Below are 121,896 nucleotides of genomic sequence, written 5' to 3' on the forward strand. Positions count from 1 at the left end.
AGGGCCTGAGATTTCCCCAGCCTTAGACCACCTGGGAAAAAAAGCTATTTTAGAGCAGGCCTGGTTCCTGCTGAACTGATAAAGGGAAAATGTAAACTGAGGTCAGAAAGTTTAACTCGCATTTAAAAAGAGGCTCTGAAAGACAGAAACCTCTGAAAGACAAAGCATTCAGTAGCTCCGGGTCATGATTCCAGCATGTGTAGGCTGCGTTTGAGTGGTATAATGTTTCCAGCCGAAAGATTATTCATTGAGATAGACTTATTCATTGTGAAAATTAATGCGAAAGGAAGGAACAATGGATTTAAGTTCGTTGAAATATTCAAAGTCCACAGAGCTTTACTCTATAGACAAAAATGAAATACTGTAAGAGCGTCTATTTGGTTATTAATGATAGCCACTCCCATAGCAGACTGTACAGGCTCCCTGATACCCTGGAAGTGAATGCACATCAGGAAGCCAAATCCACAGGACACAGGGACACAGGGACCCAGTACAGACCAGTGCCAGGAACTGTGTTAATGGTTAAAGGGGAAGCCTCCTAGAACCAACTTATCTGGTTATAAACAGCCTATGTGGCATTGATATGAGTCAGAAACATTCATTATCGTGTCAATATTTTCTACAAAATGCACATAGGATCATTTTGGTCATAAAGTCAGTCTCGTCCAAAACGAGATTTGGAAGTGAGCTCGTCACGACGGGTAGGGATGGGCTGGGTATGGATTCCTTACATGCTCACTTATGATGTCCAGTTGCCCAGAGACACAATGTGTGGTCTACCGCCAGTTGCCATGTCTTGTGGACATATTGTCAAGTCTACGATGCATGCACACTTGCTTGGCATAGGATGGAAAATAGGCTTCCATTTTCTGTCTTCCCGTAAACACGCGCTGTAACATAGAGATGTGGCCGTGTGGGAACACTAACCCTAACCCTATAATGCTTCCAAAACCATACCGCAAGCCATGTGTGTTAATGTTCAGACAAAACTTCACAAAACTCCCCCGTACAGAAGACGCCTTCGTTCAATGACTCTCATGTGTGACGGAATGAACTGAGAGTCGTGATCAAGTGCTAGTGTGTGGTGAGTTGTGATACTGTGATGTAACTAGCTAAATACATAGCCTGTCCTTAATGTGTAATGTGATGTAATGTTATAGAGAGGGATATTTGCACAGCTAACATTGCACCTGACAATAAAGTTTGATTGGGTGTAACTGTAGCTTGCTATCGATAATTCAACTCAAACTGGCTAGCCAAGAAGATCCCTGTGCTAGATGACGTTAGAAAGCTAGCCAATTCATTTAAAATCCAACAAATATTTTGATAACTAACCCGGATTTGCAAGATAGTTAGCTAAGTTACTTTTTTGAGAACGATTCTGTTGCTTGGGTAAGCACTTGCTCTCAATAACTGGCGGCCTTATGCTTTTGCAGTAATGGAATTGGGAGTCATGCTCAAGGGCTAGGTTAGTTAGCGCTAGCTAGCTAGCATTCGGGGGCTTTGTCTGCTACTAGTGCTAAAACAACATGCCTGTTCTCATAAAGTCTATTGTGTATGTTCTAGTGCAAAAATAAATGAAGGATGGTACTTGTCTAGCCTGAGTACATTTAATAAGGGGTCCTTATTACAGTGTAATGACATGTATAATGACATTGTAACAAGTATTGTAGTTAACTGTAAGAACTCATAGTTACAGTGTAATGACAACATGTACAGTGTATTCAGAAGGTATTCTTCCACAAGCTTCCCACAATACGTTAGGTGAATTTTGGCCCATTCCTCCTGACAGAGCTGGTGTAACTGAGTCAGGTTTGTAAGCCTCCTTGCTCACACACGCTTTTTCAGTTCTGCCCACACATTTTCTATAGGATTGAGGTCAGGGCTTTGTGATGGCCACTCTAATACCTTGACTTTGTTGTCTTTAAGCCATTTTGCCACAACTTTGGCAGTTTGCTTGGGGTCATTGTCCATTTGGAAGACCCATTTGCGACCAAGCTTTAACATGTCTTGAGATGTTGCTTCAATATATCCACAGAATTTTCCATCCTCATGATTTAATCTATTTTGTGAAGTGCATCAGCCAGTCCTGCTGCAAAGCACCCCCACAACATGATGCTGCCATCCCTGTGCTTCACGGTTGGGATGGTGTTCTTCGGCTTGCAAGCCTCCCTCTTTTTCCTCCAAACATAACAATGGTCATTATGGCCAAACAGTTATATATGTATGATCTTTGTCCCCATATGCAGTTGCAAATCGTAGTCAGACTTTTTTATGGCGGTTTTGGAGCAGTGGCATCTTCCTTGCTGAGCGGCCTTTCAGGTTATGTCGATATAAGACTCGTTTTAATGTCGATATAGATACTTTTGTCCTGTTTCCTCCAGCATCTTCACAAGGTCCTTTGCTGTTGTTCTGGGATTGATTCGCACTTTTCGCACCAAAGTACGTTCATCTCTAGGAGACAGAACGCATCTCCTTCCTGAGCGGTATGGTCCCATGGAGTTATACTTGCGTACTATTGTTTAATAGACGAACGTGGTAGTTTCAGGTGTTTGGAAATGGCTCCCAAGGATGAACCAGATTTTTCTGAGATCTTGGCTGATTTCTTTTGATTTCCTCATGATGTCAAGCAAAGAGGCACTGAGTTTGAAGGTAGGCCTTGAAATACATCCACAGGTACACCTCCAATTGACTCAAATGATGTCAATTAGCCTATCAGAAGCTTCTAAAGCAATGACATCATTTTCTGCCAACCTATAACCAAAAAAATGGTGGAGTGGTTGAAAAACGAGATTTAATGACTCCAACCTAAGTGTATGTAAACTTCCGACTTGATCACGCTCTCCGTAGCCGACGTGAGAAAGACCTTTAAACAGGTCAACATTCACAAGGCTGCGGGGCCAGACAGATTACCAGGACGTGTGCTCCGGGCATGTGCTGACCAACTGGCAGTTGTCTTCACTGACATTTTCAATATGTCCCTGATTGAGTCTGTAATACCAACATTTTTCAAGCAGACCACCATAGTCCCTGTGCCCAAGAACACGAAGGCAAACTGCCTAAATGACTACAGACCCGTTGCACTCACGTCCGTAGCCATAAAGTGCTTTGAAAGGTTGGTAATGGCTCACATCAACACCATTTTCCCAGAAACCCTAGAACCACTCCATTTTGCATAATGCCAAAACAGATCCAAAAATGATGCAATCGCCATTGCACTCCACACTGCCCTTTCCCACCTGTACTAAAGGAACCCCTATGTGAGAATGCTATTCATTGACTACAGCTCAGCGTTCAACACCATAGTACTCTCAAAGCTCATCACTAAGCTAAAGATCCTGTGACTAAACACCTCCCTCTGCAACTGGATCCTGGACTTCCTGACAGGCCTCCCCCAGGTGGTGAGGGTAGATAGCAACACATCTGCCATGCTGATCCTCAACAATGGAACCCCCCCAGGGGTGTGTGCTCAGTCCCCTCCTGTACTCCCTGTTCACACACGACTGCATGGCCAGCCACGACTCCAACACCATCATTAAGTTTGCAGACGACACAACAGTGGTAGGTCTGATCACAGACAACAACAAGACAGCCTATAGGGAGTAGGTCAGAGACCTGGCCGTGTGGTGCCAGAATAACAACCTATCCCTCAACGTAACCAAGAAAAGGAGATGATTGTGGACTACAGAAAAAGAAGGACTGAGCACTCCCCCATTCTCATCGATGGGGCTGTAGTGAAGCAGATTGAGAGCTTCAAGTTCCTTGGTGTCCACATCAACAACAAACTAGAATGGTCAAAACACAGTCGTGAAGAGGGCACGACAAAGCCTATTCCCCCTCAGGAAACTAAAAAGATATGGCATGGGTCCTGAGATCCACTAAAGGTTTTACAGCTGCAACATCGAGAGCTTCCTGACTGGTTGCATCACTGCCTGGTACGGCAATTACTCGGCCGTACCAGGCACTACAGAGGGTAGTGCGTACGGCCCAGTACATCACTGGGGCTAAGCTGCCTGCCATCCAGGACCTCTACACCAGGCAGTATCAGAGGAATGTCCTAAAAATTGTCAAAGACCACAGCCACCCCCAGTCGTAGACTGTTCTCTCTACTACCACATGTCAAGTGGTACCGGAGTGCCAAGTCTAGGACAAAAAGGCCTCTCAACATTTTTACCCCCAAGCCATAAGACTCCTGAACAGGTAATCAAATGGCTACCCGGACTATTTGCACTGTGTGCCCCCCCAACCCCTCTTTTATGCTGCTGCTGCTACTCTCTGTTTATCACATATGCATAGTCATGTACATAGTACCTCAATTGGGCCGACCAACCAGTGCTCCCCGCACATTGGCTAACCGGGCTATCTGAATTGTGTCCCGCCACCCGCCACCCACCACCCGCCAACCCCTCTTTTATGCTATTGCTACTCTCTGTTCATCATATATGCATAGTCACTTTAACCATATCTACATGTACATACTACCTCAATCAGCCCGACTAACCGTTGTCTGTATGTAGCCTCGCTACTTTTATAGCCTCGCTATTGTATATAGCCTCGCTACTGTTACTTTTCACTGTCTTTTTACTGTTGTTTTTATTTCTTTACTTACCTATTGTTCACCTAATACCTTTTTTGCACTATTGGTTAGAGCCTGTAAGTAAGCATTTCACTGTAAGGTCAACACATGTTGTATTCGGCGCACGTAACAAATAAACTTTGATTTGATTTGACTTCAACTGTATCTACACTAAGCTGACCAAGTTTGGGCAATGTCCACATGTAGCCTACACCTGTAGGGATATTAGTTATGGGATTTGTCCCCCTGGAAAGAGCTAACAGCGAACATATGGAGAGACGAGGCAAAACTGCTGGCTGTGAAGCACCAATAGGCCGCCACCTGTGCTAATTGGCTATCTAGGTTTTAGGGTTAGAGCGCTCAAACTCAACTCTGGACCTCAAAGCCAGTTCCACTGCATTTGTTCATTGTTCTCATCTAATCAGGGAATGATTTAGACCTGGGACACCAGGTGTGTGCAATGAATTACCAGATAGAACATGGACGGGATGAGTCATGTGTGAGTTGGTGTCAGGTCAGTCGGTGTTGAGCGACGAGGAAAAGGCTACAGAGGCAAGCAAGACCACAGGAACTTCTGTTATGGGTGTGAGGAAGCACTGCCTCTACCTAAGCTGGAGGACACATCTTTATGTTTCGACTGTGTGGAATGAACGAGGAAAAATAACGTTTTGACGACAGTGAGGAAAGAAGAGGTGGAGTTTGACGAAGATGGCGATAAATAGGGAAATGGGGTGTCAAACAAGACAAGTACAAACAAACTAAGAAGTACGCCAGATCAACTGGTGTGGTGGAAGGTGTGGTGAAGAGCTCGGGAGCCCAAGCCTTGCATCGATGGACTTGATAAAGAAGAATCTGGTCCAATTGGAGAAAATTGATCCTTGCCTTTTGGCGGATCCATTCATGGTTTTAGCGTGGGTGGGTAAGGAGTAGAACTAGTGAAGGTTACTTGTAGTGCACTTGTGATATTTGTTTGTGTTTCTGTGTCACGCAACTTGGGTTAATATCTGTTTCTTGCTTTGCTCTTCGGAACAGGGCACCAGTAAAAGGAGGGATTTCTGGGGTAGCGTTAAGTGTGGAAGTAGAGCAATTGAAGTTGAAGATTCCCGATGTGTGTGACGCCCGCCGTTTGGTGTGACGCAGACCTGGTGGTGAGCATGGTGAAACAGAAGAGTCGCTGTCAGTCCTTTTGAATTTTGAGTCTTTACCCGACAAAGTCATTAAATAAATCAAATGTATGTATAAAGCCCTTTTTACATCAGCAGATGTCCCCATGTGCTTATACAGAAACCCAGCCTACAGCCCCAACCATCAAGCAATGCAGATGTAGAAGCATGGTGGCTAGGAAAACCTCCCTAAAAAGGCAGGAACCTAGGCAGAAACCTAGAGAGGAACCAGGCTCTGAGGGGTGGCCAGTCCTCTTCTGGCTGTGCTGAGTAGAGAGGAACCAAGCTCTGAGGGGTGGCCAGTTCTCTTCTGCATGTGCTGGGTGGAGATTAAAAGAGTGCATGGCCATTAAAACCAAATCGTTCTTCAAGATGTTCAAATGTTCATAGATGACCAGCAGGGTGAAATAATAATCACAGTGGTTGTAAAGGGTGCAACACGCCTGCACCTCAGCATTCAGAGGTCGAGACAGCAGGTGTGGGAGAGAGAGAGGGATGTGTCACGTTCTGACCTTTATTTCCTTTGTTTTGTATTTATTTAGTATGGTCAGGGCGTGAGCTGGGTGGGCAGTCTATGTTTGTTTTTCTAGGTTTTGGGTATTTCTGTTTCGGCCTAGTATGGTTCTCAATCAGAGGCAGGTGTCAGTAGTTGTCTCTGATTGAGAATCATACTTAGGTAGCCTGGGTTTCACTGTGTGTTTGTGGGTGATTATTCCTGTCTCTGTGTTTGCACCAGATAGGACTGTTTAGGTTTTCACTTTTCTTGTTTTGTTTAGGCTGTTCATGTATAGTTGTCTTTATTAAAAACATGAATAACCACCACGCTGCATTTTGGTCCGCCTCTACTTCACCACAGGAAAACCATTACAGAATCACCCACCACAACAGGACCAAGTGGCGTGGTAACGGGCAACGGCAAAAGCAGCAGCAAGAGAAGGAACAGAGGCAGCAACAGCAGGAACAGCAACAGCGAGGTCAGGATTTCGGGACATGGGAGCAGAATCTGGACTACACAACTTGGGAGGAGATAGACAGGTGGGCGGTCGACCCAGGGAGAGTGCCAGAGCCCGCCTGGGATTCGATGGAGCAGTGTGCGGAAGGTTACAGGAGAATGAGGTTGGCGAAGCAAGCACGGCGGCGCGGATGGAAGCCCGAGAGTCAGCCCCAAAAATGTCTTGGGGGGGGGCACAGGGGGAGTGTGGCAGAGTCAGGAGTCAGACCTGAGCCAACTCCCCCCGTTTATCGTGAGGAGCCAAGGAGGAGCTCAGAACCAGAGCTGGTGTTGGAGGTGAGCGAAGCAGAGACTGTGAAGGAGTTAATGGGGAAATTGGAGGAGAGTGATATGAGGGAGTTGCTGGTTTGGTGCATGAGGCACGACATTCGCCCGACGGAGCGTGTCAGGGATTTAATGGCACCGGGGTCAGCTCTCCGAACTCATCCTGAGGTGCGTGCTAGGGGTCTGGTGAAGACTGTGCCAGCCTCATGCACCAGGCCTCCTGTGCATCTCCCTAGCCTTGCATGTCCTGTGCCATCTCAGCAATACAGTGCTCCTAGCAGTGCTAACCGTGGCGGGCGTGCTGCTGGTCAGGCACCGCGTTATGCGGTGGTTCGCACGGTGTCCCCAGTACGCATACTTAGCCCGGTGCGCTACATCCCAGCTCCCCACATCTGCCGGGCTAGGGTGGAGATCCAGCCAGGGCGTGTCCTCGGCCCAGTACCACCAGTGCCAGCACCACGCATCAGGCCTACAGTGCGTCCCGCCTGTCCGGCGCTGCAAGAGCCCCTCATTCCAGAGGCGCCAGAGCTCCTTAGTCCAGCGCTGCCAGAGCCTTCCTCTCCAGCATTGCCAGAGCCTCCCGTCTGCCCAGCGCCATCTGAGCTACCCGTCTCTCCAGCGTTGCCGGAGCCTCCCGTCTGCCCAGCGCCGCCTGAGCCACCCGTCTGCCCAGCGCCGCCTGAGCCACCCGTCTGCCCAGCGCCGCCTGAGCCACCCGTCTGCCCAGCGCCGCCTGAGCCACCCGTCTGCCCAGCGCCGCCTGAGCCACTCGTCTGCCCAGCGCCGCCTGAGCCACCCGTCTGCCCAGCGCCGCCTGAGCCACCCGTCTGCCCAGCGCCGCCAGTGCCGCCAGTCTGCCAGGAGCCGCCAGTGCCGCCAGTCTGCCAGGAGCCGCCAGTCTGCCAGGAGCCGCCAGTGCCGCCAGTCTGCCAGGGGACGCCAGTGCCGCCAGTCTGCCCGGAGGCGCCAGAGCCCCTCAGCCCGGAGGCTCAAGAGCCCCTCAGCTCGGAGGCGCCAGAGCCCCTCAGCCCGGAGGCGCCAGAGCCCCTCAGCCCAGAGGCGCCAGAGCCCCTCAGCCTAGAGGCGCCAGAGCCCCTCAGCCCAGAGGCGCCAGAGCCCCTCAGCCCAGAGGCGCCAGAGCCCCTCTGTCCCGAGCAGCTGTCCCTCTGTCTGCATTTTGGTCCGCCTCTACTTCACCACAGGAAAACCCTTACAGGATGGTCGAAAACAGCATCTCCGGGACAAGGTAGCACGTCCGGTGGACAGGTCAGGGTTCTAGAGTCGCAGACAGAACAGTTGAAACTGGAGCAGCAGCATGACCAGGTGGACTGGGGACGGGGACAGCAAGGAGTCATCAGGCCAGGTAGTTCTGAGACATGGTCCAAGGGATCAGATCCTCTGGGAGGGGGGAGAGAGAGAAAGAGAGATATGTGAGAATTTGAGGGAGCATACTTAAGTTCACACAGGACACCAGATAAGACCAGATAAGACCAATTCACCAGATAGGGCAGACTGCCCCTAGCCCCCAGGCACATAGACTATTGCAGCATAGATCATGGAGGAGGAGACAGGATGTTAGGATATCTCAGCTATTCTGTTAGAGCTTTTGTGTCTAACCCGCTGCAGTGTTTCAGATGTCATGTTTATGGTCATGTTGCAGAAGTGTGTAGGAGGGAGATTCCAAGATGTAGGAAATGTGCAGGAGGGCATGGGACAGAGGAGTGTCTAGTGCCGGTGAGTACAGAAGGTGTCGTATGCTGAGGCAGTGAAGAAAGTAGAGAAGGATGGGTCTACGGTGAAGGATCCTGAGGATCCTTGTGAGTAGTAGATCTGTGCCAGAACAGAGGGAGAGGCCAACAATGCTTCAGTAAGGTTGGATTCTTAGCGTTCATAGCTATGGTTATCAATTGTACAGCAGGGATGGAACCTAAGTCCCAGAAAATAGATGTGGTGGTAGTGACAGAGAAGTACTTGGGGCTTGAAATGAGATTTAACTTCAGAAGAGTTACAGGGTGTGTTGAGTGGTGGTGTCCTGTCCCGTTGGCCTGGGATAGTATCAGGTAGGGTTAAATAGTGGAATAGGTGGTGGGTTTTTAATGAATGTAGGGTTAGTTGGCATGGTAGGTTTTCCTTTTCAGTATCAAAGTATAAAGGATATATACCCCAGTTGTTGGCGGTAATGAAACATATATTGGATGCCAACCGTCGTTAAACCTCACCAAAGAAGAAGATCTGCAAGTTATAGAATATTGTGTTGACAGCGGAGCTGACTGAAGATCGGGGATTCAACTTGCAGTTGTTGATATTGTTTCCATGATCACGTCTTTACGTGATGTGATAAAACTTCAAGTTGCACGCTACTTTCATATCAAGGTGTTGTAGTACGAGTGTCTCATGAAACATATTCCAGACACTGTACTTTTTGCTATCTTGCCATAACTGTGATTTGATCGAGAAATATCAGCTAGCTAAATAGGCTAGCCAGCTGTAGCTATCCCCAAGCTATGCTAGCTAGCTACTGTCAGGTTGGCTAAGCACAAGGTCAGCACAGGCTTTAGCCTACACATAGTCTGAATAGATCATCTTGAGATGGTGAGTCAGTCAGGTGGGGAGAAGTCCTCAACTTCAAAACTGCTCTCCATGGCAAAGCTAGCTTAGCTTACCTCTTACCTCTGTCAAACAAAACATGCAAGAATTAACTATCGCCATTGAATTCTACCATGCATTCTACCATGTATCTATACTGTGCATTATAGGGAAAAAGTGCATGCTCTAGAATGTCCTTCAAGCCAATCAGAATGGAGTATTCTGCAATGCCATGGTATAATTAAGCAATAAGGCCTGAGGGGTGTGGTATATGTCCAATATACCACGGCTAAGGGCTGTTCTTATGCACGACGCAACGCAGTATACCAATCAGAATTTGTTTTTCCCCAAAAAAGGGCTTTATTACAGACAGAAAAAGAGAGAAATTAACATTCAATTCTTTGGCAACAGCTCTGATGGACATTCCTCCAGTCAGGCTGCCAATTGCACTCTCCTTCATCTGTGACATTCAGTTAGAGTAGCCTTTTATTGTCCCCAGCACAAGGTGCACCTGTGTTATGATCATGCTGTTTAATCAGCTTCTTGATATGCCACACCTGTCAGGTGGATGTATTATCTTGGCAAATGAGAAAATTCTCACTTTCAGGGATGTCAACAAACTTGGGAACAACATTTGAGAGAACATTTCTGGGATCTTTGGCTTGGAAAGGTTCTATCGCCTAGTCACAGAAATCTGTTGTATTGTGCATTAAAGTCCAAAAGCAAAGGGAAAAGGTGAGAGGAGGAGACCCGCTGTCACGACTTCCGCCGAAGTCGGTCCCTCTCCTTGTTCAGGTGGCGTTCGGCAGTCGACGTCACCGGCCTTCTAGCCATCGCCGATCCACTTTTCATTTTCCATTTGTTTTGTCTTACACACCTGGTTTCAATTCCCCAATTACTTGTTCATTATTTAACCCTCTGTTCCCCCATGTCTGTTTGTGAGTAATTGTTTGTATGTAGTACGGCCCGTTAATGTTAAGAGCTGTTTCCTGCACTTGGCCCTCCTATGTTGAACATAATAAACGGCTCTCTATCCACCGGATGTGTATCAAACTCACTAAAAGTGGCAGTAATAAAGCCTCTCTTGAAAAAGCCAAACCTTGATCCAGAAAATATAAAAAAGTATTGGCCTACATCGAATCTTCCATTCCTCTCAACATTTTTAGAAAAGGCTGTTGCGCAGCAACTCACTGCCTTCCTGAAGACAAACAATGTATACGAAATGCTTCAGTCTGGTTTTAGACCCCATCATAGCACTGAGACTGCACTTGTGAAGGTGGTAAATGACCTTTTAATGGCTTCAGACTGAGGCTCTGCATCTGTCCTCGTGCTCCTAGACCTTAGTGCTGCTTTTGATACCATCGATCACCACATTCTTTTGGAGAGATTGGAAACCCAAATTGGTCTACACGGACAAGTTCTGGCCTGGTTTAGATCTTATCTGTCAGAAAGATATCAGTTTGTCTCTGTGAATGGTTTGTCCTCTGACAAATCAACTGTAAATTTCGGTGTTCCTCAAGGTTCCGTTTTAGGACCACTATTGTTTTCACTATATATTTTACCTCTTGGGGATGTCATTCGAAAACATAATGTTAACTTTCACTGCTATGCAGATGACACACAGCTGTACATTTCAATGAAACATGGTGAAGCCCCAAAATTGCCCTCGCTAGGAGCATGTGTTTCAGACATAAGGAAGTGGATGGCTGCAAACTTTCTACTTTTAAACTCGGACAAAACAGAGATGCTTGTTCTAGGTCCCAAGAAACAAAGAGATCTTCTGTTGAATCTGACAATTAATCTTAATGGTTGTACAGTCGTCTCAAATAAAACTGTGAAGGACCTCAGCGTTACTCTGGACCCTGATCTCTCTTTTGAAGAACATATCAAGACCCTTTCAAGGACAGCTTTTTTTCCATCTACGTAACATTGCAAAAATCAGAAACTTTCTGTCCAAAAAGGATGCAGAAAAATTAATCCATGCTTTTGTCACTTCTAGGTTAGACTACAGCAATGCTCTACTTTCCGGCTACCCTGATAAAGCACTAAATAAACTTCAGTTAGTGCTAAATACGGCTGCTAGAATCCTGACTAGAACCAAAAAATGTGGTCATATTACTCCAGTGCTAGCCTCCCTACACTGGCTTCCTGTCAAGGCAAGGGCTGATGTCAAGGTTTTACTGCTAACCTACAAAGCATTACATGGGCTTGCTCCTACCTATCTCTCTAATTTGGTCCTGCCGTACATACCTACACGTACGCTACGGTCACAAGACGCAGGCCTCCTAATTGTCCCTAGAATTTCTAAGCAAACAGCTGGAGGCAGGGCTTTCTCTTATAGAGCTCAATTTTTATGGAACGGTCTGCCTACCCATGTAAGAGACGCAAACTCGGTCTCAACCTTTAAGTCTTTACTGAAGACTCATCTCTTCAGTGGGTCATATGATTGAGTGTAGTCTGGCCCAGGAGTGGGAAGGTGAATGGAAAGGCTCTGGAGCAACGAACCGCCCTTGCTGTCTCTGCCTGGCCGGTTCCCCTCTTTCCACTGGGATTCTCTGCCTCTAACCCTATTACAGGGGCTGAGTCACTGGCTTACTGGGGCTCTTTCATACGATCCCTGGGAGGGGTGCGTCACCTGAGTGGGTTGAGTCACTGATGTGATCTTCCTGTCTGGGTTGGGCCGTGGTGGAGATCTTTGTGGGCTATACTTGGCCTTGTCTCAGGATGGTAAGTTGGTGGTTGAAGATATCCCTCTAGTGGTGTGGGGGCTGTGCTTTGGCAAAGTGGGTGGGGTTATATCTTTCCTGCTTGGCCCGGGGGTGTCCTCGGATCGGGCCACAGTGTCTCCTGACCCCTCCTGTCTCAGCCTCCAGTATTTATGCTGCAGTAGTTTATGTGTTGGGGGGCTAGGGTCAGTTTGTTATATCTGGAGTACTTCTCCTGTCCTATTCGGTGTCCTGTGTGAATTTAAGTATGCTCTCTCTAATTCTCTCTTTCTTTCTCTCTCTCGGAGGACCTGAGCCCTAGGACCATGCCTCAGGACTACCTGACATGATGACTCCTTGCTGTCCCCAGTCCACCTGGCCGTGCTGCTGCTCCAGTTTCAACTGTTCTGCCTTATTATTATTGGACCATGCTGGTCATTTATGAACATTTGAACATCTTGGCCATGTTCTGTTATAATCTCCACCCGGCACAGCCAGAAGAGGACTGGCCACCCCACATAGCCTGGTTCCCCTCTAGGTTTATTCCTAGGTTTTGGCCTTTCTAGGGAGTTTTTCCTAGCCACCGTGCTTCTACACCTGCATTGCTTATTGTTTGGGGTTTTAGGCTGGGTTTCTGTACAGCACTTAGAGATATCAGCTGATGTACGAAGGGCTATATAAATACATTTGATTTGATCTGAATGTGGGTTCTCCTTTTGTATCGCATTTGTATATTTTGAGTAAGGTACGTTTATTTACTCATATCTGCTGTCCTGCGCCTGACTCCTCTACACTAGCTTCACACAGACCTCATTACACCCGCGTAGATGTGAAACAGAATTATACAACAAGCAAATGATCATGTTGTTTGTATGTGGCTGCTATCAAAGTGAACTGTCTTTGTAATGATAAGGGATGTATTCAATTCCGCCGATTCTGTTGAAAACGTTTCTTAAATATAAGCAAACGGAACAAAACAGGGATAAATATACCTGAATTTGTCCAATGGAAACTCTCGTTTGCAACTGTTGGACTAATGACTACTTGAACTCTGTGAAGCATTTATTTGGGCTGCAATCTGATGTGCAGTTAATTGCTGATTTCTGAGGCTGGTAACTCTAATGAACTTATCCTCTGCAGCAGAGGTAACTCTGGGCCTTCCTTTCCAGTGGCGGTCCTCATGAGAGCCAGTTTCATCATAGCGCTTGATGGTTTTTGCAACTGCACTTGAAGAAAATGTCAACGTTTTTAAAATGTTCCGTATTGACTGACCTTCATGTCTTAAAGTAATGATGGACTGTCGTTTCCCTTTGCTTATTTGAGCTGTTTTTGTCAAAATATGGACTTGGTCTTTCACCAAAAGAGCTATCTTCTGTACACTAACCCTATCTTGTCACAACACAACCGATTGGCTAAAACGGATTAAGGAAATCAATTCCAAAAATGAACTTTTAACGAGGCACACCTTGGGGCGGCAGGGTAGCCTAGTGGTTAGAGCGTTGGACTAGTAACTGGAAGCTTGCAAGTTCAAATCCCCGAGCTGACAAGGTACAAATCTGTCGTTCTGCCCCTGAACAGGCAGTTAACCCACTGTTCCTATGCTGTCATTAAAAATAATAATTTGTTCTTAACTGACTTGCCTAGTTAAATAAAGGTAAAATCAAACCTGTTAATTGAAAGGCATTCCAGGTGACTACCTCATGAAGCTGGTTGAGAGAATGCCAAGAGTGTGTAAATCTGTCATCAAGGCAATGGGTGGCTATATTGAAGAATCTCAAATCTAAAATATATTTTGATTTGTTTAACACTTTTTTGGTTACTACATGATTCCATGTGTTATTTCATAGTTTTGATGCCTTCGCTATTATTCTACAATGTAGAAAATAGTTTAAAAAAAATTAAGAACAACCCTGGAATGAGTAAGTGTGTCCAAACTTTTGACTGGTACTGTATATTTTTCAATATTAAAAAGTAAAAAAACATGTTTAAGAAAGTGTTTTGCTTTGGTTGTACCTGGAACAGTTCTCTGCTCTGTTGCTACTCTTGCATGACATTACTGAATCAGTGAAAGGACAACATTTCTGTCCTACACACACTTCTTTAATATTAGTTACTACATTCCATTTCCTAACAGATGATCATTTCTATAATGGCTACATTACAAAAAATATAATACATTTGTTACAGCTGAAACATGGTGTTACAGGATTTACAGCCTCTCTGTTTTCTCAGAAGTCTGTCTATTCAATCTCTCTCTGCATCAAAAGCACTTGAGTTTGGTTTACTGCCCAGCCAAAGGTTGCACTTACACAGCTTTATATAATTATTAAGTAAGCAATTATGTTAACCCACTGTTTTAAAGATAATACAATGATAAGGTTCTGCCAGTCACACTGTGGTGTAGTTTGTCCTATAACGCTGTTCTCCCTCCCTGTAAGAAAATAAATCGCTTCTCCACAGAGGCCATAATGTCCTCCCCTCTTTCAGGTTGAGTGTTTGTTTAAATTTCTGAAATTTACCTGAGAGAGGCACTGTAAGAAACCTTAGTCAGCGACACTTTGTCATGACCCCGCTTAGCTAGTGGCATTTTATCAAAGCTCATAAACGTTGAATGACTATATATTGATAAAGACTGTTTAAAGTGTCATCTGAACGATAACATTTGTACTGTAAATGTGGCCCTACAGGCTCTAACCCTTGGCTTGCAGAACTCCAATCGGGTTGTGGTGGTGATAAGCATGGTGCCTATTGGGCCACAGCCCTACACACATTAATATGGTCAAAAGTGACACAACCTTTGTGGGGACATCAAGTCAAATCAAATTTGATTTGTCACATGCACCGAATACAACAGGTGTTACCGTGAAATGCTTACTTACAAGCCCTTAACCAACAATGCAGCTCAAGAAATAGAGTTAAGAAAATATTAAATAAAGAGGTAAAAAAGAAAGAAAAGAAAGTAACACAAAATAACAATAATGAGGCTATATACAGGGTGTACAGGTTAGTTGAGGTAATATTTACATGTAGGTAGGGTTAAAGTGACTATGCATAGATAATAAACAGCAAATAGACGAGCGGTAGCAGAGACATGGGTGACTGGAGTCTTTGACATTTTTTTGGGCCTTCCTCTGACACTGCCTAGTATATACAGTGCCTTGCGAAAGTATTCGGCCCCCTTGAACTTTGCGACCTTTTGCCACATTTCAGGCTTCAAACATAAAGATATAAAACTGTATTTTTTTGTGAAGAATCAACAACAAGTGGGACACAGTCATGAAGTGGAACGACATTTATTGGATATTTCAAACTTTTTTAACAAATCAAAAACTGAAAAATTGGGCGTGCAAAATTATTCAGCCCCTTTACTTTCAGTGCAGCAAACTCTCTCCAGAAGTTCAGTGAGGATCTCTGAATGATCCAATGTTGACTTAAATGACTAATGATGATAAATACAATCCACCTGTGTGTAATCAAGTCTCCGTATAAATGCACCTGCACTGTGATAGTCTCAGAGGTCCGTTAAAAGCGCAGAGAGCATCATGAAGAACAAGGAACACACCAGGCAGGTCCGAGATACTGTTGTGAAGAAGTTTAAAGCCGGATTTGGATACAAAAAGATTTCCCAAGCTTTAAACATCCCAAGGAGCACTGTGCAAGCGATAATATTGAAATGGAAGGAGTATCAGCCCACTGCAAATCTACCAAGACCTGGCCGTCCCTCTAAACTTTCAGCTCATACAAGGAGAAGACTGATCAGAGATGCAGCCAAGAGGCCCATGATCACTCTGGATGAACTGCAGAGATCTACAGCTGAGGTGGGAGACTCTGTCCATAGGACAACAATCAGTTGTATATTGCACAAATCTGGCCTTTATGGAAGAGTGGCAAGAAGAAAGCCATTTCTTAAAGATATCCATAAAAAGTGTCATTTAAAGTTTGCCACAAGCCACCTGGGAGACACACCAAACATGTGGAAGAAGGTGCTCTGGTCAGATGAAACCAAAATTGAACTCTTTGGCAACAATGCAAAACGTTATGTTTGGCGTAAAAGCAACACAGCTGAACACACCATCCCCACTGTCAAACATGGTGGTGGCAGCATCATGGTTTGGGCCTGCTTTTCTTCAGCAGGGACAGGGAAGATGGTTAAAATTGATGGGAAGATGGATGGAGCCAAATACAGGACCATTCTGGAAGAAAACCTGATGGAGTCTGCAAAAGACCTGAGACTGGGACGGAGATTTGTCTTCCAACAAGACAATGATCCAAAACATAAAGCAAAATCTACAATGGAATGGTTCAAAAATAAACATATCCAGGTGTTAGAATGGCCAAGTCAAAGTCCAGACCTGAATTCAATCGAGAATCTGTGGAAAGAACTGAAAACTGCTGTTCACAAATGCTCTCCATCCAACCTCACTGAGCTCGAGCTGTTTTGCAAGGAGGAATGGGAAAAAATGTCAGTCTCTCGATGTGCAAAACTGATAGAGACATACCCCAAGCGACTTACAGCTGTAATCGCAGCAAAAGGTGGCGCTACAAAGTATTAACTTAAGGGGGCTGAATAATTTTGCACGCCCAATTGCTCCGTTTTTGATTTGTTAAAAAAGTTTGAAATATCCAATAAATGTCGTTCCATTTCATGATTGTGTTCCACTTGTTGTTGATTCTTCACAAAAAAATACAGTTTTATATCTTTATGTTTGAAGCCTGAAATGTGGCAAAAGGTCGCAAAGTTCAAGGGGGCCGAATACTTTCGCAAGGCACTGTAGGTCCTGGATGGCAGGAATCTTGGCCCCAGTGATGTACTGGGCCGTAAGCACTACCCTTTGTTGCGCCTTACAGTGGGATGCGGAGCAGTTGCCATCTGAGGGTGGCCCGTCAGAACGTCCAGGATCCAGTTGCAGAGGGAGGTGTTTAGTCCCAGGGTCCATAGTTTAGTAATGAGCTTTGTTGGCACTATGGTGTTAAAAACTTTCTTTGCACGCTTTGAGGATAACACAGTGCCACCGACATTGCCCGCTACCAAGTACTGTGGGCTCTCCTTCTTGGCCGACGTGAGTAAAACATTTAAACGTGTTAACCCTCGCAAGGCTGCCGGCCCAGACGGCATCCTTAGCCGCATCGTCAGAGCATGCGCAGACCAGCTGGCTGGTGTGTTTACGGAGATATTCAATCCATCCCTATCCCAGTCTGCTGTCCCCACATGCTTCAAGATGGCCACCATTGTTCCTGTACCCAAGAAGGCAAAAGTAACTGACCTTAAAGACTATTGCCCCATAGCACTCACCTCTGTCTTCATTAAGTACTTTGAGGGGACTAGTCAATGATCGTATCACCTCTACCTTACCAGACCCACTTCAATTTGCTTACCGCCCCAATAGATCCACAGATGACGCAATCGCGTCACTCTGCACACTGCTTTATCCCCTTTGGACAAGAGCAATACCTATGTAAGAATGCTGTTAATGACTATAGCTCAGCATTCAACACCACAGTACCCTCCAAGCTCATCATTACGCTCAAGGCCATGAGTCAGAACCTTGCCCTGTGCAACTGGGTCCTGGACTTCCTGACAGGCCGCCCACAGGTGGTGAAGGTAGGAAACATCACCTCCACTCCACTGATCCTCATCACGGGGGCCCCACAAGGGTGCGTGCTCAGCCCTCTCCTGTACTCCCTGTTCACCCATGAATGCGTGGCCAAGCACACCTCCAACTCAATCATCAAGTTTGCAGACAGCACAACAGTAGTGGGATTGATTACCAACGATGACGGGCTCTGGGCGTGTGGGCCTGGAAAAACAACCTCTCACTCATTGTCAACAAAACAAAGGAGATGATCGTTGACTTCAGGAAACAGAGGGTGCACCCCTCTATCCACATCAACGGAACCCCAGTGGAGAAGGTGGAAAGCTTCAAGTTCCTTGGCGTACACATCACAGACAAACTGAAATGGTCCATCCACACAGACAGTGTGGTGAAGAAGGCGCAACAGAGCCCTTCAACCTCAGGAGGCTAAAGATTTTTGGCTTGTCACCTAAAACCCTCACAAACTTTTACAGATGCACAATTGAAAGCATCCTGTTGTGCTGTATCACAGCCTGGTACGGCAACTGCACCGCCCGCAACTGCAAGGCTCTCCAGAGGGTGGTGCGGTCTGCCCAACGCATTACCGGGGGCAAACTACTAGACCTCCAGGACACCTACAGTACCCGATGTCACAGGAAGGCCAAAAAGATCATCAAGGACATCAACCACCAGAGCCACTGCCTGTTCACACCGCTTTTATCCAGAAGGCGAGGTCAGTACAGGTGCATCAAAGCTGGGACCGAGAGACTGAAAAACAGCTTCCATCTCAAGGCCATCAGACTGTTAAACAGCCATCACTCGCACATTAGAGGCTGCTGCCTATAGGCATAGACTAGAAATCACTGACCACTTCTTCAGGCTAGTGTCCTTTTTTCTGAGTTTTCTGCCGGACTTACGTGCCCAAAGTAAACTGCCTGTACTCAGGCCCAGAAGCCAGGATATGCATAGAATTGGTACCATTGGAAGGAAAACACTTTGAAGTTTGTAGAAATGTTAAAATAATGTATGAGACTATAACACAATAGGTATGGTATGAGAAAATCCAAAGAAAAACCCACCGGAATCTTTTTTTTTGAGAGCCCATGCTCTTCCAATGGAACGCACCTGCTAATTTTGCTTTCCTATTGAACAAACTTCTTTCCGTATGAAATATTTTTGTTTAATTACATTGTAGGGTATCTGAGGATTGATTTGAAACGTATTTTGACTTGTTTTAACAAAGTTTAGCGGTAGCTTTTTGGATTCCTTTCTCTGCATATTGAACGAGTGGATTACTCAAATCGATGGCGCCAACTAAACAGACTTTTTGGGAAATAAAGAAGGATTTTATCTAACAAAACGACCAGGCATGTTGTAGCTGGGACCCTTTGGATTGCAAATCAGAGGAAGATTTTCAAAACATAAGTGAATATTTAATCGCTATTTGTGATTTGATGAAGCCTGTACTAATTGAAAAATATTTTGATGCCGGGTGCCATTCTCAAACAATCTCATAGCATGCTTTCGCTGTAAAGCCTATTGTAAATCAGACAATGCAGTTAGATGAATAAGACTTTAGGTACATACAAGTGTCTTATATTGGTTAAAAGCTTAAATGTTTAATATCCATAATTTTAATGATTATTTATTTGAATTGCGCACCCTTCAATTTCACCGGAAGTTGTCGACAGGTGTCTCGTTGGCGGGACGCCTAGCCCTAAGAATGGAACACTAGTCACTTTAATAATGTTTACGTATCTGGCATTACTCATCTCATATGTATATACTGTTTTCTATACTATTCTATGGTATCGCATTCACTCAATAATGTTTACATACCTTGCATTACTCATCTCATATGTATATACTGTATTCTATGCTATTCTACTGTATCTTAGTCCGTTCCGCTCTGACATCGCTCGTCCATATGTATATAGTCTTAATTCATTCCTACTTAGATTTGTGTGTATTGGGTATTGGGTATGTTGTGTAATTTGTTAGATATTACTTGTTAGATATTACTGCATTGTCAGAGCTAGAAGCACAATAATTTCGCTACACCCACAATAACATCTGCTAGTCACGTGTATGTGATTTGATTTGACTGAACAGCATTCTCACATAGGTGTTTTTATCCAGGTAGGAAAGGGCAGTGTGGAGTGCAATTGAGACTGCGTCACCTGTGGATCTGTGGAGTGCAATTGAGACTGCGTCATCTGTGGATCTGACGGGGCGGTATGCGAATTAGGGTCTCAGGTTTCCGGGATGATGGTGTTGATGTGAGCCATGACCAACCTTTCAAAGCACTTCATGGCTACCGACGTGAGTGCTACAGGGTGGTAGTAATTTAGGCAGATTACCTTCGCTTATTTTGGTCTGCTTGAAACATGTAGTTATAACAGACTCGGTCAGGGAGAGGTTGAAAATGTCAGTGAAGACACTTACCAGTTGGTCTGCGCATGCTCTGAGTACATGTCCTGGTAATCCATCTGGCCTCGCGGCCTTGTAAATGTTAACCTGTTTAAAGGTCTTGCTCACAACGGCTACGGAGAACGTGATCACACAGTCGTCCGGTCATCGGCATTTAGCTCGTCTGGTAGGCTCGCGTCACTGGGCAGCTCGTGGCTGGGTTTTCCTTTGTAGTCCGTAATAGTTTGCCAGCCCTGCCACATCCGACGAGCGTCAGAGCTGGTGTAGTAGGATTCAATCTTAGTTCTGTATTGACGCTTTGCCTGTTTGATTGTTCGTCTGAGGGCATAGCGAGATTTCTCATAAGTGTCCGGATTAGTGTCCTGCTCCTTGAAAGCGGCAGCACATGGCTTCTGGTTGGGATATGCACGTACGGCCACTGTGGAGACAACATTGTCGATGCACTTATTGATGAAGCCAGTGACTGTGGTGGTATACTCCTCAATGCCATTGGATGAATCCCAGAACATACTCCAGTCTGTGCTAGCAAAACTGTCCTGTAGCTTAGCATCCGATTCATCTAAACGCTTCACAGTATTTATTGAGTGAGTCACTGGTACTTCCTGCTTTAGTTTGTGCTTGTAAGCATGAATCAGGAGGATAGAATTATGGTCAGATTTACCAAATGGAGGGCGAGGGTACGCTTTGTATGCGTCTCTGTGTGTGGAGTAAATGTGGTCTAGAGTTTTTTCCCCCTCTGGTTGCACATGTGACATGCTGGTAGAAATAAGGTAAAACAGATTTTAGTTTGCCTGCATTAAAGTCCCCGGCCACTAGGAGCGCTGCTTCTGGATGAGCATTTTCTTATTTGCTTATGGCATTATACAGCTCGTTGAGTGCGGCCTTAGTGCCAGCATCGGTTTGTGGCGGTAAATAGACAGCTACAAAAATATATAGATAAACTCTCTCGGTAAATAGTGTGGTCTACAGCTTATTATGAGGTACTCTACCTCAGGCGAGCAATACCTCGAGACTTACTTAATATTAGACATTGCGCACCAGCTGTTATTGACAAATAGACACACACCACCACCCTTCATTTTACCAGATGTAGCTGTTCTGTCCTGCCGATGCACGGAAAATCCAGCAAACTGTATATTATCTGTGTCGTCGTTCAGCCACGATTCTGTGAATTATAAGATATTACAGTTTTTAATGTCCCATTGGTTGGATAGTCTCGAACGGAGATCATCCAGTTTATTCTCCAGTGATTGCACATTGGCCAATAGAACGTATAAGAGGCGGGTTACCCACTCTGCTGACGACTTCTCACAAGGCACCCCGATCTCCGCCCCCAGTATTTCCGTCTTTTCTTCACGCGAATTACGTGGACCTCGGCCTGGTCTTGGAGAAAATAGTATATCCTTTGCATCGGACTCATTAATGAAAAATCTTTGTCCAGTTCGAGGTGAGTAATTGCTGTTCTGATGTCCATAAGCTCTTTTTGGTCATAAGAGACAGTAACAGCAACATTATTAACAATATAAGTTACAAAAAATGCGAAAAACAACACACAAAATAGCACAGTTGGTAAGGAGCCGTTCATAAAGCTACACCAAATTGAAGAGAAAAGTGAGAAAGATAACGATTTATTTTAAAGCCTGATATTTCCCAGGTAGTTACTTATAAATTGCTTGTTAAAATGGTAACTATCTAATAAGTGCATAGTAATTACACTTTGGTTTCTTTGAGATTCATTGACACAAACATCACTACGGTATGTACCATTTGGTACCAATTATATTGACACCTTCTCTGAAACATAATAACGATCGTCCCATGTCCTCCGTCAATGGTGAACTTACCATTAGGCAGAAGAGACAATTGCCTCAGGCCTCACATCATAAAGGGACCTCGTGAGCTGGGCATAAGAAAATTAAAGCCCCCCCCATGCTCCGCTGGAGGCATAATAAATAAATAATAAAAAATCACCATCAAAATATGACTATTTAAGCTAGAGATATCAGTTTCTTTGCATGGGCTGCATCTCAATCCACTACATCCTACAATGTCGTCTTTCCGCATCTGCAGTGGAATGGGTCGTGACTAGTTACCACAGCCACAAAGTTATAATTATGGCTAAACCCGGCCTATTTCTAAAATGTATCTTCTTAAAATCAGATTTTAAACCTAACCTTAACCACACTGCTAACCCTACCCTTAAATTAAGACCAAAAAAGCTCATTTTTGTTTTCATGAATTTTTACAACAAACAACAAATTTGCACTTTGTGGCTGTGGTAACTAGATACAACCGGTGGAAGGTGGCAAAGCTACAATGGTGTTTGTCAGTCCAGGAGACATCCCGAAAATCGGTCTTCTCATGAAAACATCTATAGCGCCCGAACAGTCTGTGCTACACACTGATCTGACCCATCTAAAGAAAGATGAGACTCGCTCTACAACCCACACAAGTACTTCTCTGAAGATAACCCGGTACCGGGCCCAAAAATGTATGGAAGTGAAATGGGCATTTCCATGTAAAGGTATACGGGTAACTCCATGTTAAATGTTTTATTTTAATTTTCCTGATTTGACTTATCTCTCTCAGATATAGGACAAACATACTGAGGCCTCCAAATCACTAAATCGCCTTTTATAAATGACTAGACATGATTTCCAGTTGATGAGAAGCACATTGTAATTGATAATAATGTGGGTTAGAGATGTCTTCTTGATTGTTGCTAGTCACCTGAAAAAGATGAGAAACATGTGATAAGAGTTTGAGTTAGGAGCACGGCAATTGGTTTGGCGCCGAAACATTTTGCTGAGAGTCTCCCCATAACATACAGTAGTAGCTCTTTCTGGTCATACATGTAGTAATCAAAAGTTACAAGTACAGTATGATGTTGCTTGCTATTTGAAATGTCAAGGTGAATCTTCAGAAATGTAAATGAATACATTGTTTTCCGTTGTGATTGAAGAGGTTTTGTTCATTTCCAGAGCATTGAAGGGCAAATGGGGCACGTCCAAGTGCATAGATAATTAATGATACGGGTGAAGGGTCTATCAGAGTCAGCTACGAAACGTGTACACATAACCACAGCAGTGTTCTAGAACAGTGGTTCCCAACATTTGTATAGTCCTGTACCCCTTCAAACATTCAACCTCTAGCTGCGTACCCCCTCTAGCACCAGGGTCAGCTGTACCCCCTCTAGCAGCAGGGTCAGCTGTACCCCCTCTAGCACCAGGGTCAGCGCACTCTCAAATGTTGTTTTTTTGCCATCATTGTAAGAAAATGATGGCATCCCAGAGTTGCCTCTTCACTGTTGACGTTGAGACTGGTGTTCTGCGGGTACTATTTAATGAAGATGCCAGTTGAGGACTTGTGAGGCATCTGTTTGGGAGTAGTACACAGCGTTGTACGAGATCTTCAGTTTCTTGACAATTTCCCGCATGGAATAGCCTTCATTTCTCAGAACAAGAATAGACTGACGAGTTTCAGAAGAAAGTTATTTGTTTCTGGCCATTTTGAACCTGTAATCGAACCCACAAAAGGCTGATACTCCAGATACTCAACTAGTCTAAAGAAGGCCAGTTGTATTGCTTCTTTAATCAGAACAAAAGTTTTCAGCTGTGCTAACATAATTGCAAAAGGGTTTTCTAATGATCAATTAGCCTTTTAAAATGATAAACTTGGATTAGCCAACATAACCTGCCATTGGAACACTGGAGTGATGGTTGCTGATAATGGCCCTCTGTACGCCTCTGTAGATATTCCATAAAAAAATCTGGCTTTTCCAGCTAAAATAGTCAGTTACAACATTAACACTCTTCCGATTGCATTGAGGAGTACACCACATCAGTCACTGGCTTTATCAATAAGTGCATCGAGGAAGTCCCCCCCCCCCCTCCCCCAGTGACTGTACGTACATACTCCAACCAGAAGCCATGGATTACAGGCAACATTTCCACTGAGCTAAATGGCAGAGCTGCCTCTTTCAAGGTGCGGGACTCTAACCCGGAAGCTTACAAGAAATCCTGCTATGCCCTGCGACGAACCATCAAATAGGCAAAGCGTAAATACAGGGCTAAGATTAAATCACACTACACCGGCTCCGACGCTCGTCTTATGTGGCAGGGCTTGCAAACTATTACAGACTACAAAGGGAAGCACAGCTGCGAGCTGCCCAGTGACTCGAGCCTACCAGATGAGCTAAATCACTTCTACGCTCGCTTCGAGGCAAGCAACACCGAGGCATGCATGAGAGCATCAGCAGTTCCGGACGACTGTGTGATCACGCTCTCCGTAGCCGATGTGAGTAGGACCTTTAAACAGGTCAACATACACAAGGCTGCGGGGCCAGACAGATTACCAGGACGTGTGCTCTGGGCATGTACTGACCATCTGGCAGGTGTCTTCACTGACATTTTCAACATGTCCCTGATTGAGTCTGTAATACCAACATGTTTCAAGCAGACCACCATAGTCCATGTGCCCAAGAACACAAAGGCAACCTGCTTAAATGACTACAGACCCGTAGCACTCACGTCTGAAACATGAAGTGCTTTGAAAGGTTGGTAATGGCTCACATCAACACCATTATCCCAGAAACCCTAGAACCACTCCAATTTGCATAACACCCAAACAGATCCACAGATGATGCAATCGCCATTGCACTCCACACTGCCCTTTCCCACCTGGACAAAAGGAACCCCTATGTGAGAATGCTATTCATTGACTACAGCTCAGCGTTCAAGATCCCTCAAAGTTCATCACTAAGCTAAGGATCCTGTGACGAAACACCTCCCTCTGCAACTGGATCCTGGACTTCCTGACGGGCCGCCCCCAGGTGGTGAGGGTAGGTAGCAACACATCTGCCACGCTGCCACTCCAAAACCATCATTAAGTTTGCAGACGACACGACAGTGGTAGGCCTGATCACAGACAATGACGAGATAGCCTATAGGGAGGAGATCAGAGACCTGGCCGTGTGGTGCCATAATAACAACCTATCACTCAACGTAACCAAGACTATGGAGATGATTGTAGACTACAGGAAAAGGAGGACCAAGCACGCCCCCATTCTCATCGACGGGGCTGTAGTGGATCAGGTTGAGAGCTTCAAGTTCCTCTCTGTCCAAATCAACAACAAACTAGAATGGTCCAAACAAGACAGACCAAGACCAAGACAGTCGTGAAGAGGGCATTACTGGGGCTAAGCTGCCTGCCATCCAAGACCTCTACACCAGGCGGTGTCAGCAGAAGGCCCTAAAAATTGTCAAAGACCCCAGCCACCCCAGTCATAGACTGTTCTCTCTACTACCGCATGGCAAGTGGTACCGGAATGCCAAGTCTAGGATAAAGAGGCTTCTCCATAGTTTTTACCCCCAAGCCATAAGACTCCTGAACAGGTAATCAAATGGCTACCTGGACTATTTGCATTGTGTGCCCCCCCCAGCCCAACTTTTTATGCTGCTGCTACTCTCCGTTTATCATATGTGCATAGTCCTTTTAACTATACATTCATCTACATCGTACCTCAACTGGGCAGACCAACCAGTGCTTCCGCACATTGGCTAACCGGGCTATCTGCATTGTGTCCCGCCACCCACCACCCGCCAACCCCTCTTTTATGCTATTGCTACTCTCTGTTCATCGTACATGCATAGTCACTTTAGCCATATCTACATGTACGTACTCCCTCAATCAACCGGTGTCTGTATGTAGCCTCGCTATGTATATAGCCTGTCTTTTTACTGTTGTTTTATTTCTTTACTTACCTATTGTTCACCTAACACCTTTTTTTGCACTATTTGGTTAGAGCCTGTAAGTAAGCATTTCACTGTTGTATTCGGCACATGTGACAAATAAACGTTGATTTGATTTGAACATTGTCTACACTGTATTGCTGATCAATTTCATGTTATTTTAATGGACAGAAAATTAGCTTTTATTTCAAAAACAAGGACATTTCTAAGTGACCCCAAACTTTTGAACAGTAGTGTAGGTACAGTTGAAGTCGAAAGTTTTCATACATCTTAGCCAAATACATTTAAACTCAGTTTTTCACAATTCCTGTCATTTAATCTTAGTAAAAATTCCCTGTCTTAGGTCAGGTAGGATCACCACCTTATTTTAAGAATGTGAAATGTCAGAATAATAGTAGAGAGAATGATTTATTTTAGCTTTTATTTCTTTCATCACATTCCCAGTGGGACAGAAGTTACACTCAATTAGTATTTGGTAGCATTCAAATCAAATCAAATGTATTTATATAGCCCTTCTTACATCAGCTGATATCTCAAAGTGCTGTACAGAAACCCAGCCTAAAACCCCAAACAGCAAGCAATGCAGGTGTAGAAGCACGGTGGCTAGGAAAAACTCCCTAAAAAGGCCAAAACCTAGGAAGAAACCTAGAGAGGAACCAGGCTATGAGAGGTGGCCAGTCCTCTTCTGGCTGTGCCGGGTGGAGATTATAACAGAATATGGCCAAGATGTTCAAATAATAATAATCACAGTAGTTGTCGAGGGTGCAGCAAGTCAGCACCTCAGGAGTAAATGTCAGTTGGCTTTTCATAGCCGATCATTAAGAGTATCTCTTCCGCTCCTGCTGTCTCTAGAGAGTTGAAAACAGCAGGTCTGGGGACAGGTAGCACGTCCGGTGAACTGTTGAGGGATCCATAGCCGCAGGCAGAACAGTTGAAACTGGAGCAGCAGCACGGCCAGGTGGACTGGGGACAGCAAGGAGTCATCATGCCAGGTAGTCCTGAGGCATGGTCCTAGGGCTCAGGTCCTCTGAGAGAGAGAAAGAAAGAGACAATTAGAGAGATCATACTTAAATTCACACAGGACACCGGATAAGACAGGAGAAGTACTCCAGATATAACAGACTGACCCTAGCCCCCCGACACAAACTGGCCCATTCATTTTCACTGTATTATCCAAAACGTCTTTCAAGCTGTCAGGCATTCCCCTGGCAGCAAGAGCCTCTTGGTGGATGCTGCAGTGCACCCAAGTGGCGCCGGGAGCAACTGCTTGCACGCGGGTTACCACTCCACTATGTCTCCCGTGCCATCAGTACAGATACCAAAATGAGCAGCGGCTACACACGGACCGTTAGTGGAATTCCCACGAGAGAGTAACAGTTAATGTGATTGGGTGTTAATTATTTCACTAGGCTACCTGTATTTGATATTGCGTCGTTATTTCGCTGAACACACTTTTTGGCAGTGAAACGAGGCTAATAAGGCGAGAAAAAAAACTCAGCCAAATGTATAGCCCTGTTGGGAAATATAAATGGACAGTTTGAAAATGTGAAGAACAAAACATTTAAACCATTTAAAAAAAATATGTGAATAACATTTTTATTTGGCGTACCCCCAACGGCATTGCGTGTACCCCTGGGGTGGTGGTAAACAGATGGTGGTCTCAGAGCCATGTACCTACGTCCCAATGGGATTCTGGAGTATCGTGTCTATGGGATATGCTTCATGCAATAGTAGTTTATCACAGGGGTTTATGTCCCAGGTTGTATTTACGCTTAAAAGCATGTGTGGCACCTCTAGGGATATGTGTCCTTGCAGTAATGAAATGTATGTTTATGATATGAAAATGTACAGATTGAAATTCATGCATGGTGAAAGGTTATTGGAAGTTAAGTAAGTTGAAGTTTAGTTTGAAAATCTCTATTTGGTTCAGTGTTTCCTTTTGTTGCAACAATTAATTTGTCATTTTGTTTTTGTAAATACTTGTACAGTTCTCCAGTAATCTACACATTTGCCAATAAAAGCTTAACTCTAGGCAGAGAAAAACGATCTTCATTGTCAGCCTCCTCAATTTTCAAATCCTACCACTGGGTCAACCTTCACAGAGGGTTACTGGGATGTCATTATTAAATATCAAACTTGTTAAAAAGATTCTGATAGGACAATTTTCACACTCCCACCATATGACATCAATACAGGCTACCTGCCATCGATGAGAAAGCATAAATGAATGATGTCATTCAATGATATCAGTCCCCACAAGAGATAAGAGTTAATAATACTGTAGTAGGATATCTACTGTACAACAGACATTGCAGTATTCCATACTGTGGTGCATTGAATTGCTCTGCACATGCAACTGTAGGCTATCTTAGTGTAACTTGAGTGTTCAAACAACAAATTGGGTAACATGTGAGCATCACATCAAGTCATGAGTTGTTTACTCATTTGTTCCCCCCACCATGTTACATATGTGGTAAGTTTCCCACATAAGAGGGCCAGGACACTTTGCCCTGATCAATAGCAATAAAGCAATCCATTTGTCAGTCTGGGGCTGTATGTATGGAGGTGGGGTTGGTGAGGAGGAAAATAATATAGCTCATTTACAACTTTACTGTGGCGGTGGGGAGGGCGGTGGTTTCAGGCTGAACTCCATGAGCAAACACACACACACACACACGAGCGTGCACGCAAACACGAGCGCACACACACACAGCCCCCACCCTCTACCCCCCAGTATAAGGCCCCCTTGTCCAAGAAGTGCATGTCAGAGTGCACTTTGCCCAGGCCAACCATAAAGCCTGACCATAAATATAGCTCTGGTTCTGAACTGGGTGACATGTGAGAGGACCTTCAGACGAAGAGCGATCAATGCCTCCAACACAGCACTCAGACCTAAGACAGGCACATATACAGCCAATTGCCAAACAGTTATGAAAATACATGACTCCTATCTGGAACTGGGATGACATGTCAACATCCCAAATAAAGAGAAAGGAATCAACTCCTTCCAACAAGGCAGATTTGAATCGAAACGAACAAATACATGATTCTGAACATATCTAGGGGAAATGCTATTTTCAAAGAGGGTGGCAAATTGATTTCCCTTCATAATGCTCTGGCAGGACTACATGCATGTAGCCTCTCTTGAGTTATGTTCAATAGGCCAATAAACTGACTGGGCATTGGATATATTGCCACCTTGTGGTATGCTCTACAACCTGCACTTCAACTATATTGTTCCTCATCCTTCTTTAGTTTAGAAAAATATAATTAAACGTTTTGAAGTGATGGCATACTGAAACCTTCAATAGAATGTGTTCCTGCATCAAACATTATTTTAGCCAGGTATGCCTTCGTCGTGGAGCTTTACACAATGACAAAAAAATAGAAAGTTCAACTCAACATCTACATTTGTTTTTTTTAATTGAATATCAGAAACATACAATTATACTTGCATTAAAGTCGCTCAACAACGACACCACACCAGTCAACCAACAGATTCCCATTCAGAGTGACACAGAGAAGCATCCAGGGTCAATGCCCTGCATAAGGGCATATTGACAGATCTCCCAACAGGCCAAAAAGTGTGAACACGAACCCGCAAAGATCCCTCCACAGTTCCCCAATAGCTGTCCCTCAACCATTCGAGACCCCTCCCAAGAATAAAACATACAATTAATTCCATTCCCCACCCCCAATGCGCCAACAACCAGGAAAATGAACTAAAAATACATTTTTAAAAAAGACAAGAAACAGCAAACACTGCAAAAAAAACAAAAGGACATCAAGGACAACAAAAATCTTAACAGAAATTATTCAGACCACCTTGACTTTTTTACATCCTTATTCTAAAATGGATTAAATTGTCCCCCCCCCCCCCCCCATGAATCTACACACAAAACCCCATAATGACAAAGCACAACAGGTTTATAGACATTTTTGCAAAAAAAAAAAATTAAATAATCGCAAGTATTCAGACCCTTTACTCAGTACTTTGTTGAAGCACCTTTGGCAGCGATTTCAGCCTTGAGTCTTCTTGGGTATGACACTACAAGCTTGGCTAGTCTCCCAGTCCCTGCCGCTGAAAAACATTCCCCACAGCATGATGCTGCCACCACCATGCTTCACCGTAGGGATGGTGCCATGTTTCCTCCAGACGTGACACTTGGCATTCAGGCCAAAGAGTTCAATCTTGGTTTCATAAGATCAGAGATGTTGTTTCTCATGGTCTGAGAGTCCTTTAGGTGCCTTTTGACAAACTCCAAGCTCGCTGTCATGTGCCTTTTACTGAGGAGTTGCTTCTGTCTGGCCACTCTACCATAAAGGCCTGATTGGTGGAGTGCTGCAGAGATGGTTTTCCTTCAGGAAGGTTCAACTCCCATCTCCACAGAGGACCTATGTAGCTCTGTCAGCTCCCTGACCAAGGCCTTTCTCCCTTGATTGCTCAGTTAGTCCGGGCAGCCAGCTCCATGAAGTCTTGGTGGTTCCAAACTTCTTCCATTTAAGAATGATGGAGGCCACTGTGTTCTTGGGGACCTTCAATGCTGCAGACCCTTTTTTGTACCCTTCCCCAGATCTGTGCCTCGACACAATCCTACCACAGAGCTCTACAGACATTCCTTCAACCTCATGGCTTGGTTTTTCCTCTGACATGCAGTCAACTGTGGGACCTTATATAGACAGGTATGCGCCTTTCCAAATCATTTTATTTACCACAGGTGGACTCCAATCAAGTTGTAGAAACATCAAGGATGATCAATGGAAACAGGATGCACCGGAGCTCAATTTCAAGATCATAGCAAAGTGTCTGAATACTTAAGGAAATAAGGCATTTCGGTTCATTTGTAATACATTTAGAACACCTTCAAAAAAACTTTTCGCTTTGTCATTATGGGGTAGTGTGTTGATTGATGAGGGACATTTCAAATAAAATATATATTTTAGAATAACACAATGTGGAAAAGGTGAAGGGGTCCGAATACTTTCCAAATGCACTGTAAATATAGACCATCGGAGGGAAAGATACCACTTACCATCTGTGTGCTGGGTAAAAAAAAAGACCACTGTGAGGTTAAGGGGAGACAGTTGGGTGAACAGCTGGATGAATTATCCCTTTAAAACATAGCTTTGCTGTTTCTGTTGTGTTGCACAGTATGTTATGTGGCCGGCCCAAGGGGGTCTGGTCCTTGTCCTGAGCAGTGGGTGTGTGATCAGCAGCAGATAGGCAAGGCAGGCAGTCTGCTGGGGGGATCCAATCATGGCTCAGACCCAGCCAGGCCCAGTCGTCCATTCAATCATCCATCACCCTGACTGACTGACTGCAGCACTGCCACCCCGTCGGGGTGCTGGAGACAGCACTATCTTCGCTGGCCTGAGGATTGGGGAGAATAGCTGTGCTGCATGAGGGGAGGGCTGTTTGCTGACAGGGTCGTGAGGGGTCGGGGGTCGTTATTCCCCCACCAGGCAGTCAGTTTGTCAGTTAACCCCTGCTGGGTGCGAGTGACAGGAGCCCATTAGGTCCTGCCCGTGTAAGAGAGGGATGGAAATGACAGTCACACCAGGACACTGACTGTCTTTGACCCCCCTCCCCCCAGCAGTGGATTTAGGTACAGGCGACATGGGCAAGCCGCCCAGTGCAGCAAGGGACACCCGCACAATTATTATTTTTTGAATATTCCAAATGGTGACTTTTGCACGATGGGTTTTCTATCGCTCATTCACACATCACGTTAATGATATCATGTCACTGTGTGAGACTGTGGGTCAATTAACCTGGTCGGAGCGGGCGCCCTGATTGCAGTTTGTGAGCTAAGCAGGCTACTGCCTGGGAAGGTCTACCACTCAGAAGTACGAGATGGGGAGGGAGGTGGGGGTAGGTTGACTTCAGATCTCCCCACTGGAAGCCAGAGGTAGGGGGAGCGGGGGAATCTATCAAATAGCTCACCTCTTACTTTGTACAGTACTAATGCAATTAGTTGCCCAATTTAGTTTATGTGTTTCTTGTTTGAAGTGCAATAGTGTAATAATCAGGCTCTCTTCTTTATAAGTGTGTTATTCCATTTATGTATTTTAGTGATATAGGATTTGTGAAATGTAGTTGTTTTTTTGTTAAAAGTAGTGTACCCCAATGTGTTTCAATAAGTATTTTTCTTTTTGTATACATTTTTATATGTTTTTAAATGTTTTGATTATAATGTATTTATTTGTGTAAAAATTTGTTAGTGCAGAATGGTGATTTTTTTTTGGGGGGGGGGGGGGGTCACCCAGGGAGCCATACAAGCTAGAACCACCACTGCCCCCCCAGGACTGTGCTGTGATCAGTGAGGGAGATCATAGAACCATTCCTAGTGTCTGCTGATTTACCTTAGTTTGCAGCCCTTCAATTTTGTTTAGTCAATCATTGTTTTGTATATTGATGCGATCAGCCAAATGCCTCTAAATGTAAATTTGTCAAAAACAAAGACAGTGAGACGCCAGCCTACACAGCAGGGGAAAGGCAACATGCTAATTAATTGTCCATCAAACATTTATAAATAAACAAGTTGACACTGTCGTCCTTCAGTCAATTTACGTTCACAAGAAACAAATAAAAAAAGGTACCTGTGGTTAGGATGTCCCAAGGTTCATTTTGAACTTTATTTCAGCTATACGTTTGTTTTTTAAAGCACTTTTAAGCAATACAATGACCAGCTTTCATGATACATGTTGTACTGCATACATCAAACATTCATGCCAAAAAAAAGGAGAGAATACTACCGAAACCTTTTTTAAATCTGAACAGATATAAGTATGGAAAATAAGGTACAAAATAGGCCTTTATAACAACTGCATCAAGACAATACTACGATAAAGCAATATTAGTGCTTCAAACTTTTAAAACGTTAACGTGATCAGTGAAAGGAATAAAAACGTTATTTCCTATAAAAAAAAAAGAGCTCGTTTGCACTGGCAAACCCATTTGCGAGGGAGCTGGTCACCTTATACAGAAGTGATCTGCTTTTCCCTCCAGAGAGGGATGTGCTGTATTAGTGTCAACATTGCCAGGGGAACCATGTTCTCCTTAGCCAAAAAAAAAACAAACACTGGTAGAAGGACACATGAAGAAGCTGACAAAAATATATCCCTTTCCTTATCAATCAATCTTACTATTGACTCTGAACATGTTAGACTTGCAGAGACAAAACAAGATATAAAATAATACTTTGATAATTTTTGTTGTTGCTGGAAGTCAATCAAAATAAAAGACCAATTTCAACATTGATATTGAAGCAGGATGTGTGGGTGTGGGAGAGGCTACATATAGATCCTATTTATGGGCAGCAATACAAAATAATTTACTCTATATTATCGTTTTGGCTTTCCATTAGATTTTACACTACCTCAATACATTATTTTATATATATTTTTAAATAAAATACAAGGTAAAGAGCACCTTATCCCCAAACAACTTCTTTAACAGGTACATAATTTTTGGAAGCAATGGCACAGGAATAATCAATGGTTATTAGCGGTGCTTATAAGAATCATAGGATGGATGAATATCAGACAGACAATACCACCTATAGTCTCGGGAAAAAAGCTCCACAGCAACTTGTGACATACGTGTTGACATACATGCTCAATAATGTGCGAATTCATCCATCCAGCGCGTACATGACGGACACTATTCACTTAGAGAAGGAGGCTGAATGAGACGTGTCTTGACTTGCACCTCCACTGGGCGTACAGTATTTAACCGCTGCAGCCCAAAGGTGACGCAATGCTAAACATGTGCTGCCTGCCTGCATTTCTCCACAGAGAGAGCGCGCGCGAGAGAGAGCGAGAGGTTGGTAAACAAGGTACAGCTGATGAGGTGTTGCCTGGCGATTGGACGACCGCCGTATCACTACGTTACCAGAGTTACGGTGGCGGTGGACCTCCAAAAGACCTCAGAAAGAACAGCACTTTTGCTTTTACGTTCAATCAGACGTTTTTTCTTCTACCTAGAGAGCATGCCAACTAGTGCAAACCGGTCCTGTTGATTGGTATTAAACACGCCGTAGGGGAGCATGTCACAACAATAACCCGACCTCGAATATGCACGTGTCGCAGGAGACCGGCTGAACTTTTTAAAAACGGACATTGCATTTGTACAAACATGCCATCATACTGTAATTATCATTGATTAACGTTGAGTAAACTCCAAAAGAACAGAATATCCCAGTCAGTAGCTTCCATTATGAATACGCTTGCATAAGAAACACAATTCCAATAGAACCAATGATGAATGGGCTTTAGATTTAGCATCAGAGGCAGTCTTCCAGGCTATTTCGCAAAGCCAAGAGTCCAACATGACAGGGCTGCGTGCCAAGGACCCCACCACAGATATCATTATAAGAGGACGAGTTTCTCTCCCGAGAGAGAGAGAGAGAATATTTGTAGAATCAATGATAAATGGGCTTTAAATTTAGCTTGAGGGAGTCCTTCAACAGAAGAGTTGACATGTCTTCCGGGCCTGTACATTTCCCAAGGCCAAGAGTCCAACACAACAGGGCTGCGTGCCAAGGACCCCACCACAGATATCATAACAGAAATGGTAAGAGAGAGAGATAGAAAGGAAGGTGAAAGGGCATTCTGAGGAGCAAAGCACTTTTTCCTGACACAGGGGGATCAAGAGACTAGTCTGCTGCAGGCTTTTAACTGAGATACAACACCAAGGTTCTCTGAAGACAATGTCAGCTTTTTTTTTTTTTTGTAACAAGGTTTCCATTTTTAAAAAGAAGCCACAATTGTAATGCTTAAGTCTATGTTTTGTTTTTCTGGTTGTAAGACGTCCTACGCTGGGCAGGGCTAGCAGACACAGAGGGGAGAGCAGTGAAGTTCAGAAAGATGAGAGAGCAGCAGCTGGTGTTGTTGGTTGTTGATGGGGGGGGGGGGGGGGGGGGGGTATGGGTGGTATAGTAGGGTAAGACTGAAGCCTGGGACACTAGTAGAGGAGGATGCGTCTCTCGATGGCCTTGCGGCAGATGGGGCACTCGCTCATGCGGTCGCCACACAGCTGGCAGGTGCCGTGGCCACACATGAAGATCATGTTCTTCAGCCGGTCCAGGCACACAGGACACATGGTCTGGAGAGATACGCACAGTAACACTTAGTACTCATCCCAGTTCTGATATAAACATACTGTATTTGGAAAATGGTTGCTGTAAGACATGGCTACAGATGCCAAGAGAGTCTAAAGCCATGTCTAAGGGCAAGTTAAAGGTGTTTAATATCCCCACGCTACTGTGCCATCAGAAAGTATTCACAACCCTTGACTTACACATTTTGTTGTGTTACAGCCTGAATTCAACATGTCTCACCCATCGACACACAGTACCCAATAACGACAAAGTGAAAACATGTTTAGACATTTTTGCAAATTCAGTGAAACAAAACAGAAATCGAATTTACACAAGTATTCACACCTGAGTCAATACATGTTAGAATCACCTTTGGCAGAGATTACAGCTGTGAGTATTTCTGGGTAAGTCCAAGAGCTTTGCGCACCTGGATTGCACACTCTTTTTTATTTTTTATTCTTCAAGCTCTGTCAAGTTGGTTGGTTGAGCATTGCTTGACAGCCATTTTCAAGTCTTGCCATAGATTTTCAAACCAATTTAAGTCAAAACCGTAACTAGGCCACGCAGACCTTGGCAAGCAACTCCAGTGTATTAGGTTAGTGTCATGCTGAAAGGTGAATTTGTGTCCCAGTGTCTGTTGGAAAGCAGACTGAACCAGGTTTTCCTCTGGGATTTTTGCTGTGCTTAGCTCTACTCAGTCACCACCCCCAAACAAAAAAACCTAGCCCTTGACAAGCATTCCCATAACATGATGCAGGCACCACCATGCTTGAAAACATGAAGAGTGGTACTCAGTGATGTGTTGGATTTGCACCAAACGCTTGTAAACTCATTTAAAAAAAAGGTCCCTTTTTCAGGACCCTTCCTTTCAAAGATAATTCGTAAAAATCCAAATAACTTCACAGATCTTCATTGTAAATGGTTTAAACATGGTTATCAATGAATCTTAAACAATTAATGAACATGCATGCACCTGTGGAACGGTCATTAAGACACTAACAGCTTAGACGGTAGGCATTTAACACAGCTATGAAAACTTAGGACACTAAAGAGACCTTTCTACTGACTCTGAAAAATCACCAAAAGAAAGATGCCCAGGGTCTCTGCTCATCTGCGTGAACGTGCCTTTGGCATCCTGCAAGGAGGCATGAAATTGGGCAATAAATTGCAATGTCCGTACTGTGAGACGCCTAAGACAGCGCCTACAGGGAAACAGGATGGACAGCTGATCGTCCTCACAGTGGCAGACCACGTGAAACAACACCTGCACAGGATCAGTATATCTGATCATCACACCTGCGGGACAGGTACAGGATGGCAACAACAACTGCCAGAGTTACAACAGGAACGCACAATCCCTCCATCAGTGCTCAGACTGTCCGCAATAGGCTGAGAGAGGCTGGACTGAGGGCTTGTAGGCCTGTTGTAAGGCAGGTCCTCACCAGACATCACCGGCAACAACGTCACCTATGGGCACAAGCCCACCGTCGCTGGACCAAACAGGCCTGGAAAAAAGTGCTCTTCACTGACGAGTTGCAGTTTTGTCTCAGCAGGGGTGATGGTCGGATTCACATTTATTGTCGAAGGAATGAGCGTAACACCGAGGTCTGTACTCTGGAGCGGGATCGACTTGGAGGTGGAGGGTCAGTCATGGTCTGGGCAGTGTATCACAGCATCATCGGACTGAGCTTGTTGTCATTGCAGGCAATCTCAACGCTGTGCGTTACAGGGAAGACATCCTCCTACCTCATGTGGTACCCTTCCTGCCAGCTCATCCTGACATGACCCTCCAGCATGACAATGCCACCAGCCATACTGCTCGTGATTTCCTGCAAGACAGGAATGTCAGTATTCTGCCATGGCTAGCGAAGAGCCCGGATCTCAATCCCATTGAGCACATCTGGGACCTGTTGGATCGGAGGGTGAGGGCTAGGGCTATTCCCCCCAGAAATGTCCGGGAACTTGCAGGTGCCTTGGTGGAAGAGTGTGGTAACATCTCACAGCAAGAACTGGCAAATATGGTGCAGTCCATGAGGTGGAGATGCACTGCAGTACTTAATGCAGCTGTTACTTTTGATTTTGACAACCCCCCTTTGTTCAGGGACACATTATTCCATTTCTGTTAGTCACATGTTTGTGGAACTTGTTCTGTTTATGTCTAAGTTGTTGAATCTTGTCATGTTCATACAAATACTTGCACATGTTAAGTTTGCTGAAAATAAATGCAGTTGACAGTGAGAGGACGTTTCTTTTTTTGCTGAGTTTATTTACGAAATGAAGTTGTATTTTTGCAGTTTTACTTTAGTGCCTTACTGCAAACAGGATGCATGTTTTGGATTATTTCATTATGTACAGGCATCCATCTTTTCACTCTGTCATTTAGGTTCGTACTGTGGAGTAACTACAATGTTGTTGATCCATTCTCAGTTCTCTCCCGACACAGCCATTAAACTGTTTTAAAGTCACCATTGGCCTCATGTTGAAATGCCTGAGCGGTTTCCTTCCTTTCCGGCAACTGAGTTAGGAAGGATGCCTGTATCTTTGTAGGGACTGGTGCATTAATACACCATCTAAAGAGTAATTCACCACAATTCATCACCACGCTCAAAGGGATATTCAATGTATTTTTATTTGTTAAAAGTACCGTCTACCAAAGGTAGAAAAGGTGCCTTTCTTTGCGAGGCATTGGAAAACCTCCCTGGTATTTGTGCTTGAATCTTTGTTTGAAATTCATTGCTCAACTGAGGGACCTTACAGATCATTTTGTGAGTGGGGTACAGAGATGAGGTAGTCATTAAAATAAATTATGTTAAACACTATTATTGCACACAGAGTGAGTCCATGCAACCTAATATGTAAAGCACATTTTTACTCCTGCACTTATTTAGGCTTGCCATAACAAAGAGGTTGAATATTTAGACTCAAGACCTTTCAGCATTTCATTTGTAATAAAAAATAATAATAATTTCCAAAAAAAACATACTTTCCCTTTGACATTATGGGGCATTGTGTGTAGGCCAGTGACACAAAATCACAATCGAATCCATAGTAAATTCAGACTGTTACAACAGAACGTGGAATAAGTTCAAGGGTGTGGATACGTTCTGAAGGCATTGTAAGTGAATGGTTTGTGCCGAGCATACATAAAAAAGGGAATGTTCAACATTTGTTTATTACAATTAAACCAAATCTGAACCAAGAACAGGGGCAGAAAAGTATTTAGTCAGCCACCATTTGTGGGTACACTTCAACTATGACAGACAAAATTAGGGAAAAAAATACAGAAAATCACATTGTAGGATTTTTTATGAATTTATTTGCAAATTATGGTGGAAAATAAGTATTTGGTCACCTACAAACAAGCAATATTTCTGGCTCTCACAGACCTGTAACAACTTCTTTAAGAGGCTTCCTCTGTCCTCCACTCGTTACCTGTATTAATGGCACCTGTTTGAACTTGTTATCAGTATAAAAGACACCTGTCCACAACCTCAAACAGTCACACTCCACTATGGCCAAGACCAAAGAGCTGTCAAAGGACACCAGAAACAAAATTGTAGACCTGCACCAGGCTGGGAAGACTGAATCGGCAATAGGTAAGCAGCTTGGTTTGAAGAAATCAACTGTGGGAGCAATTATTAGGAAATGGAAGACATACAAGACCACTGATAATCTCTCTCAATCTGGGGCTCCACGCAAGATCTCACCCCGTGGGGTCAAAATGATCACAAGAACGGTGAGCAAAAATCCCAGAACCACACGGGGGGACCTAGTGAATGACCTGCAGAGAGCTGGGACCAAAGTAACAAAGCCTACCATCAGTACCACACTACACCGCCAGGGACTCAAATCCTGCAGTGCCAGACGTGTCCCCCTGCTTAAGCCAGTACATGTCCAGGCCCGTCTGAAGTTTGCTAGAGAGCATTTGGATGATGCAGAAGAAGATTGTTAGAATGTCATATGGTCAGATCAAACCAAAATAGAACTTTTTGGTAAAATCTCAACTCGTCGTGTTTGGAGGACAAAGAATGCTGAGTTGCATCCAAAGAACACCATACCTACTGTGAAGCATGGGGGTGGAAACATCATGCTTTGGGGCTGTTTTTCTGCAAAGGGACCAGGACGACTGATTCGTGTAAAGGAAAGAATGAATGGAGCCATGTATCGTGAGATTTTGAGTGAAAACCTCCTTCCATCAGCAAGGGCATTGAAGATGAAACGTGGCTGGGTCTTTCAGCATGACAATGATCCCAAACACACTGCCCGGGCAACGAAGGAGTGGCTTCGTAAGAAGCATTTCAAGGTCCTGGTGTGGCCTAGCCAGTCTCCAGATCTCAACCCCATAGAAAATCTTTGGAGGGAGTTGAAAGTCCGTGTTGCCCAGCAACAGCCCCAAAACATCACTGCTCTAGAGGAGATCTGCATGGAGGAATGGGCCAAAATACCAGCAACGGTGTGTGAAAACCTTGTGAAGACTTACAGAAAACATTTGACCTCTGTCATTGCCAACAAAGGGTATATAACAAAGTATTGAGATAAACTTTTATTATTGACCAAATACTTATTTTCTACCATAATTTGCAAATAAATACATTAAAAATCCTACAATGTGATTTTCTGAAATTTTTTCCCCTCATTTTGTCTGTCATAGTTGAAGTGTACCTATGATAAATTACAGGCCTCTCATCTTTTTAAGTGGGAGAACTTGCACAATTGGTGGCTGACTAAATACTGTATATAAACTCAAATTATGCATGGCGTTTAACAAGGTCTTTAGTACATACCACCATGTCGTCTTTCGTACATACCACCATGTCGTCTTTCGTACATACCACCATTACATACCACCATGTCGTCTTTCGTACATACCACCACGCTTACCTGCTCCTTGATGTCCTGCAGTTGCTGCTGCAGCTTCTGAACGTCAGCGTTGACATTGGTGTTGTCTTTGTCTCTCTGCATGGCCGGGATGTTACCGCTGGCTGTAGGAGGGAAACAAGGATAGAACGCACACAAAGTTGAGAAAGTAACCAACAACCAACATATGCAGGCTCTCAAACTAGTGGCCCCCGGAGCCGTTTCAATGCAGCCTAGAGAGACCGCAAGCGGGAGAGATTGAGAGAGAGAAGGGGAGATGCCTTTCATTCTGTTGGTGGCAATGTCAACGCAAACCTCCCTTATATTGACATGCTGCTCTAAAGGCCAAACGAATCAAGCAATCATACAGCCCCGTCTATGTGGGCCATTCTGGGAAGAGTTCTACACTTGAATCCAGGCCTTTTTTTAACAAGCAGAGATTTCAGAGTTCGACACATGCACTTCCCCAGACAGTGTTCGGCCGAAAGTGGTCCGAGGCCACGTGCTTGAGGGCACAACCTGTCTGAATGGTGGAAATCAGTGTAATTGTGGGTGTGTGCGATTCTGTGTGTGGTGTGGAGCGGTGAGCGAAGGACCGCTGCAAAGGAAAAGGGGGTTTAGGCAGCAGGGCCTAGGCCAGGCACGGCAGACAGCAGAGGGGAGTTTTGAACCAGGGCAGAGGATGAGATACTTACACCAACTTAGCGCCAGATTGTTGGGCTGGAGCAGATCCTGCTGCGACCCCCCTGCCATTAGAGCTGAGTTAGAGCTACCTGCTGAGAATAACCAGTCACAGTGTTATAGCAGGAGCCCCAGATACAACTCCACAAGACAAGGCCTGAGGAGGAGCAGTCTACTCTCTATTAAAAGGCCTCGAGAGACAGACAGAGAGAGAGAGAGAGAGAGAGAGGGCAAGGAAAATGAGGTTATTAAATCAGAAATAGATGTTAGGTGGGAGGTGGGGGGTGGGGGGGTGGGGGGGGGGGGGAGTCTTCTCTAGATCGAGTAAGGCAGCTGGCTGCAACCGCTTCCTCCCAAGTCGAAAAACAAAAACACACTAAATAGTGTTATTAGGACCAGGAAAAAAAGCTGTTTGGGTCAGCAGTACCCAGCAGGTAACCTGACAACTCTTTAGTGCTCCCCATTAAACACTAAGGCTAGGACAGTCTCGTCTAGGTTGGCATCCCTCTTCAAATGTCAAGGGACATACGGGAATGTGCATGTGCGCATCTGTGTGTGATAGACGATGTACTGTGTATTTGAAGAGATCGGTGTGTGTGTGTGAGTATGTGTGTGTTTGTGCGGTATGTGAGTTTGTGGCAACACACAGAAAGATCTTTCGACAAGCGAATCTTCGGCAAATCAATAGAAAAATCAGTGAACTTACAACAGTTTCCCCTTTAACTCAACATAAAATAATAAGGACAACAAAATAAAGGGAACTGCGTGTGAGGTGCAGTCATAAAGGAGGGACAATAATGTGATCGAAGACCGTGGGCAACTTAAAGACAACACTAGGGGATGGTGAACGTAACCCAAAATACACACGTTAAAAGAAATGACCAACATTGTACCGTCACTGCTTAGCTAACAGATTGATTTGGATGGAGAAATGGACTGATGGCGATATTGGAAGCAGTTTGACAAATATACTTCTAGGGGCCATTTAAGGGAAAATGAATAGCCAGTTATGGATGCCAATTTCTGTTAATCACATGAGTGCATGCTGCTAAAATGTTATAAAACTGACGTGACTGAATTACATGTTATGATTAAACACATTCCATTAAAATTGGTCAGCCAGTTCTCGTCTGATTAAGTTGACGATCATAGATGACGCATTAAATGACCTCAACTAGGGAGGTGGTGTCCAAGTCTGGGAAAATAACACACTCGACTAAAAAACACAAAACAATGACAACGCTTGAATAATGAGTGAGCAAGACGGCTGTGAATCAGAAAAACCAAAGCCAACAGCAACAGAACATGTTCATCGTGGGGGGTGGGGGGGAAACGAAGGGACGGTGAGTCATGACAAGAAAGGAAGGAGGATAAAAAGGGAATTAAAAGGGAACGTGTGGAAGATTCACTCACTAAGGTCCTCATCATCCTCATCATCATCATCATCATCATCAGCTGCATCATCCTCCATACCTTTCCCTCCACAACACAGGACGAAGGGCGTGCGGCGTTCCACAACAGCCCGGCATTGTACGCACTTCTTCATGAGGCTGGCACAGTCTGCAGCGAGGGAGGGAACAAACACGGACAGAGTCACAGGTCAGTAAGGCCCGCTGGAACAGGCGACAGGGCCCCATTCCACAAGGCACGCCGGACGCGACCTAGGCTGGTTCACTTAATGTACTTACTCTCACAAGCGCACATGTGACCGCAGGGCTCGAAGAGCACGGCAGCCTTCTTGTCGGAACACACGACGCACTCCTCAATCTGTACGGAGACAACAACAAAAAACAACATCCGATGTCAATGAAAAGAAGGAGAAGAAAAAGTCGTACCTCCGATTGGAGGATGTCTTTACCACCCCCCCCACCCCCCGCCCCAAACAGATTGAAAACATCTATCAATTGATTCTCTCATTAGCAACTTATTCAGCTTGATACTTACCGAAGCGCAACAACGGTTAGCATAAATCACTCAGGGACATCAATGGGAGACTAAAGATCCTAAGTCAGAACCCCTCCCTAAAATGCTCCAATACAGACATGATCACTTTATTGAGGCTGGGTGGGTGTGCAACAGTACCTTGGTTCTGGACTGGACCTGGTCCTTGCAGATGAGACACTTCTTGACTCGGGGGGAGCAGAGAGAGCAGGTGGCGATGTGTCCGCATGGTCCGAACAGGGTGTCTCTCTTCATGTCAGAACACACCATACACTCCTCCAGGGTCTCACCGTTACTGTTCAGAGACGGGCTGCGAGAGCCCACCTGGCCACTGGAGGGGAGACACGGGGAGAGAAGAGGGCGTTGGTGAGAAAGAGGAGACCGGACACAACGGAAGGTAGGGGAGACAACTACTTGAAGCGCAACAACCGCGTTATAGTGTGGGTTATAAGGTCTGGGCTGGGAGCTGGGTAAAGGAGCTGGGGTTTCTTACCTGGTCTTCTCCTTGTGGCACTTGGCCAAGGCCTTACAGAGGCTGGGGTCGGGGCAGAGGTCCAGAGGGGACTGGCCCTTCTTGTTGCGGATGGTCAGGTCTGCTCCGTTAGCCGCCAGGAAGCAGGCGATGGACGCTGCACTCTTCTTCTCTGCTCCCTGGGTGCCCAGGCCCATGATCAGCTGTGGAGGACCAACACACAGGAGTCAGTAACGCTGCCTTTTTCTGTCTCCCTTATTCTTTCACCCATTCTCGGTCTTTGTCCCATTCCATCTCCCATTTACCACCTCCCCCTCCCAGCTCCACCAGACAGAGGAGAGGAGAGCAGAGCAGACAATGTCTAATTAGAATGTGTGAACTAGCGTGTAGGGCTGTACAGGTTGAGGCTGGGTCACTCTCCCATAGCATCACTTTACAAGATGGCAGTTGAATTAGCCACCCAAATGGCTCCATCAGTACAGATGTAAGCCACTGGTTAGAAAGAGTCAGACATGTTGAGGATAAATGATTTGGGAGACGGGGGGCTTTGAAAAGGCCCAGCCAGCCGAGTGAGGAGCTGTCTCTCCTCACTCGGCATAGTAATCAGTCGAAACGGTGCTTGCAATCACAATGAAGCATGCCCCTTTATGTAAATCTCTCAATGGGACTTTCTTGTTTAACCCATCTAGATAGTCCATTGATGCGCCAGCGAGTCAAAATCCCAGTCAAAATCCGTCAGTATAAGCTAGATCTCTGTTTTTTTGTTGTTGCTTTGGATGTGTCTCAATCCACCACATCCGCCAGTGTCGCACCTCCGCACCTGCGGTGAAAGGCGGCAGAGCAAGAGCGTGGTCTGTTAGACCATGAGACATCCCGAAAACGGTTTGGCCTACAACCTATAATGACCACTCTGGAAAGGGGAGACTCCCCACGAACGCGATGGTGTTCTCCGTTTGGCTCTACGACCCCGCAAGTGTCACGGGATTCATCTCAAGGTAACCGGTACCGGTTTAAAAGAAACAAATGAAGGTATGAAGGTAGTTTACCCAAAAAAGGCATTAAATATGTATTAAATAAATATATATATTTCATCAGTTTTTTTAATATCTCCAAGATTTAGGGCAGACACGTCAAAACCTTGATTCTTATGATTTATTTTCGGACTGTCCTTTTTGCCATTTATGAATGTATTACTCAAAAAGGGTCCTAAAATCCCAAATCAAACAGCTAAATGATCCATTGTTTGACCATCTTAAAACAACTCCATATGTTAGCTTAGCACCCCCTCTCCCCTCCCTCGACGTCTGAGACTCTAAATAATTCAGTAAATAAATAACCCTGTACCGTGTTTTTGGATGGTTCCCAGGGCTCCACCTTGCTGACGTCCTGCATGTCCTGCAGCTGGCGGAGCTGGGACAGCGTGTGGTGACGCAGCGCTTCGTGGAGAGGAGTGTCCCCATCCTTGTCCTGCACGTCCAGCTTGGCTTCCGCTCGCACCAGCAGCTGGAGAGAGACACAGAGCGTTCCAAATGAACATGGTGCTAATTTACAATGAGCATTTATTTATATAACAGTTCAGTACCAATTTTTAAAAGCGATCATCATCCAAATGAGTATAGCACCATATCGTAGCAAGACGTCCAGAACATGACTGTGGTCGTGCTGTGCCAGTCTGAGGCTGCACTTGCCAACCACTCCACAAGATGGCGATGTAACAGCTTTACCCAGACAGGAGCCCCATTACTCCCCTCTCACGTTCCCTCCCAGAAAGCTTTCTCCTTTCTTTGGCACTACGTCAGCTTGGACCGAGCGGGCTAATTCTACTGCAGGAGATCCTCCATTTTAAATGAAACGTGGGTAACTGTCTTTGATGTTCTCAACAGCCTTTAGTGCACCGTCAGGGGGACAGATGGCGAGATAACTACAGATAGCATCTTCAATTAGTGGTAGGAGAGAGGGAGTGAGAGGAGAGGAGCGAGGGAGTGAGGAGAGGAGCGAGGGAGTAAGGAAAGTAGAAAAGAGGGAGGGAGGGAGTGAGGAGAGACTGACCCTGACTATCTGTGTGTGCTGTCTCTCCACAGCCAGGTGCAGGGCCGTCTGTTGGTTTACATTCTGGATGTCCAGGCTGGCACTGCCCTGAGAGGAGGAAACAGAGGGAACACACAGAGATGGGGGGGGGGGGGGAGGGAGAGAGAGAGAGAGAGAGAGAGAGAGAGCTATCGTTCAAATAGTCCTGTATAAACTCCCCAGTATAACATGCTGGTTCTGTGGTGTACCTCCTAATGTACACTACAGTACATTGGTGCATGACTGCATGGTTTAAGCTAGGGCTGAGCAATATAGCAAATTCATACACATTTATATAAAAGGAATTGGCGACTAGTTCTCATTCTGAGAAACAAGCGTCTTCTTATCCAGGTAGGCGACTTGATTTCAACATCTAAAAAAGTGGACAGGCTAGCATGTTGTTCAAACAGACAGAGATGGACAGAAGGGTGTGTTCAGAACAGTTCAACTATTCTACCTTTTTAGCAAGAAAATACATCTAAGTTGGCTAGACTTTACATATAAAGATTAGCAGGTTACTCACTAGCACATGGGCTTGTGCTTCAGGGATTGTTTGAGACATTTTCTATAATGCCTGCTACAAGAACTTGGTCATTCTTAGTGGGGATGTGCATTGTACATGGTTCTGGTTCAATTTGTAACCAAAAGGGCATTTTCATAGCCAGATCAGTGACTATTGAAAAAAGCAGGTTCCAACTATTTCGATAAAATAAAAATGATAACTCGTATGGTTGTGGAAGGCTTATATTTGGCCTAGGTATAATTTTACAAGCCCAAAATTCATTCGGCTATTCCAGACCGTTTGAAATGCAGTGGTGTGTTAGTGTGTGTCCTACCTGGTGAACCAGCAGCTCGGCCACCTCCACGTGGTTGTTGAGTGCGGCCAGATGCAGGGCGGTGTAACCATCGTCCTTCTTCTCGTCTACGATCCAGGGCCGCGGCAGCTTGGACAGCAACACACGCATGGCACTGCAACGAGAGAGAGAGAGGAGAGAGAGAGAGTGAGAGAGAGAGAAACAGAGAGGGAGGGAGAGAGAGGGAAGAGCAGGAAGATGACAGTTTGGTGCATGACAACAGAATCCTAGGAAGGAAGGAAGGAAGGTCATGGGGGCGCAATCAATTGATCAGTGCTGAATGACTCGGGATGAGTCCCAAATGGTGCACTGCCTTTGACTAGATTCCTGCCGGCCCTATGGGATAGGACAGTGATGGTCCAGTCACGTGGCCAGGATACATTTTGGAAATATGATAACATTCCTCAACGTATCTATAGATTCCATATCTCAAAGTCCAATACGTCTATTGAAAGGCATCACTCCACTGAGGACCAACATACACTACAGAGAAAGGTGCCGAAACACACAGCAGTGCACCCCCCCAAAAAAATAAATTTAAAAAAAACACATACACCAGTTTGATTTTTTCCAACAGTACATTCATTCTTACATGGAAACTACTAGAATGCTAAGGATGGCCTTGGCTAGTGGCACAACCACAGCTTCTATTTAGGCTAACCTTTGTGGAGTAGTGTACGAGTGCCTGACGGAATTTGAGAAACCCACATCCTCAAGTCAAACCCAGTTGAAAGAAGAGAGAAAGTCTCTCCCTGGTGAAGCAGCACAAAAGCCCCCGTTAATTGAGAGGCAAACTGGTCATTACACCACAGTTAGCTGCTTTCAGTCAGCTCTCCTTATGGGACGGGGGGAGATCTATTGTTTAAACAGGGTTGTTTAAGAGGGGTGCGTTGCGAGGCAGCAGCGAGCGGCTATGCTCCTGTTTGAAGGTCATTTGGAGGTTACATGCCTTATAGAGAGATGGCTGCTGCACGGGGAAACGACATGACGAGAAGGCAGGTAGTAGTGTGTCCGGACTGGAATAAGGCCTATTGACAATCTGCAGAGCACTTGGAAAAGAGAGCCAACTATGCAATGACGCCACACCAAAACAGAGAGGGGATAGAACATTGGACTGGAGAGAGCAACATTACAATGGAAAACTGGCCTATATGGGCAGACCCTATTTGAACGTGGGAGAGAGGCGGAGCGGTAGGAGGACAGAGACAGGCATGCGACAAACCCCACTGCTGAGCAGACTGGGTCTTCCATCAAACCTCCACAGCTAGCCAACACACATCCAAGTATCTCTCTATCCATCTCTCCATCCCCTCTTGCCCTGCCCAGCCCAGCGTAAGCAGCCTGGGCTAGAAGTGACCAGCCCACAGACCAGTCAAGTGGCTCTCATCCCAACACACACTGCATGCAGTGAGGCAATATCGTAACCTCCCTAATACAGTCAACCAGGCCAATAGTCAAAGACTAAACCTGGCTATATCTACTGACTTTGTTGGGGAACTTTTCACCTCGGCCCGCCCTAGCCGTGGAACGGCGTAGGTTGCATCTTTGAACTGCGACAAAAAGAAACACACAAAAAAAGCCAAGTTCAAAAGGGTTTTGCCTTGCCAGGACTTTACAGCCGTGTCATGTACTAGAGAACCAGCAGTGGAAGGAAGAGGGAGCGCAGTAGTAGCTAGGTAGATATTAGGTCCTTATACACATGTAGTAGTGAAACAAAAAGAACGATAGAGGAAGAAAGAAAGTAGAGAAGCAGGCACACGCTGGGAGTAGAGTTGGCTTTGGGGCTCGGAGCTCTCTGGAGTACCATTTAGCTGCAGGGTGGATTCTGCTAAACCCACACTCTCTCTCTCTTTCTTTAGAGTAATAAATAGCATCAGCATAGTAACCCTCCAAGCTGCAGCAGAAGTTCAGTATACATCTGTACAGAGCCGAGCTGACTGCTGTATTACTGCAGTGCTGCAGAATACCCTGATCCCTAGTCTCTCTCTCTCTGTCTCCGCACAGCGCCTGTCTTAAGCACACCTGCATTGCTTGCAGCCATCTTAAAATGCTTAATGCAGGAGAGCGTGGCTTAAACGTGTTGCCAACCAGCCGCAGCTCTACTGCTACCAATTCTCTAAACGGTCAAGACGTGTCACTGCGAAATAGTGCAGTTGTTCGTAAGATACGATGTAATGATCACGTGGAACACTTTCGAGAAATTTCCCTCAAGAATATTTAAACAACTGTATAAACTAATAAATATTTGACTGCTGTATTCTTATTCTCTATTCTACAGCACTGTTGAGTCGAGAGAGAAGATAATGTTGTCATCCCAAGAACTCTCTACAGCGTGACATTGAGAGTCAACCTTCCTGAGTTTGCACTCTCCTTGACGACAAGAGTTTTCATGAGATCCACAGGCAACCATCCCATGCAAAAGCTTTTGTTCTCTGGTCCTTGCTATCTGGTATCCTTGGGATGTCCCTACCCCACATTGAAGATGAAAGGTAAAATGGTTAACGCTGCAATGTGTAACTTTTTGGGCGACCCGACCAAATTCACATACAAATGTGAGTTATAGATCTGTCATTCTCATCGAAAGCAAGTCAAAAAAAGTGGTAGATCTGTTCTATGTGCACTACTTCTATGCTTCCCGTCAAATTTGGTTTTTGCATCTTTTACTTTCAGTTTTGTATACCTGCTTCAAACAACTTAAAAAAAATGTTTTAAGTTTTTTTGAAAATATATTTCACCGCGGTTTAGACAGTACAATGATTCTCTCTCTACCGTATACATCGTTTTGTCAAACTTAAATTAGCAGATACCCATAGACTTCCAGTCATTGCGCTAAAGCTAGCTAGCATTGGCTCGCAAAACTACCCCTCTAACTTCCTTCTTACTGGACACAGAGACATAAGAAAGGTAACCATGAGCTCATCTGACTGTGGAAACAAATAAAGGGCCTCATTGCAAAATAGCCTATCTTGACTTTGTGTCTGTGAAAACTAGTGACAACCGGAAAATGACGCAATTATTCCAAAACTGGAGCTCATTGTTGGAACACATTTTAGGTTGTGTCCCGCAAATTCGCATGTAAAAATGGAACAGAAAAAGCAAATGAACATCGTCTTCAAGAGTCAGTCAGACCTACAGACGTTTTCATGGGAATACTGATTTTCGTAATGTCTCATGGTCTCACAAACACCGCTGTAGCTCGGCCACCTTTCAACGCAGATGCGGAAGGCCGACAGAGACAGATGGGGTGGATAGAGACGCAGCCAGACCAACAAACATCACTAGCTTAAATTAATGGATTTTGATGGCCATTTTTTAAATTTGACAGATTGAAGATTTAAGGATTAAGATTTAAGGATTAAGGTAAACTTAAAGTTACAGGTCCCCAGTCCCAGGTCCCCCACCAAAGTGACTAGGGCCTGGCAGCAGACTGGTGGCCTCTGGTGTTTGTTAGGTGGTACTGCAGCACTGTGCTGCACTGGTCAATTAGTGCTGGTTGGGGTGGAGAGAGACAGAAAGGAGAGTCTCTCCAGTAAAGAAGAAGCTTGACCATAGAGATGGATAGAAGTCGCATTTGCACACTGCATGGACAGTGCCATCGAGGACTTTTACATTAGCTATCATGGCAAAGATAGGTACTCTCTCTTTCCAGCTCTATGAGGTTGGATAGATTGACAGGCTCCCTGCCACGCTGGGTGAAATGGGCAGACATTAATATTAATGCACCTGCCATGCTGCCTGGCCGGCACTGCTGCAATGCAGTTAGCTATTTGCCGAAGAGGCAAGATTTTTTATTTCTTTTAAAAGGGAGGATGGATGAAGAAATAACATACTAAATATCTCAAACTAAAAGCATAATTTTTGGGACAAATCACTCGCTCAACGCTAAACCTCATTTAGATCTATTACTAAATAATGTGAGCATTGAGCAAGTTAAGGAGACTAAACTGCTGGGTGTAACCGTAGATGGCAAGCTTTCAAGGTCAAAACAGACACAAATGGTTGCTAAATGGGAAGAGGTCTGTCCATGATAGGGCGTTGGTCTGCCTTCTTAACATCAATGCACAGTATTAAATAGAGCAATGACTACAAGTAACTTATCCACCCCAGGTAACTCAAACCAGCATTAAATCCAGTTTCAAAAAACAGATAAGGTTTGACATTTTTGCAAATGTATATTTTTTTTAAATACAACATTTACATAAGTATTCAGACCATTTACTCTGTATTTTGTTGAAGCCCTTTTGGCAGCGATTACAGCCTCGAGTCTTCTTGGGTATGACGCTACAAGCTTGTCACATCTGTATTTGGGGAGTTTCTCCCATTCTTCTCTGCAGATCCTCTCAAGCTCCATCAGGTTGGATGGGGAGCATCGCTGAACAGCTATTTTCAGGTCTCTCCAGAGATGTCTGAGCTTGACTGGGCCACAAGGACATTCAGAGACCTGTCCTGAAGCCACTCCTGTGTTGTCTTGGCTGTGTGCTCAAGCTCGTTGTTGTCCTGTTGGAAGGTGAACATTCGCCACAGTCTGAAGTCCTGAACGCTCTGGAGCAGGTTTTCATCAAGGATCTCTCTGTATTTTGCTCTGTTCATCATTCCCTCCATCCTGACTAGTCTCCCAGTCCCCGCTGTTAAAAAACATACCCACAGTTTGCTGCTGCCACCACCATGCTTCACTGTAGGGATGGTGCCAGGTTTCCTCCAGATGTGATGCTTGGCATAAATGCCAGAGTTCAGTCTGTTTCATCAGACCAGAGAATCTTGTTGAAAAAGTCAAGGGGTCTGAATACTTTCCGAATGCACTGTAGATCTTGTATTGTAATTTGCACTGTACCATGTATTAGACATATATATTCTTTGTATGTACTGATATGTAGGCCGTGTGTGTATTTCAGTCCCTTATTCATCATGTTTTATACTATGTATTATGTCATGTTTCATGTAGACCCCAGGAAGAGTAGATGATGCTTGTACAGTGGCTAATGTGGATCCTAATAAATACCAAATACTTGATGTTTTATCTTGGTGGTGTGTGAGTGTGTTTTCACTGTGAGAAAGGGGTTATGTGGGAAAGAGGGGGAGATAGAGGGAGAGAGCACATTGGAGATGGGAGGCAGAGGCTGTGGACAAGAGGTCGACCAATTAATCGGAAAGGCCGATTCTGCGTTGCATATAATCGATGCAGTGCGCATTCGCAAAAAAGGACTGTCGTTGCTCCAACGTGTACCTAACCATAAACATCAATGCCTTTCTTAAAATCAATACACAGAAGTATATATTTTTAAACCTCCATATTTAGCTAAATGAAATCGAGGTTAGCAGGCAATATTCACCAGGTGAAATTGTGTCACTTCTCTTGCGTTCATTGCACGCAGAGTCAGGGTATATGCAACAGTTTGGGCCGCCTGACTCATTGCGAACTAATTTGCCAGAATTTTACGTAATTATGACAGAACATTGAAGGTTGTGCAATGTAACAGGAATATTTAGACTGATGGATGCCACCCGTTAGATAAAATACGGAATGGTTCCGTATTTCACTGAAAGAATAAATGTTTTGTTTTCGAGATGATAGTTTCCAGATTCGACCATATTAATGACCTAAGGCTCGTATTTCTGTGTGTTATGTTATAATTAAGTCTATGATTTGATAGAGCAGTCTGACTGAGCGATGGTGGGCACCAGCAGGCTCACAAGCATTCATTCAAACAGCACTTTCGTGCGTTTTGCCAGCAGCTCTGCTGTTTATGACTTCAAGCCTATCAACTCCAGAGATTAGGCTGGTGTAACCGATGTGATGTGAAATGGCTAGCTAGTTAGCGGGGTGCGCGCTAATAGCGTTTCAAATGTCACTCGCTCTGAGACTTGGAGTAGTTGTTCCCCTTGCTCTGCATGGGTGACGCTGCTTCGAGGGTGGCTGTTGTCGTTGTGTTCCTGGTTCGAGCCCAGGTAGGAGCGAGGAGAGGGACGGAAGCTTTATTGTTACACTGGCAATACTAAAGTGCCTATAAGAACATCCAATAGTCAAAGGTATATGAAATACAAATGGTATAGAGAGAAATAGTCCTATAATAACTACAACCTAAAACCTCTTACCTGGGAATATTGAAGACTCATGTTAAAAGGAACCACCAGCTTTCATATGTTCTCATGTTCTGAGCAAGGAACTTAAACATTAGCTTTCTTACATGGCACATTTTGCACTTTTACTTTCTTCTCCAACACTTTGTTTTTGCATTATTTAAACCAAATTGAACATGTTTCATTATTTATTTGAGGCTAGATTGATGTTATTGATGTATTATATTAAGTTAAAATGTATATCATTATATAATATATCATTATTACACATACATTTTAAAAATCGGCCGATTATTCAGTATCGGCTTTTTTTGTCCTCCAATAATCGGTATCGGCTTTGAAAAATCATAATCGGTCGACCTCTACTGTGGACCTCCAGTAGTAGCAGGGCATATAGACTTGACCAGGGCGTTAACACAAAGGAGGCTTGGAGAGAGATTCCGGAGCTCATGGAGGGAGGGAGGGGAGAGAGGCCAAGTGTTAAAGGATGATGGAGACTCGAGCTGGAGAAATAAAAAGGCAAGCTCCTTTTGTTAGGCGCTGTGTTAAAGCTTGCAGGCAGCAAGAGAGAAAGTGCCTCAATGCAGAAGGGCACAGCGGAGAAAGTACGGGGGGGGGGGGGGGGGGGGGGAAGAGCGAGAGAACGAGAGAGCGAGAAAGGGACCAATACAGATGGGGAGAGAGGGATAGAGAAAGAGACGGAGGAAGAGAGAGCAGAAGTGAAGGCGTTGATGGAACTGGGTCACGCTGCGGGAGATCTCAGAAGTCCCTCAGGAGCACTCTACCAGGGCCTGTTGTCTTGGGCTGCAATTTGTCATTGACTGGGAGCCTGTATAGCGAGGGTGTGTGTGTGCATGGGTGGGTGGAATGGTCGACAAGGCCATTCTGCTACCCTTGCCTAGCTGACAGCCATCTGTGTGGTGGTCAGTACCTGGTACCCACAATGCAACAGGAGGTGAGCGGGAAAATAACTAATATAGGATAGAGCTAAATAAGAACAGTGTGTTCCATAATGTTTCGCTGAAGAAAAAAAAAAGAAATCCAGACTTATATATTTGGTGTTGTCAATATTTTATTTGGTGTTGTCAATATTTTAAGTTAACAGATAATGCGCTGTTTTCATCATGCAGGTATTTCATTGAATAATATGCAAGATGGAAACCTGTCTACTGCCAACTCCTGGCATTCAGGCTACCATCCTCTAGCCCTCTCTCTGGTGTGAGTCTGGGGAGTGACAGTCTTCAGTGAGAGCTCGGCTAGATGATGTAAATATATGATGATGTAGCCTAAATAAGTAAATCGAGCCCCACAGGATGGTCTTGGCTATTAAAAGGGGTATGGATGCCCACTGACCCAGTCCCACCGTTGAGATGGACTCCACCCTCTACTCTCTCTCAATGTAGACTGAAAGGCTAAATAAACCAGTGCAGGCCAAAGCAGCACATCACAGAGGAACCAGGCTCCAGCTCAATAGAAAAGCCTTTGATTAGGCTGGCGTGGCTGGAATAATTCTCCCTGCAAAGTGACCTTTGCTGTCTACCTGTCGTAGGCCCTGCGTGTGTGTGCTTATGTTAACCACTATTTATTTGCATATAACAGGATGGGAAGAAAGTTAATTGACTTGTGCATTTCTATGTTTTGGTTTGAATTGCTAAGCAATATATTGAATTGTGTGGTGACTGAGGAGACAAATAAAAAATAAAAATAAAAACATTATCATTTTTTAAAGCAACCGACCCAGATTTGGTTTTGTCCATCTGTGAAGTAGGCAATGATCATGCTTCATTTTTTAAAATTATCCTTAAATCACTTTGCATTGTGGAACATTCTGATTCATAGCGATTTAAGAAAACAGAGGTAGACAGTGAGGGGGACCTGAATGGCACATTAATGTCCCATTGGATCTATATGACCCAATTACTTTCCCACAATGCTCCTCTGCCCCTTGCACTTGCCTCACTCATCTCTGCACCAGCCATAACACACGTCCTGCCATAATACTCATAATCTACGTCCTGCCATAACACACGTCCTGCCATAATACTCATAATCTACGTCCTGCCATAACACACGTCCTGCCATAATACTCATAATCTACGTCCTGCCATAACACACGTCCTGCCATAATATTCATAATCTACGTCCTGCCATAATACACGTCCTGCCATAACTTATAATACACGTCCTGCCATAATACTCATAATCTACGTCCTGCCATAACACACGTCCTGCCATAATACTCAATCTACGTCCTGCCATAATACTCATAATCTACGTCCTGCCATAACACACATCATGCCATAATACTCACAATACACCGCCTGCCACAATACACACCCTGCCATAATACTCACAATACACGTCCTGCCATAATACTCACAATACACGTCCTGCCATAACACACATCCTGCCATAATACTCATAATCTATGTCCTGCCACAATACACATAATCTACGTCCTGCCACAATACACATAATCTACGTCCTGCCACAATACACGTCCTGACATAATACATGTCCTGCCATAACTCATAATATATGTCCTGCCACAATACAAGTCCTGCCATAATACTCAATCTACGTCCTGCCATAATACTCACAATAGACGTCCTGCCATAATACTCACAATACACGTCATGCCACAATACACACCCTGCCATAATACTCACAATACACGTCCTGCCACAATACACGTCCTGCCATAATACTAATAATCTACGTCCTGCCATAATACACGTCCTGTCATAATACTTAATTTACGTCCTGCCATAATACTCATAATACACGCCCTGCCATAATTTTCACAATACACGTCCTGCAATAACTCATAATATACGTTCTGCCATAATACTCAAAATACACGTCCTGCCACAATACACACCCTGCCATAATACTCACAATACACGTCCTGCCACAATACACGTCCTGCCATAATACTCATAATCTACGTCCTGCCATAATACACATCCTGCCATAACACTCATAATCTACGTCCTGCCATAATACACGCCCTGCCATAACTCATAATATACGTTCTGCCATAATACTCAATCTACGTCCTGCCACAATACACGTCCTGCCATAATACTCACAATACACGTCCTGCCATAATACTCAATCTACGTCATGCCACAATACACATCCTGCCATAATACTCACAATACACGTCCTGCCACAAAACTCATAATATATGTCCTGCCAAAATACACGTCCTGCCATAATAGTCATAATCTACGTCCTGCCACAATTCACATCCTGCCACGATACACATCCTGCCATGATACACGTCCTGCCACAAAACTCATAATCTACGTCCTGCCAAAATACACGTCCTGCCACAATTCACATCCTGCCACGATACACATCCTGCCACGATTCACGTCCTGCCACGATTCACGTTCTGCCACGATTCACATCCTGCCAAGATTCACGTCCTGCCACGATTCACGTCCTGCCACGATTCACGTCCTGCCATGATTCACGTCCTGCCACGATTCACGTCCTGCCACGATTCACGTCCTGCCACGATTCACGTCCTGCCATGATTCACGTCCTGCCATGATTCACGTCCTGCCATGATTCACGTCCTGCCATGATACTCATAATTTACGTCCGGCCACAATACACATCCTACCCCAACACACGTCCTGCCACAACACACGTATAATTCACGTCCTGACATAATATTCATAATTCACGTCCTCAAGCAGGGGAATGGATCCAGAAAATTGAAAAGAGGAAACACAAGGGTGTGTGTACGTAGATCAAATCACATTTTATTTGTCAAATACACGTGTTTAGCAGATGTTATTGCGGGCGTAGCGAAATGCTGCAATATCTTTTTTACATTTGTATTTTATTTTAATTTCCCCCCAATTTTGTGGTATCCAATTGTTAGTACTATCTTGTCTCATCGCCCCATGGACCGCCCGGTCACTGCCGGCTGCGACAGAGCCTGGGCTCGAACCCAGAGTCTCTGGTGGCATAGCTAGCACTGCAATGCAGTGCCCTTGACCGCTGCGCCACCCGGGAGTCTAACAGTAATATCTAACAATTTCACAACAATACACACAAATCTAAAGAAAAGGAATTAAGAATATATAAATATTTGGGCTAGCAATGACAACACAACAACGTTCCAAGTCACATGGACTAATGGACAAAATAGCTGGTAAACTATTACAGAACATACTTTCACTATTCCGACCCTGCCAATTTCATTCACTACAATCCTTTACCCTCATGATTGATTTCCTGACCATTTTTTCACCACAACTACCATGACTCGGACCATCAAAAATGGCACAAACAGCACATAGTATAACATAAAAAATATTCTTGCCCCTGGGGATTTTTCATGCTGTTTCACACTGGAGGTTAAGAAGCCATGCTTAGAGGGATTGACTAGGGGTTTGCAGAGCAAAACAGTGGTGGAGAATTAAGCTGCTCGAAGCGAGGGCCTTCGATCGACGGCCAGTCAGGCAGCCTCCTGCCTGTCAAAATATGGTCGACCGTCTGAGAGGCACCAAGGATCTACAGCATGCTCGTAAATCTAGCACTCTAAATCACCGGCTGCCTCGGCCCCCGGCCACACACACACACGTTTACACTCCAACGGATGGCTGAGTTCACTCTGTAGTAGATGAGCTGCAAGGGTACCAGCCACACTAGAATATAATAAACCAACACCTTTAAACCAATAACAAAAGGAGGAACAACCCTTTACCAGATTCTGTACATAAGTAAAGTGCAGTAATTGTAGAAGATCCAAACAGAGATTAAGAGGCTGCTGCAGTGTTGCGGGGATGGATGGGCATCCTGTGGTGAATTCTAACTTCTCACCCTCTTCCCAACTACAAATTACTTTGGGGATTGAAGATACACGGGCAGAAAGGAGTCCATATAGCTAATTCAAATGTATCCATTGTTTGCAGAGGAAAAATTGTGAGTAAAATGCTTTGTATCCAATACCCCCCGAAGCACTGAAACAACAGGGCCATATGCCCCAGTGCAATCCAGAGGATATGTATAATGTGGCTCACGAGGGAGCTGGGCTGTTTAAATGTACATTGTTGTACAGATAAGAACGAGCCCATAAAAACATGAATAAAATCCAACTGTAGTCCACCAGATCCATGGGGGTGCAAAGACAAAGAGTACCATACAGTTCTCAAGTTCTTGCTTTTCGTGTCCAAGCTACAGGCTAAATAATGGACTTGATAACTTCTGTATGGTTTTCCTTATTCGCAATTCCTTATTCAATGGTGTTGTGCTGGGGTGTCAATTATTTTTTGCCCCAGGTTGCTGCAGGGTAGCCTAGTGTTTAGAGCGTTGGACTAGTAACCGAAAGGTTGCAAGTTCATATCCCCGTTCTGCCCCTGAACAGGCAGTTAAACCCACTGTCCCTAGGCCGTCATTGAAAATAAGAATTTGTTCTTAACTGACTTGCCTAGTTAAATAAAAGGTAAAATAAATTTGGTCTTCAACTGAAAACGGATTACACATTTCCTCGCCATCAAAACTTGCAGAAAATAATCCTCCATCCATCATTTTTTGAATTTTCAATATTTCATGTCTGTCTAGCTTTAATTTCAGTGATTATTAGCTAGCTGAACAGTCAAAATCGGTATAAATGTAGGTCAATTATCTCTACACAGTTTCGATTTCGTTAGTCAGTCTGCACCTACCCCCCGATACACAAATCCACTGCGGACTGGACCCCCTCGCTTATTTTATGAATATATACAGATTAAGTCTGAAGTTTACATACACCTTAGCCAAATACATTTAAACACTTCTTCACAATTCCTGACATTTCATCCTAGTAAAAATTATCTGTCTTGGGTCAGTTAGGATCACCACTTTATTTTAAGAATGTGAAATGTCAGAATAATAGTAGAGTGAATGAATTATTTCAGCTTTTATTTCTTTCATCACATTCCCAGTGGGTCAGAAGTTTACATGCTACCAAATACTAATAGAGTATATTGCCTTTAAATTGTTTAACTTGGGTCAAATGTTTCAGGTAGCCTTCCACACGCTTCCCACAATAAGTTGGGTGAATTTTGGCCCATTCCTCCTGACAGAGCTGGTGTAACTGAGTCAGGTTTGTAGGCCTTCTTGCTCGCACACGCGTCTTCAGTTCTGCCCACAAATTTTCTATAGAATTGAGGTTAGGGCTTTGTGATGGCCACTCCAATACCTTGACTTTGTTGTGCTTAAGCCATTTTGCCACAACTTTGGAAATACACTTGAGGTCATTGTCCATTTGGAAGACCCATTTGCGACCAAGCTTTAACTTCCTGACTGATGTCTTGAGATGTTGCTTCAATATATCCACATAATTTTCCTGCCTCAAGATGTAATCTATTTTGTGAAGTGGACCAGTCCCTCCTGCAGCAAAGCACCCCCACAACATGATGCTGCCACCCCCGTGAGATACAGTGAATTATAAGTGAAATAATCTGTCTAAACAATTGTTGGAACAATTACTTGTGTCATGCACAAAGTAGATGTCCTAACCGACTTGCCAAATTTATAGTTTGTTAACAAGAAGTTTGTGGAGTGGTTGAAGAACGAGTTTTAATGACTCCAACCTAAGTGTATGTAAACTTCCGACTTCAACTGTGTGTGTGTGTGTGTGTGTGTGTGTGTGTGTGTGTGTGTGTGTGTGTGTGTGTATACAGTGCCTTGCGAAAGTAATCGGCCCCCTTGAACTTTGCAACCTTTTGCCACATTTCAGGCTTCAAACATAAAGATATAAAACTGTATTTTTTTGTGAAGAATCAACAACAAGTGGGACACAATCATGAAGTGGAACGACATTTATTGGATATTTCAAACTTTTTTAACAAATCAAAAACTGAAAAATTGGGCGTGCAAAATTATTCAGCCCCTTTACTTTCATTGCAGCAAACTCTCTCCAGAAGTTCAGTGAGGATCTCTGAATGATCCAATGTTGACCTAAATGACTAATGATGATAAATACAATCCGCCTGTGTGTAATCAAGTCTCCGTATAAATGCACCTGCACTGTGATAGTCTCAGAGGTCCGTTAAAAGCGCAGAAAGCATCATGAAGAACAAGGAACACACCTGGCAGGTCCGAGATACTGTTGTGAAGAAGTTTAAAGCCGGATTTGGATACAAAAAGATTTCCCAAGCTTTAAACATCCCAAGGAGCACTGTGCAAGCGATAATATTGAAATGGAAGGAGTATCAGACCACTGCAAATCTACCAAGACCTGGCCGTCCCTCTAAACTTTCAGCTCATACAAGGAGAAGACTGATCAGAGATGCAGCCAAGAGGCCCATGATCACTCTGGATGAACTGCAGAGATCTACAGCTGAGGTGGGAGACTCTGTCCATAGGACAACAATCAGTCGTATATTGCACAAATCTGGCCTTTATGGAAGAGTGGCAAGAAGAAAGCCATTTCTTAAAGATATCCATAAAAAGTGTTGTTTAAAGTTTGCCACAAGCCACCTGGGAGACACACCAAACATGTGGAAGAAGGTGCTCTGGTCAGATGAAACCAAAATTGAACTTTTTGGCAACAATGCAAAACGTTATGTTTGGCATAAAAGCAACACAGCTGAACACACCATCCCCACTATCAAACATGGTGGTGGCAGCATCATGGTTTGGGCCTGCTTTTCTTCAGCAGGGACAGGGAAGATGGTTAAAATTGATGGGAAGATTGATGGAGCCAAATACAGGACCATTCTGGAAGAAAACCTGATGGAGTCTGCAAAAGACCTGAGACTGGGACGGAGATTTGTCTTCCAACAAGACAATGATCCAAAACATAAAGCAAAATCTACAATGGAATGGTTCAAAAATAAACATATCCAGGTGTTAGAATGGCCAAGTCAAAGTCCAGACCTGAATCCAATCGAGAATCTGTGGAAAGAACTGAAAACTGCTGTTCACAAATGCTCTCCATCCAACCTCACTGAGCTCGAGCTGTTTTGCAAGGAGGAATGGGAAAAAATGTCAGTCTCTCAATGTGCAAAACTGATAGAGACATACCCCAAGCGACTTACAGCTGTAATCGCAGCAAAAGGTGGCGCTACAAAGTATTAACGTAAGGGGGCTGAATAATTTTGCACGCCCAATTTTTCAGTTTTTGATTTGTTAAAAAAGTTTGAAATATCCAATAAATGTCGTTCCACTTCATGATTGTGTCCCACTTGTTGTTGATTCTTCACAAAAAAATACAGTTTTATATCTTTATGTTTGAAGCCTGAAATGTGGCAAAAGGTCGCAAAGTTCAAGGGGGCCGAATACTTTCGCAAGGCACTGTATATATATATATATATATATTAATATATATATATATATATTATGAATGCATTTGAATTAACAGGTGTGCCTTGTTAAAAGTTAATTTGTGAAATGTCTTTCCTTAACACATTTGAGCCAATCACAAGTGTTGTGACACGGTAGGGGTGAAATACAGAAGATGGTCCTTTACCAAATAGGACTAAGTCCATATCATGCCAAGAAAAGCTCAAATAAGCAAAGAGAAACAACAGTCCATCATTACTGTAAGACATGAAGGACAGTCAATATGGAAAATAAAACCCCTTGAATGAGTAGGTGTCCAAAATGTTGACTGGTACTGTATAACGTAATGTATATAATGAGAAGGGCTTTCTTTGAGGGGGGGAAGCAGCGTCTTACTTGCACGCAATGCATCACATAGACTTTTCACTTCATTCTCCTGTCAGACTGCATTTATATGAGCGGTCCAACTTAACCAGGTAACTCACTGTGAATTATTCAGCAGATGTCAGATTATGAACATCGTAGAACCAGATCTTTCCGAGATCAGTGTGTACCATGCATGCAGTAACGTGGTGGCTAAGAACACACTAGATTTGAATGTGTACCATGCAGTAGCAGGCTGCAGTATTGTAGTCCTTGGGGGTGACTCATCCATCAAGATATAATATGTTCTGCATTAATCTAACATGGACTACTAAACCGGCGTGGTTCATTGATGTGCACAACATGATGTAGGCTAGATCCCATTATGAAGCTTTGCGCAATCAGAATTCGGGTTTCATTACATCTACAGTAATCATGCATGAAACACAAATGATAACATAGTCAACAGTGTCCAAAAGGTGTCCTCCACAACACAACACGCCAAAACACTATCATTGACTATAAAGAACTATCAAGTTGTGTCCGAATAGAAATTACGACCGCCGTTCCAATACATCAAATGAATATAAACGTTTGTTTTTAAAAATGGAGTGAGAAAATATTCATAGACCCCTGTCAGCCGTGTAGTAAGGAGTATATCCCCTTCATATCCTATATTTATCACCTGCATTGCTGAAGCACTTAAAGGGAAACAACACAAATAAATCCTGCTCTTTCTAGGTTTGGCAAAGAAGAGCAGGGCACAGTATACACACAGTACCACTGCTTCCTATACAGTACAGTGTTTTTTCTTGATCAAAATGGGACTGGGCTGTGGGCAGGGTGGTGGGCACGGCAATGGGTGCAGTCAGCCCGTCGACGCAGCTGAATTTTAGAACATTTTTTATTTAATTTTTTGTTTACCCTTATTTTACCAGCTAAGTTAACTAAGAACACATTCTCATTCATAGCAACAACCTGGGGAATAGTCATTGGGAAGAGGAGGGGGGATGAATGAGCCAATTAGAAGCTGGGGATGATTAGGTGGCCATGATGGTATGAGGGCCAGATATGGAATTTAGGCAGGACACTCTTCAAATCAAATTTTATTGGTCAAATACACGTGTTAAGCAGATGTTATTGCAGGTGTAGCTTGTGTTCCAAGCTTCAACAGTACAGTAATATCTAACAATTTCACAACATCAACAAATATAAAGTAAAGGAATAAGAATATATAAATATTTGGACGAGCAATGTCAGAGCGGAATAGACTAAGATACAGTAGAATAGAATACAGTATATAATTATGGTGAGTAATGGAAAATATGTAAACATTAAAGTGACTAGTGTTCCATTATTAAAGTGGCTAGTGATTTCAAGTTATATATATATATATATATATATATATATATATATATAGGGCCGCAGGCTCTGTGCTAGTGATGGCTATTTAACAGACAGAAGCTGTTTTTCAGTCTCTCGGTCCCAGCTTTGATGCACCTGTACTGACCTCGCATTCTGGATGATAGCGGGGTGAACAGTCGCTCGGGTTGTTGCTGGCCTTGATTATATTTTTGTCCTTCCTGTCACATTGGGTGCTGTAGGTGTCCTGAAGGGCAGGTAGTTGGCCCCCGGTGAATCTCTGGAGAGCCATGGGTAGCGGGCGGTGAAGTTACCGTACCAGGCGGTGGGTGATACAGCCGAACGGGATGCTCTCAATTGTGCATCTGTAAAAGTTTTGTAGGGTTTTAGGTGACAAGACAAATTTCTTCAACCTCCTGAAGTTGAAGAGGGGCTGTTATGCCTTCACCACACTGTCTGTGTGGACCATTTCAGATCATTAGTGATGTGTACGCCGAGGAACTTGAAGCTTTCCACCATCTACACTGCGGTCCAGTCAATGTGGAAAGCGGGGTACTCCCTCTGCCGTTTCCTGAAGTCCACAATCAGCTCCTTTGTTTTGTTGACGTTGAGTGAGAGGTTATTTTCCTGGCACCACACTCCCAGGGCCCTCACCTCCTCCCTATAGGCTGTCTCATCATTGTTGCTAATTAGGCCTACTACTGTTGGGTCGTCAGCAAACTTGATGATTGAGTTGGAGGCGTGCTTGGCCACGCAGTCATAAGTGAACAGGGAGTACAAGTATTCCCAGTCACCTTGTCATGGTTTAACGCGGTGGTTTGCACTTTCAGTTTTGTGCGAATACTGCCATCTATCCACGGTTTCTGGATAGGTTTTGATAGTCACAGTGGGTTTACCATCTCTAATACACTTCCTGATAAACTCAGACACCGTATCAGTGTATTCGTCAAAGTATTTCTCGGTGGGAACCCAGAACATATCCCTGTCAGCGTGATCAAAACAATCTTGAAGCGTGGATTCCAAATTGGTCAGACCAGCGTTGAACAGTCCTTAGCACTTCCTGTTTGAGTTTCTGCCAATAGGAAGGGAGGAGCAAAATGTAGTTGTGATCAGATTTTCCAAAGGGAGGGCGGGGGAAGGCCTTGTAGGCATCCCGGAAGTTGGAGTAGCAGTGGTTGAGTGTTTTAGCAGAGCGAGTACTACAGTCAATGTGTTGATAGAACTTGGGTAGCGTTTTCCTCAAATTTGTTTTGTTAGAATCCCGAGCTACAATAAATGCGGCCTCAGGACATGTGGCTTAGAGTTTGCATGAAGTCCAGTGAAGTTCTTTGAGGGCCGTTGTGGTATCGGCTTCAGGGGGAATATACACGGCTGTGACTATAACCAAATAATTATATTGGGAGGTTAATTATGAAACATACACCCCCACCCTTCTTCCTGTATGCGCGATGAACTTAGAACCCAGCTGGCTGTATGGACAAAGGCAGCATATCCCGAGAGAGTTATGTTTCCCTGAAACAGAGTATGTTACAATCACTGATGTCTTTCTGGATGGAAATCCTCACCCTGAGATCAACTTTATTCAACTTTATTATATAGAAAACTGAACATTAGCGAGTAATATACTCGGAAATGGTAGGTGGTGTGCGCGCCTCCTGAGTCGGACTAGAAGTCCACTCGGAATACATCTTCTCCACTGGCTGTGTTTTGGATCAGCCTCTGGAATCAGTTCAATTGCCCTGGGGGGTACAAACAAAGGATCCGATCAAGGAAAGTCAAATTCTTGGTCACAACGCTGGCGAGTTACCGCAACTCTGATATCCAAAAGTTCTCCCCGGCTGTATGTAATCAAACCCCCAAAATTAATTGGCTAATAACGTAAGAAATAACAAAAAAAAAAATGGAAAGTTGTCTAGGGGCACGATCTATCGGCACCATTTTCCTTATGATAAATGCCATGGGATCTTTAGTGACCAGAGGGTAAGGACACCAGTTTAATGTCCTGAAAGACAGCACTTTATATAGGACGATTTCCCCAATCAATGCCCTGGGGCAATGGGATATTTTTTGATGGCCAGAGGAAAGAGTGCCTCCTACTGACCCTTCAACACCACTTCCAGCAGCATCTGGTCTCCCATTCAGGTACCATCCAGGACCAACACTGCTTCGGTTCAGAGACAAACCAGCAGTGGGATGCAGGGTGGTATGCTGCTGGCAGTGTATAGACATTCTTGCATTTTTAAGCATATTTCCTGCAATTATTCAAAAATTCTTCATGGAACAGAGTATTTCTGGTCATTTTAAAGCGAATTTCCTACGATTCTACATATTTTGCCATGGAGCTGAGAGAAAATGTTGTACTTTTAAAGCAAATTTCCTGCAATTCTATGAATTTTGCCATGGCTAAATGGTGTGTTTGCTTAAACGTAACAAAATCAATACAGCTAAATTTATGTAATTTTCAAATCTCCCTGACAGTCTAGCTTTTATTTAGGTGACTATTAGTTGTCAGATTATATTATTTAAAAATACACTGAGTTTACCAAACAATAGGAACACCTAATATTGAGTTGCACACCTAGGGCTATTACGGTGATTGCACTACCGCCACATCAGAGGTCACGAGTCATGAAGGCAGTCAAATTCCAAGTGACTGTTTAGTCATGGTAAATTGGCTTCTCCAAGCTCTGACGCTGCTGATGGTCATTAGTAGCCTACCAAACTTACTAACTGCCTTGTACTCTGCACTCTTATTGTCCCTCTAATCACTCTTATGCAAATGTCATCGAAAATCAAAATCTGGCACTTAATGAGAGCCCATGAGCTCATGTTGTGCAACGTTTTCATATCCTTTGGAGAAAATATTTATATTTTATTCAGCATTGTTCAATTGTATTCTTCATACTATAAAATAAAGCCATGGAATTCTAAGCAAATATTGTCTGCTAAATTACCTCGTGTAGCCCACAGCCATATCAGGAGCTAACGTAAGGACAACGCAGAGTATGCTATTCTGTTCTTCCGAAATATACATTTTCTTCACATCATCTTTCTTTAGACCTGTAAAATAAATAATGGATTCATTGCGAAGGTGTAGGGTATATTACATTCATTTAGACTTTAAAAAAATGTATATGTTCCAAAAGGTTTTCATCAGTGGCTTGTAGGCTGTGTGTGGAATCCAGGAGATGCTACATTTGTTTATGTTAATTAACAGTCAATTACTGTGAGATTACAGGAAGTTATTTGCTTGACAATCACCGGCTGACAATATTTTGTGACCGCCACAGCCCTAGGTTGCACCCGCCTTCAGAACAGTCTACAACAACGTGTCGAAAACGTTCCACAGGGATGCTGGCCCATGCTGGCCCATGCTTCCCACAGTTGTGTAAAAGTTGGCTGGATGTCCTTTGGGTGGTGGACCATTCTTGATACACACGAGAAACTGTTGAGTGTGACAGACTCAGCAGTGGATTTAGCAAGTGACGTCAAAAAGAAATCATAGCTTTCTCAGTCAGTCTGTCATGGAAAGAACAGGTGTTCTTAATGTTTTGTATACTCAGTAGATCCATTATCCTTTCTACACCATTTAAATCTGGCTTCAGTCATTTAAGTTTGGATTGAAAGTACCCCCCCCCCCCCCCCCCCCAGGGCATTAACATGGAGTTGGTTCCCCCTTTGCTGTAATAACAGCCTCCACTCTTCTGGGAAGGCTTTCCACTAGATGACAGAACATTGCTGAAGGGACTAGCATCCATTCAGCCACAAGAGCATTAGTGAGGTCAGGAAGTCTGCGTTAAAATTCATCCCAAAGGGTGTTTGAGGTCAGGGCTCTGTGCAGGCCAGTCAAATTCTTCCACACCAATTGACAAACCATTTCTGTATGGGCTCCCGAGTGGCTCTGCGGTCTAAGGCACTGCATCTCAGTGCTAGAGATGCCATACAGACCCTAGTTCGATCCTGGCCTGTATCACACCCGGCCGTGATCGGGAGTCCCATCGGGCGGCGCACAATTGGCCCAGCGTCATCCGGGTAAGGGGAGGGTTTGGCTGAGTTAGGCAGTCATTGTAAAATAATCATTTGTTCTTAACTGACTTGCCTAGTTCAAATGGACATCGCTTTGTGCACAAGGGTATTGTCATGCTGAAAGAGGAAAGGGCCTTCCCCAAACTCTTGCCACAAAGTTGGAAACACAGAATCATCTAGAATGTAATTGTATGCTGTAGTGTTATGATTTCCCTTCACTGGAACTAAGTGGCCTAGACGAAATCATAAAAAACAGCTCCAGACCATTATTTATCCTCCACCAAACTTTACAGTTGGCACTATGCATTGGGGGCAAGTAGCGTTCTCCTGGCATCCGCCAATCCCAGATTTGTCCGTCGGTCTGCCAGATGGTGAAGCGTGATTCATCACTCCAGAAAACACGTTTCCAATGTTCCAGAGTCCAATGGCTGTGAGCTCTACACCACTCCAGCCAACGCTGGACGAGCAGTTCTTGTGCCGATGTTGCTTCCAATGGCAGTTTGGAACTCTGTAGTGAGTGTTGCAACAGAGGACAAATTATTTTTACACTCGGCGGTCCCATTCTGTGAGCTTATGTAGCCTACCACTTCGCGGCTGAGCTGTTGTTGCTCCAAACGTTTCCACTTCACACTAATAGCACTTACAGTTGACCCGGGCAGCTCTAGCGGGGCAGAAATTTGACAAACTGACTTGTTGGAAAGGTGCCACCTCATAATGACAAAGCAAAAACAGGTAAAAAAATGCCAAGAGTGTTCAAAGCTGTCATTAAGGCAAAGGGTGGCGATTTGAAGAATCTCAAATATAAAATCTATTTGGTTTGTTTGACTTTTTTGGTTACGACATGATTCCATGTGTTATTTCATAGTTTTGATGTCTTCACTATTATTCTACAATGTAGAAAATTGCAAAAATAAAGAAAAACCTTGGAATGAGTAGGTGTTCTAAAACGTTTGACCGGTAGTGTAAAACATCACTGTTTGGATTTAAATGGCAGAAAAATCCCAGCAGTAGGTAGGTAGTCTACACAATACAAAGGTTACATTTGAGTGAGTGTGTACATGCACTTGTGTATGTAGGTGGACTGAGTGGACACTGGCTGGGTTGGGGATGATGGAATTAAAGTCCCTCTCTGCGTGTCACTTGGGTTACAACAGGTTGGAAGGCGGTGTCATTTAGGTGTATGGTAAAACTGGCTCTTGGCAGGGCTCTACGCTTGACTTAATTTTTTTTTACAAGTAACATGCGGTCACCTAAGATAAAAGGTAGAAATAAAAAAACTGACTTTTTCTAGGTGCACTGCGTGCTACTAAATCCAAATTCAAGGTCACACAGCAAAATATTCAGACTCATATAAGAGTCAAATGGTCCTATTAGGTTCTAGACACACACAGCGAAAATGTGGTCTACGAGTGCAGCTCATCTCGTCTGCCTTCCAAAGGTTACCTGGAGTAACGCAACTCGATGAGATCACATATCTTTTAATGAATTACAGAGCCCTCATCGCAGTCCTCCAGCCACCCAATCTGGAATTAGGCCAGATCAACTGGGGAAAGGACCGATCACACACGCACTGCAGGTCAACAACAACAAAAACGTATCGTAATACAAATACAAAAAAAGGCCTCTGTATGTAACTGGGTGTCCCCTCTTGGTTTTATCCTGCAACGAGGAAAACGCTCCTATGTTCAATGTGGCTCAGGGGAATTGTTACTGTGTGTGCGAGTGAACATACGGCAACGGGGTGGTAGCATTGCATTATCCTCGTCAAACACCTTCCCCGTCAGCTCCCTTTATTGACACTGTGCAAACACCTGTCTTGGTCCTCTCCCATAATACCATATGAATATGAAAAACCATCAGGTCAAAATGCCAAACATACAGAGTGTGCATGTATGTACCATACACACCGGGTATACCAAACATTAGGAGCGCCTTCTTAATATTGAGTTGCTGGATGGAACAATTGATGGAACAATGGCAAGAGGATCAGAGGCTGAGGTTGGCTGCAGCCACAGGCTAACCCCTCCACCACGCACACAGTCACCCCCCCCACCACCACCACCACCACCACCGACCCCCTGGTAAGGTTAGCCATTCATAAATCACTTTTATTCCATCCGGTGCTCAAGAGCCTTACCCTCCCGCAGCGGTCTTCGGCACTGCATCTCAGTGCAAGAGGCATCACTACAGTCCCTGGTTCGATTCCGGGCTGTATCACATCCGGCCGTGATTGGGAGTCCCATAGGGCGCCGCACAATTGGCTCAGCTTCGTTCGGGTTTGGCCAGGGTAGGCCGTCATTGTAAATATGAATTTGTTCTTAACTGACTTGCCTAGTTAAATTATGTAAAATAAAACATTCTGGGGAAAAAATGGTTGGGGGAGGAGGGAAAGATAAAGTAAAATATATATATATATATTTATTAAATGTAACCTTATTTAACTAGGCAAGTCAGTTAAGAACGAATTCTTATTTACAATGACGGCCTACATCGGCAAAAGCTGGACAACACTGGGCCAATTGTGCGCCGCCCTATGGGTCTCCCAATTACCGTCTGGTTGTGATACAGCCAGGATTCGAACCAGGGTGTCTGTAGTGACGCCACAAGCACTGAGATGCAGTGTCTTAGACCGCTGCGCCACTCGGGAGCTCCAAGAAGGGATGAAGGGAAGAAGATTCTTGCTGATGGAAAGAAGAGTGAGAAGGATTAACCTCAAAAGTATGGTAACAGATCTGTGTGCGCGGTCTTGCCAACTTCTATGGTCATCATTGTCATCGATGATCACAGGAGTTGGCAAAATAGCACAAAGAGATCTGGGACCAGGCTACAAACTAGACTCAATCGAAAAAAATAGGTTATAATCCCGCAATGGTGTTGGTGTGATACACAGAGCTGAGCCAGGATCACAAAGTCAAAGACCTTGAAAAAGCTTCAAGATGATCAGAAGGATCGTCAAACTTCTGCTGACCATCAAACTCGAGAGGATCTCTTTCAAGTCCAGAAATTTGTGACGGAAGCTATGTCAATCACATGGGAGAGTATCAATTGAATAGCCCCCCCAAAAAGTACTTTCAAAAAAGCTGTCCAAACTGAGAGCACCGTGTGAATGTCGAGAACACATTGCTCAAACTCATCCACTCATTCTGGCACATGGAAAGTCCAAAAACAAGTTCCTGACGAGTTTTCAAAAGCTTTCATGGTTTTTGCACACCGAAATGTTCGGTTCTAGAAAGGAACCGCATTGAGGCCTACCAAAACACTACGTTGCCAATCAATCTCTTATAAATGGCTTGTCTTAGGGGAACTCTTGGTTGAATGGAGGAGTCGTCTTAAGACAGAGTGAAAACCCCCCACCCCTTTATCCAACTGAAACCATCCAATCAATTAGTGTTGTGGCCCCTTCCTTCGCATATTGATTGATTACCTGCTCAGCTTAACATCCAGCCCGTACTATTTATCACCCAGGCAGGGAGGACGCATGTGAGGCCGCTGGGGCTGGTTGAGTGATGCTGCTTCAGAGAAAGATGCTTGCCTGTCTTGAGGTAATTCTAATTAAACTGCTGGGCTTGGTTCAGGTTGGGCTGGGCGAAACGGGACCAGTAAGACAAACCACTGAGGGTTTAGCATTATGGACTGGAGTTTTTCCCCTGACTTACCAGGTCACCTGACCAGGCTAACTCCAAGCTCTAGCCATTGCCTCTAACGTGGGCCTGACTTTGTTCGGTCAAAGTCCATGGGTTTGCGAAGCAGTACCTCAGCGGGAAATTTTTGAGCGACCGCTTCAGGTGAAGCAAACTCAACGGCAGCACACTCTTAAACCACACATTGGCGGGAAAATGGCTGCTGGCTCGGCTAGAGCAGAGAAACTCACTATATGAAGGCTAGGGTGTTTTTACGAGAAGTCAACCGATTAATCGGAATGGCCGATTAATTAGGGCTGATTTCAAGTTTTAATAACAAATCGGTATTTTTGGACACCGATTTGCAATTATTTTTTTTTATACCGTTAATACAGTTAAGAACACATTCTTATTTTCAATGACAGCCTAGGAACGGTGGGTTAACTGCCTTGTTCAGGGGCATGATGACAGATTTTTACCTTGTCTGCTCAGGGATTCGTTTTTGCAATCTTCCTGTTACTAGTCCAACGCTCTAACCACCTGCCTTACATTTCACTCCACGAGGAGCCTGCGTGGCAGGCTGACTGACTACCTGTTACACGAGGGCAGCAAGAAGCCAAGGTAAGTTGCTAGCTAGCATTAAACTTATCTTATAAAAAACAATCAATCTTAACACAATCACTAGTTAACTACACATGGTTGATGATATTACTAAATTATCTAGCGTGTCCTGCGTGGTATATAATCGATGCGGTGCCTGTTAATTTATCATCGAATCACAGCCTACTTCGACAAATGGGTGATGATTTAACAAGCGCATTTGCGGAAAAAAGCACTGTCGTTGCACCAATGTACCTAACCATAAACATCACTGCCTTTCTTTAAAATCAATACACAAGTATATATTTTTAAACCTGCATATTTTGTTAATATTGCCCAATAACATGAATTTCTTATAATTATGGAAATTGTGTCACTTCTCTTGCGTTCCGTGCAAGCAGTCAGGGTATATGCAGCAGTTTGGGCCGCCTGGCTCATTGCGAACTGTGTGAAGTCCATTTATTACTAACAAAGGCCGTAATTAATTTGGCAGAATGTTACGTAATTATGACATAACATTGAAGGTTGTACAATGTAACACCAATATTTAGACTTAAGCCATCCGTTAGATAAAATACGGAACGGTTCCATATTTTACTGAAAGAATAAACGTTTTGTTTTCGAAATGATAGTTTCCAGATTCGACCATATTAATGACCTAAGGCTCATATTTCTGTGTGTTATTCTGTTATAATTAAGTCTACGATTTGATAGAGCAGTCTGAGCGGTGGTGGGCAGCAGCAGGCTCGTAAGCATTCATTCAAACAGCACTTTCGTGCGTTTGCCAGCAGCTATTGCGCTGTTTATGATTTCAAGCCTATCAACTCCCGAGATTAGGCTGGTGTAATGGCTGGCCAACCTGAAAACATCCTAATAAAAGTGTGTCAAGCAAGAATTAGCGGGACCTAAAGTGGTAGACAGCAAGCATCAAATCCTAGTCAATAAGTTATGAAATAATAATGTTGATGTACAATATTTAATGAGAAAGAAAAGAGCTGGCTAATAAATTAACTTAAAATCAGCAGAGAGCGCAACCATTAGTGCGACTGGTGGAGCCCTGCTTGAAGCCTCCCTTCCAGGCAGTGGGACGGCCAGCCTCCGCTTTCCTGCTTCTTACTGCATAGTAGACCTACCTCACACACAGGGCTGGGCAGTATACCGTATTTTACGATACACCGGCATTGATGCACGGGACCAGTTTGGGTTTTTCCTTTACCTTCTATAACGGTATTTGAATGTTTGGTTTGTTGAAATGTGATATGCCGTGTGTAACTCCCTTTTTTATAGTTTACTCCGCTACTTCCGTTCTCTCCGCTCGCGCCATGCTGCTTTCCACACAGACCTAGCCCCACCCCGTCAATCAAGCAGCGCATTTGTTACTTGACAACGAGACACTTACGTTCAGTCTGTATGGTCAATGCAGCACATGCAACAAATGTTGATGACAACGATGCTGTTTCCACTTTGTTTCTTAATAGAAATCCACAATTACACAGCTATTGTGTTTTCTTAGCCCCAACTTGCTAAGTCGTATTTGCCCCTATTGCTAATCGCTGGTTAGCTGGCTAGATGTACCGAGTCAGAGCAAATGTAGCTAGCTATGCAGCCTGATACCAGTGATGGTGTAACATAAATCAGCATGTTGTTTGTTCAACAGTATCTTTTAAATCAGAGGAATAGTAAAAGCATGAATATGTTCGCTACATAGAGTGGCTAAGAGAAAACATTGAATGTGTTCAAAGATTATTGTCCCCTAGGAAACACTGACCAACACTTTGGTTCTTACCCTGGTATTTTCATTCGTTGTGTATTCTAAGTGCCCACTATAATTGTCCAAATATAGATTTAGAATAATCATTTTTCCACAGTTCACCCAAGTGTGTTGATCTAAATCACAAGTCAAATAGCCACATTTGATAAAAAAATAAGACCTAGATTTTTTGCTCATATCTTCCCACCCTAACGTGGCAGTGTGGAAATTCTCTCAATGAGTGCAGGAAATGCAGAAATCGATGAAAATGCAAAAAAAAGTATTTGGGTTTAAGTTTAATTGAACAGTATAAAACAATCAGAGTGGAGAGTGACCCATTGAAATCTCAGGCTGTTCACCCCTTCAAATTAGTGGATTCGGCTATTTCAGCCACACCCATTGCTGACGGGTGTATAAAATAGAGCAAACAGCCACACAATCTCCATCGACAAACATTGGCACTAGAATGGTCTGACTGAAGAGCTCAGCGACTTTCAAAATGGCAGAGTCATAGGATGCCGCCTTTCCAACAAGTCAGTTCGTCAAACTTCTGCCCTGCTAGAGCTGCCTCGGTCAAATCAAATGTATTTATAAAGCCCTTCTTACATCAGCTGATGTCAAAGTGCTGCACAGAAATCCAGCCTAAAACCCCAAACAGCAAGCAATGCAGGTGTAGAAGCACGGTCATTATTGTGAAGTGAAAACGTCTAGATGCAACAACAGCTCAGCCGCGAAGTGGTAGGCCACGCAAGCGCTCAGGACCGCCGAGTGCTGAATCGTGTAGCATGTAAAAATCGTCTGCCCTCAGTTGCAACACTCACTACCGAGTAACAAACTGCCTCTGGAAGCAGTGTCCACACTGTTCGACGGGGACTTCCTGAAATGGGTTTCTATGGTTTCTATAGGAGCTACCTGCCCCAATGCCTAGTGTCAACTGCAAAGTTTGGTGGAGGAGGAATAATGTTCTGATGCCGCTTCTCATTGTTCGAGCTAAGCCCCTTAGTTCCAGTGAAGGGAAATCATACAATGACATTCAATAGTTCCAACTTTGTGGCACCAGTTTGGGGAAGGCCCTGTTTCAGCATGACAATGCCACCGTGCACAAAGCAAGATCCATACAAAAATGGTTTGTCGAGATCAATGTGGAAGAACTTGACTGGCCTGCATAGCGCCCTGACCTCAACTCCATCAAAAAGCTTTGGGATGAATTGGAACGCCGACTGCGAGCCAGACCTAATCGCCTAACATCAGTGCCCAACCTCACTAATGATCTTGTGGCTGAATGGAAGCAAGACAATGTTCCAACATCTAGTGGAAAGCCTTCCCAGAAGAGTGAAGGCTGTTATAGAAGCAAAGAGGGACCAACTCCATATTAATGCTCATGATTTTGGAATGAGATGTTCGATAAAAAGGTGTCCAAATACTTTTGGTCATGTAGTGTATGTGTTGCCACCCGAGGGTCACACACTACTCATAAAGAACATTTTGACCTTTTATTATTTAAAACCATAAAAATGCCATAATTCAAAAAATAAATAAATACTGTGATACTGGCCATATCACCCAGCCCTACTCACACATACATAAAGTAGCGGCTGGACAATGCAGCAGTGCCTGACAGGAGGAGTGCGGAAATGACGAGCTGTTGAGTGTGTAGCGTTGGATAATAGCGGGGGGGATGTAAGCACGATGGTTGAGTGGAGATGGTCAAGTAAGGAATACAGTTATGTAGTGTAATAAAAAAAGGGCTATGGTCGGAAGTAGTGCACTACACAGGGAATAGGGTACCATTTAGGACAAACACCTAATAAACATAGGACTTCCAGAGACAGGGATTTGAGCCGAAACCAGTTGAGAGGAAAACAAAAAGACCAATAACTTAAGCACAAACCCACACCACCAAACACAGCCCTCCTCCCTCTCTGATCTGATGACACTAAGTGAAATTATGTCTGTTAGCAGTGGAGTTGTGACTGGTTTGATTTAAAGAGGGCCCTGCCTATCTGCTAAAGGAAAGTGGAGAGACTGTGGGACTCCTTTTTAGAGCCCAATAACAGGTGGACGTTCCAGGCCTGCCATTTATACAGTTGCAATTCTGCACTTTCATTGGCCATGTAAGGTCAAGCTTTGAGCAGACACATTAGCCTGGAATGAATCCATTCCAACCTGGCAAATGGTCAATTCTTGTAATAGCCATAAAGATAACTTAATCGAAAAGCTATAAATTTTACTGACAATATATTAATTGAGTCGCATACTTAAATCTATGCAAGGATTTCTTACACTCGCCCCATAAAAAAGCCAGGGATATAGTTTTGCTATGGTGGAGATGAGGAAGTGTTGCCAGTGAGCTTGTTAGCAACGATATATAAATCAAATCAGCAGATATGCTTTGGAATTTAGAGCATTAGGCTAACGCAAGACGCTAGGCTACTCTTTTTGATGACAACACACTTTCCTCACAACATGAGCCCCTCTCCATCTCAGCTACTGTGTCTCTGAGCGGTTTTCGTTCTCTTTTATAATGACACAAATACCTCAGAGACATTTCCATATGATTACTTCTTGCAGGGGACATGACAGTAAATGGTGTGAAAAAACATCGGCCTGGAATAATGAAATACACATCCTTGGGCGATGCAGTTAAATACAGGGTAGGGGGTGTGGGGCTGGTGCCACTACAGGTAGCAGGAATAGTCAAGACAAGCGCTGCGAGAGAGAGAGAGAGAGAGAGCATGCGAGAGAGCATGCGAGCGAGCGAACGTGCGAGAGAGAGGGAAGAGGACACAGAGGACATTCCAGGCAGTGCAGTAGATATGCCCTGTGACGAGACCAACCGATTCTTCGTGCCTCGGCAAAGCTAGAAAAAGCTACTTGAAAATGAATTCAAAAGCTCAAAAGGAGAAAAGACAAAGCCTTTGGGTAACACGCGCGCACTAAGCTTCGAGGTGAGGCTGACACATGCACAACTAGATCAGCTGCTCTCCAGTACCCTTTCCACTTCTCACCAGCACAATCTCTTTCCCTCCCTCCTCCTCCTCCTTTTCTCAAATGCGCAGTGTTTCTAAGTATAGAGCTTGAGCAGACGCGAGCTCGACCATAAGCAGTGTGCTCCAGCGCTATTTAAAAAGCGGATAGGGAGAGAGTGAAGGGGGGTTCAAAAGGAGGGAGAGAAGGGGTGGGGGGGTTGAAGTAAAACAGGGGAGGGGGAAAGAAAGACTCAGGAATATACAAGAGGAACCATAAGAGGGAGACCACTTTATTTTAGCGGTACTAAAAATAGCGCAGCAGACAGTGTGGGGTTTGCCTGCTCGGCCGGGCCAAACCAACCTACACTACTCGCCTCGCAGGACGGATGGACGAGAGGTGCAATCGATAGGCGGGGGAACTGGACAGATGCTCCGCGGAGCCTGTGGCCAACAGTTGCTGAAAGGGGTTTACGGAAGGGGAGTGACGCGGAGACACACTGCTTGACTAAATATGGCCAGGGAGGTGGTGGTGGAAAGAGTGAGACACCGGAGCAGCCCAGCAACCTGGGACCAATTCTGAATGCGTGTTTCAAATGCTTGGCTAGCCATAAAGAGAGAGTCAAGTAACGAACGGTAGCTCTGCTTTCTGTACTGTGCGGAAGGGACACAACAGAAATAGACTCATAGAAATGCCCTTTCTAGTCATTGTATTTCTATGGGGGACACCACCAGTTAAGTTTGTCTCTTATTCGCTATGTGCTTTTTAAGTGTGCGTGAGTTAGCTGCCCTACCTCCCACTACCACCCTCTCTAGGCCGTGACCTTCTCCCCCTGAAGAGGTGACCCCTGCTGGGTTGGTTTGGCCTAATGAGGGTGTCACGTCTACTGTGAAGACTTCAGCTGTGTACTATGAACGGCGTCATAATAGCTCCAGTTCACCCTAGGGAGAGGCTTGTTTTTTTTTTTTTACCCCACCCCCCAAAAAACGAAAAAACATATATTTTATTTTTTAAAGGAACTCAGTCCGGCTCTTGACAGTTGTAATAGTTCACATGGTGCATTATCGAAATTGGGTAGTGCATTATCGAAATTGGGTAGTGCATCATCAGGTCATCTTGTCACGTCAGTCATTGCATACCTAAGAGAGCTATTTATAAGTTTGTCTTAATTTTGGTGTCACTCAAATATGACATGAATACACATAAGACATGGCAAAATGTATACAATTGCAAGAAAATTTGCTTTAAATGTGTAAGATTTTACCCTTGATAAAAATGTGTAGAATTGCAGGAAATAAGCTTTAAACCTGCAAAATGATCTAGACCAACAAGAGGGGTGTGAACAGTTTGTGTCAAACAGTGCTTGTGCCTATAGAAATAGACGTGGTACTGGAATTGTATTTTCAACTGTTTGAAGCTTGTGTACAAAACCAAAAGTAAAAGATGCAAAAACAAAACTTAAGAACAGCAACACAGAAACAGCGTTACATAGAACAGATCTACCGCTTCTTAGACTTGCTTTCAAAAACAATGACAGATCAATAACACACATTTCTACGTGAATTTGGTTGGGATTGCCTAAAAAGTGACACATTGCAGATTTAAAAAAAGGTTAGTAAAATAAGCTACCCTTTTCCTCCCTTAACTGTGTTTGCTAACTGTAGCATGAGCGAATTGCTATCAAGACCTTTTTTTTTAATGCCAAATATTTTCAAAACTACTCGGCTGACTCCCTCACTCTTCTCTTGTGAAGTAGTTGCACTGAATAATAAAAGTGATGCGTTTTAGAAATCCCCAGCACAGAAAGCGCAGAGGCTGTATGTGTGTCATATGAATAAGAAGAAAGCGGGAGCGGGAAGAAGGGAGAGGGAGAATACGTGCTACACTTTCTGCCGGTCTCCTACAGACCAGGGAATCCTCCCTTCCGTCTCTCCCTCAGAATGCACATGGTACAGAGGAATGCTGCAGTTTTTTTCATTCCTCCAACACCTTTTTCAAACGGCAGCTAGCTCCTCATGTCAGTCTTTCCCCTCCTAAAGGTATGGCTTGAGAGTGTGAGTGTGAGAGAGAGAGAGAGAGAGAGAGAGAGAGAGCCCCCCCCCCCCCCCACCTCTCCCTGACTCTGATGCTCTCCCCCAACCAGAGAGCTGATTCAGCGAGTCAGGCATGCACCCAGCACACGATGGCTGCAGCAGCTGGAGCGCAAGCTCTCTAGGTCATTATGGTTCTCCTCACTACGGAAGAAGAGAGGAGGATGAGGAGGAGGAGGAGAAGAGGAGGAGCAGCACCAGTTAACAAACTGACCTGACAGGTAACATATGCGCCCCCCTTTTCATTCAAAAGGGGGAATTTGCCCGACGGGGCCCTGACGCCTCTTCCCTCTCCTCCGTCCTCTTCTATCTCTTTCAGGGGAGGGACGCAATCCATTATTAAGCGCATGGCTTGGCTGTGAGTAGCGTAGTCAGTCGGAAGGGGGGAGTGGAATTTACTGTTCTGCAGTAGCAGCAGTCAGCAGCACACAGTAGCAGCCAGCCATTAGGACAGAAAATAACTTAACCAACCAACACCTTGGGGCTTCTCTCTTCTGGGGTCTCTTGCTGGCTGCCTGGGTAGACCCACAGGAAGAAAAAGGGAACACCGGCCGGGAAGGAAGGAATGTGGAACGAAAAAATGAGAAAGAAGAAGCAGGTGAAGATGAAATGAACGAGGAGGGAAAGTTGCTGTCTGTTCAGTTGACGTCCACATGGATATTTTTGTTGTTTCCCTCTCTCCCTCCCCCACTCACCCGGTTGTGCTGTGGCCGGACATGCTGCTGCAGCATCAGAGCTCCCGCTCTGCCTGGCTCATTAGGTGTCACGGTTGCAGCCCCTCTGATATCTAATGACGGACTCGTTAGCTCAAACCCACACTGACGTGGAGACGGAGGCAGCCAAAGACAGAACCATTCGCTCTTCCGTCTTCACACTTTGTCCTCTATCTACCTGATGGGGAACTCATCCATTTTCTTACGTCCACTTGCTAAAGGAGATATCTTGATGGCGATAGAACATTTCTGGGTATTTGATTACCCTCGTGCCTTTTCATTCACTAGCCGAGATGAGACCTAAGACCTCATTTTTGGAACGAGGTCATCATCATCATCGTCGCCTTTTCTTTAAACTGTAGGGGTACGTTTTGAAGACCCGAGGATGACAGCCGGATGTTCGGAATGTGGATGATATCGTCGGTGGGGATGACGACGAGGTGTCAGCAGCCATAACGAACGGCGTCGGTTGCCATGGCGAACAAACGGCACTTGAGTTTTAAACAGAACAGGGGAGGATGAAATGGCCCGGATTGACGGTACAAAGCTGGGTCAGTGAATTAACACCGATGTGGAGGTAGAGGGGTGGGGACAGGGGGGGAGGAGGGCTGATGGGGGTTACGGCTGACTGAGTGGATGTGTGTCACTGGCTGGCTGAACCCATGCAGTGGTGGTAGTAACCCAGTTTCTCTCACTCTTCCCCCCTCCCTCTCTCTCTCTCTTTCTCAAAATGCTAGGGGCAGGCAGGCAGGGCACAATACTGCAGTGCTACTGTATGTCTCAGACCACACCAGAGCAGGCCGGGGCAGGGCCAGACAGCAAGGCACCAACTCTGCTCATTCACTCCTTCTCTTTACGTCAGTCAGTCAGTCGCTAGTTAGCTAGTCCTCCAGGAGGAATCCCCTCCCCTCACTCATTCTCTCAGGTGGCTGTGACTTTTCCTAAACGGGACGTCACACCAACACAGCAGAGCTGCCTCATCCATCCATCCATCCATCCACCCACCCACCCAGCCCTGCCACATCTTTAAGCTGAGAACAACTGGACAGGACACCTCTAATTCTCAACGGCCAACTCTTCATTCAATCCTATTTCCAGAACCAGAACTCACAAATACGTTTCACTATATATGGCATTAACACATCCACACTCGTCATCCACATTCACAAACATAAGTGTTTAGAGGTAACATGTAAACTAACTCTCCCCCACAAAGCCATAGCCTCAGTCATCCAATCAGCACCTAAGCTAGACTGCTAGTGGTTGAGAGAGGGGGGTTGGGAGTACAAGCTGCCACCAGGCAGTGTTGACTTGTGGAATGTGTTGAGCTGGGTTAAAGATTCATTAGAGACTCGCTGAACTTTTCACGCCGTTGCGCAAATCGTTATTGATCTATCGCCTCCTATCCGTCATATTCTCCCCCTCCCGTAAACACGGGACGGGCAGGTGAGGAGGAAGAAAGAGTGACAAGAAGAAAGGGAGCGAAACGCCCACAGAACCAAGGAACAGAGAGAAAGAGGTGAAGAAAAGAGTAAGGGGAAGGAAAAAAAAGAAGAAAAAAAAGAGCAGCGCCACCCACGGCCAATCAACATACAAGTGCTGAGTGGGCAGGCCAGCAGTATTAGCGCATGCATGTGACCTCTGGCCTGCCTGTTTTGTGCTGCCTGCCTGTTCTGCACTGCCTGCCTGTGTATGAGCCTAAAACCCAAATCCTGCTCACAATAGCTTCCTGTTCCACTTGGATAGATCGCCACCCTCGTTTTCAAACATCAGCAGGAGGCAATGGGCCAGCAGGGAGCTGGGTGGACACACCGCTCGCTGGGGGGCGAGGGGCAGACAGTGACACCAGAGACATGTATGGGACAAGAACGAGGAGGGAGGGAGGTGCATAACTGGTTAGGGATATGGGGAAGAGGGTGGGAGTAAGAGAGAGAGAGCGAGAGAGAGAGAGAGAGAGCACGGGGGGAGGATCGGGGAGGTGTAAAAGTATACCATGTAGCCTACGTAACTTGAAAGTGCTCCCCTATTTCCAGGACAGTAGGATCAAGCCTCATACAAGACAAGGTGCACAGAGGCTAACCACCTACCAAGGACGCATAACCAGCAAAGAACAAGTCAACTACCCTTAGTCTCTACCGCTTTTGAATTTTTGACCCACCCCTCTACACTCGTCCTCCTCTTTCTTTTTATTTGCTGGAAGAAGACCAGGACAACCTTCTCTTGCTGTAAAAGAGAGAGAAGAAAAAACCTCCCTGTTCCCAATGGTTTGTCCCAGTTCTCCGGAGGACTGATGGAATCACTGGGACCAACAGCAACGACTGGCCTAGAACACTTCTGAAAATAAAGAGGGGGGGGGCTGGTTCAACTTTACTGGGTGGCTAAAGAAAAGCAGCCTCGAGTGTTGATCTGAAATCACGCTCAAAGTCACCTTACGGTGCAGACTCACACTGCATTCTTAGGAGGGGGGAAAACGGTGAGAGAGAAAATCTATGCTGCCACTACTAGCTGCTCCGTGCGACCTTGTGAATTCCCTGTGATTGCCTACTTGGTGTACATACTTCTTTATGTACCCATATGAATATATGACAGCTATGGAATGTAAAGAAGTATGTATTCTTGGTGAGGTGTGGACCCTCGACTGACGGAGCAAAGGGGAATGTTTCTTGATTGACGAGTCGCTGTTTGTTTTTTTGTTGACGATCTATATCGCTGTGTGTGGAGATGATTGTGAACCCGACTGCGATTTCGGGGGGGGGGGTGTAAATTAGAATAGTGGGCGGAGTGGAGAGAGGGGCGAAGACATTAGCTATACTGTTTTGGGGAAGTGTTCCTGCAGCAATATAACCGCTGTAGGGACATAGTTAATGCTGGTTTCTCTAACTGGCAATATGATCCACACCATTAACCAAGCAATCAGAATATTTCCCAAAACAATGTTTTAGCCTACATGTGTCGACCAGAGTGGAGATACAGGGTTAGTGTGTTTGGCTGGTATTATTCTCCTGTGTGGCGGAATTAATTGGTTCTGTCAGTTCCAGTCAGTTAGGAACGACTTGGTTGGAGCTAGTAAGGAACGACTTGGTTGGAACTAGTAAGGAACGACTTGGTTGGAACTAGTAAGGAACGAGTTAGTTGCGTCACCGACAAACTCAGAAGTAATAATGACCCCGTGACATCACCATAGGAACAGGTCCTCCATTCAACAATGGTGGGTTTTACTGCATTATGGCCTTTTGAATCACAGCCAGCTGCAACTTAGCTTGTGACCAGTACAGGGGGAGGGAGAGAGAGAGAGAGAAATAGGTATGCCAGAGAGCCAGGCCAGAGCTCCACTATTAATACTATAATCTTTTCCAAAGGTCCCTCGGGACGGGAAAATAAGGAAGGTGAATTATGGCAAAATGTTGCCATCTTTGTTTAATAAAAGCGCGGCGATGGGATGAAAACGCAGCAGAGGAGAGTTGCTGAGGAGGCAGATCAGAGAGAAAGGGGCAGGAAGGCAGTTGCTGCCGTTTAAAAAGCTACTGGCTCTGCCACAGTGCTGGATCATTCGGCAGGCATGGTGTGTGGCGTTAGCCCTACTGTGTGTCCAGTCCAGCTATAGCATTAGCCATGTCTCTCCCAACATACCCCCCGACCCCTCTGAAAACCCCTCTGCACCCCTCCCCTTCGCTGATTCCTAGCCTCATTGTTCAGTTTGCTATGCTTGCCAAATGCTTTGCTGCGCCGCACGGCTGTTGGCAGTGCAGCTTAGGACCGTCGAAAAGTGACAATGCAGGATCAGGGCCAGCTTCGGCCCTGTCAGACGATTCCAATTGTATCACCGCTTCAAACAAATAAAGGCCCACAGGAGAGAGAGGAGGGGGGGGGGGGGGGGAGAGGGCTGTGGCAGCTGAAAAAGGTATAACAAAACTAAGAAAGCGTTTCCATTGCGTTTTTTTGTCTGCAGCGTAAAACAAAAGCTTGCGGAAGTTGTTGTAGTGAGCTGAGCAGTGCGCTAACACAGAATCTGCTAAAAGCAGCACAGTGCAAACCAGACCATGCTAGCGCAGAGCAGTCAAGCAATGGAAAAGCCTAGAGCTTCGTCTGGGACACCTTTGTGCTATGGGACTCGTTTAATGAAATACAACACAATGGCACTCCCGTTGTGGTTTGGTTAACCTGCTGAGGATGGCGCTGCGAAGACGTATTCCATTTGCCATCCATGATAGAAAGTGAAAGGCGGTAGGGAAGAAGCAAGACTCTTAATTCAGTCTTTGACAATGTGCACCAGTGCCATTCCAGCGACATCAAGACAGGAACAAAAAAAAAAGAATCAAATAAGTCACATTTTTAGACTTCAGAAAGAGAGAGGTGGAATTTGTAACCTACTTGTCCCCTCTTAATACATTCTGGTTTTTCTTTTTACCTCAGTGAGGTCATATTTGATTCATGGAGATAAAACTGGTGGTACAGGCACTTAAGATTCTCTGTGGTGTAAACTAAAATGCTTGAAGACTGAGACAGACCTGCGTTTGCCTTTTCTATGAAGTGTAGGCTAGCTCAGAGTGCAGCTACGCTTTAGGGTAAGCTAAGCCGTTACTGCTTGAATAGGGGGTTTGGAACTCGGAAATGAGAAAACGTAGAGAATAGTATAAGAGACCCTCCAATGAGGGTAGGTTGAAATGGTTACGTCAAGCTCAAATGTCATTTCAAGAGACTATCCGCACAGAAGATTAAAGCTACTAAATGTATTTCTCTTTCGTTAACCCCCCCCCAGTCTAACCTTTCTCAGTCCTTCTGTCAATAACCATCTGCGTACGTCTCATCCCTCAATCTCTCCCTCCCTTTCTGTAAAACCATAGCAGCTATTCTACCAACTGTCTACGGGGTCTCTCTCTCTGGCCACAACCTGCTGCCTGACTGACACCACACAGCAGATGCTGACATTATCAAATGCTCAGTGCCTGCCTGTCGGTCTGTCCACCCCTTTGCTTTTGCCCTGTTATGGACAGTGGACGAAATGGTGCAGCCGGCCCCCACCCATCTGACTCATCTAGTGTGTGTGTGTGTGTGTGTGTTGCAAATAGCCTCTCTCCTGTGCCATACCGAGCTGATCTCTCTATCGCTCTCCCGATCTGTCCCTCAGCTGCTGCTCTGCTCTTAGAAAGTGGCTCTTAGGTGCACTCATAGAGTAACCTATTCGCATCAAAACTGTTCCGAAAATTGGAGCAACAAAAAAGGTATAATAACTAAATGACAGTTAAAAAGCACAGTTAACCAGCAGGCCTATGACATTCATTGAAAGGACCACCATGGAAGACATGAGAACGCTCATAATTTAAATACATACTATTTTAAAATCAGTCTACGACTGATATGAATGACTGGGCCAAAGTAATGGCCCCTTGAGCACTGCATTGGGAGTGTGTGAGGCTGACTGCGGAGGTATGGGTGTCAGCCTCAGTTTCTGTGACCTAGAGCGCGCGCGCGCGCACACACACACACACACACACACGCAGCAGGTCCCATCCGTCACAGGCTGTAATTGCTACATGACTCCGGGACATTTGACTTAAGTGCACCACGACAGATTATTATCCTTTTCTTAGGGAACCATTTTTCCTCCTTCTCTCAGATAACTTCTCCTAAAACATGGCAACAAGGATAAATAGACTGGCTGGGAGGGCAGAGCGTGAGGGAGATATGGCTGTGGTGTGGGAAAGGGGAGGGGGGGGGTAGAGAAGCGATTTTAGTTAATGGAGCGGACAGACATAATACTTGATGGCTAATGTCCTAATTGCAGTATTAATAAACTACACACTTCCCTGTACTGTATTATACTGTATGTTCATGTTTCCAGCTTGTTCCATCTGGGCTGTCTACACTCCAGTTCGTGGCCCAGTGAACGACAAACACCTAATGCCTTGCTAAAGCTGGTAAAAAGGAACCAAATCACCTCTTGAATGGATTTGGTCCCCTTCAACCAGCTGTAGCTATGCTTTGATGACTACATACCATCCCTACCGGAGCGCCTCTCTCTTCAAATGCTCTGACTGACTGGATGACGGTGTCAATGATCGTGTGTAGCGTCATGCCTCGACTCACCCACGTCGGCTCTCATCTTCACTAAGCGATTATTGATCAAGTGTCATGTTTCACTGTTGAATCTGTCTGCCTTTCTTCTATCTTGACTAATAAAAAGAAGCCAACAGAGATTCAACAAACCGCTGTAGCGTCTCTTACTCGACCGTAGAATGCATATACAAGACACGCAACTCAACGGCTGTTTAAAAAAAGCGGGGGACGTACAGGTAACTGCCAAAACAATGGAAACACTTGAGGGGTATACAAAGTATATTGAAAGCAGGTGCTTCCACACAGGTGTGGTTCCTGAGTGGATAAAACAATTAACATCCCATCATCCATCTATAAAAATCCTGGGTAGGCCATTATCACGGCTATGCCCCCATAGGATGGCAATGCTCCCATCAACAGGGCACAGGTGGTCACTGAATGGTTTGATGAGCATGAAAACAATGTAAACCCTATGCCATGGCCGTCTTAGTCACCAAATCGCAACACAATTGAAGACCTACAGGAAATGCTGGAGCGGAGCCTGAGACGGTGCTTTCCACCACCATCTACAAAACTCCAAACTATGGAATTTCCCGTGGAAGAATTGTGTCGCATTCCTCCAATAGAGTTCCAGACACGTGTAGAATTTATGCCGGCTCTGTTAAGAGACTTTATGTTGGTGTTTCTTGTATTTTTGCAGTTACCTGTACGCGTTAGAAACATACAGCATTCCGCACCGAGTTAACTCACACGGGTGCGTAAAGAACGCAGCGGCAGCCCAGGGGCCATGCCAGAACTAGCTCCTCCAACTGACTACCACAGGGTGATTTATTAACATACAATTGGTGTTGAGACGTGGGGAGGCAAGCCAACGCAGCACAGTGGGGCCACATAAAACGGTTTGAAAGTGCAGATCTAAGGGAACGTTTTATAGAGAGCGAAGGGGAGTGGGGAATAGTAGACCAGCTCCGGACCCCCTCCTTGGAGAAGCCTCCTTTGTGTGTGTGTGAGCGAGAAGAGGGGGAGATAAGAGCCAGATGCTCCAGAGGACGGGAGCTAAACGCACAAATCATAAAAGGAGCAGACCCCTCGCAGACTGACATACACAGCCGCAGTACATGCAAGCAGATCAAACCATTCCTCTGCACCCGCCCTCCCCCCCCACCACCACCTTTCTGCCTCTTTACGTTACTCGCTCTCTCACATACAGAATTGCATCACACTTGGCTTTCATGTTTAATGTCAATCTGACCTGACCTAGCTGTGACATCACACACCCTAAAGCCATGGATATAAGTGACTCAAATGGGCCAACATCTGGTCGTATTTTGTGATCTAAAAAAGGGATATGTTAAATTAACAAAACAAAATATATGCCTATGAAGAACCTGAAGGGTTGCACTTGTAATTGAGTGGTTATTGCAACTACTTACTTACTGCCATTATACTATTTATAACCACAAAGTAGCCTAAAATGTTTGATTAGCTTGTATATATATATATATATATATATATATATTTTAAACGTTTTCAGCTGCAGCCGCTCAAGAACAATAAAGATTTATTGAATTGAAAGTTAGAATTAGAAATGTTGTCTTTGGCTTCACCACATAAAAACAGACATAAAACTCCATCATGAGCACGCCATTTCTTGAGATCGTTAAATAAACTGGACGCAGTAATAAAAAGTGCTAGACAGGGCTGTTCCAAGTTGATAGATTTTGCATTGTTGGTCTAAAGCAATAATCATAGAGTGTTCATCATAAGAGTTTATCAACACGTCAGTGGTTAAAAGACCACCATCATCAAGATTGAAGGGCACCTGGTCATCTCCATGACTCTGATCATCTTATGCATGTCACGGTCTGAGACCACCGTTTACAGAAAAACGTTACACTTTATCCTTGAACTACGAGTAGCCTTGCACAACTTCAAGTCAGGGATTTTTCTGCCATTGTAATCCTTGCGCGGCCTGCCTAAGTGTTTTTCGGGTTGCCTAAATCCATTGTTAAGTTAATACATTTTAGAGATGGAAAAAGACATTCAGTGTAAAGTTAAATGACTAAAATGGATATAAAGTACGTAGAAAAGGTAATGGGCCTATATATTTTTTTTTAGGGCTGACCCCAATTAGTCGACTTGTCGTTAGGCTGTTGGTCGACAGAGATTGTTTTAGTTGAGCAGTAACAAATACATACAGTACTAATCAAAAGTTTAGACACACTTACTCATTCCAGGGTCTTTGTTTTTACTATTTTCTACATATAACAGTGAAATAACACATATGCAGCAACAAACAAAAAAAAGTGTTAAACATATCAAAATATATATTTTAAATTTGAGACAGATTTGTACCTTGTCAGCTCGGGGGTTTGAACTTGCAACCTTTTGGTTCCTAGTCCAACGCTCTAACCACTAGGCTACCCTGCCGCCCGACTATTGGCATTCTCTCAACCAGCTTCACCTGGAATGCTTTTCCAACAGTCTTGGAGTTTCCACATATGCTGAGCACTTGTTGGCTGCTCTTCCTTCACTCTGCAGTCCAACTCATCCCAAACCATTTCAATTGGGTTGAGGTCGGGTGATTGTGGAGACCAGGTAATCTGATGTAGCACTCCATCGCTGTCCTTTGTCAAATAGCCCTTACACAGCCTGGAGGTGTGTTGGGTCATTATTCTGTTGAAAAACAAATGATAGTGGGACTAAGCGCAAACCAGATGAGATGGCGTATCGCTGCAGAATGCTGTGGTAGCCATGCTGGTTAAGTATACCTTGAATTCTAAATCAAATCCCTGACAGCGTCACCAGCAAAGCACCTCCTCCTCCATGCTTCACAGTGAGAACCACATATGCAGAGATCATCCGTTCACCTACTATACATCTCACAAAAAATCAGCAGTTAGAACCAAAAATGTCAAATTAGGACTCATCAGACCAAAGGGACAGATTTCCACCGGTCTAATGTCAATTGTCTGTGTTTCTTGGCCCAAGGAAGTCTCTTCTTATTATTGGTGTCCTTTAGTAGTGGTTTCTTTGCAGCAATTCGACCATGAAGGCCTGATTCACGCAGTCTCCTCTGAACAGTTGATTTTGAGATGTGTCTGTTACTTGAACTGTGAAGCATGTATTTGGTCTGACATTTCTGAGGCTGCTAGCTCTAATGAACTTATCCTCTGCAGCAGATGTAACTCTGGGTTATCCTTTCCTGTGGCGGTCCTCATGAGAGGCAGTTTCATCATAGTGCTTGATGGTTTATGTGACTGCACTTGAAGAAACTCGTAAAGTTCTTGAAATGTTCCGGATTGACTGACCTTCATGTCTTAAAAGTAATGATGGACTGTTGTTTCTCTTTGCTTATTTGAGCTGCTCTTGGCATAATATGGTCTTTTACCAAATAGGGCTATCCTCTGTATACCACTCCAACCTTGTCACAACACAACTGATTGGCTCAAACGCATTAAGGAAAGAGGTTCCATAAATTTACTTTTAACAAGGCACACCTTTGAATGAAGCTGGTTGAGAGAATGCCAAGAGTGTGCAAAGCTGTCATCAAGGCAAAGGGTGGCTACTTAGGAAGTCAAATATAAAATATATTATGATTTGTTAAACACTTTTTTGGTCACTGCATGATTCCATGTGTGTTATTTCATAGTTTCGATGTCTTCACTATTATTCTACAATGTAGAAAATAGTAAAAATAAAGAAAAACCCTGGAATGAGTAGTTAACTAATCCATCGTGGAAGCCTCGACTAATTGCCAATTTATTTTTTATCTGAAAATATTGTCAGAGGCTCCATATGGAGGGTGTGACGCAATTGCGGAGCCTCCAGAGACATGCAGATGGAAAATCGAGCTCCGTACCGCATCGCCATGTGCCTCCCAAATTTTGTAACAATGCGGAAGGCTCTGTATAGCTTCGCATTGACATGATTGGTTGACGGTAGCTCTGCACTGCTCCGTGAAGTGCAAGAAGTATGAATGACCTTGACATCTGCTGCATCTGCTATCACCGTAAATGCTGCATGGTCAATGCAGAAGTCGAATTGACCATTCACCCATACGCACAATGTCCTCTCTCCCGCCAATTTGTGCACATTCATTGTTTCATAACTTCATTGTGTGAATTGTTTGCGTTTGATTGTTAGTGTATATCAAATCCCCATTACATATATCACCTGTAGTACATTTACCGTTAATTCCTAATCTACAATGTTTGTTGCTTTGGTTACGGTAATTATTTAAATGCATTCAAAATTATTATTCCAGTCTTCCCGTTCTCATTGTCTGAGTGGACACATTGTTTGCAGAGTGCCCAACCTATGCTATACTTGTGAGAAACAAGTTTTGGTTAATTTCATTCAATTTAGTCATCGTCCTTTGTTTGGAGTGCTCCTGTCAATGTTGAGTGAGGATGCGCACACATAGAAGTAGGCCTATTCCTTTCAATAACCACTCAGCGTGAAAGCGAAAAAATGTCATGCTCTGATCCAGTAGAAACGTCATAAAATAGGCCAACCCGGTACTCGGCTCCGGTGAGCTGCCCAAGTCAAGCACCGCTTCTTATCCTTGACGCAAATGCTCACTACAGGGTAAGTGAGGGCCCAGAATATTTTGTACAATGTTGCAAGTTCGCTAACACACGCTTCAGGTTTGGACTCAACTTAATAGTTGATACAATGTTTCAAGTTCATTGCAGACAGGACTTACGTAGCCAGTGTGATTTATATGAATTTGTATTTATTTTTAATCAGGATATTTTCTACCTGCAGGCTGCAATTTTTTATTCCTTGGCTTTATGTAGGCAGTATTCATTTTATTATTATGTTTGAGCAAGAACGCAGCATTATAATTGCAGGAAACTAGAAACCTTTAGGGTATGTGGGACGCTAGCGTCCCACCTGGCCAACATCCAGTGAGATTGCAGAGCGCCAAATTCAAATACAGAAAAACTCATTCGAAAAATTCAGAAAAGATACAACTATTTTACATAGGTTTAAAGATGAACTTCTTGTGAATCCAACCACAGTGTCAGATTTCAAAAATGCTTTACGGCGAAAGCATACCGTACAATTATTTGAGAACATAGCCCAGCAGACAAATCATTACAAACAGTAACCAGCCAAGTAGAAGAGAAACACAAGTCAGAAAAAGAGATCAAATTAATCACTTACCTTTGATGATCTTCATATGTTTGCACTCAATAAATGTTCCTTTTGTTCGATAAAGTCTCTTTATATCCGAAAACCTCAGTTTTGTTAGCGCGTTTTCTTCAGTAATCCACAGGCTCAAACGCAGTCACAACAAGCAGACAAAAAAATCCAAATTGTATCCATAAAGTTCATAGCAACATATCAAACAATGTTTATATTCAATCCTCAGGTTGTTTTTGGCCTAAATAATCGATAATATTTCAACCGGACAATAACCGTCAATATAAAAGGTAAACAAGAAAGGCACTCTCTCGGTCACGCGCATGAAAAAGCTCTGTGACACGGCATTGTCCACTCATTCAGACTGCTCTTACTCCCTCATTTTTCAGAATACAAGCCTGAAACAATTTCTAAAGACTGTTGACATCTAGTTCAAGGCATAGGAACTGGAATTTGAGTCCTAAGTCAATGGAATTTGAGTCCTCAATGTAATGGCATTGAATAGAAAACTACAACAACAAAAACATCCTTCTTCCTGAATGGATTTTTCTCAGGCTTTCACCTGCCAAATCAGTTCTGTTATACTCACAGACATTATTTTAACAGTTTTGAAAACTTTAGAGTGTTTTCTATCCTGAGTAGAAGGCAGTTTAATGTAGAAATGTAGTAAATTAGCTTCAAAAACAGCAAAAATGTCTCAGCTCCATGGAGAATTGTTTTGAATTGCAAGAAATTGTCTCAAAATTGCTACCTTAATCTACACTGCCAAGACGGGGGCCTATAAAATGTTCTAAAGTTAGGCGCGCCGATAGTCCGACCACGTGCACCACCTAAGCCCCCTTTCGATAAAAAAACAGCAGCCCTGGAGGTGAACCTAGCCTGGTAATAATAGCATAACAGTCTCAATCCCAATTGTCTCCCAGTCAGATTAAGCTAATCTCAAAGTACCTACTTCAGGTGGTAAAACCCTCATTGTCATTCCAGAAATGTCTGCCCTGCAGCAGCAGCAACGATCCCAGAAACCAAACAAACATCCAACACAACCATTTCACAGCAGGCTTCACTACAGGCCTCTGTAAAATATATTTTTGATGTAATTATGACCCGTTACTATGACCAACAGTAGAAGCGATCTCCTCTCTCTAGTCTCCATTAGTTCTGGCAGAGTGAACCGGTGAGTGCGCCTGGTAACCCAGCAGGTCAGGTAATTAGTACTATACGGGGTGTCCTATCCGTTTGTTGGTGCGTTAAAACTACATTATGCAACTTGGAGAAGGAGAAAAAAAAGTGTCCCGTCTACTTGACCATTGAACAGATTCCCAGATCCCAGACTGTAGCGTTAAAGGAGATGTTGAGAGCTGTATTAAAAAAGGGTGAGAGGCATGTAAAAAAGGTGGCGGAGCGGTCTGGTCTGCCACTGCAGGGCCTGCTCTGTTTGGAGCCCCGTACCGTTTATGACTCACGGCTATTAATCGTATTGTTTACAGTGCTGTAGAAGCTAGCGCCTTCCAGCCTTGCAGCCAGACAGAGCCAGAGCTGCTGAGAGGAACCAGTCCCCCCGCGTCAGGGGCAGAAGCAGCAGTAAACACACACGCACACGCACGCACGCACGCACGCGCGCGCGCACGCACAAGCTTAACCCTCCATACCCAATTTAAAAAGGTGTCACCTCAACTCCTCCTATTTACCAAGTAGCCTAAATTACACACTAATTGTAAAAGACACAATAACTGTCTCACAAAACCTGTTGCTTTATATGAAAACACAACCATTTCAATCTGCTTTCAATCTCTCTCCCTCTCTATTCATCCGTCTTCCTCCCTCTCTCAGACAAGCACATACAAAACGTGACGCGGTATGTGTGAGTAATGACAGCGGTGATATATAGTTCAGCTCCCGCATTAGAAGGCGCCCCTGCTGGTAGAGTTTATTTGTCTCCGCGTTTGGGCCTCCACTCCACAATCCATTCCACACACACTGCCAGATGCCAAACTCATCTGTCACCTCAACCCCCCGCCCCTTCATCCTCAACAACATTTACCCACACCTGGAGGGCACTACCACACACGCACGCACACTGGCTGCCCGCCATTACTGTCTGATGTTTGAACATATGGCTGATGGGTGGCCTATTTAGTGTACATGGAGGGATTGTCAGATTTGTTTCTCTGGTCCCAGATGATGCACAAGACATGCAACTTGGATTATAAGTACAATCAATACAAGAACATCCCGTGGCAGGAAGTATTCATCCATAACGGAACATAAATAGCCTGAACAGAAGCTTGAGTCATGTACCACTGAACAATAATCATTTCAACTGAACAAACACCACCCGACAGATATTTAGAGGGAAAGGATTTCCTTTCCCGACCTATTTTCAAGGGTTTGGCATCGACACTGGCGGCCACTAAACCACCTAGGGTGCTTTTGAAGAACACGACACTACTACCTGCAGTAAAAACCTACTCTCAGGCCCAAGCACTCTATCAGGACTCAAACGCCATTGCACTAAAGCACTGCTAAAATAAATACATTCATTCACTTCAACCAAGGGAGACGTCCTTTTCAAGGGGTTTAAGACGTGCTCCAGTCCAGGCGGCCATTTTTCTCTCTCTCTGCAATATTGTGGAGGAGTGTGAAATCAATGTAAACGCCATACACATCTTGGCTTCTCTGAAGGCGAGGGGGACAGAGGTTGGGTGGAAAGCAAGGCAGCACGTCACGACAACAACACGGGCCCTGGCCTGTAACAAATACTGACTCCAGCACTTTTCACCTTTACTGTACAGTTGATATAAGACTGACAACTCCCACACACTGGAGGGAATCAGGGTATGAAATGAACACCCACCAAATGCGGGTAGATTAAGATACTGGCGGGTAGGAATGTCTATTTCACCAGCCACGTAGCCGGGTGGTCAATTTGCATGGCTCTACAGCGCGAGTATTACATTCTCATTTGCAAATAACAGTCAAAAGTCAAGTATGAGCACTCGCTAATTTCTGCCATTTTGTTTCATAGCTGCTAATCGTACGAAGAAATACGAATCATGTATCCCACCTCACACAGCAACAATACCTGGCTGTGGAGCTTTGCGCACTAAGTTAAGTGCTGATAATAGCGTGCAACTGCAACCTGCAATTCGGGGCATTCTTGCATGTGGGCGTTCCAGCACCCCCCCTGAAACACACTCAGAGTTCAAGATGCATATGAAACAAACAAAAAAGAAGAAAAGCAGAAACATTTGTCTCCCATCTTTTGATGCCATTAACTGGTTAAATCACCGCATTATGACAAATGACTTCAATGCGCCTGACTGAGGCCACAAGGCTTGTACAGTAATTGGCAGGCCGGCACAGCGAGGCAAGCCGATTGCAATCCAGATTATTGTTTTAACTGGCTATCTATCAGTGGCAGGCAGTGCCATAGGAGGACTCAAGAGGGGCTTAATGTATTCCAGTGTTATACCACTATTACTCCGCTGTATTCCAGTGTGCTACTGCTGTCTGTGCCACTCCCAGTGGACTACACCATACCAGACTGTGTCAGGCAGGGCTGAAACAGCAGGTGCGCCAGAGTCCTCTGACCCCAATTCCCTCTGTCCTCGTGCCAATGGAATGTGTGTCAGCTAAGGGGAATGATAATGTCCCCTAGCTAGCCCTGACCTGACCATACACCACGAGCCAGACCGACAGCCCAGCCACAAGGGCAGCGGCTAGTGTGTGTGTGTGCACTCTCCACCAGTCTAGAGAGAACATGTTTATGTCCAAAAAACCCAGGATTCTCAAGCTGACCGGTATATTGTAGTCTCTCTTAGCTACCTGCCTTAATGTGTGTCTCATGCATGAGAATAGCCCATAGCTACAGAGTGGAGCAGAAGAAACCAGGTGGAGCTAGAAATAGACGTGGCCAAGGACGAGGCGGCTACTGACAGAGGCCGTAGACTTGCCTAGTCTAACAGAAACGAACACATCAACCTCAAAAAGTCATTTGCGGTTCAGTGTGTGCATAAGCCATTTTCTAGCAGTACCATTCAATTTGTTCATTTGCAATCAATAAAAGTAAAACGTGTCTGAAACACTTAAACTTGGCAAGCCACAAACTCAACTGTATAGACGCCAGGGCCTCCCATTCACTTGGTTTCCTGTGTAGCCAAAAGGCAGATTTCCACATTGATTTTTTTCATCACCAGCTCTGGCTTGGCGGTTAAGGCCAGGTAAGTACCCGTGTCGTACCTGGGGTTCCCTCGGAGGGCAGCGTGGTGCAGGGCGTTGAAACCGTTGTTGTTGGTGATGGTGACATCTGCACCCGCCTCCAGCAGCACAGACAGCATGTCATCTCTCTTCTTACTGATGGCATCATGTAGGGGGGTGTCTCCCTCTGAGTCCTGTAGGGGGCGACATTATACCAACGTCACTTTGACCACCTGCACCACACCCATTATCACTAACAACACCCATATAGAGTTCACCTAAACCCTTGAGTGCAGCGAGATCTACCCAAATATTTGGTTCGAGGTTGGATACATGACAGCGCTCCAAAGCAGGTATCTGCAAACTCCCATCTCCTGAATGTTTGTACATTCATTCATTCTGCGACAGCCAGACTGACTCATTCCTAAACATCGGGGACAATTCGTGGAGAAATATCCAATGCCCTATAGAGCATTTATCATCTTAGGGTCAAGCATAAAATATCACAGACCAAAAGAAAACAAGAAGTACAATTTATGGGTGAATCAAAATCAAAAGAAAACGTACCTGCCACCACTCCACCGGCATGACACGCTTTACAGCTGAAGAGTCAAAACACTGTCTACTCATGTATACATTTACTCACTCATCTGTGTGTGTGTGTGTTCTGAGTGGTTACCTGGAGGCTGGGGTGGCAGCCAAAGTCCAACAGGGTCTTGACCACCTGCAGATGGCCCTTGTTGACAGCGATGTGCAGGGGGGTCTGTCGGCGCTTGTTCCTGGCGTTCAGGTCGGCCCCGCCCCTCTGCAGCACCTCGATCACGGAGCCCTCGTCTCCGAAGGATGCGTGGTGCACCGCCCGGTCTCCATCCTTGTCCTGGGAGGGATATTATACACAGACTGACACACTGACCCGATGTCTCCACTGTTTACATCACTGTGTAACTATGACTGACCAGGTCAGCTTTTTAGAGTACGACGCGAGACCTGTGTAGGTAGACTGGGTACGGAAGAAGAGAGCGGGATTGGTTTCTCTAAAGTGGTTTCTCTGTTCATTTTGGTGTTGAGAAAAGAGTTTAACTACATGGGTATTGAGAGGGGACTATAGTATTGATTTTCAGCATTGAGGAGGGACTGTTGGATGTACAAACCTCGGCCTCCAGGTCCACGTTGTGTTTCAGCAGCAGCTTGAGGACGTCCACGTGTCCGTTCTGACTGGCCGCCTGCATGGCTGTGTGTCCAGCACACTGCCCGTTCACCTACAAAACACACAATATAACACTGTTTGTGTATTTTTGTATTTATCCAGTGCACTGCCTCGTCACTTGCAAACAAAAGAAATAATATGCGTGTGTATTTCATTGCCAACTGCGGTACTGCAATACTTGGGGCATAAATATTAATGCAGGCTCCTTTGGGAGTCACAGAACGTGTCTTGTCCTGGCGGGCAGATCACTTGGCACAGCTCACCGAGCTTTAAGCAATAATTTCACTGAAAGGCACCGGGGCACCTGGCCAGCCCTCACAGCACTGACACACACACAGCCGCTGAGACTGCTGCAGAACGCTAAGATGATCTACTCTAAGCAGTCCTCGAAAGGCAATAGGAAATAGGAGAGTGCAGACAGCTCTCCTTAGGGGAAGGTTGTTGGCCTGGTTAATGTAAGGATGCAAAAAGGGACAGGAGTTTTTCCTGACTGTGGCCCCCTGACAAGGAAAAACTCTGTGCCCCACCTATAGTGTATAACTAGGCCCCAGAGTTGTCCTAGTAACGTGGACAATTGGCCCTAGACCATAACATGGTGTATGTTCACCATGTCGAGGTTGGTGAACGAAGCAAGCACTGCAGTGCACTCCAATGACCTGGATGCTTGCACTGGGCCGGAGCGGAATGTTTTTAAGATGAGGCGTGAAGTAAATGGCTGTGACAGACTGCAGTAAGCGGTGATGTACAGAAGGCACATCAGAATGTTTACCTGTGCCCTGGAGAAATGTCTTTCTTTATAGCATTGTTTTGCCATCTCAATTTGCAATAAATAGATCTTAAGGAGAAAAAAAAATGGGGACTAAATTAAACCCTGAAGCTGTGTTGAATGCAGGGATCACTTACATCCACGTCAGGTCTCTTGAGGATGTCCTCCACCTTGGCCAGGTCGCCATTGGCTGCTGCTTTGACCAGCTCCTCGTTGATGTCACCAGACTCTTGGGTCTCAAACAGCTTCTTCAGCAGCTGAGACAGACGCTCTACACACACACACACACACACACACACACAGATGGAGAAAAAAAAATTCTAAGTTCATCCTCTAGATCTAAGGAGTGAAGAATGTGTGTGGTGTGTACGGGCTAGAAGCAGATACGGAAAAAATATTTGTTTATGGTCTGTGTATCTCTGTGTGCACGCACATCCACTACGTGTCTGTTCTGACTGTGTGTGTGTGTGTGTGTGTCCTGCCTACCTCCGGATGCATTGGTGACAGCGGAACCAGCGGGGGCCACTTTGGTGACGGCAGCAGGGTTGTAGGTCCATGACGTTCCACACACCTCCACCTTCAAGTCGCTGTCTGAGTAGATCTGCTGCACGCGGCCCACCTTGCCCAGGGTCTGAGGGAAACAATACATTATTATGTTGCTACAGCGTTTCATTACAATCACAAAAGAGCAGAAACACATCGTATTGATACATTGTTAGTTTGTCTTCGACGACAAACCAGTGCTGCGATGAAGGAGCTTTCTCATAAATAAGTACTGAAGATTATTGAAGTGAATTCTGAAACTCTTTTGAGCATTCTGGTGTCTAACACAGGGAGGGTAAATGATCTAAGACATAACAAAGATATAGAAAACAAAAAGCAAAAACCCCCCCATCGCCAAATAAATGTCACACAAAAAAAAGAGATGCCGTGTGTCTATGCACCCAATTTCTACAAAACCCTTTGTTCCTCGTTCAGGAAGAAAGACTTGGCCCTTTCTTTCCAAAAACATGACAGGAAAGAATAATCACAGATGACTAAAAGCACTGTTCTGATTATTCATTCAACGGGAAGGGCAGTTGAACGGCTGAGCGAACGCCAGACTTATTTCTCATCTATATAGCCAATTACCTGGGACCTTATTGATGTCCGTCAAGGGACACACACACCAGAAAATAGTTCCACTGAAACGCTGTACGAGTTGAGTAATGAAAGGCATTTGCTGGCTGTCTCGCCGGTTCGTTTCAATATCCACAGTCTTCAGCATACTAGATAAACGCAGTGTGTCGGGCATGCATTCTTTCTACACAGTATGCTAATGTCAAATATTAAAACAGACAAAACACTAGGTCGCAATATTCACTCGGTGGCCAGTGTATTAGGTACACCAACCCATTCACGAAAATGGTTCGCGCCAACAGATAGTGAGTGCCATGGCCGTGGCATGCTATATACAGCAGGCAGACGGGCATCGAGGCATTTAGTTACCGTTCAATTGAAATGTAGGATGGGCAAAACGAGTGAACTTTGAGCGTGGTATGATCGTCGGTGCCAGGTCGCGCCGGTTCCAGTATCTCAGAATCGACAGGCCTCCTGGTCTTTTCACACAGTGTCTACGGTTTACCGAGAATGGTGCGACAGACACACAAAAAAAAAACAGCTATTCAGCAGCAGTCCTGTAGGGCCAAAACATCTCGTTGATGAGAGGTGGAAGGAGAATGGCATGAGTCATGCAAGCTAATAGCCGACCCACAAAGAATCAAATAACGCCGCAATACATCAGTGGTGTGGAGAACGGCATCTCGGAACGCACAACTCGTCGGTCCTGGTCACGGATGGGCTATTGCAGCTGACGACCACACATGCTAAAAACAAGAAGCGATCACCAACACCAGACAATTGAGTAGAAAAACAACTTGTTATTTTAGGTTCTGGGCATTTGTTTTTCAGTCCAACAAAACAATTAAAAAGTGCCTATACAAAGTCCTCAATGTCACTCAAACTAATTCCAGTATCAGCCTGCCAGTTTAAAATCTTTGCCCGTGTGTACACGTGTAGGCTACCTCCCCCCCCCCCTTTCCAAAGTATAGGATACTGCAGCCTACTGACGTTATGCGTGATTCGGAAATTATGGAGGCAGATTTTTTTTACTTCAGAAGAACGGATTCACCTTGACAGTTGAGGATACTATAGATATCACGTTTCACATGGGATTTGTGAAATCTTTTTATTTTAATTATGGTGCCGCTCTGCAAACGCAAGCTTGTTAGCAAATGCCGGTCCAACGTTAAGCCAACTCTCGGAAGTTCAAAGACATTCAAAGTTCCTCCATAGAAGCCGCTCCTCCGTTGGTGTCATTCTGTGGGCCTAATTCAGATCATGTAAATCACATAAGATGCGCTTCAAGCCGAGCCTCCTCCACACCTTCTCTTGCTCTCTCCCCACACGCATCATTTCAGTCGCCCTACACTTGTCTGTCCAGTGCATGTGAACAACTATTGCATCGGTGGTGAAGTCATTTAATGTTGAGCTAAAGGAAGAAAAAAAACTAGAGAAAAAAAACAATTTCAGATGTATCAAAAGGAACAAAAGCAACCAGTACTTTTTGGGGTTTGAACCGGTTCAGAACTTTATTTTGCTGGTCAGAAAATTGGAACGGAACCAAATAATAGTTATATTCAGGAACAAAATGATTGCGTGCGCAACTATGGGGCAAAACAAACGGGTTGGCTTAGATTATTGACAGCTTGTCAACTAGATTTAGTCTCCAATGTTTACTGAAAACATAAAAGTTGCACAATGAGCACTCATCTCTCAAGTTCATCGTTACATTGGTTGGTTAGCTAGCAAGCAAATGTTTGCCATATTAGCATTGGAGTGACAGTCAAAACAAGACATGGTATCAAGAACAAGATCCAACGAGCTACTTACGATTCCCCACATAGTAGTTCCTTGTCACTGTGACTAGCTATCTGCCCATCCAGAATCATAACAACACACAGCCTTCTGCCCCTTTGAAGAGCGTGCGTGGTTTTTGTGACGGCTAACCCGTCTATAGGGGGTTGTAGCAGGCAGGCGGAGAGCAGCACCATCAGTGGGTCGTGATCAAAGGAAGTACCTATCACTGGGTTTTAAAGCTCGTTAGCTGCCGAGGGGGTTGGTTTTAGTGGAGTGTTGGATGATTGTAGTGTGATGTAACATACAGTTTGTTGGGACGAAGCAATGACGATCCACAATTATGCTAGTTTACAGACTTTCAGCCTAAAATCACAATAGCCTAGTTTCTGCCATAGTCATCACATAACGTTACACCCCAGTGATACGGTCATTGTTACGTGGGAGGTGAGAAGAAAGAAAAATGCCTTTATGCTGACGAAGGAAACACTTCCGTTTGACCACTGATGCTGCGAGTTCTGGCTTTTATTGCTTATACAAAACCCTAGTCAGAAAACACAAGATGTCAGTTTAAGGGTTTTAAAAAGGTGTGTTTGTCTGTTACAGGCACCATGGCATAGGCCCTCCAGTTATGAGGTTTAAGTGTGTGTGTGTGTGTGTGTGTGTGTGTCTGTCTTACAGGCAGCATGGCCTCGGCCCACTCCCCGTGTCCTCTCTGCAGCAGTTTAATGCGGTCGATGTCGTAGCAGATCTGGACCAGGTCTCCCACCAGGAACTGGGAGCTGCCGCCCTCTGCCCCCGCCGCAACACCTTCCCCACTACGCACCACGTTGGCTTTGGTCAGCACCGCAGGGTTGAACGTCCACCTGGAAACACACGTTGGTCACGCTTTATTTCAGATGTGACATGGAAATTAGTGTCGGAAATATTTTTTCATTAGGCCAAATACGTTTCAAGTCCATGTCATGCTCTTGTTATGACACAGAGGGTGTCGCTTGTGTCATGACTGGATTGACCTGACACCCCTGTACTTGTGCACTGGTCTGAATCCTGAACTGGTAGAGCTCACCTGTTCCCGCTGGGGTACTGCACCACAATGTCGTGGTCCTCGTCAATTCCACACACAGTACCGGTGGTGGTGAGGGTCTCGAACATGCCGTCTGTCCAGCCTCCGTGGCCGTGCTGCAGGGACTGGACTATCTCCAGGTCCAGGTCGATGTTGACCAGGTCTCCAATCTGCAGACCGCCTGGGTTCCTGTTGCCATTCTGTTCGCCTGTGGAGAGAGTGCAGGGGGAATACATACTGGTTACACAGTAGAAGGGGGGGGGGGGGTACATTCCTTACACTATGTAACCTTTATTTATCTAGGTTGGTCTCATTAAGATAAAATAAGGTGGACAAATCAGGTCCTGGAGAGCCTTGTGTGATTATCTAATTTGGTTTCTGCAGTGCTGCATCAGATGCCTAACATAACCCAGGTATCCCTGGACAGGAAAATCTGAGAGAAGATAATCATTTTCCCAGCCAAGGAGCTGGGATTGTGGGAATGCTGTGCCAGTGTGACCTGTGACTGCACCCAGGCTGTCTCCATACAGCCTGGTCCTGTCTGTATCTGTGTGGTGCTGCCACCTAGTGGACGCTACCAGTAACTGCATCCTGGCATGGATGTGCTCCTGATGCCCTTGGACTCCACTGCAGAACACTGTGCTGGGGAGAAATTGGTGCAATATTGACGGTAGGTGTAGTGCAACGGATTACTAATACAGTACTCACCTAGAACAGGGCAGTGGTCTCTGTAGAAAGAGCCTCCTTTGGCATCCTGGACACATTTCAAATCCGACTGAAAAGGAGAGACGGGGGGAACAAAGTGTCAGCTAATTATCGACTTGATTCAATCTATTAGAACTGCAGCAGAAAAATGCGACAGAGTAAAATCACACTGTCTTAATACTGCGGCGACATTCTGTTAAAGTTACTGCAGGGTAGCGTGGCAACAACGGCATTACCCTCAGGGCTCTGAAGGATATGGAAACATTGCATTACAAGGCTCTGGCTCGGCAGGGCAAAGAAGCCACTGCATCATGTCATTTGTGATGACTCAAATGTGGATGTGTATCCACTGTGACATGGTTAGAGGGCAGCCGTGCTGATTACAAGGCAGTGCAGACATCTATCCAGAGATGAAGGAACACAGCAGGGTTCACTAACAGTTCTGTCCCAAATGGCACCCTAGTCCCTATATAGTGCACCACTTTTGGTCTAAGGTAGTGCACTTTAAGGGAATAGGGTGCCATTTGGGATGCTAGCCATGTTCATAGATGTGTGATATCAACCAACTTGACTCTTTTTGGTGCCCTTTTGCACAAAACAAATGTGTAAAAAGATAAGGGAAAGGAAAGCACGCTGAGGAAATGCAGTCTTTGGTAAATGTGTGAACCCAAGAGACCAGAAACTACTTTGTCAAAGTGCAGTTTCTTTGACCTTGTCAACAGTGCTCTTTTTCAGTCTAACTACCAATAACGTCAAAGCGTGTTACAAAAAGTGTTAAAGTAACAGATCATTTAAACACAAACAGCAAGGTTGACCAATGACCAGGATATCAAATAATATCTATTTTTTATTATTTTTGGGGGAGCAGCACATATAATCTGTGCTGCAGTTCAGTCTTAAATTCTGGGTCGAGACCCAGTCTGAGTAAAAAAATGTAATAATGTTTTCTCTTATAATTTTAGGACTGTTTCAGCATACAGTTGAGACGAAGAATAGTAGAAAACACAAGGTGCAAGTTAAAAATGTTGAAAATGTTTTGTTGTTGAGAGAGTCACTCAATTAGCCGGGCATGTGCCCAGGCGCCCTAACCTCCAGGGGGCCCACATTGATTTTATTATTTAGTCTCACTCAGATAACATAAGTCATGATAAAATGTGTAGAATTGCAGAAAACTTGCTTCAAAACAGTAACATTTTCTCTATGCCCCATCACATAATGGTAGAATTACTGGGGGGGATTGCTGGGGGTAAAAAAACATACATTTCGCTCCGCCGTCAAGGGGATTGGGGGGGCACTAAAATGTTTTGCCTGCAAGGTGGGGGGCCTCCCAACCAAATCTTGTTTAGGGTACATAAAAGGGGGCATGTTTTCATGAGCTTCAATCTCAGGAAAACATAGAATTTCTAATTTGGGTCCCAGAATGAAAAAGCTTAAGAACCCTTGTTTTATTCAATCAGATACCGTATACCTGAACCCCTCAAACCTACCAGACCTATTAGAATAACAAAAGACAAATCTGTTACGCAACCCAGTGCTCTGATTGGCCGTGTTCATAAAAAGCAGGAGTGTTCCGCACCAATCAGCATGCTGCCGGCCTGTCATTTGTGGCTCGTGTGAGACCACTCCTCCTTTTCTCTCCACCCACTGAAGCTGACCTCCATGTTTGCTCTCTTCCTCATTAAGAAAGAAGGGAACAGATTGCCTTTCTCATGTAGATCCCCCCTCCCTCCTTCCAGCTGCCTGCCACAATGGGGCCCCGGCTGCTGGCTGGCTCTCCACCACAAAGGCTTGGCAGCACAAAAAAGACCCCAAGCTCTGTGGTCAAACACAAAGACCAACTGACAGCTGATCTTTTGTGAGTGAGAGAGTGAGTGAGTGAGTGAGTGAGTGAGTGAGTGGTGCTTTACTCACCATCCCCTCGAAGCCCACCCTGTAGAGGTTCTTGGCCCCGTTGTCCCAGAGTACGTAGGCTGCACTGTGGGGGCTGGCTGCACTCCAGTCCTGGATCTCTGTCACCTGGGGAGGAAGAATGAGAGAGGAAAATATGAAAAGAGTGAGGAACTAGCAAAGACATTCCCATCTAAGAATCATGCTAAAGGCATGCCTTGGGGTTTTCATACACACTGTTGGATATGTCAAATGTATTTCGTGGATTTGGGCAAATAAACAAATAATGGCACCTAAATATATATCATAATATATAATTTAACATGGAACCTCAGACAGAGCCTAAAGAGTAGAAATGATGGAGTGGGTATACACAGTGCATTCGGAAAGTATTCAGCCTTGACTTGTTCCTCCTTTTCCTACATTACAGCGTTATTCTAAAATGGATTAAATTAACTTTTTCCTCATCCACCAACACTCAATACCCCACAATGAATGAGTGAAAACAGGTTTTTAGAAATTTGGGAAAATACAAAACTGACATAAGTATTCAGAACTTTTGCTATGGCACTCAAAATTGAGCACAGGTGCATCCTGTTTCCATTGATCATCCTTGAGACATTTCTTCAACTTGATTGGAGTCCACCTGTGGTAAGTTGAATTGATTGGACATGATTTAGAAAGGCACACACCTGTCTTTATAAGGTCCCACAGTTCACAGTGCATGTCTTTGCAAAAACCAAGCCATGAGGTCGAAGGAATGGTCCGTAGAGCTCTGAGACAATATTGTGTTGAGGAACAGATCTGGGGAATGGTACCAAGAAATGTCTGCAGCATTGAAGGTCCCCAAGAACACAGTGGCCTCCATTCTTAAATGGAAGAAGTTTGGAACCACCAAGACTCTTCCTAGAGCTGACCATTCTGAGCAATCGGGGGAGAAGGGCTTTGGTCAGGGAAGTGACCAAGAACCCGATGGTCACTCTGACAAAGCTCCAGAGTTCCTCTGTGGAGATAGGAGAACATTCCAGAAGAACAACCATTTATGTAGCACTACACCAATCAGGCCTTTATGGTAGTGGCCAGACAGAAGCCACTCCTCAGTAAAAGGCACATGACAGACCACTTGGAATTTTCCAAAAGGCAACTAAAGACTCTCAGACCATGAGAAATACGATTCTCTGGTCTGATGAAACCAAGATTGAACTCTTTGGCCTGAATGCCAAGCATCATGTCTGAAGGAAACCTGGCACCATTTTCAGCGGCAGGGACTGGGTGACTAGTCAAGATCGAGGGAAAGATCAACGGAGCAAATTACAGAGAGATTCTTGATGATCATCAAACCTCAAACTGGGGAGAAGGTTCACCTTCCAACCGAACAACAACCCTAAGCACACAGCTAGGTCCCATGCTCTTATCAATTTACATCAACAACATAGCTCAATAAGTAGGAAGCTCTCTCATCCATTTATATGCAGATGATACAGTCATATACTCAGATGGCCCCTCGCCAGATTTTGTGTTAAACACTCTACAACAAAGCTTTCACTGCCCTTAACCTTGTTCTGAACACCGCCAAAACAAAAGGTAATGTGGTTTGTTAACCTCTCTGGGGTAGGGGGCAGTATTTTGACATCCGGATGAAAAGCGTGCCCAAAGTAAACTGCCTGTTACTCAGGCCCAGAAGCTAGGATATGCATATAATTGGTAGATTTAGATAGAAAACTCTAAAGTTTCTAAAACTGTTAAAATAATGTCTGTGAGTATAACAGAACTGACATAGCAGACAAAAACCCCGAGGACAAACCATCCAGGGGTAAAAAAAATTGGGGTCATAGGATTTTCCAATTGGTTTCTATGGGATACCCTTATTATTAGGAACCTGGTTGCAGTTCCTATGGCTTCCACTAGATGTCAAAAGTCTTTAGAAAACTTTCAATGTTTTTCTTTTGAGAAATGAAGAAGTAGTCCTATTAATTCAAGTGTCACTCCAGGTGGACTCTACTGTTTTGGTGTGGGTGAACAGGAGCGGGCTCCACGTTGTTTTTATCCGGTATTAGAAACAGTTGATTCAGTCTTAAATTTGATTGATTATTTACTGTTAGGGTACCTGAGGTTGGATTAGAAACGTTGTCTGAAATGTTTGGAGCAAGTTAACAGGTAACTTATTAGATACTATGTAGGCATTTTGGAAGAGTTGAAACCAGTGTATTTCTGAATCAAACGCGCCAAATAAATTGACATTTTTTGGGACATTATCGAACAAAAGGACCATTTGTGATGTTTCTGGGACATATTGGAGTGCCAACAGAAGAAGATCTATCTTCAAAGGCATTAATTATTTGGCTATTTCTGACTTTTGTGGCACACCTGCCTGGTTGAAATATGTTTTGCATGCTTTTGTATGCGGGGTGCTGTCCTCAGATAATCGCATGGTGTGCTTTTGCTGTAAAGCCTTTTTGAAATCTGACACAGCGGCTGGATTAATAAGAAGTTAGGCTTTATTTTGAAGTATAACACCTATTTTCAAGAACGTTAAATATTTTAATTTAGTATATTTTAATTTTGCGCGCCGCAATTTCACCGGATATTGGCGTCCCACCTGCCCGTAAGAAGTTAAGAAGAATGCCCCTCTCCCCACCGGTGTGATTACTACCGCTGAGAGTTTAGAGCTTGAGGCATGGCTAGAAGGTACATTGTCCTTCTCTCAGCACATATCAAAGCTGCAGGTTACGGTTAAATCTAGACTTGGTTTCCTCTATCGTAATCGCTCATCTTTCACCCCAGCTGCCAAACTAACCCTGATTCATATGACATTCCAACCCATGCTAGACTATGGGGACGGAATTTATCGATTGGCAGCTAAGGGTGCGACTAGATGTTCTTTACCATTGCCGAGTTAAATAAAATAACCTGAGTAAAGTGTCTGAATACATGCGATTTCCTTTGTTTCCCTTTAATAAATCTGAAAAAATTCTACAAACCTGTGTTTGATTGATGTGGGGGAAAAAAACGATCTATTTTAGAATAAGGCACAACAAACGTAACAAAATGTGGAAAAATGTCTGAAAATATACAGTGCACTCGGAAAATAAGACATTTTTTGAAGTACAGCTATGAGGCTAAGGCAAGATTGGAAAAATATTACAATAGAACAGTAAATAAAGTATCCCTTTAATTAAGTCTGACCAACTTCCCTCTTTTACGTACAGTTGAAGTCAGAAGTTTAGCCAAATACATTCCAACTCAGTTTTCACAATTCCTGACATTTAATCCTAGTAAAAATTCCCTGACTTAGGTCAGTCAGGATCACCACTTTATTTTAAGAATGTTAAATGTGGGAATAATAGTAGAGAGAATGATTTATTTCAGCTTTAATATCTTTCATCACATTCCCAGTGGGTCAGAAGAGGACATTTCTCCAAAAAGGACAATCTTTGTCCCCATGTGCAGTTGCAAACCGTAGTCTGGCTTTTTTTATGGTTGTTTTGGAGCAGTGGCTCCTTCCTTGCTGAGCTGCCTTTCAGGTTATGTCGATATAGGACTCGTTTTACTGTGTATATAGATACTTTTGTACCTGCTTCCTCCAGCATCTTCAAATAGGTCCTTTGCTGTTGTTCTGGGATTGACTTGCACTTTTCGCAAACCAAAGTACGTTAATGTCTAGGAGACAGAACGCGTCTCCTTCCTGAGCAGTATGATGACTGCGTGGTCCCATGGAGTTTATACTTGCGCACTATTGTTTGTACAGATGAACGTATTTGGAAATTGCTCCCAAGGATGAACCAGACTAGGAGGTCCACAATTCTTTCTGAGGTCTTGGCTGATTTCTTTTGATTTTCCCATGATGTCAAGCAAAGAGGCACCGAGTTTGAAGGTAGGCCTTGAAATACATCCACAGGTACCCCTCAAATGATGTCAATTAGCCTATCAGAAGCTTCTAAAGCCATGACATAATTTTCTGGAATTTTCCAAGCTGTTTAAAAGGCACAGTCAACTTAGTGTATGTAAACTTCTGACCCACTGGAATTGTGATAAAATGAATTATAAGTGAAATATATTTGTCTGTAAACAATTGTTGGAAAAATTACTTGTGTCATGCACAAAGTAGATGTCCTAACCGATTTGCCAAAACTATAGTTTGTTAACAAGGAATGTGTGGAGTGGTTGAAAAACAAGTTTTAATGACTCCAACCGAAGTGTATGTAAACTTTGAACTTCAACCGTATATACTTAAAGATGAATTATATTCTTATTCAGGCCCAAGTTCTATTTCTCACTTTGTGGGGTAAATAATATTCATTATAAACTAACAGTATATCTGCTGCTGGGCTGGGGAACTTGAAATAGCAGTTGAATGTGTGGAGGCGGGAGTTGCCTGAGCAAATTGCTTTCAGCATCGTAAAACAAATTATACTATTAAATAACACAGCAAAATGAGTCCTTTAAAATTGACTGTGGGGAATCTTATATTGAATACAAGTGGAGTCTAGACCGGAGCAGGATCCAGCGACAGAGCAAATCAGTTGGACGGGCATTTGATTTCCATAGGGGAGCAAGTTCTCTCGCCAATGGACCCCCTATTTTTTTATGGGCTTTTAAGACATGTAGCCCAATTTAACTGTAAAATGAGTCAACATGTACTACATTTTAATAGGGTGTTTGGGTCAAAATGAAACTTTGGTTGTGGTGTTATAGTTTGTATTCCATGTTGCAGAGCAGCTTCTCAGGAACACAGAAGACTATTTCAAGAGGATAGGACTTAACATTACTGAGATATCTTACTCAAGTAATTGGTGGTGGAGGGGAAAGTAACCTCGCCAAAAAGGCACCAAATCACCTGTCTGAATTCTTAATTTCATTTTGGTCATATTGTTATGACATTTTCAGGGCTGATGTAGAACAGAAACGATTCAAATAATTTTGTATTTTATGAAAATATGCACTAATATGCAAATGAGTCTGTATGGAATACATAATTACAGGAACTTAAGCCCAATCATTTAAGGTAGGGTGCTACTATTTACAAATCATAAAGCTTTATAGAAAACAGAGTTTGTAACAATGTTAAACTTTGTGAAATTCAAAAATATCTGTATATGTTATGCAAATGAGTTACATACTAACATGCTAATTAGTCACACAGAGCCTGGCACACAGACACACACCTTTCACCAAGTATGTACTGTAACAAAGGCTAATAACATGGCTTACTTTTAAGGTAGGCCTACACCTGAGTTGGGTTACATTGTAATGTTATTTTTGGTGTTGATGAATTAACTGCATCGTTTCAAGTAAATAATTAGCCTAGGCTCAGAAGAGTGAGTGGGATGCCTGCTAGCCAACAGCACAGCAAGATAGATGGAACACGTTTTCAAATTCACTGGTATTTAGCTGCTATTTTAATTGATTGTAGTGCTGCAGCCACATAATACTGGTAGTTTCCCCTAGAAAGAATAAAACAATCAATCACAAAATTCGCCACTGGTACAAAACAGCCAATGCTGAAATCGGGGTGGCGGACGTGAATTTGGTCATGTCCCTGACAACACATACATCAAAACGTAGCTACGAAGCTCTGCTTTGCAACCTGCTACATTTATTGTGTCTCTGATGGAAAAAATACAACGTTTCACCTTATACTTCAGTCCAAGGATGTCCAACGACCGTGAAAGAACCTCAAGATTTTCCAATACTTCTAAGCATTACAATGTCACATCGATCTTACTCTGGTAGGTTGAGGAATGAATACCTTCCACCAAAAGCAAATATGTACACACCGATTTCACAGGTTTCACAAAAAGGGCTTCCTCCACAGAGTAGAACGTTCTTAGCACGGCACTTGCTTTACATTTCGGGTTCATATCTCGTAAATGTCATAAATTAAACTTTGGGGATTTTTAGACATGGGTAACAACAGCCATATTCATGTTGTTTTCAAAGGATTTATTATATTTTGACGACCACAATATTGCCATTTAGTAAAAATAGATTTTATAGAATTCTTGCATAGCGTCCATGGTTTGTTGCATCACCCAACACCCTACTTTTAACATGGCATGAAGACAACCAGTCATGCTTTCATCATTGTCAAACAAATCACTTCAAAAGTATGTTACCGTAGCACGTTATTCCAAAATAATTCTGGTATTTAAACAATGCAATGTGCACCCACTAACTTTCCTTCAATTAGCAAGTGGTTGAAGCTGTCTAACTAGAGCAGGGCCTAAAATGAACACCCACCACCTGCAGGTAGATTTTGGCATTGGCGGGAAAAATGTCTATTTCACCAGCCACATTGGCGGGTGGTCAGGGCTCCACAGTGCAAGCATTTCACTCGCATTTGTAAGTAAGAAGTCAAGTATAAATGCTGCAGTAGCTGTTTTCAGAGTACTTCCGCAGTGTTGTTTCATAGATGGTAAATTAAATCGCACAAAGTCAAAGAACTATGAATCCTATATAGCCTATTCCACCTAGTGCTGCAACACTGCCTGGCTGGGGGCTGTGTGCATGTGAAGAGCTGAGTGAGATTCATTTTTAGACACGCTAAGCGTAGGCATAAAAGTTAGTCTAATTTACTTGAAACAAAAGTCTACTGAAGTGAGACTGTCATTGTGTATCTTGGCTATTTATTTACATCATGTTATTTGTCACATACACATGGTTAGCAGATGTTAATGCGAGTGTAGCGAAATGCTTGTGCTTCTAGTTCCGATAATGCAGTAATAACCAACGAGTAATCTAGAGCTCTATGGAGCTGTTCTCTTCATAAATCTACAATGTCAATGTTGAAGCTGGAATGGTGAAACTGCAATGGCCATTTGCAATACCACAACAAATTTAGGGCAAACAACCAACACTTTTTATCCCTCTGACATCATTGCACGAGCAATACAACAGCATCATATGTACTACATTGTTTTTTGCCACGATCCACAACACTCCCCAGCTCTGCTCCGTCAACAAAACAAAGTGTATTGAAATGTATTCTGTGGCGATGAAGTATGCACGTCTTTTCACAATTATACTTATGTAGGGGACTGACTGGGATGGAACTAGTCAGTCCAAAGGAACTAGGCTGGTCCCCACAGTCTTCACACTCCTCCGATCACCTTCTGGAACCTATTGGAGGAAATCACACCGTAGCAAGACATTTTTTCATGGTACATTTTTTTGCAACAGAATGAGTACCTTTCCTCTCCTGCCGTTGCCTCCGTCCTGGTCCTCCCACTGCCAGTCCACTCCCCTCACCACCCGGCCACCTGTGTAGATGCCTCGGGCTGTGATCTTCTTCGACTTGCGCCGAGACTCCAACAGGACTCTGTCAAAATAAACAAGAAAATGTATGCTCAATTTACTGACAGTGGGTAGGTGTATGACAATAGTTGTAATTTGATGGGTGTTGAAGATGGAAATATTCAATCAATGTTGGATAAAGCTGGACGTTTATTTATGGTGGCATTGAAATACCTATTATTGGGGACATCATGAAGTTGATGTATTAGTCCATCTATGATTTAGGTCTACTAGCTATATAGGTTTTTACAATGTTCATTCAATGTTATTAGCCAAAAACTAACTTTGTTAATATGCCAATTTAGACCTTTTCAAGACCTGAGCATCTTTGGTCACTAACGTTAGATAGGTAGAATATTTCAAGATGTCCGTCAAAAACATACCAAGACTCCTCAACTCCATCTCTTTTGATGAAGGCTTAGAGCTGCTAACTGGATTTGAGAGGAGACTAATCGAGGATGTTTAACTGCGCAGTGTACTAAAAATGGTCCCAGTTTTATATTATTGGGATGAAAAGCCATGCTTGGCTAGCCATGAAAACAGACTGAACCATTACCACAACAGTGAGCAGTGCAATTGGCTTGCCAGATGGGCCTGCCTGATCGTCAGAGCAACAATACCAACATATCTAGGCTATACACTTAGTTTAACCACTGCCAGTGAAAAATTAACTCTACAGCCCATTGCCAGCACAACAATGGATTAGGCTACCCCAAAGTAGCCTCATCCATAGTGTCTAACGACATGTTAAACTTATTATGGCTGGGGGGCAGTATTGAGTAGCTTGGATGAATAAGGTGCCCAGAGTAAACTGCCTGCTCCTCAATCCCAGTTGCTAATATATGCATATGATTAGTTTATTTGGATAGAAAACACTCTGAAGTTTCTAAAACTGTCTGAATGAAGTCTGAGAGTATCACAGAACTCATATGGCAGGCAAAAACCTGAGAAAAACCCAACCAGGAAGTGGGAAATCTGAGGTTGGTCGATTTTCAACACAGCCACTATTGAAGTTAGTGGGATATTGGTCATGTTGCACTTCCTAAGGCTTCCACTAGATGTCAATCGTCTTTAGAAACTTGTTTGAGGCTTCTACTATGAAGGGGGGCTGAATGAGAGGGGAATGAGTCAGAGGTATGCCAGCAGTCACGCACTGGTCACGCGCATTTCACATGAGGTATCTCCCGTTCCTTTGCTTTTCTGAAGACAAAGAAATTCTCCGGTTGGAATATTATTGAAGATATGTTAAAAACATCCTAAAGATTGATTCCATACATCGTTTGATCTGTTTCTACGGACTGTAACGGAACTTTTTGACATTCCGTCTGCAACTAGTGAACGCGCTTCGTGAGTTTTGATTTGTTTACCAAAACGCGCTAACAAAAGAAGCTATTTGGACATAAATGGACATTATCGAACAAATCAAACATTTATTGTGGAACTGGAATTCCTGGGAGTGCATTCTGATGAAGATCATCAAAGGTAAGTGAATATTTATGTTATTTCTGACTTCTGTTGACTCCAACATTGCGCATATATGTATTTGTTTGTCTGAGCGCCGTACTCAGATTATTGCATGGTTTGCTTTTTCCGTAAAGCTTTTTTTTTTTAAAATCTGACACAGCGGTTGCATTAAGGAGAAGTGTATCTAAAGTTCCATGCATAACACTTGTATTTTCATCAACATTTATAATGAGTATTTCTGTAAATTGATGATGCTCTCTGCAAAATCACCGGGTGTTTTTGGAACTACTGAACATAACTCGCTATTTCTGCTTTTTGTGACACCTCTCTTTGGCTGGAAAAATGGCTGTGTTTCCGTGGCTTGGCTCTGACCTAACATAATTGTTTGTGGTGCTTTCGCTGTAAAGCCAATTTGAAATCAGACACTGTGGTGGGATTAACAACAATATTACCTTTAAAATGGTATAAGATACTTGTAGGTTTGAGGAATTTTAATTATGAGATTTGTTGTTTTGAATTTGGCGTCCTGCACTTTCACTGGCTGTTGTCATATCGATCCCGTTAATGGGATTTCAGCCCTAAGAAGTTAAAAAGATTGAGGGCATCTGGTTCAAAAACATTGCGCAATTACTTGTGACAAACCTCTATTTGGGTATCAGCAAATAATCACATTTCAAGAAACCTTGTCTTGTCTTTGACCTGGATATTCCAGCGCTTCAAAATAACAAATAGGATTTGGCTTGTTTTATTTACTAGTTGCTGGCATGCATCTTTCAGACTCTGGGTCATACTGGTTTAACCCTTGCACACTGTCTATTGAGAGTAAACAAACATAATGAACAGCCTATAGTGCCTAGACTAGACACCTTGATTTATTCCACATTTTGTTATGTTCCAGCATTATTCTAAAATGGATTATATAAAAGCAAATCCTCAGCAATCTACACACAATACCCCATAATGACAAAGTGAAAACAGGTTTTTAGAAATGTTTTAGAAATGTTTGCATATATACATATACACATATATATATATATATACATACATACACACACACACATACATACATACATACAAAACAATACCTTATTTACATAAGTATTCAGACCCATTGGTATGAGACTCAAAATTTAGATAAGGTCCCACAGTTGACAGTGTACGTCTGAGCAAAAACCAAGCCATATGGTTGAAGGAATTGTCTGTAGAGCTCTGATACAGGATTGTGTCAAGGCACAGACCTGGGCAAGGCTGCCAAAAGATCTCTGCAGCATTGAAGATTCCCAAGAACACAATGGCCTACATCATTCTTAAATGGAAGAGGTTTGGAACAACCAAGACTCTTCCTAGAGCTGGCCCGCCCAGTCTAACTGAGCAATCAGGGGAGAAGGGTCTTGGTCAGGGAGGTGACCAAGAACCCGACGGTCAAGCGTCATGTCTGGAGGAAACCTGGCTCCATCCCTACGGCGAAGCATGGTGGTGGCAGCATCATGCTGTGGGTATGTTTTTCAGCAGCAGGGACTGGGAGACTAGTCAGGATTGAGGCAAAGACGAGCAGAGCAAAGTACAGAGAGATCCTTGATAGAAACCTGCTCCAGAGCGCTCAGGACCTCAGACTGAGGCGAAGGTTCACCTTCCAACAGAACAATGGCCCTAATCACACAGCCAAGACAACGCAGGATTGGCTTCGGGACAAGTCTCTGAATATCCTTGAGTGGCCCAGCCAGAGCCCGGACTTGAACCCGATCTAACATCTCTGTAGAGACCTGAAAATAACTGTGAAGCAACACTCCCCATCTAACCTGACAGAGCTTGAGAGGATCTGCAGAGAAGAATGGGAGAAACTCCATAAATACAGGTGTGCCAAGCTTGGAGCGACATGCCCAAGAAGACTCAATGCTGTAATCGCTGGTAATTCAACAAAGTACTGAGTAAAGGGTCTGAATACTTATGTAAATGTTTTATTTCAGTTTTATATTATTAATAAATTAGCAAAAACATTTTGGCCACTGTGTGTAGATTGATGAGAAAAAACATCAATTTAAAACTATTTAGAATAAGGCTGTAAAGTAACAAAACGTGGAAAAAGGCAAGTGGTGTGAATAGTTTCGCAGGTATATATTTGGAAAAGTATGCATCATGAAATTGTCTGCTCCGTAGCATTGTTATTACATGACCGATGAGGCACGCATCCATTTATGCTTCAAACCCAACTTTATAATAGATTATATTTTACTCAAAATTCCATGACTTACTGTAAGTCATTGTTGGCAGAATAGATGGATGCAGTTCAATGCATGACTCATATAATTTACCAATACATTTCTTGGTAGCTATCAAGTTGTAAATCACAGCTGGCCTGGTACATTGTTCGCTGCCTCCACCCATTCGGGATGCACTGCTCAAGTTTCAAATACTCAATATGAAAATGTAAAATAAAAACTGACAACTGTAACTAAGGATGTCAACACAATCCATCTAGCAAGGGCAATGATGACAAGTCCATAATAACGTGGCAATTAGACTAGCGCACATGTCAAACAAGGCCCACGAGGCAAATAGGACACAAAAGCGAGTATAAATGAGTGAACAGTTGAGTCATCTACTTTATGAAATTACAGTCTGATGCACTTGCATCTGTGAATTGAACTTCCATTGCGTTGCTTTTGTGTGTCCCGTTTACAGCGCGCAGCGGTGGGAAAGTGTACAGACACATGTCAGAGTCCTAGCTAGGCTACTAAACTGTTGCAGTCTGGCATCGGTTTTTAAAGTTTGACAATGAATAATCAAAAAACAAAACCTGCAAACCATCCAAAAAACCATGTGTATCCAGAAAAATGTAGGCCTATTACAGGAACATTTGAGCAGTAGCCTAGGCTGGCTACTCAACTACAAGACATTTTGAGCGCACCATACACCAGTGCTGCATTCAACCGCACCGGTGATCCATGTAGTGCAACAAAAATGAAAAACATGTTTTAAGTTACAACATATTGCTTCGTTTTTGTTTTTTGGAGTTATTAGGGTCGCGGCATATTATGCAGATCTGCAAGCAGAGCAGCAAAGACAAAGAATGTATGGCTTAACAAAAAGTATTTATCCCTTTTGTTTTAATATGTTAAAATGCTATATACAGCACCCATATGTACATAGGTGCACACTATAAAGTAGTAATTTTTTGGTCAAATCAAATAGGCTAAATTTGGCCCGCAAATTAGTTGTGGTTTTTCCAATATGGCCCGCTAGCTGTTGGGAGGATGTCATGAAATTGGAGTTGTTGAGTGACCGACTTTTCACTCATATCGTTTTTTTGGTGGCTACAGCTAGAGATGCAGGTGTCATTTGGTTAGCTAGCAAGAAATGAGAATTGCTATGCTAGCTAGCTATGGTGAATTTGAACGATTTATCCACAGTTAGCGTCTCTCTTAGTTGCCAATCAAATGCATTTGGCATTGATAAAATGGGCGGGCAGGGAAGTACACATTCAGTTGTCAAAATGTGGGTTTAGACAAGCATGCATTGGCAAGCAAGCGCCAGAAGGATGAGCAGGCTAGAGGTCGACCGATTAATCAGAATGGCCGATTAATTAGAGCCGATTTCAAGTTTTCATAACAAAATGTTTTTTTTTTTTTACACCTTTATTTAATCTTTATTTAACTAGGAAAGTCAGTTAAGAACACATTCTTATTTTCAATGATGGCCTAGGAACAGTGGGTTAATTGCCTTGTTCAGGGGCAGAACGACAGATTTTTACCTTGTCAGCTCAGGGATTCAATCTTGCAACCTTACGGTTAACTAGTCCAACGCTCTAACCACCTGCCTTACGAGGAGCCCGCCTGTTACGCGAATGCAGTAAGAAGCCAAGGTAAGTTGCTAGCTAGCATTAAACTTAATCATAATCACTAGTTATAACTACACATGGTTGATGATATTACTAGTTTATCTAGCGTGTCCTGCGTTGCATATAAAAGATGCAGTGCGCATTCGCAAAAAAGGACTGTTGTTGCTCCAACGTGTACCTAACAGTAAACACCAATGCCTTTCTTAAAATCAATACACAGTATATATTTTTAAACCTGCATATTTAGCTAAAAGAAATCCAGGTTAGCAGGCAATATTAACCAGGTGAAATTGTGTAACTTCTCTTGCGTTCATTGCACGGAGAGTCAGGGTATATGCAACAGTTTGGGCCGCCTGGCTCATTGCGAAATAATTTGCCAGAATTTTACGTAATTATGACATAACATTGAAGGTTGTGCAATGTAACAGGAATATTTAGACTGATGGATGCCACCCGTTAGATAAAATACAGAACGGATCCGTATTTCACTGAAAGAATAAATGTTTTGTTTTCGAGATGATAGTTTCCCGGATTCGACCATATTAATGACCTAAGGCTCGTATTTCTGTGTGTTATTATGTTATAATTAAGTCTATGATTTGATAGAGCAGTCTGACTGAGCGATGGTAGGCACCAGCAGGCTCATAAGCATTCATTCAAACAGCACTTTCGTGCATTTTGCCAGCAGCTCTGATGTTTATGACTTCAAGCCTATCAACTCCCGAGATTAGGCTGGTGTAACCGATGTGATGTGAAATGGCTAGCTAGTTAGCGGGGTGCGCGCTAATAGCGTTTCAAACGTCACTCGCTCTGAGACTTGGAGTAGTTCTTCCCCTTGCTCTGCATGGGTAACACTGCTTCGAGGGTGGCTGTTGTTGTTGTGTTCCTGGTTCGAGCCGAGGTAGGAGCGAGGAGAGGTACGGAAACTATACTGTTACACTGGCAATACTAAAGTGCCTATAAGAACATCCAATAGTCAAAGGTTAATGAAATACAAATGGTATAGAGAGAAATAGTCCTATAATTCCTATAATAACAACAACCTAAAACTTCTCACCTGGGAATATTGAAGACTCATGTTAAAAGGAAGCACCAGCTTTCATATGTTCTCATGTTCTGAGCATATATTGCACTTTTACTTTCTTCTCCAACACTTTGTTTTTGCATTATTTAAAACAAATTGAACATGTTTCATTATTTATTTGAGGCTAAATTGATGTTATTGATGTATTATATTAAGTTAAAATAAGTGTTCATTCAGTATTGTTGTAATTGTCATTATTTCAAATACATTTTTTTAAAATCGTCTGATTAATCGGTATCGGCTTTTTTTGTCCTCCAATAATCTGTATCGGTGTTGAAAAATCATAATCGGTCGACCTCTAGAGCAGGCTACTTCTCCCCAACGTTTATCAGTTCAATTTTGACGGCCAACTAGCTGAAAAGGTTTGAAAGGGTTTATCTAATGTTCCCTTGATAGATTTTAGCTCATCTGGCTAGCATTAGTTGTCGATCTTAATTAATGCTGTTTATGTGCATAACCGAGGGAGCGATAGCCTACCTGGTTGTTTGATCAATAGGACTTTTAATTTCCCAAACGTAAGAGGACTCCCGTGGTATTTACATATTGGAAGAAATCCAGTCAGGTATGTTTTGTGCATTTTGGCGAATGCGTTCTAATGGTGGACAGCTTGAAGCATGGGGGTCTGCTGTCCCCACTTGCTTCAAGATGTCTACCATTGTTCCTGTAACCAAGAAAGCAAAGGTAACAAAACTGACTATCGCCCCGTAGCACTCACCTCTGTCATCATGACATGCTTTGAGAGGCTAGTTAAGGATCATATGTACCTTACTTGACACGCTAGACCCACTTCAATTTGGTTACCACCTTAATAGATCAACGCAATCGCCATCGCACTGCACACTGCCCTATCCCATCTGGACAAGAAGAATACCTATGTCAGAATGCTGTTCATTGACTATGAAACAACACCTTCACTTCGCTGACCCTCAACACTGGGGCCCCACAAGGGTTTGAGCTCAGCCCCCTCCTGTACTGCCTGTTCACCCATGACTCCAACTCAATCATCAAGTTTTCAGACAACACAACAGTAGTAGGCCTGATTACAAACAATGACAAGACATTCTACAGGGAGTAGGTGAGGGCTCTGGGAGTGTGGTACCAGGAAAATAACCTCTCACTCAACGTCAACAAAACAAAGGAGCTAATCGTGGACTTCAGGAAACAGCAGAGGGAGCACCCCTTATCCACATCGACGGGACTGCAGTGGAGAAGGTGGAAAGCTTAAAGTTCCTCAATGTACACATCCCTGACAAACTGAAATGGTCCACCCCATAGACAGTGTGGTGAAGGCGGCGCAACTGCGGCTCTTCAACCTCATGATGCTGAAGACATTTGGCTTGGCACCTAAAACCCTCACTAACTTTTACAGATGCACAATTGAGAGCATCCTGTCGGGCTGTATCACCGCCTGGTACGGCAACTGCACCGCCCGCAAACGCAGGGCTCTCCAGAGGGTGGTGCGGTCTGCACAATGCATTACCGGGGGCAAACTACCTACCCTGTCCTTCAGCACCCGATGTCACAGGAAAGCCAAAAAGATAATTATGGACAACAACCACCCGAGCCACTGCCTGTTCACTCAGCCATCATCCAGAAGGCAAACTCAGTAATGGTGCATCAAAGCCGGGACAGACAGACTGAAAAACAGCTTCTACCTCAAGGCCATCAGACTGTTAAATAGCCAGCACTAGCACAGAGGCTGCTGCCTATATACATAGACTTGAAATCAATGGCCACTTTTAATATGGAAAACTTGTCACTAATGTTTACATATTTTGCATTACTCATCTCGTAAATATATACTGTATTCTATTCTAATGTATCTTAGTCTATGCCACTGACATTGTTCGTCCAAATATTAATATATTCTTAATTCCATTCCATTAGATGTGTGTATTGTTGTGAAATTGTTAGATATTACTTGTTAGATCTTACTGCACTGTTGGAGCTAGAAACACAAGCATTTCACTACACCCGCAATAACATATGCTAAACATGTGTATGTGACCAACAAAATTTGATTTGATGATGTAAAGTCTCACTATTGCTACTGCCTGTAAAGACACAGTCCAGTTCAAAGTGAATGATGGCAGACCCGTGTGGCAAATGGCTTATTTGCATATAGGCCTACTGTAGCCCTGGTCGGCTATGGCGTCCCAGCTCCGATCCTGAACAAGACAAACTTTTTTATTAGGTATTATTTGCCGCAGTGTCTATTAATTGTACAACCGCACTGCCGCTTTCCCACTCCATATAGCTATAGGATTTTTACAAATGCCTTACCATGTTATTCCCAAACGTTCTATGAATTTATGAAAATTACCTTAAGTACTCGCTTGTCAGAAAACGTTTTTAAAAATTCAAACAAAAACAATAAGTGTCTTTCTTCCTTGGGGTGTATACGAACAGATTTTTATAAATGTTCATGTTGACAAAATGCTGTCAGTTCCACTTTAAATGGCAATTGGTCAAGAGAGAACCCACAGACTCATAAATAGCCAGACTGCCGACAGTCAGTGTGGCATAACAAAAAAAAGTCCATTGTGTCTTCAGTTCAGAGCCGTGTCTGTGGGGGGGATGGGGACAATTAACAGTCTCAGGGGAACCGAAGTCACAGGTCGTTGAAAGGGTGCCAGCGGTCTCGCCATGCGTTTGGTTTGTCCCTTTGGATCTAATAAAGGTCTTGAAGCAGTTGGAGGGACTGCTATAGCAAGAAAATATATCCACTGTATGTAATAATGCAGTAACATGTCCTGGTTGCATTCTCTGCACATTACGTTTCAGTCAGTTCACTTTGAAAACCACAGAAACACACTAATTTTTGTTTTCATAAACTAACTTTTCAGCTCCTTTTTTTATTGGGGGAGGCAGGTAGCCTAGTGGTTAGACCGTTGGGCCAGTAACCGAAAGATTGTTAGATAGAATCCCGAGCTGACAAGCTAAAAATCTGTCGTTCTGCCCCTGAACAAGGCAGTTAACCCACTGTTCCTAGGACGTCATTGTAAATAAGAATTTCTTCTTAACTGACTTGCCTACTTAAATAAATGTAAAATAAATAAATTCTGACTTTTACATTTCTGTCCTATCATAACCATTGAGGTTCAATAAGAACTGGAGACTGAGTCCAAGATGTCAGACCATTGTTTTCAAGGTAATCTACTCATTTTCGTATACGACGATTCATACGGGTTCAATCCGGTTTATACGGACGAACATCACATGCGTACTAGCACGACTTCATAACATCATCCAAAAACATGGCAGACATTAGACATTAACATATAAAATGTTAATATTGTCAGCTGTGATTGATGGGGGAAAAATTAGGCTCAGCAACAATTATTTGAATAATTCCATTAATGTGTTGCGCACAAAAGGTGATGACTAAAGTGTCTTATTAGGAATTTTCAAATCTGACTTCTCTATGTAGCAGAACTGTCGGAGCAGTCGAAACCGTGCTTCTTGACCGGAACCCTGGCCCGTTGACCATAACATTCTCAAGACAGGTTTGTTGTTATGATTTGGCATTTTATGCAGTTATGCTTTGTCTTTCATTTGTAAATCTTCTAGGGAAGCAGATAAAGACAGACATGGACAGTAACATGGGATTGGCTGAGGCTCCAACAACATCGCTGCTTCTGAAATAGAGTCTGAGCAGTCGCCTGGCAACAGAGAGCCATGATCGGTGGCCACATGTTGAGTCTGCCTAGAAGGCTGGGCTCAGGCACCACTTCTCAAATGTCAGAGACAGACAGACAGCCAGGGAGAAACAGAAAGCCACAAAACAGAGAGTAAAATGGGTGGGTCCCTCAATATAAATCAACCAAAGGATGTAGATTAGAATTGTTATCATTTAAATCATTACTAAACCATAGAGTTTGTCATAGACGTGGGGCTGAGTTGACAAAGCATCCCTACACATTGGTTCCACGTTGTCTTTATTGCGGTCACACTGCATAGATAATCAGATCTCACACTGAGTAACATGACTGCATTGAAAATGACCTGGAACGTAATCATTAGCTTCAGAGGGCAGCTGACAGTACTCACCTCTCGCTGCCAGGGGTGGTGATCCTGTAGAAGCGGTGTCGCAGGTGGTGCTTGTCTCCGTGGTAACAGGTGGTACAGAGGTCATAGTTGGTGCACTCCGCACACTTCCAGCGGATACCGATGATAGGCTGCTGACGGCAGGTGTCGCACATGGTACCGTCATGCTTGATACCTGAGAGGGAGTAGTAACAAGGCAGTCAGGAACATTTCTGTTGGGCAGCAGGTTGCCTAGCGAGTGGCGCAGGTGTCTAAGGCACTGCGTCGCAGTGTTGCGGCGTCACTACAGCCTGTGTGTCTGCTAAATGACTCAAATGAAAATGTTGGAGGTGTCAAGTGTGAAGCAATGATGCCTCTGCCCACAGCTCTGGGGCCTGTTGAATTGCCATCTTCGTGCTGTACCATCCTTCATCAACACAAATAAAAGGAAGCATACAGTACTCTAGGTCTAAACACTCAGAGGGCGAAGTTAATCACAATGCTTGCTTTGATGAAGATATCTTAAGTAGTCATCCTCACGTCTAACTCTCTAGATGTCAATCAAACTCAACGTGCTCCATGTAGCACGCTTGATGCATTGCAATAACTTGTAACGTGGCGGTGTGCCAAACAACCGTGTACACATCAACACCCAAATGCATAGGCTAATATAAACAAATTATTAACAGAAACAGGACATACGATATGTTTAGCGATCACAGAACCAGCAGGGCAACATTACCTGTGGGAGCACTGTCAAATATCCTCACGTCGTATGCACCAGAGCACCGATAGTTGGCCGCAGTCCCGTTATCCCAGACAACAACCACTTCTTCCGGACTTTCGAAACTCCTGACGGTGCCGACATGTCCCTCTCCACCATCCTGTTTTCCCCATTTCCAATCGGGTCCACGGATCACTCTCGCACCAACTCCTTCCATCATCACACGGTTATTCCTGCCAGTAGTCATTTACGAAAAGGTCTCGCAAATAACGTAACACAAAAAATATATAGCCAACTAGCAGGATATGCTAACTAGCTAACTACCTGTGTTTGGCAGGATAATTTTGAGAAGCAAAACCGTTATGTTGTCCAGAAAAACACAATTTAGCAATATCTTGTTAGCTTGCACGTTTCGTTAACTAGGCTAGCCTGCTTGCGGTAAAGTTCCAAAACAATATAGCAGACACAAGCTAACAGTTAGTTGCAAAGGCAAATATACATTGCTAGTCAAATGTATCGTAGTGTAAATGTAACAAAGGTTTAGTTAGCTTGCTTGATAAAACAACGCGTTGTACTGGAAATCAAAGCCAAGCTAAGCTAACTCACTAACGTTAACTGTTAGCTAGCTAGCTTTGCCAACTAGCAACTGCCAAACATTAGCTACCAAAGTAAGCTGTTGAATGGCACGCACTTTCCACTCCACAAGCTGTTCGTCTGCAATGTTATGTAAATAACTGGTATGTCTCAGTATCCCCTTTCATGTGCTTTTCGTCCCAAGAGCACAAGACATTGTCACCCCAAGAGCGTGTAAAGTAGCCACATCGTCACGAAATGGTATACCGTTATTAGCTAGCTATTTAGTTAGCTAGCTTGTGCCTCTGCATGAATGCCACCTCCACAACTTAACGTTAGACCACTAGTGTAGATTCGTCCTTTTTGTTGGATAAATAATTTAATTCGTAGGTACGTTTAGCCTATGTATTGGATTTATGTCTCAAATGTATTTATTTTGTCAAATGGCTCGCAGAAGTAAACTCAGTATAAACGCGTCGCCATTATTGTCAATCACCAAGCAGACGGAAGTTTACCACAGATAAACAATGAGACAGATATTTCCCTGGATATATAAATGTGAAGCATCCGCTTGATGTTTTCTCTCACTACCAAATTTGGTAGGGAGAGGAAGCCCACTGGCGAGTGCAGTGGGAGAACATGGAACGAGATGGCTTTTTGCCGATATTCTGCACATTTTATCATCATGAAACCTTTGATCTCAGTACAGTTTTCTGTTCCCAAAATTATAATATGTTATGAAGAGTGGACTAAGTTTTGTAGACTTTGCCATTGGGGAAAGCAATCGCTGTTTAGAAGGAGTGCAAAGGCGAATTAAGTTACTGCACACAAACACTTCAGAATAGGCGTTCCCCAACGGAAATATGCAGATAAAGCTAGAACATGCCAATAGGATCTCTCTAGCTCGTGCTTGGCTCTGCCCACCTCCTGGCTTGTTCCGCACACTATGACTCATTTGTTTCCATTGGAAACGACAGGCATATGTGTATCTTGGTTTAGTTGTAAAAATCTTTGGGTTGACGACGAAGATGTTTTGGTTTGGAAAGCGAGGGGTTTGCCGCGTTCAAACACTA

General features: G+C 44.0%; 1 protein-coding gene and 1 long non-coding RNA gene across 7 annotated transcripts; one reads left to right on the top strand and one right to left on the bottom strand.

Annotated features, from left to right (window-relative positions):
- Nucleotides 1–32,665: 32,665 nt before the first annotated feature.
- Nucleotides 32,666–121,354, bottom strand: mib1 (mindbomb E3 ubiquitin protein ligase 1). 6 transcript variants are annotated; one of them, XM_036966887.1, is made up of 23 exons: nucleotides 121,091–121,354; nucleotides 120,269–120,483; nucleotides 119,551–119,722; nucleotides 109,010–109,139; nucleotides 101,846–101,950; nucleotides 99,938–100,004; nucleotides 99,233–99,437; nucleotides 98,843–99,029; nucleotides 95,755–95,899; nucleotides 95,406–95,539; nucleotides 94,447–94,554; nucleotides 93,975–94,172; nucleotides 93,338–93,489; nucleotides 46,015–46,147; nucleotides 45,161–45,247; nucleotides 44,456–44,614; nucleotides 43,133–43,314; nucleotides 42,781–42,970; nucleotides 42,387–42,465; nucleotides 42,112–42,258; nucleotides 40,713–40,793; nucleotides 40,042–40,142; nucleotides 32,666–35,165 (listed from the first exon to the last, which is right to left on the bottom strand). In XM_036966887.1, exons 2-23 carry the CDS (start codon nucleotides 120,468–120,470, stop codon nucleotides 35,025–35,027), a joined length of 3,105 nt encoding a protein of 1,034 aa, XP_036822782.1. In that variant the 5' UTR covers nucleotides 120,471–120,483; nucleotides 121,091–121,354; the 3' UTR covers nucleotides 32,666–35,024. The 6 variants fall into 6 exon arrangements, with proteins under 6 accessions (XP_036822782.1, XP_036822781.1, XP_036822783.1 ...); XM_036966886.1 differs by having other exon boundaries at nucleotides 120,942–121,354; XM_036966888.1 differs by having other exon boundaries at nucleotides 42,172–42,258; nucleotides 120,269–121,354.
- Nucleotides 77,243–84,096, top strand: LOC110508558. Its single transcript, XR_002471329.2, has 2 exons — nucleotides 77,243–77,398; nucleotides 83,733–84,096. It is a non-coding gene; the product is annotated as an uncharacterized LOC110508558 (long non-coding RNA).
- Nucleotides 121,355–121,896: the final 542 nt, after the last annotated feature.

This window comes from Oncorhynchus mykiss, chromosome 28 (genome assembly GCF_013265735.2).
Source record: "Oncorhynchus mykiss isolate Arlee chromosome 28, USDA_OmykA_1.1, whole genome shotgun sequence".
NCBI classification, from domain to species: domain Eukaryota; kingdom Metazoa; phylum Chordata; class Actinopteri; order Salmoniformes; family Salmonidae; genus Oncorhynchus; species Oncorhynchus mykiss.

Bases quoted from the DNA above. Each gene is read 5' to 3' on its own strand.
- mib1 (XM_036966884.1), bottom strand. From the start codon at position 120,497: ATGACTACTGGCAGGAATAACCGTGTGATGATGGAAGGAGTTGGTGCG. The intron at 100,005-101,845 runs GTGAGTAAAGCA...TCTCCTTTTCAG, and splicing joins GGGTGGGCTTCGAGGGGATG to TCGGATTTGAAATGTGTCCA. The intron at 35,166-40,041 runs GTAAGCGTGGTG...GTATCTCTCCAG, and splicing joins TGCAGGACATCAAGGAGCAG to ACCATGTGTCCTGTGTGCCT.